This window comes from Ranitomeya imitator, chromosome 10 (genome assembly GCF_032444005.1).
Source record: "Ranitomeya imitator isolate aRanImi1 chromosome 10, aRanImi1.pri, whole genome shotgun sequence".
Lineage (NCBI taxonomy): Eukaryota > Metazoa > Chordata > Amphibia > Anura > Dendrobatidae > Ranitomeya > Ranitomeya imitator.
In genome coordinates, this window is record NC_091291.1 from 109,897,999 (window position 1) to 110,042,177 (window position 144,179).

The 144,179-nt window shown below is 42.6% G+C and overlaps 4 protein-coding genes across 6 annotated transcripts; 1 reads left to right on the forward strand and 3 right to left on the reverse strand.

Annotated features, from left to right (window-relative positions):
- Positions 1 to 9,401: 9,401 nt before the first annotated feature.
- Positions 9,402 to 27,878, reverse strand: LOC138650855 (membrane-spanning 4-domains subfamily A member 4A-like). 2 transcript variants are annotated; one of them, XM_069740702.1, is made up of 7 exons: positions 27,785 to 27,878; positions 25,921 to 26,087; positions 17,625 to 17,741; positions 17,206 to 17,262; positions 11,883 to 12,056; positions 11,313 to 11,432; positions 9,402 to 10,174 (listed from the first exon to the last, which is right to left on the reverse strand). In XM_069740702.1, the coding sequence occupies exons 2-7, from the start codon at positions 26,083 to 26,085 to the stop codon at positions 10,049 to 10,051; spliced, it is 759 nt and encodes a 252-aa protein (XP_069596803.1). In that variant the 5' UTR covers positions 26,086 to 26,087; positions 27,785 to 27,878; the 3' UTR covers positions 9,402 to 10,048. The 2 variants fall into 2 exon arrangements, with proteins under 2 accessions (XP_069596803.1, XP_069596804.1); XM_069740703.1 differs by lacking the exon at positions 17,206 to 17,262.
- Positions 27,879 to 32,285: 4,407 nt separating this feature from the next.
- LOC138650924 (membrane-spanning 4-domains subfamily A member 4A-like) lies at positions 32,286 to 72,406 on the reverse strand. Of its 2 annotated transcripts, XM_069740806.1 has the most exons (7): positions 72,335 to 72,406; positions 69,264 to 69,432; positions 51,953 to 52,084; positions 47,331 to 47,387; positions 44,832 to 44,993; positions 43,392 to 43,511; positions 32,286 to 33,224 (listed from the first exon to the last, which is right to left on the reverse strand). In XM_069740806.1, the coding sequence occupies exons 2-7, from the start codon at positions 69,426 to 69,428 to the stop codon at positions 33,117 to 33,119; spliced, it is 744 nt and encodes a 247-aa protein (XP_069596907.1). In that variant the 5' UTR covers positions 69,429 to 69,432; positions 72,335 to 72,406; the 3' UTR covers positions 32,286 to 33,116. The 2 variants fall into 2 exon arrangements, with proteins under 2 accessions (XP_069596907.1, XP_069596908.1); XM_069740807.1 differs by lacking the exon at positions 44,832 to 44,993 and having other exon boundaries at positions 32,986 to 33,224.
- Positions 72,407 to 79,289: 6,883 nt separating this feature from the next.
- On the reverse strand, positions 79,290 to 97,158 carry LOC138652229 (membrane-spanning 4-domains subfamily A member 4A-like). The gene is made up of 6 exons (XM_069742998.1): positions 96,994 to 97,158; positions 95,389 to 95,517; positions 94,633 to 94,689; positions 93,072 to 93,233; positions 86,520 to 86,639; positions 79,290 to 79,358 (listed from the first exon to the last, which is right to left on the reverse strand). The coding sequence occupies exons 1-6, from the start codon at positions 97,156 to 97,158 to the stop codon at positions 79,290 to 79,292; spliced, it is 702 nt and encodes a 233-aa protein (XP_069599099.1).
- Positions 97,159 to 100,637: 3,479 nt separating this feature from the next.
- Positions 100,638 to 137,379, forward strand: LOC138652230 (olfactory receptor 5AR1-like). Its single transcript, XM_069742999.1, has 4 exons — positions 100,638 to 100,696; positions 100,862 to 101,138; positions 125,980 to 126,147; positions 136,275 to 137,379. The coding sequence occupies exons 1-4, from the start codon at positions 100,638 to 100,640 to the stop codon at positions 137,241 to 137,243; spliced, it is 1,473 nt and encodes a 490-aa protein (XP_069599100.1). The 3' UTR covers positions 137,244 to 137,379.
- The last annotated feature ends 6,800 nt before the right edge of the window (positions 137,380 to 144,179 follow it).

A 144,179-nucleotide genomic window follows, 5' to 3' on the forward strand; every position in this document is an offset into this window, starting at 1 on the left:
TCTCATCCAGACAAGGGTTGAATGGGAACTGTCACCCCAGCAACTAATAGGGACTCCAAGGATCACTTAATAGCCAAGTACTCCTTCACCGTTATGCTATTTTCTCTGCCAGGGTAAGTTTCCTACTCAAGTAGGTGACTGGATATTCCTCTCCTTGAACCTTCTGGGACAGAACCGCTCCCAAGCTTATTTCAGAGGCATCCGTTTGAAGGATGAAACTATTCCTAAAGTTTGGGCTTGTGAGGATGGGCTGTCCGCACAACACCAATTTCATGAACTGGAATGCTTCCTCCTCCTGCGGGTTCCACAGAGCCATGACTGATTTTTCTTTCCTGTTAAGAGATTGGTCAAAGGTGCCGATCTCCCAGCAAAATAGGTACGGTAATAAATTGTCAGTAATACACAATGATGCCGAGGAATGCTCTTACTTGTCATGATCCAGATCGGGTTTTGAGTCCTGTCTTCCCTGTTCCCGGTCTGATCATGTCAGGGGTTAACTTTTCTCAGCATCAGTCTGGGTTCAGGTTGGCTATTTATCCCCGCTGTGTCCTGCAGGCGACGTCCGTTATAGTTTTTGTCTAGTGCTACTGTAGCTGACTCTGATTGCTCTGATTGATCCTGCTGCATTTGCTGTCTGAACCCGTGTCTCGGTTTTCCTCTGTTCCTGTATTGACTTAGTGTTTCCCTTTAGTGTGCTGACCCCCCTGGTTTTGACTTGGCTTGTATCCTGACCTGTTTCTGTCCTTTGTCTTTTGGCTTATCTGCTCCTGACCATTATGGACCTCCTGGCTTGTCTCTGACCGCAAGTTCGCTTATTTTTTTGGTACGGCACTACAGTCTTGAATTTGACCCAGCTTGCTTAACTATTCTGCTGCCACCTGTGGTAGCCTCACTGCTGCACTGCAGGTCAGCTCTGTTTAGATGCAGACCTGCTTCCTATCTACTGCCATCTAGTGAAGCCTGCACCAACCTGCATCGCAAAAGCATGACATTTGTTTTGTAGTAAGAGGCTGGTGCCAGTTTTAAATTACCTCTATTTTTGTTTATTTTGGGTCTAATAATCCCTTCGCCAGTCACGTACTCTAAGTAATGTGTTACCTTGAGACCTATCGCCCATATTTTGGGGTTTGCCGCTCTGAGAGTATCAACTACCGCTTGTACCTGGGACAAGTGGGTACGCTAGTCATTACTATAGATGATAATATCATCCAGGTATGCAGATGCATACTTTTGATGGCTCTCCAAAACTATGTCTATCAGCCTCTGAAATGTGGCCGGAGCCCCATGTAACCCAAAAGGAAAGAAGACTTAGTGACAGAGACCTTCTGGTGTAATGAAGGCGATCTTTCCTTTTGTCAACTCTGTTAGAGAGGCACCTGCCAGTAAACCTTGATCAAGCGTCGTCAAATAAAGGTCAAATTTTGACACTTCATTCAATTTCTGGAAATCATTAGAAAACCATAATGATCTGTCCGGCTTTGGAATCAGTACAATGGGACTAGTCCACTCACTCCTGGACTCCTCTATGACTCCTAGCAAGAGAGTTTTTTTCATCTGCTCCATGATGGCTGGCATCCAACCATCCAGCACATGGTACGGTTTCATTGGTACCCTTTTCTGAGGCTCAGTGACATTGTCATGTTGGCTTACAAATGTACAGCCGGGCAGTTCCTAGAATACGTCTGTATTCTGCTGCACTAATTTCCAAGCTTCTCGTTGCTGTTGTTTACAGAGAACATCCTTTATCTTTACCTCATTCCCGGCCTCGAATCCGTGTCAGAGGGTCCAAGGTAGATACGACCGGAGTCACGACTGTAGCAGATTTACATGATATAGATCCTCTTCCCCGGCTCATATACACTGTAACTAACCCAGCCTTTTCTTGGACTTCATATCGCCCTTGCCACTGGGCCATGAACTTAATTCTCTGCGGTGGGCACCAAAACTCTGCACGCCATCTTTTTCTCAGATCTGGTGTGCAGAGCGGTTGTGTGCTGCCTGAATGAGAGTAAAATCATTGCTGGCCAGTGCAATCCTCCTGCATCTGTGTCATATCGAAACATGCATTGGGGCTAGCACCAACAAGCTGGTGCCATTTCAGCAGGAGGAACAAATGGTAAAGATCAGTTTTGACTTTTGATTCATTTACTGATCTTTATATAAGTGCCTTTATTTTCTGACCACAGTCTTATTTATTTTGCTGCCTAAGACAATTTTTCTGCTGCCATCTTTTCCTTTTCTCATTTATTTAATAACCTTTGTTCTTCATATATCTACATTGATTGCATTCAATCCCACCTACCATCTCCTCATGTTGTATTTGTCGCCCTCTAGTGTTTTCCCTATTTTAAACATTTGTCTTTTATCTATTGTCTGTATTTATTTTAATAAACTTATATTTATACTTCTCTCCGCTTACACGCCCCCGGAATAAGCTGGCGGCTTAACGTGCGTCGGGGTGAGGGGACGCCACAAGCAGTACTTCTTATAGGTAATTACCTTCTCCATGATAATAATAATCATAATAATAGTTTTATTTATATAGCGCCAACATATTCCGCAGCACTTTACAAATTATAGAGGGGACTTGTACAGACAGTAGACATTACAGCATAACAGAAATCACAGTTCAAAATGGATACCAAGAGGAATGAGGGCCCTGCTCGCAAGCTTACAAACTATGAGGAAAAGGGGAGCCACGAGAGGTGGATGGTAACAATTGCTTTAGTTATTCGGACCAGCCATAGTGTATGTGTCCACCTTCAGGATGGCCGGCGGTTTGGCCGGAGCGGCAATCCCGCTCTGTGCTAAGCTCCGCCCTCTTCTGTGACGCGATGATGCCGGATGTGTTCACAGCACACATCCGGGATCATCGCACCCCACACATAGGGCCCTGTGTTATACCTTGTGGCGGCGCAGCGTCGTCGCAAGGTATACGGACATGCGGCGATCTTAAAAGACGTGCCGCATGTCCGGAGTCGCAGGGCCGCCGGATGCGTGTTACCACGCATAGTGGAGACGGGATTTCATAAAATCCCCTCCACTATGCTGTAACATCTGGACGCTGCGTGTTTGCGTCTCTATGCAGCGTCAAGTGGGAGGCCGATTAGTAGAGAGTTACAATAGTCCAGACGAGAATGAATAAGTGAAACAGTAAGAGTTTTTGCGAATTCTAGAAATGTTTTTGAGATGCAAATAAGTAGAAGATAATGATAATAAGTATATCTACATGTAGATAGGCTATCCTTACTGGGTAATGTATAGAGGCTTTGATTTAGCTATTTTCTGCCTATCTGTTTTGCTCCTATCTCACCTCAGTTAGGGGCATATTACTATTATTTTTTGATCTTTGTTGATTTCAATCTGAATGCATGTTTACTATCTTTGCTTATCATAGAGTTGCAACTTTATTTTGAGAGAATTATTTGATTTATTTGGTAGCAGTTGTTTTTTATACCAATATGTGTTTACTAGTAGTGTTGAGCCACCCCCCTAGTGTTCGTGTTCGGTTCGTCGAATTGGGGCGTGTTTGACGAATGTTCGTCGAATGTTCGACGAACCCCATTGAAACCAATGGCAGGCAAACACAAACACATACAAACACATAGAAAACACTTTAAAAGGTGTCCAAAAGCTGACAAACTTTTCAGAAGACACAACAAACACATGGAAAAGTCACACCTACATATAGTCATTCGAAAAGAAAAGAGGTGGAGGAGTAAAAGGAGGAGGAGACATAGATATAGGCATGTCATGCCCTTCTAAAATCAAGAAAGGCTGGAGTAAAAATCTAAAATCACCCAACCAACACCCAGACGTCGTGACAAAAAAATTTAAAAAAGAAATATCTTTAGGTAGAATGGCGGCGGGTCCATTCAGAACTCTTTCCTTAGAAGACATAGTGGTATCCCCGTTGGGAGTCGTGGCAAAAAAGGAACCCAATACACTCAGACTAATCCACCATTTGTCATATCCAAGGGGCAGGTCAGTAAACGACAACATCGACGTGGAGCCAAGTACAGTACTATGTACTCTACCTCCTTTGACGAGGCAGTCATGTGGGTCAAGAAGTTGGGAAGGGGATCCCTAATGGCCAAAACAGACATTGAGGGGGAGTTCCGGTTACTACCTGTGCCTCCGAATAGTGTCCTTCCATTGGGCTGCTTCTGTGAAGGAGCATACTACACAGATCGCTGTTTGCCCATGGGGTGCTCCATATTCGGCTCACTATTTGAGGCGTTTAGTTGCTTCCTCGAATGGGTCGTCATGGATGTTTCTAAGGGGGCACATATTATCCATTACCTTGACGACTTCTTATGCCTGAGCCCAAAAGATTTGCCACAAAAAGATTCGCCACAGTGTGAATACACGCAGTAGTCCACCTGTGAGAAGGAGAGAGCTAGAGGGAGAGCGGACACCCCAGAGCCGAGGGGTTAGATTGAGAAAGGAAGAAGGTGGTGTAGCTTGCTTCATTGGTGGGGCACTCTGCTGAGTAGCAGAAATTGCTACTAGGCCCAAAAGTATTGCCTGGGCTAGATGCAGTTAAAAATTATTACTTAGATAAACAGGCAGTGTAGCTTGCTTCATGGGTGGGGTACTCTGCTGAGTAGCACAAAATTCTACTAGGCCCAAAAGTATTGCCTGGGCTAGATGCAGTTAAAAATTAGTACTTAGATAAACAGGAGGTGTAGCTTGCTTCATGGGTGGGGTGCTCTGCTGAGTAGCACAAACTGTTACTAGGCCCAAAAGGATGTCCTGGGCTAGATGCAGTTAAAAAGTATTACTTAGATAAACAGGCGGTGTAGCTTGCTTCATGGGTGGGGTACTCTGCTGAGTAGCACAGAATTCTACTAGGCCCAAAAGTATTTCCTGGGCTAGATGCAGTTAAAAATTAGTTCTTAGGTAAACAGGCGGTGTAGCTTGCTTCATGGGTGGGGTACTCTGCTGAGTAGCACAAAATGCTACTAGGCCCAAAAGGATTTCCTGGGCTAAATGCAGTTAAAAATTAGTACTTAGGTAATCAGGCGGTGTAGCTTGCTTCATGGGTGGGATACTCTGCTGAGTAGCACAGAATTCTACTAGGCCAGTGTTTCTCAACTCCAGTCCTCAAGACCCCAAAACAGGTCATGTTTTCAGGATTTCCTTAGTACTGCACAGGTGATAATTGCATCACCTGGAAAGGCAAGCATTCAATCTCCTGTGCAATACTAAGGAAATCCTGAAAACATGACCTGTTGTGGGGTCTTGAGGACTGGAGTTGAGAAACACTCTACTAGGCCCAAAAGGATTTCCTGGGCTAGATGCAGTTAAAAATTTGTACTTAGGTAAACAGGTGGTGTAGCTTGCTTCATGGGTGGGGTACTCTGCTGAGTAGCACAAAATGCTACTAGGCCCAAAAGGATTTCCTGGGTTAGATGCAGTAAAAAATTAGTACTTAGGTAAACAGATGGTGTAGCTTGCTTCATGGGTGGTGTACTCTGCTGAGTAGCACAAAATGCTACTAGGCCCAAAAGGATTTCCTGGGCTAGATGCAGTTAAAAAAATAGTACTTACGTAAACAGGCGGTGTAGCTTGCTTCATGGGTGGGCTACTCTGCTGACTAGCAGACACTGAAGCTTTGGAGCAGACCTCTGAATCTCAGGCCATAGTATGAGTAAACAACTCTGCAGATGACCCCACCCACCTGGAATTGACGATGGCAACGTCATGTAAAACACAGCAAGGGGACTCCAAAAAGACTCTCCATTTTTCCCCAAAATTCGGCCACAGACACCACTTAAGTGGCATCAATTTCGCCAGAGTTTTTTAAAACGGTTGGAGAGGTGATTTTCAAAAATCATCAAGCTTTTAGTCTCCTCAGGATGACACAGGGGTAGAAAAGTCCTTGCAGATCCAGGATTTGTTCATCTTTATGAACGTTAGTCTGTCTACATTGTCACTGGACAGCCGCGTGTGCTTATCTGTGAGCACACCACCAGCAGCACTGAACACACATTCAGAGAGAACGATGGCTGCGGGGCACGACAAGATCTCCAAGGCGTGATTGGCGAGCTCAGGCCATTTTTCAAGATTGGAAACCCAAAATGAACAAGGGTCCAGTTCCACAGTAATGGCATCGATGTTATCTTGAAGATACTCCTGTACCATCCTCTCTAGGCGTTGGCTGTGCGTCAGACTTCTTGTCTCCTGTGGCCTTGCAAAGGATGGTCTAAAAAATTCTTGAAATGATTGGAAAAGATTGCTGTTACCACCACATGCGATGTTACTGTTACGGTTTGAGTGATGACTCGATAGTCCCACGGTTGGCAAGTTAGAACTCAGAGATTCACTACGTGCACCACTGGTGTTTTGTGGAAAAGCAGATGTGCACCACTGGTGTTTTGTGGAAAAGCAGATGTAAGATTATGTAACAGTCTCTGCTGATACTCCTGCATGCGCAAATCCCTTTCTATGGCAGGAATTATTTTGCCAAATTTACTTTTGTACCGGGGATCTAAGAGTGTGGGAACCCAGTAGTCGGCATTACTTCAGATTCTGACAATCCGAGGGTCATGTTGCAGGTAGTGCAGCAAGAAGGCACTCATGTGTCTTGCACATCCAGGAGGACCAAGTCCTTGTTGTCTTGGTGGCGGCGAGGAGAGAATCATGCTTCCTTCCTCTGCCCTCTCCCCCCAACCGCGCACAACAGAAATTTGATCAAGGTCTGCCTCATCTGATGAGTCTTCCATGCCCAGCGCCAGTTCGTCCTCCACTTTTTCCTTGCCTCCTGCACCTTCCTCAACAGTTTGGCTGCTACCATGCGCCCTCCGTAATCCCTCTCCCACAGCCTCCAATGTCAGCCACCTTGGTGCTGCTGACCGTCTGGACCTTGGAGATATTATCCCTTCCGCATACGACTCCTCCTGTTCCTCCTCCTCCTCCTTGTTCCACCATCTGACTCCGAATACTGTTTAAGGTGTGCTCCAGCATGTAATCACCGGAATAGTCATGCTGATAATGGCATCGTCAGCACTAAACATCTTTGTCACTATTTCAAAACTGTACAGAAGGGTGCATAGGTCCCTGATCTGAGACCACTCCTGCAGCGTGATTTGCCCCACCTCTGGATCTCATTGGCCCAGGCTGTACATCATAACATATTGCACCAGGGCTCGTTGGTGCTGCCACAGTCGCTGCAACACGTGCAGCGTTAAATTCCACCATGTGGGCACATCGCATTTCAGCCGGTGAACTGGCAGGCCCATCGACTTCTGTAGAGATGTAAGTCATTGAGCTGCGGGATGCAAACGGCGGAAGTGAGCACACAGCGACCGTGCCCTCTGCAGAAACCCATCTAGTCCGGGATACTTGGATAAAAATAGCTGGACAATCAGGTTCAAAACGTGAGCCATACAAGGCACGTGTGTGACATTGCCCCGGCGAAGGGCCGCACCCTGGTTTGCAACATTGTTGCACACGGCCTTCCCTGGCTGCAGGTTGAGTGGAGCAACCATTGATGGAAGTCGGTATCCAGAGCTGACCACAACTCAGCTGTGCGGCTCACATTTCCCAGATATTTCAAGGTAAACACTGCCTGATGCCATTGAGCCCTGGTGACAGCATAGTAAGGAGGTGTGCAGGATTCCTTCTGCGCAGTTAAAACGCGGGTGGCATTACCAGACAGGCTTTGGGTGCAAGTGGTACACTTGTTGGAAAAGGTAGATTTTCAGGTTCCTGTTGAAGGTTTCCATGGTAGGTGAGAGTCTGGTTTGTTGTGATAGAGAGAAATCTTGTATGTGATTGTGGGAAGAGGAGATAAGAGGGGAGTAGAGAAGGAGATCTTGTGAGGATCGGAGTTTGCGTGCAGGAAAGTACCGGGAGATGAGGTCACAGATGTATGGAGGCTTGTGGATGGCTTTGTATGTCATGGTTAGGGTTTTGAACTACAATCACTGGCCAATGGGGAGCCATTGCAAGGATTGACAGAGAGGTATGGTATTAGTGTAGGGAATATCCCTGAAATTGTTTTATACAAACTTTTTCTTTTTTTTCTTTGTTTTTACTTCTAACAATTTTTCTTTTCATTTTTATTTTTCTAAGTGTTTCTTCGAAATTTTTACCTTTTTTTCCCTCTGCATTTTATAGTGAATTTAATAATAAATAATACCCTTTACACAAGCCCCACACAATACACATGTAAAAGCACCACTTACACACACAAGACCTTACTGGTTAGAAGAATAAAATTAAAATGGCCCATTCGTCATCGAGACGCTATTCATCACAGGAGGCCTACGCTTTCCTTGCCTCTGACATGGATTCAGTCAGTGAGGAAGATCTCACATCCTCTATTCCTCTTGCTCAATGAGGAGGGATCCCCAGCCAGGCAATCTGAACTTTCGTCTATATAAAATTCGGACAGTAGTTGACCACTTCAGTAGAAAATTTGCTGAGGCGTACACACCCCAAAGGGACATCGCTAGATGAATCTCTGGTACATTTCGCAGTGAGGCTAAAATTCCAACAGTACTTGCCCAGTAAGACGACCAGGTATGGAATGAAACTGTACAGGCTGTGTGAGAGTACCTCAGGGTACACCCACAGATTTATGGTCTACGTGGGAAAGGACACCCACATTAACCCCCCTGAATTCCCCCTGTCCTGGAGGTGACTGTGACAAATTGTGTGGGAATTGCTGCACCCTCTGATAGATAAGGGTTAACACCTCTACATAGATAACTTTTACACCCGAAACCCGCTCTACAACATCCTCTCTGCCAGATGCCTCCCTAAGACACTAATGGACAACTGTCGAGAAAGGCTGAAAGCAGATCCCATTGCAGTGACAACATGCTGGTGGTCAAGAACAAGGACAAGAGGGATGTTCTTATCTTGGCCACCATACACTGTGAGAAGAGCTTCGTTGTCACTGTCTGAGGTACCACAACAAGTACCAAAGCTAGATTGTATCTTGGATCACAATCGGTGCATGGGGGTGTAGATTTCCCAAATCAGGTCCTCAAACCATACCGTGCCATGCGAAAAGTAAAGTTGTGGTACAGAAAGCTGGCTGTTCACAGTGTACAGATGGCACTGTACAATGCTTTTGTGCTGTTCCGATCTGCAGGCAATACAGGGACCTTCCTTCAGTTTCAGGAGGTAGTCCTCAAGGCCCTAATGGAAGGTGAGGGTCCCAGTACTTCGGAAACTGATAGTTTCTGTATTGTTCCAGGTCAACATTTCCCTGAACTGGTTCACCAAACACAGATGTAGGGAACAACACAAAAACAGAGCAGAGTATGCTCCTCTAAGAGGGGAATCCAAAAGGACACAGTTTACCATTGTGAAACCTGCCCTGTGAATCCTGGCCTTTGCATTAAGGATTGCTTCACAGCGTACCACTCCTCCACAAATTGATAACATTTGTTTTTACCCTGTTGACGCAACACAGTTTTATAGTCTGATGTACTCTGCACAACTTACACATAACCCCCAATTATAAATTCACACACCAGTAAAACCAAAAGCATAACAGATAGAGACATACCCCAAGCCACTTGCAGCTGTAATCGCAGCAAAAGGTGGCGCAACAAAGTATTAAATTAAAGGGGCCGAATAATATTGCACGCCCCTCTTTTCAGTTCTTGAATTTCCACAAAAATTTAAAATAACCCGTAAATTTCATTCAACTTCACAATTGTTTTCCACTTGTTGTTAATTCTTCACCAAAAATTTACATTTGGCATCTTTATGTTTGAAGCTTGATATGTGGGAAAAGGTTGAAAAGTTCCAGGGGGCCGAATACTTTCACAAGGCACTGTATGTGTATATATATATATATATATATATATATATTAATTGGTGATTTGATTACATATATACCATGTATATATATAGATTTAGTAATTGGTGATTTCATGACATCTGTACCATACAATTGTATATTAATGAAATGTTTGGGAAGTGATACATTGCACAGAAACTAAAAATGCTCCAAAGTCACAGGTTGCAGATAAGGATTCCAATCCCGTCATTGAGTTTGCTTTGCATTCTTCTTGTCACTGGTTTATCACATAGGCCAACTACTTCTTGTCTGTGTCATTGAGGCAGATGAGATGGCTGCTGTGGAGTCAGGAGGGACATCTCTGCTGGTATCAGATACGGCTGAGGACGTGGTTTGATAGATGACCACACTCTGAAATAAAAGACATTTTTGTGGAACGGAAGTAGAACAATCTTTAATTCTCTTTAACAAAGCAAGAAAGTAATTTTATTTTTAAATTATTGTTTAGTCTTTGAGAAGTTCTGACACATTGTAATGTACTCCATAACCTTATCTTGCTCCCTTTTCTCTCAAACTCCATGCTGAAAGTGCTGTTTTATCTGCCTATTTCATACCCTGAGAGCAGGTTTGGACTGAAGGCCGAGCAGATATCTGTCCACCTGTGCGAGATTCTGTTCTGTTTCCCTCTCTCCTGCTTAGACGATTTACTATCCCTCTCGCTGAGAGTCTGAGCAAGAGGGAGGTGAACAGAGAAGCTCACACAGAAGTACAGAAATTTACTAAACCTGAGGTTCAAAACAGCTTCACTCAGTGCAGGAACAAGGCAGATAAAACAGCCTTTTCAGCATGAAGATTGACAAAAAAGGAAGAAAGATAAGGTAATCGGTACATTATAAAGATTCATAACTTTGCAAGGACCGATGAATAATTAAAGAAAGTTTAGGTACTTTTTTTAGTTTACTATGTAGAAAATTAATTGTGTTAACAACTATAAACAACATTTATCAAATTTAGTTTTTATTGATGATCATATATTTTCCTTTCCTTTTAGGACTTGGAGTGCACAAGGGTGTCAAACGGTGACTGGTCTGTGGGTCAGTAGAAAATTTTACCCTTTCAGATTTTTCTGTTCCCCCTTGTCTGTTCACAGCTTGTGACCCTACCCTCATAAAGACATCCAATCCGTAGTTTCAAATAGGTGGTCACTCGTATGAGGGATATGTGAGGTGGCCTCTTGTGTAGAGTTGAGCGACTTTTACTTTTTTAGGATCGAGTCTTTGCCAAAAGTCGCCGATTTTTGAAATTGTCCGATCCGTTTTGCTCAACCCTACTCTTGTGTGCGTGAGACCTAACATTGGTGAAAGTTACGTCAATTCCTTTTGGTGAGTAAAGTAGACTTGAGTTTAGCAAAAATATTCACAAGACCCGACCAAGAAAATCCACAATGTCCTAGTCCAGCTGCCACAAAGTACCCAACATGAATGTCGCACCACAGTCGTGCAATTTTTTTTGCCCAATTCGAAAATAGACTGTAGAATTAACAACTTACTATTTCTTGGAAAGACGATCGGCAGACAGTTTTGCAGGCAAACACACTTGTGGATATAGAGATGCAAAACATCAGCATAAAAAGTGTCATATTTAATGATAAGAAGCCATAATAGACATCCTAAAAGAGCAAAAAAAATAATTAGGGGATTTTTATCCAATCATTTATACACCTACAATGCAGATGAAACTTAGTTTTTATTTGTAGTACATACAATGACATTTATTTGGGAGTACATACAATTTTTGATCGCTTTTTACAGCACTTTTTAGGGAGGTAAGGTGACCGAAAGAAAAACTGCAATTCAGGAATTTCAATTATTTTTCTGTTTATAGCATTTCTCGTAGGGGAGAATTCATTTTATAATTTTATAGTTCAGACTTTTATGGATGCACCAATAATAAAAAATGTTTACTTTTGATAGTTTTAGATGTTCCTGGGAAAACTATGTACATATTACCGATTCTGAATGTGCTGCCCAAGCCCCATTTCATGATACTATTAGTATCCTACTAAAAAAAATCACATGACTGATTCCCTTTATTAGAATAACATGAATATGATTCTTACCAAACCATAAAAGGCTCCTAAACATTCGGTATCACTTTTGTAATATGCACAATATGTCCAGTACAGGACCGATGAGTTTCTTTGTGATACCAGGATAAACTCAATTGAAGAAATTACAATTCCACCAGCTGCGGCTAGAGAAGTGATAATGTGCATCACCAAGCTTGATGTTACCTAAAACACAAAAAAACATTGATTGGGCTGCGTTTTTAAAAAGTTATTCCTTACTTGGCAAATTATAACTTAGTATTTTTTGAGGTGTGATCCATCTATTGTCTATTGGACTGCTGGAAAAAGCTGAAATCTGCTCTGGAAATCCTATAAAACATGAATATTCATTCTATAGCCCCTCATATACATGAGACTAATGTTTATACTTCGGCCAATTGTCTAATGTGTATGGAAGCCCGATACAATCGATAGTCGGGACAGTTAAGGATCTGGTGGGTCTGATTTCAGACTGCCAATCCTTTGTTCTCCCTGTGATGATGTGACACCAGATTTGTCAGAGAACAGCTCTCTTAGCGAGAACATGAGCATTCGACAAAGTGATCTCTCCTGTGTTTGGGAGAGATGGCTGCCAGCTAAACCATTGTTTGCCCATTGGTGGTGTACAGGGGTGGGGGGGATTTACGGCCATTCCAGACCTCCAGCAGTCAGTCCAGTTGGGAATAGCCTATTAAGTGAATTATGGATAGGAATAAAAGGAAGTTGTAAGTAAAAAAAAAGATTGTTTGATCAAAACAACGCATATTCCTATGTCGTTTAAAAGGGTTACCTTCCTCTTCATAAATGGGTACTGTGGGATAGTGCTTGTAAATATAAGAAATTTACCGCATTTTAACATTTTCAGCCATTCTTACAAAATTAAGTGATTCGCCATCTTTTGGTATTTTTTTTTTTACCTATTTGGTGCTTAGAATAATTTTTACAATTGGGTCTCATTAAAGATTTTGCACTGTCTGGCTTTTACAGGCTTTTTCTTTTCTTGTATATTTAACTTTGGCGTTGTCTGTGGTGATAAAAAGTCATAAAATAATTATTAGGCAAACTGCCTCTTCAGAGAGGAAGTGCACTTGACCTCTATAGCGCCACCTCTTGGAAGCAATAATCACACAAGTTACTATTGACCCTTTAACGAGCCTTGCAATAGGGCTTGCAATAGGACCTAAAGCTTGAAATGCTTTCAGCATTCATCTGACGATTTTTTTGTAGTCAGGGTCTTTGTTATTGCCTAAAAATTTCTCTACGACCTCTTTAAATGCAAACCACCCTTCATTTTGAGGATGCGTCATGGTATTGATAAACTCTTGATCAGCTATAAGCCTCCTAATGTCTGGTCCGACGAACACACCTTCCTTCAATTTTGCCTCCGAGAGGCCTGGAAACTTGGTGACCAAGTATTTGAAGCATTCTCCATGTTTTGGAAGTGATTTTACGAATTGCTTCATCAATCCCAAATTTATGTGGAGAGGTGGTAGAAGAACTTCATGGGGAGGAACCAAAGTTTCTCGGAGGACATTTTTTTCACCAACTGTGAGCACCCTCGGCTGCCAATTCTTCTTGGCCCTGTGATTTTGTCAGTCTCGACTGTCCCATAGACACAGAAAACAAGGGTATTTGGTATACCCAGCTTGTTGCCCGAACAGCATGCACAAGACTTTCAAATCCCCGCACACTTGCCAACCGTGATCTTCATATTTAAGTTTACGAAGAACCAGTTCCAAGTTCTCATAGGTTTCCTTGAGGTGTACAGAATGACCTACAGGGATGGAAGCATAAAAACCGCCGTTGTGGAGTAAAACTGCTTTGAGACTTCTTTTTGAAGAATCTATAAAAAGACGCCATTGCGCTGAATCATATTTCATTTTGAATTGACCTATCAAACCTTCGACATCGATGCAATAAACCAACTTACATAGTTACATAGTTATTAAGGTTGAAGGAAGACTAAGTCCATCTAGTTCAACCCATAGCCTAACCTAACATGCCCTAACATGTTGATCCAGAGGAAGGCAAAAAACCCATGTGGCAAATAGTAAGCTCCACTTTGGGGAAAAAAATTCCTTCCCAACTCCACATACGGCAATCAGACTAGTTCCCTGGATCAACACCCTATCAAGGAATCTAATATATATACCCTGTAACATTATACTTTTCCAGAAAGGTATCCAGTCCCCTCTTAAATTTAAGTAGCGAATCACTCATTACAACATCATACGGCAGAGAGTTCCATAGTCTCACTGCTCTTACAGTAAAGAATCCGCGTCTGTTATTATGCTTAAACCTTCTTTCCTCCAGACGTAGAGGATGCCCCCATGTCCCTGTCTCAGGTCTATGATTAAAAAGATCATCAGAAAGGTCATTGTACTGTCCCCTCATATATTTATACATTAAAATAAGATCACCCCTTAGTCTTCTTTTTCCAAACTAAATAGCCCCAAGTGTAATAACCTATCTTGGTATTGCAGACCCCCCAGTCCTCTAATAACCTTGGTCGCTCTTCTCTGCACCCGCTCCAGTTCAGCTATTTCTTTCTTACACACCGGAGACCAGAACTGTGCACAGTATTCTAAGTGTGATCGAACTAGTGACTTGTGTAGAGGTAAAATTATGTTCTCCTCATGAGCATCTATGCCTCTTTTAATGCATCCCATTATTTTATTTGCCTTAGTAGCAGCTGCCTGACACTGGCCACTGAATATGAGTTTGTCATCCATCCATACACCCAGGTCTTTTTCATTGACGGTTTTGCCCAGAGTTTTAGAATTAAGCACATAATTATACATCTTATTTCTTCTACCCAAGTGCATGACCTTACATTTATCCCCATTAAAGCTCATTTGCCATTTATCAGCCGAAGCTTCTAGTTTACATAAATCATCCTGCAATATAAAATTGTCCTTCCCTGTATTGATTACCCTGCTGAGTTTAGTGTCATCTGCAAATATTGAAATTCTACTCTGAATGCCCCCTACAAGGTCATTAAAAAGAAGAGGGCCCAATACTGACCCCTGTGGTACCCCACTGCTAACCGCGACCCAATCCGAGTGTGTTCCATTATCTTCCTGGGCAAAGTAAGGAACGAACTCGTTTTCACGATGTCTGAGCCATGAAAAAGACACTCCTGGCAACAATAAATTCTTGCTTTTGAGCCTTGATCCGAGTAACTCAACGGCATCTTTGGGAAGATTAAAGTCTCTTACCAAATCGTTCATCTCCACCTGGGAAAACAATTTTGGTCTTGTATCATCTTCAAAGTCAGAACTTGATTCATCATCTGGTTCAGGTATGACTCCACCTTCATCGGAGCTAGTTATCTCTTCCAAGGTAGCAGGGGCCTTGGGTACTGGTATACCTGTGCCATGGGGGATGGGATGAATTTCTGAGTGAATATTGGGGTATGAAATGGAATGCTTCCATTTTGAATTATACCCTTTCACATCGCATGAACAAAAGTAACAATCGTTACTATGGTTCTTTTGCTCTCGCCATACCATAACAGAAAGCTTTTTTCTTACCCTTGAACCAATTTTGGAGGTCCTCAACACACCGTTTGCATACTTTATGAGGCGCCCAAGCTTTATCTTGATCTCCAAGCTTTAGTCCGAAATAAGCTAAGTATACTTTTTTCACAAAGTATGTAATATTCAGCTGTTGCTTCAACACTGTATATTCACCACAAATGTAACAGAAACTGTCAGGCGAAATAATACACTTCCACTGAGCCATAATGCTAATTTTGGGAAACACGGTTGAATATGACGAGCTAACACGAACTGAGATGAAAAAGTGTGAACAGGCGAGAACCAAGATAAAACATTTGAATCAAGCCCGAGCATGTCATAGCCTGCTCGTTCAGCTCGCAACATGTTGATGCTGGTTTCATTAGCTCACTCTAAGGCCATGTTCACACGATCCTTTTTTTCATGCGGAATTGCCGCGATTTTCCCGCTGCTGGTCCGCAGCTGTTTTCCATGCAGGGTACATTACATTGTACCCTATGGAAAACAGGAACTGCTGTGCCCACAATGCGGAAAAAAAAAAAAAAGCCGCGCTGAATAGCTGCGGGAAAAAAGAAGTACCATGTCACTTCTTTTTTCGGAGCCGCAGCGGTTCTGCACCCATTGACCTCCATTGTGAGGTCAAACCCGCAGTAAAACCCGCAGATGAAAAAAATATCTGCGGGTTTTACTGCGGTTTGTGGTGCAGAACCGCTGCAGCAGGAAGTGCGGGGAAGCGGGCGGAAGTGCGTGGGCGGAGTGTGGCTGCCCCCCGTGCTCCAATCCCGCCCCCCCGTGCTCCAATCCCACCGCCCCGTGCTCCGATGCCCCCCCCAGTGCTCCGATGCCCCCCCGTGCCCTAATCTCCCCCCCTTATACTTACCCGGCGTCCCGATGTCCGTCCGGCCGTCTTCTCCCTTGGCGCCGCCATCTTGCAAAATGGCGGGCGCATGCGCAGTGCGCCCGCCAAATCTGCCGGCCGGCAGATTCGTTCCAAAGTGCATTTTGATCACTGAGATATAATCTATCTCAGTGATCAAAATAAAAAAAAATAGTAAATGACACCCCCCCCCCTTTGTCACCCCCATAGGTAGGGACAATAAAAAAAAATTAAGAATTTTTTTTTTTCCACTAAGGTTAGAATAGGGTTAGGGGTAGGGTTAGGGGTAGGGTTAGGGTTAGGGTTAGGTGTAGGGTTAGGGTTAGGGGTAGGGTTAGGGGTAGGGTTAGGGTTAGGGGTAGGGTTAGGGGTAGGGTTAGGGTTAGGGGTAGGGTTAGGGTTAGGGGTAGGGTTAGGGTATTTTCAGCCATTTTAACCCTAAAAAACTTCCTAGAAAACACACAGACTCTGCATAGAAAACTGCATAAAAAAAAGGATCAAAAAAAGGATCAAAAAATGCATCAAAAAACGCATCAAAAAAGGACAAAAAAAAGGACCAAAAAAAGGACCTGCGTTTTCTGCCAAGAGCTGCAGTTTTTTAAAAAACAGTCCTGAAAAAAAAAGGATGGAAATCAGGAACGTGTGAACATACCCTAAAAGTTCTTTGAAAGTTATATTTTTTTGGCATTGTATATCTTCAATGCATTGATGTGAATTAATTCATAGTAATTTTGACTTTCAAAACCCTAAGATAAAAAAAATACCAAAAATTGAGAAAAATATACTAAATTTGAAGAGAATTTTGCATTTTGTGGCAAATCCTGACGTCCAGATTTTTTTCAATATTTTTTTTTTCGTTTTCAGCACACCAAAATACATGGAAATTAGATGAAAATAATCAAACAGCTTTTTAGTCGGTGACCTGTGTAGCCTTTCTTACCTTTCCAACTGTTGGTTTTACAGAAGCAGCCACGGACAGTGATCCGGAAATAATAAACTAGAAAAACATGATATAAACGTTACTTTAATTTTACATTACAGATCAAGAAAATTAGTTTATGTGAATGGAATTTTTAAAAAAGTTTTTGCTCTTGGAAAAAAAAAGGGCGGGGGTGCAAAACACAAAAAATTGAAAATTTCTTGGTCAGGAAGGAGTTAGTTTTGTATTATCAGAGCTTCATTCATTAGAGAGGGAGAGAAAAGAATCCAGAGCCAACGCTAAGACCGGAGCTGTGTCTCGGACCACCGCGGACTCCCTGGGATTTATGCAGTAGTCATTGATCACGGCTCTTGTAACTAAGCAAACAAGCAGCAAGAAATAAATAGAATACTGCTTTCACTACTGTATAAATATCTTACCAAAATTCCAGCCCATATGGGGACGCCGGTATAGAATAAAGCTCCAAAGACACTACCGACTATCATCATCATAATGTCAAAGGAGATGAGGACGATTCCTGTAAAAATCTGCGTTGTCTGCAAAATAAGAGAAAGACACTTTATGCATTAATAATTTAACTGTTGGAGAAGATCAAGTTACATTAAAAAAAAATTATTAGATACCTAAAACATAGGTTGGAAAAAACTGACAGACAGAAAGGAATATGACTATAGGATCTGACTACGTAAGGATTGTTTGTTGTCTGTTACCATGGAGACTTATAAATCTGCATAGAAGCTGTAGTCAAAAATGGTAAAATATTTATAATGAAGGTTTTATATATATTATATTTTATATTTAGGAGATAAAAAAGTTGAAAATAAAGTGCACATGTTGGATTCCTAGATATCAGAGGCTGCTGGGTTTCTGGAAGTAAAGTCAAGGTCAAGTTACAAGGGTAACGTGTAAAAAATGATATAAGTTAATAAAGTCCCCATGACAGGCTTTCTCAGATGTGATGTGGTAGCGGTACTGTACATCCTCCTCCCTAATTTATAGTTACAGTTTTACATTAGATCAGTTTTGAGTGACAGGAGAAGCTACTGAGCACAACCAGCAGCTATGGAATAGAAAGGTGCAGACCGCTGTCGTGTAAGGCTACGTTCACATTTGCGTTGTTGTGAGTTGCGTCGGCGACGCAACGCACAACGCATGCAAAACCGCATTGTTTTGTGACGCATGCGTCCATTTTTGGCTGATTTTGGCCGCAAAAAAATGCAACTTGCTGCGTCCTCTGCGCCCTGACACTTGCGCCAAAAAAGACGCATGCGTCACAAAACGCTAGACAAGGCATGTCCATGCGCCCCCATGTTAAATATAGGGGCGCATGACGCATGTGTCGCCGCGGTTGCGCCCGACGGACCGCAAATGTGAACGTAGCCTAAGGAATGCACAGAATATTATATGTTATAAATTTTCTATACTTTCACATGTACTTCTCATTTTTGTAAAATCTAATGATAGGTGGGCTTGCTGAATTAAGTGGCTTGTGAATAAGTAGAGTTACAATATAGAAGTTAAGAGCAGGAGTTAAAAATCTGTAAGTGCTCAACTTTTTATTATTCTTTACTGAGTTTCTGTCTATTAGCAAGATTGGAGTTTTCTTGCAATGAAGTCTGCCATTTGCACACACAACTGTAGCAGCAATTTCCGCATGAATACTGTGGAGATAGAGAGGCAGGCATGTTGATCGCCTGGAAGCTTGCATTAGAGATCTGGAGGAACAAAATTAAACTCTGAGGACAACTGACAATTTAGAGACAAGCATGCTGCTCACCTAGCAAGCAATAATTGGTGGACATGTAGGCTAGAAAAATGGGTCAGGAGAAGCAGACAGCAAGCCCTCATATGTATTTTGCATCGGTCTCAGATCCTTGGTTTGCTTCCCTTACCCCAGTCCACTAAATTGTGTGGTGCTCCATGTTGGGCTTTGCAGAAGGTCCGGCATGCTCCCATGTGAGCTTCAGCCCAAGCCTAGACAAGGCTTACTGAAACACTGAGTCTCAGTATTGTATTAAGACTTCGGTGTTGCTAGACTTCCGTTTGCTACACACCTTTTTGGCACTCCACCAGCCTGCCTGAGGTTTCCTGATGTCCTCCGGCTGCCTGAGGTTTCCTGACGTCCTCCGGCTGCCTGAGGTTTCTTGACATCTTCCGGCTGCGTGAGGTTTCCTGACATCCTCCGACTGCCTGAGGTTTCCTGATGTCCTCTGACTGCCTGAGATTTCCTGATGTCCTCCGACTGCCTGAGGTTTTCTGATGTCTTCTGTCTGCCTTAGGTTTCCTTCACTCCACCTGCAGTTTCCCATATCCTGTCTACCTGCCTACGGCCTCAGGACCCCCTGATATCTGTGTCCTGCATACCCCACCGAGCTGCTGCTCTGATACCCATGTGCCCTCCCAGACCTTGAGCTTGGTGGATCCACTTAACCTAGTGAGCCTATTAATATGGCTATATCGATGGAAAAAAGAGGGAAGAAAAGTGAAAACATGAAAAATGACTGTAGTAAGAAGGAATTACAGAATTACCATGCAAGCTAAAGCGAATGATCTCCAAGGTAGTATTTTCAGGAATATTGCCTGTGCCACACACAGCACAGGAGGGACAACTGGAGCTTAAGGACCTAAATTCATGTCTTAAGTCTTGGTGCAGAACAGAAGGATTAGGGTTTCTAGAGCACTGGGCTGACTTCTTAATGTGGTACAATCTGTATTTTGCTGATAAATTGCACCAGAGTGGAAGGCAGTCTACTGAGCTGGGGAAAATTATTCTAACAGGGGCAACAAAGTATGTAAACTAGAGATGAGTGTGGGAAGACAAAACAGAAAATAAAGGAGTAGATGGTTTAGAGCGCGTGTGTTTATATTTGTGGCAGGACTAGGGATAGGGACATTTGACACTGTCCTGCTTGGATGCCTAATGAGTATGGGTTTAGCAAATATGGTTTGCAATTGGATTGAAAACTGACTTACGGTAAATATCACATCTAGAGAATGACTCTGAATGGTCTCTGGTTATAAGGGGTGACACCAAGGTTCAGTGTTGGATCCTATGTTATTCAACATGTTTATTAATGATATAGAAGACAGGATTATTGCTGTTGTTTTATTTTTGTAGCTGATTCCAAGCTATGTAATTTTGTATATTTTCTGGAAAATTTACATAAGTTACGAGCTTGGGCAAACTGAGTGTTTGGGCAATCATTTGACGGAGGAGGTGTAATGTGGATAAATGTAGAGTTATACACATTGGTGCCAATAACCTGTGGACATCATGTGTTCTACTGGGAGTAAAACTAGGAGAGTCTCTTGTAGCACTGTGTCGATAAAAGACTAAATAACAGCATGCAATGTCAATCAGCAGCTTCTAAGACCAGCAAGATATTGTCATGTATTAAACGAGGCATGGACTCACGAGACAGGAACTTAATACTAACACTTTATAAAGTAATAGTGCGACGTCATCTGGAATGTGGAGTTCAGATCTGGGTATCAGTTCATAAAAAAGTGACCAGGATTTCGAAAAGAAGAAGAGCCACAAAACTAATTTGGGACATAGAAAATCTTAGTTATGAGGAACGATTAAAAGAATGGAATTGATTTACTCTTTAGAAGAGATGAACAATCACTTAAATGGCTTCTACAAAAAGTATGCTCAGAAGCTGTTATATGTAAAACCCTGTCAAAAGATAAAGTGACATTCCCTGTGCCTGGTAAAAAAAAAATGTCAGAAGAGTTTAAACCTTTTTATCATGAGAACTATTAGTCTGTCGACAGCCTCACTGAGGAGCTGCTCACAATGGAAATGGTTGAGGGTTGCAGAAGGTCTACATAAGGTCTACATAATTTCTCAGAATAAAATCACATAAATGTTTGCATAAATGCTATGAAATTCTTGTTCTAAAGGTAGATCAAGTCTGATCAATACTCTGGATCAAGAAGGAAGCTTTGCTATTTTAGGATGTATTGGTTCATGCATTATGGTTGTTCTTATACCCTTTTCCTTTATTCAATATCCTCTTCTAATCTTTTGTTAAACTTGATGTATATACAGTTGTGTGGAAAAGTGTTTACCCCCTTCCTGATTTCCTATTCTTTTGCATGTTTGTCACACTTGAATGTTTCGATCACCAAACAAATTTAAATATTAGACAAAGATAACATAAGCAACCACAAAATGCAGTTCTTAAAAGAAGGTCTTTATTATTAAGGGAAAAAGAAATCCAACCCTACAGGATCCTGTGTGTTAGGGCTGGCGGAACGCACCAAATAAATATAAAGATAACAATAAGGTGCGTTCGCAGCCCAGGATCCACCGTGCAACCTGCTGCTATGTAATGGCGGATGAACGCTGAACACACACGGGTTAAACGTCACCCGGTGTGACTAGAAGCAAGCTCTGTTACTCCACAGAGTCTCAGTAGAAATGCTGTGCCCTGTTAGCAGTCACAGGGTGCAGCAGGTTGACGCTAGTGGGATCCCTAGAATTCACCCCCACTATTCTGGTGGTTGGACTCACTCTGACCCTTGGTGTCTTTTGAGCCTGTGCCTGAGGGCGCCCTGAGCAGATGCTGAGTCCATGCGGGAATGCCCACCCTATGCTGACAGAAGTGTGAACGCAGCTGTGAAGCCACTATTAGGCGCTGACTTGTTTGCTCCCCTCACCCCATTACCCAAACAGCAACCAGAGGGAAGGGGATCATTTACGAGCATTCACCAGAGTCAATCTCACAGCACACACAAACATTGTCAGGTCTATACTAGCGCATGGCCGAGCAGCCATGAAAACCTGTTATAGTCGCAGCCTTCCGGGACCTACCTGGTGGTCCAATCAGAGCTGCTACAAGACCTGAGCATGTGACCTCTGACCTCCAATGAGAGGTCGTCCCACGGGCATGCTAAGTAGACAAAAAGCAGGACTTAGTCTTTGGAGCATCTGCTCGCCGCTGATTAATGCTGGTTACAATAGCTGGACCTGGAATCGCAGCAGTAACCAGATGTACAGCATCAGCTTCAGCAAGACATTGTGACCAACGTCTCTGCTGAGTAGGCTCCTCTGCGGCTGGGGAAAAATGGGAGATCGCGAGGACATCATTCGAGATTCCCCCTGTGCAGCGGCGGGAACTCAGCACCTAACACTGTGTGAAAAAGTTTTTGCCCCTAAACCTAAAAGCTGGTTTGTCCACCCTTAGCAACAATAACTGTGATCAAGCATTTGCAATGAGTCTTTCCAGAGCTCTGGAGGAATTTTGTCCCACTCATGTATTCAGAATTGTTGTAATTCGGCCACACTGCAGTGTTTCTGAGCATGAACCGCCTTTTAAGGTCATGCCACAGCATCTCAATTAGATTAAGGTCAGGACTTTGACTTGGCCACTCCAAAGTCTTAATTTTGTTTTTATTAAACAATTCAGAGGTGGACTTGCTGGTGTTATGGACCATTGTCCTGCTGCATAACCCAAGTTCGCTTCAACTTGAGGTCATGAACAGATGGAAGAACATTCTCCTTCAGGATTGTTTGGCAGACAGCAGAGTTCATTGTTCCATTTACCTCGGCAAGTCTTCCAGGTCCTGAAGCAGCAAAACAGCCCCAGCCGATCACACTACCACCACCATATTTTACTGTTGGTATGATGCTCTTTTCTGAAATGCTGTGGTACTTCTATGCATTTAGAGAATTAAAGGAAGTAGGTAGTGAGGAGGCATTAAATAAATACAAAAAATTAAATAAATTCTGTAAAAAGCAAATCAAGGCAGCAAAGATTGAGACAGAGAGACTCATTGTCAGAGAGAGTAAAAATAATCCCAAAATATTCTTTAACTACATGAATAGTAAGAAACTAAAAAATGAGAGTGTTGGCCCCCTTAAAAATAGTCTGGGTGAGATGATGGATGAGGATGAGGAAAAAGCCAATATGCTAAATGACTTTTTTTCATCAGTATTTACACAAGAAAATCCCATGGCAGACAAAATGACTAGTGATAAAAATTCCCAATTAAATGTCACCTGCTTAACCCAGCAGGAAGTGCGGCGGCGTCTAAAAATCACTAAAATTGACAAATCTCCGGGCCCGGATGGGATACACCCTCGAGTACTGCAGGAATTAAGTACAGTCATTGATAGACCATTATTTTTAATCTTTAAAGACTCCATAATAACAGGGTCTGAACCACAGGACTGGCGTATAGCAAATGTGGTGCCAATATTCAAAAAGGGGACAAAAACTGAACTCGGAAATTATAGGCCAGTAAGCTTAACCTCTACTGTGGGTAAAATCCTGGAGGGCATTCTAAGGGATGCTATACTGGAGTATCTGAAGAGGAATAACCTCATGACCCAGTATCAGCTCGGGTTTACTAGGGACCGTTCATGTCAGACTAATTTGATCAGTTTCTATGAAGAGGTAAGTTCCGGACTGGACCAAGGGAACCCAGTGGATGTAGTGTATATGGACTTTTCAAAAGCTTTTGATACGGTGCCACACAAAAGGTTGATACATAAAATGAGAATAATGGGGATAGGGGAAAATATGTGTAAGTGGGTTGAGAGCTGGCTCAGGGATAGGAAACAAAGGGTGGTTATTAATGGAACACACTCGGACTCAGTAGCGGTTAGCAGTGGGGTACCACAGGGGTCAGTATTGGGCCCTCTTCTTTTTAACATATTTATTAATGACCTTGTAGGGGGTATTCAGAGTAGAATTTCAATATTTGCAGATGACACTAAACTCTGCAGGGTAATCAATACAGAGGATGACAATTTTATATTACAGGATGATTTATGTAAACTAGAAGCTTGGGCTGATAAATGGCAAATGAGCTTTAATGGGGATAAATGTAAGGTCATGCACTTGGGTAGAAGTAATAAGATGTATAATTATGTGCTTAATTCTAAAACTCTGGGCAGAACCGTCAATGAAAAAGACCTGGGTGTATGGGTGGATGACAAACTCATATTCAGTGGCCAATGTCAGGCAGCTGCTACAAAGGCAAATAAAATAATGGGATGCATTAAAAGAGGCATAGATGCTCATGAGGAGAACATAATTTTACCTCTATACAAGTCACTAGTTCGACCACACTTAGAATACTGTGCACAGTTCTGGTCTCCGGTGTATAAGAAAGACATAGCTGAACTGGAGCGGGTGCAGAGAAGAGCGACCAAGGTTATTAGAGGACTGGGGGGTCTGCAATACCAAGATAGGTTATTACACTTGGGGCTATTTAGTTTGGAAAAACGAAGACTAAGGGGTGATCTTATGTTAATGTATAAATATATGAGGGGACAGTACAAAGACCTTTCTGATGATCTTTTTAATCATAGACCTGAAACAGGGACAAGGGGGCATCCTCTACGTTTGGAGGAAAAAAGGTTTAAGCATAATAACAGACGCGGGTTCTTTACTGTAAGAGCAGTGAGACTATGGAACTCTCTGCCGTATGATGTTGTAATGAGTGATTCATTACTTAAATTTAAGAGGGGACTGGATACATTTCTGGAAAAGTATAACGTTACAGGGTATATATACTAGATTCCTTGATAGGGCGTTGATCCAGGGAACTAGTCTGATTGCCGCATGTGGAGTCGGGAAGGAATTTTTTTCCCCAAGGTGGAGCTTACTCTTTGCCACATGGTTTTTTTTTGCCTTCCTCTGGATCAACATGTTAGGGCAAGTTAGGTTATGGGTTGAACTAGATGGACTTAAAGTCTTCCTTCAACCTTAATAACTATGTAACTATGTAACTATGCCAGATGTAATGGAACTTACATCTTCCAAAAAGTTAAGCATTTGTCTCGTCAGTCCACAGAGTATTCTCCCAAAAGTCTGCGGGATGATCAATATGTTTTTTGGCAAAACTGAAAAGAGCCTTTATGTTCTTACTGCTCAGCAGTGGTTTTCATCTTGGAACTCTGCCATGCAGGTCATTTTTGCTCAGTCTCTTTCTTAAGGTGGAGTCATGAACACTGACGTTAACTGATGCAAGTGAGGCCTGCAGTTCTTTGGATGTTGTTGCGATGTCTTTTGTGACCTCTTGGAAAAGTAGTCTCTAAGCTCTTGGGGTAATTTTGGTCAGCCGGACACTCCTGGGAAGGTTTACCAGCATTCCATTTTTTCATCGTTTGTGGATAATTGCTCTCACTGTAGTTCGCCGGAGTCCCAAATCTTTAGAAATGGCTTTATAACCTTTTCGAGACTGATAGATCTCAATTACTTTGTTTCTCATTTGTTCCAGAATTTCTTTGGATCACGGAATGTCTAGCTTTTGAGGATCCTTTTGTCTACTTCACTTTGTCAGGCAGGTCCTATTTAAGTGATTTCTTGATTGAGATCAGGTATGACAATAATCAGGCTTGGGTGTGGCTAGGGAATTTGAACTCAGCTTCACAACGTTGTGATAAACCACAGTTAATGTATGCTTTAAGGGAGGGCAGCAATCACTTTTTCACACAGGACCCTGTAGGTTTGGATTTCTTTTTCATTTAATAATAAAGACCTTCATTTAAAAACTGCATTTTGTGTTTACTTGTGTCATCTTTGCCTAATATTAACCTTTGTTTGGTGATCTGAAACATTTAATTGTGACAAGCATGCAAAAGAATAGGAAATCAGGAAGGGGGTAAACTATTTTTCACACAACTGTATGTCTTTTTTTTCAACCTTACTATGCAACAATGACCTGATCATCTCCAACAGCTATATGACATGGACGTACCCCCAGAACTTCGGGTTCTCCACTGTAAAATCTAACGATTGGTTTGGGCATGCTGGCTGGAGCATCGCAGTTCTCTCCTTCTTCAAGTCCATTTCCTTGATTATGTTGTGGTCTCATTTGAGAGATAACCACAACCCCTCCTGCATCTGGTACCACTGTAGACATGACTATTAAAAAAGTGACAGACGAATTACATTGTATTTTAAAAAATATATATTTTTAATGTTTGTATAGAAAGTCTCTTAAAGTTTACAATTTAAACAGTGAGGCTACAGGTTTAAAAAATACCACAACAAAAAAAGCAAAAAAGAATATGTAACAAACAGTACCAAAGAGCTATAGAATAAAACTGTCAAAACCTCGGATAAAAACAGATGTAAATATCCTGCAGTAAGTAAATAATAATAGTACATATATTTATAACATAGGGTACTTAGTTGACACTATTTTGATCAAAAGAACGTAAAAGCCATCCCACCGCGACAAAGTGTACCCAATCGGGATGGTCCCGTATTTCACCTCATGTACCAGCAAGCCTATGACTCTACGTTTCATGGATGGAACAGAGGCTGTGACAATGTATATTAGAAAATATCTTAGATTATGGTACAAAATAAATAGGGAGCTAAGAGAAAAATGCTTTGTCTTTGGACCACCCCTTTAAATACAAATCCATCCATTATGGGGAAAAAATAAAACGTTATGGCTTCCTGAATATGGATGCTTCAACCAAAATTTTTATTTTTCTTGTGTGTTTTTTCCATTTTTTTAAGCAGTAAAAAATATATATAAATTTATTGTCAAAGTAATCATACTGACCAACAGAATAAAGTTATCAAATCATTTTTATCATACAGTTATAAATACGAAACCAGAGCAATAATGACGGAATTATTTTTGCTTTTCTATGTCATCTAAGGCCTCATTCAGACGTCAGTGTTTTTGACATACCAGAAAAACTGCCTGAGATTTGGCAGCGTTTGATCATTTTTTTTTACTAATAGGTAGAAGAAGTTGGAGAAACTTTTTTTTTTCCTATCGGTAGGTGAAAAGTGGAGAGTAAACGGATGGCGTCCGTACGCTGTCAGATTTTTTTTTACAAACCCATAGAGTTGCATTGCCAATTTTGATATGACACTTGGATCAATATTGGACATGCCTCCGCAATTTTGAACGGACGAGGAACAAAATCTGACATGTGAACAGAGCCATAGACTGTTATAGTTACAAGTGCTATCAGTGAAAAACGGACGTCTGAACGAAGCCTCAGAAACCTTTTTTCCTGTTTTTCTAGTATATTATATGGTACATTAAGTGATGGAATACAAAACTACAGCTTACCATGCGAAAAAAAAGCACAAAAAAAAAACAAAAACGGTCATACACCTATGGCAGCACATGAATAAAAAATGTGTAGCACTTGGAAAACAAGAATTAAAAAAAAAAACAAAACAAACCAACTGCCCATAGTAGGAAGAGGTTAATAATCTTTGCACTTTGTATTGTGAAATCCGGTGACTGATCCCTTGGGCAATCAATAGAGCAGGAAATAAAAGTTCTACCTTTAGCCAAAATATGAATAACTTGACTATAAAGTGTCTTGTTAATAAGGCTCTCATCTGCAGATGTCCGTTATACTTAGTTTTTAGTTTCTCACCATTTCCAGGATCCCTGCTTGCTGTCAGTGGATAACAACACCCTGAGCGTACAGGCCATATAGAGCTGAGCGGTGGTTACAATGTGTCAGTTTAGTGATCTGATCACACAAGGAGCATTAATTCTCTCCTCTCCTGACAGTAAAGTATCAGTCTGGAGATCAGGCGCTATAGATCATTAGTAACCGAGCTGTGATCTGAAGACTTACCCTGAGATTTCCTCTCCGTTAGAGCTGAGAGTATGGAGGAGATCTGCAGAAATGAACTCGGCAATCACCTGACTCCCAACAGGGAGGAGGAACTCTGTTCTTGTGTGCCGTTTCACATCTGCTTCTTTTTTTTTTCAGCGTGCATAGCATTTTTTCTCTTTTGTTTGGGTGTTTTTTTTGTTTTTGGAAAAAGACATCAGCGTAATTTAATGTTGCCTACATATGTTAATGTTATAACATAAATTATAATATATTGTATATAAATTACACAGTGGGGAAAAAAAGTATTTAGTCAGCCACCAATTGTGCAAGTTCTCCCACTTAAAAAGATGAGAGAGGCCTGTAATTGACATCATAGGTAGACCTCAACTATGAGAGTCAAAATGAGAAAACAAATCCAAAAAATCACCTAGTCTGATTTGGCAAGATTTATTTTGCAAATTTTGGTGGAAAATAAGTATTTGGTCACCTAAAAACATGCAAGATTTCTGGCTCTCACAGACCTGTAACTTCTTCTTTAAGAGGCTCCTCTGTCCTCCACTCATTACCTGTAGTAATGGCACCTGTTTGAACTTGTTATCAGTATAATAGACACCTGTCCACAACCTCAAACAGTCTGACTCCAAACTCCACTATGGTGAATACCAAAGAGCTGTCAAAGGACACCAGAAACAAAATTGTAGCCCTGCACCAGGCTGGGAAGACTGAATCTGCAAGCAGCTTGGTGTGATGAAATCAACTGTGGGAGCAATAGTAAGAAAATAGAAGACATACAAGACCACTGATAATCTCCCTCGATCTGGGGCTCCACTCAAGATCTCACCCTGTGGGGTCAAAATGATCACGAGAACGGTGAGCAAAAATCCCAGAACCACTTGGGGAGACCTAATGAATGACCTGCATAGAGCTGGGACCACCATAACAAAAGCTACCATCAGTAACACACTATGCCACCAGGGACTCAGATCCTGCAGTGCCAGACGTGTCCCCCTGCTTAAACCAGTACACATCTGGTCCTGTCTGAAGTTTGCTAGAGAACATTTGCATTATCCAGAAGAGTATTGGGAGAATATCATATGGTCTGATGAAACCAAAGTAGAACTGTTTGGTAGAAACAAAACTCATCGTGTTTGGAGGAGACAGAATGCTGAATTGCATTCAAAGAGCACCATACCTACTGTAAAGCATGAGGGTGGCAACATCATTCTTTGGGGCTGTTTCTCTGCAAAGGGACCAGGACGACTGATCCGTATACATGAAAGAATGAATGGGGCCAAGTATCGTGAGATTTTGATTTCAAACCTCCTTCCATCAGCAAGGGCATTGAAGATGAAACGTGGCTGGGTCTTTCAGCATGATAATCATCCCAAGCACACTGCCAGGACAGCGAAGGAGTGGCTTTGTAAGAAGCATATGAAGGTCCTGACAGTTTCCAGATCTCAACCCCATAGAAAACCTTTGGAGGGATTTGAAAGTCCGTGTTGCCCAGTGACAGGCCCAAAACATCACTGCTCTAGAGGAGATCTGCATGGAGGAATGGGCCAACATGCCAACAACAGTGTGTGCCAACCTTGTGAAGACTTAGGCTACTTTCAGACTTACGTTGTTTTGTATCGATCAAAATGCGTCATTTTTGAAAAAAAACGCATCCTGCAAATTTGCCCACAGGATGATTTTTTTTCCCATAGACTTGTATTGCCGACAGATCATGACGTATGGCCACATGATGCATCCATCGTGCACTGGTTGCGTCGGATTTTGGCGGCCCGTTGTCTGGAAAAAACATTCAAGGGAACGTTTTTCTGTGCGTTGCATCCTGCTTTTCCATCTGTGCATGCCCAGCAGGAAATCTCACTCTCTGTCTCTTTCCTGCCCGGGACTGCAGGCGGAAATGTGAAAGCATACACTTCCGTCGGTATGTCGCGCCAACGCTTTGTGATGGGCGACTACCGACGGAAATGTGAAAGTAGCCTACAAAGGATATATTGCCAACAAAGGATATATAACAAAATATTGAGATGAAATTATGTTAATGACCAAATACTTATTTTCCACCATAATTTGCAAAATAAATCTTGACAAATCAGACAAGGTGATTTTCTGGATTTGTTTTCTCATTTTGACTCTCATAGTTGTGGTCTACCTATGATGTCAATTACAGGCCTCTCTCATCTCTTTGAATCGGAGAACTTGCACAATTGGTGGCTGACTAAATACTTTTTTTTCCCACTGTGTATGTACTATGGAACCTGCATTATACTGTATCGAGGACAATCTGTACCAATCTTTCTTCCTCAGCCAGAGTAAGGGTAGGTGCACATGGTCAGTAAACAATGCGAGGTTGGACAGCATCTTGTGCAGCATCTAAAATGTTACAGCATAGTGCATGGGGTTTCAAGAAATCCCATGCCCACTATGCGTGCACAGAAGCCTGCAGCTCACCCGTGGAGACGGACATGCGGCACGTCTTTCCAGACAGCAGAATGTCAATTTATCTTTATTTGTCTCTGCAAGATAAATTTCACCTGTACAATGTATTGGACGCAGTGATTCTGCACGGTTCAATGAGCACATGTGGATTCACCCGCGTTCAATAACTGGGAGTGCTTTGGACGCAGCGGAAATGTGCTGTGCCCAAAGCGCTGCCAATTACTGAACGTGTGCACCTACCCTAAAGAAGCCAGGAAACAAGCGTCAAATGACTTCAATATTGTCGATGGCTCTCGTTTAGTGGCCTGAACTTAGCGCACGTAAATTCAACGTGAATGTTTCTGTGTGCTGGTGCGATATGTGAGCATTTGGAGCCCCACTTTAAACTTTTGCCCAGGGCCCAACTTTGTCTAAAACCTGCCCTGCTCGTGTCCTACCACCACCGAAGATTGCTCCTACTTCACTTCCTTCACGCTTGCTCATCTGGTCACAGTAAGACCTTCATCACCAACTTCAGCACAGCCAGGGGAAAATGACAGCTGGCTGCTCTGAAACTCATCTGTTTGAGGGACAAATCCCACAATGCGCAGGAGCTGTGAATGGGTATAAAGCAGAAGGCAGATGAATGCTTGGTGCAGGTGAACCTCAAGCTCGGCCTGGTGGTATGCGATAAAGGGTGAAATCTCTTAGCAGCTCTGGACTTAGCCAGTTTGATGAACTTTCCTTGTCTGGCACATGTGCTGAACTTGGTGGTGCAGAACCTCTACTAACTTATGGGTCTGCCCCATTTATCTTTTGGGTCTCAAAATTGAACACATGGCCTGAGCTTGCTTAGCGGCAAGTGTGCGGTTGGAACTTGTGTTTAGCACGGTACAGGGTGTGATCACAGACAGGTGCATCCGCCTGTCTGCAGCCAACATGGCGAAGCTAACATTCATTACAATGAACCAGGCATTGATCCCACAGGACTTGTCCATGCGTTTTGGCTGTCTAGACAATTTACCAGCCGCACTCAGCGAGTGTTCAACTCTATTTGCTATTAGTTTCATTTGGGCGCCTCCTCCCCAAATAAAAAACAAACAAACTGTGTTTGCTGACGCCTCCTCCGTCTCTTCAACCAACACTGCCATGTCCACCTCTTCCTCCACTTGATCTACGCCTCCTGGTTCTTGATTGCTAGGTTTAGTTTTGTTAATTCTAGGTTGTTTTAAATCAGTTCCATAAAAAACACTGAAAAAATACAATCTCCCTAAAAAAACACTTCCACATAAACAGTATTTGATTATTGGTCCCTTGCCTCTTCCACCTACACCACCACGTCTACCTCTTCCTCAGCTTGGACCTATGCTTCCTGGTTCTAGATGGCTAGTTTTAGTTTTTGTTAATTCTAGATTGTTTTAAGTCAGTTCCATAAAAAAAAAAAAAAACAATAAAAAATACCAAAAAAAAAAAAAAAAATGCAAACGTCCACCTCCCCCTCTTCCACCTTCCCACCTCCTAATCCACTTTCACCTCTTCCTCCTGGCTGAAGATTATTATTTTTTATTTCTGCTTTGCTTAGTGTAGGGCCAGGACACAGCTGTAGTGAGGGACAGTATTATGTTTTATGTGTGCGCAGTTTTCCAAAAAGACTATCTATGTGTACTCTGCACTTGTGTCTGTGATAACACTGTGCATACCCCAAAGTTTTTCTAATCTGCAGCCATGTCTGCGGGAGTCATGTAAATCAAAGCAATTTTTTCTACTCGTATGCACCCGTGTCTGCGTGAGTCATGTGCGTAAAAACAAATTTTTCTAACCTTGCAGCCGTGTTTGTGGGAGTACTTTTCCTAAAAAAAAACACTTAAAAAAGGAGGAGAGCATCAAATAAGTGACGTGGATGTGGCCATCAACTTCTTGATGTTTGCCATCTAGTGTTTCTTCTTGTTTGAGATTGGTATCATCGGCTGGCAGTGTCGGACTGGGCTGCCAAGAGTCCACCACTGTGATATGGAGAAGTCAGAGTGGCTGTTGGGATTAATAAGCATCAAAGTACAACTCTGTGGAAGATATTAGTGCAACCTAAGCAATAGAAAATATAAAATAATTTTATTTGTAGGCACTTCAGGAGAATATGCCCTGTTAAAAACTGCCTGTGAAAAAGTGATTAATTAAATTCACATATAACACGAATTAGTATGCAAAATAATAAAAAACTACAAAAAATATGTGCAGCCAGAAGTATCAATATAAATGTAATGAAAAAAATGCATACAATAAATAAGACAAAGGTTTAAAATAGGGGAAACACTAGAGGGCGACAAACAGCAGGAGGAAATGGTGAATAACATGAGTACAAACAATATGTAAATAATTTATTTACAATTTATTTTCATTATATATGCAGCTTTATTTACTGACCTCAGTCTTATTCATTTATTTTACTGCAAATAACTCTTCATTGGTGTTCTTATACACATTTTGATTGTACTTATTTTATTCACCATCTTCTCCAGATGTGTTTGTCGCCCTCTAGTGTTTCCTCTACATTTTTCTCCTCTATTTTAAACACTTGTCTTCTATTTATTGCCTGTATTTTTTTTTTTAATAAATGTATATTTATACTTCATCTGCACACATTTTTTTGTATATTTTTCTAGTTAATCAGGTGTTTTTAGCCACTTTATTCCACTATATGCTTCCCTATGGTGTTTTGATTATTCCATTACTTAATCCTTCATTTATTTATTATTCTTTTGCACCAATTGTTTGTCTTTTCCCCTTTTTGTTTATATAAAATAATAGTGTTTAAGTGACTATTCACAAAATGATCTATTACTAGACAAGTTATAAAATCACGGTTTGCGTATAAGGATCGAGTCATTGATTTGTTTTCTTCTTGTCGTTGATGGTTCTCGTGACCTCATGTCTGTGTCTTGAAGGCGGACGTCAATGCTGCTGTGGAGTCAGGGGGACCATCCTTGGTGGTATCGGGTACGTTCAAAGGCGTGGTTTGATAGATGACCACCACCTAAAATAAAAAATGAGAATATGAGTGAAGACTATGCAGTCATCTATATAAAATGTATCCAATTTGCATGCATATACAGTATATTTTAAAGAAATACACTCCTCAACAATAAAATTGCATCACCAAGAAGGAAATGTCATGAGGATATGGAAATCATAGGATGGATAGACGTGTTAATCATATTCAAATGATGAAAAAGCGCCACGTGCAGAAATCCCGACATTTACAGCCTCTGCTGCTATCACTGTGGTTATTAATGGTCGCACTGAATGCACTTGGACAAATCATCAAGATCCTCTGCTGGCAGCTCCTGTGTGATCACCGACCAATGACGTCCGAGATGTTTGCATAAGGAGTTGCCAGCAGCAGATCTTTATGATTTGCACATCTATTATACATACTATTATTTATAATGTGTTTATCATGTCTTTGATTTCACTTCTGAATTTATGGGTGTTTTCTATCCATACAATTTCCTAACAACTAATTGATTAATCAACGCACATATTTGTAAGTACTCTTGAATGCCGTAAATTACTGTTTGTTCATTGTGTAACAATTTATGCCATGAGTAAGAACCCCTCAATATTAAGGGTTCAAAACGTGTAGGTTGTATGACTATTTTCTTGAACTTGGAATGTTTTTATAGATTATTGGATTTTAAAATCCTGCGATAGAGAACCAAAAGACGAGTGCTGGAACTTCGTTTTGTTTCATTTTACTATGCAGAGCATGTAAGTGCCACCACTGCCTCACTCATGAAAGTTCTCAACTTCACCTGGGAACGCACCCAAGCCAAGTCGGATGCTCCTTTCGGATAAAGAACATAATCAATACAGCTATTGCTAATATGTTATATTACGTGTTAAATGTTAGCTAAACAATAAAATCATGTTTTAATAATTTTACCTAAAGAAACCAGGCAGACCTGAAGACATCCATGGAATACCCAGTAAGCTGATGCCCTCTAAGCTGATGCCCTCTAGATACAAATCTGCAAACAGAAACAGCCCATCTTGATGTGTTTTGAGAGTAATGGTCCTTGAAAGCCACTGATGTTTACCATATTTTCCGACTATAAGACGCACCGGACCATAAGACACACCCCAAATTTTCAAAAGGAAAATAGGGAAAAAAAATGAATCCGACAAATGGAAGTCCATCTTACAGTCCGAATTCAGCTTACTGGGAGAGTGAGGGATCGGCAGCGTTGCTGGAGTGGGGTCACAGGAGATGTTAGGTGGTCCGGTGATGATCTGACTCCAGGGGCGGCACATGCACAGATTACGGTTTCGCTACCGAGATCAGATCTCGTTGCTGAGATCTCAATTGGCACATGCATCCCCTCCGCTGGCCATTTTCCCGGAGGCCACGGCATTGCAGCAATGGAAGTGCGGAGGTTCTGGACTTTCACAAAATGTTGACAAAGCCCCAGCACTACTGAGCACCGCCGAACCTGGCGCACCAGCCTGTGATGGGAGTCAGATCATTGCCCTGCAGACAGGGCCGGTTTTAGACAAAGTGGGGCCCTAGGCAAAAATTTAAAGTGGGGGCCCCAAATGATAACATTGCACTGTGGCCCCCATATTTAGGGGCCTTATATCGGCCAACGGGTCAGCCACTATTAGCTGTACGCAGAGGCGTTGCTAGGGTCAGAAAAGATTGGGGGCCCAAGACAAAGAGTTGCCCCCAACCCCCTCTTAATTTTTTTTTCAACTCTTCAGATAAAACAGTGCTAACTCTCTGAGAACAGATAATGTAGTAGATGTCACCTGCAGTCCTATGTAACACAACAGATAGACATAGCGTTTCAGGCTAAGACTATGTTCACATGCAGCATTTTTTTCAGTAGCCAAAACCTTTTCTATAAAAATATTGCATTCAAAACACCTGTTTTTCAGCTTGTTTTGTGGTGTTCTTCACACTTTTTTCAGCTTTTTTTTTGAAGTGAGGATGTTTGTTTTGTCTACAGTATGTTTAAGGCCACGTTCACACGTTGAGTGTTTGGTCAGTATTTCACATCAGCATATGTAAGCCAAAACCAGGAGGGTGAGAACTACAGAAGTAGTGATGTGTTTCTCAGGCTATGTGAACACGTTGCCGATTTTGCTGTAGATCTGCAGCAGTTTTCCATGCGTTTACAGTACCATGTAAACGTCTGGAAAACAAAATCCGCAGTGCCCATGCTGGGGAAAATACCACGCGGAAACGCTGCATTGTATTTTCTGCAGCATGTCAATTCTTTGAGCGGATTCCGCAGCGTTTTACACCTGCTCCATAATAGGAATCCGCAGGTGTAAAAACGCTGTTGAAAACTGCACAAAAACCGTGGTAATTCCACGATAAATCTGCGGTTAATCTGCAGGTAAAGCTGAGGGGATTTAAAAAGTGCTACAGTTCTGAAATCCAGTCAGAAAACAAACAAGCGCATGCAGGAGATTTCGGAAATCTGCTATGTTTTGCTGGCACTATATAAATCAGCTTTTCGCTATGTTCATATGCAGAAGTTTTGCAGCTTTTTCTTCTGCAAATAAGAAGTTTACAGCATTTTACAGCACAAGCAAAAACTGAGATTTTCAGAAATCTCCTGCGCACCCCTTTATTTCCCCGGACAGAATTTCACAACTGCAGCCTTTTTTAAATCTGCAGCGTGTCGCTTTCAGCAATTTTTTTCACCCGTAGAAAGCAATGAAAAAGTTTAAAACATGCTACAAATGTTGCAATGTTGTTTTTTGCTGCGTTTTTTTGTGAATAACACTAACTTTATTAAACATGTACTGTAGACAAAATGCATACTGTAAAAAAAACAAACAGGCAAAAGCTCTAAGGGTGTGTGCCCGCAATCAGTGAACGCTGCGGGTCGGCTGCTGTGTACTTGTGCAGCGTCCAACCCGCAGCGGCCAGATGTTACAGTATAGTTGAGGGGATTTCAAGAAATTCCATCTCTACTATGCGTGCACTGACACCCGCACCTCACCTGCGGAGACGGACATGCGGCGCGTCTGTCCGGACCCCAGCATGCCAATTTATCTGGCGTAGACACGAGTCTCCACAAGAGAAATCTCACCCGTGCAATGTATAGGACGCGGTGATTCCGCACAGATCAATGAACACACGCGGAATCACCTGTGTTCAAAAGATGGCAGCACTTTGGACGCAGCACATGTCCGCTGCGTCCAAGGTGCTGCCATTTCCGGATCCTCTGCACATACCCTAAAAAATGGGTGTTTTGAAAGCAGTGTTTTTACTGCCAAGAGAGTAGGCTTTGGCTGGAAATAAAAAATGCACCCAAAACGCTGATTCCTATGCACACCTGTACTATATGTGTATGGTTTACCCTTATTATTTCACATGGGAATTCATTTATTTCTATATAATAAATACCCTGGTTCAGCAGACAATATTCCTGTCTTGTGTCATCCAGACAGTAGTGACAGCAGGTCGCACTTTCAGATTACAAGCAGTGACTGTGGTCAGAGCCAATGGCTGCTGTATGTGACTGTGAAACCTGATCCTACAGCAAACAGCACAGAGCTCCAGGACCACATGAGTAAATCACTGCACTGAGGAGATCTCAAAGGGGGTTTGGGAGAGAAGCCACTGCTGTACACCCTCTGGGCACTTCATACAGGGGCTGCAGAGATACCGGGCCCCCTTTCTAGGTGGGGGCCCCAGGCGTCTGCCTGGTCTGCCTGTGCCAAACGCCGGCCCTGCCTGCAGAGTCGGACCACCGAACATCCCCTCTTCCCAACCCACGGCTGGCAGAATCATCCAACTTCTGCTGCCACACTCCTGGTAAGTACATTTGGACTATAATAAGCACCCCCGTTTTCCCCAAAAATTTTTGGGGAAAAAGTGCATCCTTGTAGTCTGAAAAATGCGATATATTTTGTTTATGCATTGTTTCATTATTACTCATGTGCAATATTCTTTGATTTGGGCAAATACACAAACTCCACGGTTTGCAGCATGGCAGATCTCTCTCTCACATTCGTAGAGATCTCCATATATGTAGGAGGGTGGTGCTGTTATGGACAGTAAGGAACACGCTGTTACTTTAAGAGACTGCACCCCCTTGTCTGTCAGGATGGAATGCCTTGCTTCTCCCCTGCAATAGACTGTTCGAATGAACTGGACTGTGTAGATGGCAGGGGTGGAACCTGAACAGCGTGTGTGAGCTGAGTCGGCTGCAGAGAGAACTTTGTGCTGATAGCTGCAAGAGAGGAGAACTGTGTCCTGATATAGCTGCAAGAGAGGACCCCCAGCATGTAACAGAGTGGACTTGTGAGATTTGACAGACTTTTCCGGGTACAGCGAGGGTGGCTGTCCTGTGTTACTTCGAGGAGCCACGAAGATACCGAGAAAGGGATTTACAGTTTCCAGGAGCACCTCCAGGACCCAGAAGCAAGGAGAAGACCACGTTTCATGGAGCTGACAGAAAGCCGTGCGCACCACCGTACTAGACTTTTGGGGGCCCCCTGGGACTGGATCTGAGTCCCCAACATCACCATGAGTTTGTTCCTGCTTTGTGCACATGTCAGGGCCTAGTGTAGGCTTCAATAGTCAGAACACGGCAGCCATGAGGCCTGCTTAGTAAAGGCCAGGGAGGTTATAAGTAGAGTAGCATAATTCTTTGTTTATTGTTTGCTTTTAGTTGTGTGACATATATTGAGTCTGTAACAGTTGGAGCACCGTGCTATTTTACGGACAAGCTAAAGAATATAACTCTTGTAAATTATATTTTGCCATTGCATACCCCTGTTTGCATCTTCCTCATCCACTTCATTCCTTGCCTTCCAATAAATCTACCCTTTGTTGTTTGCACCTCATCTTGTGTACCGTAGTCTTCCTGCACCGTGGTGGTCCCCCGGCCGTCGCTTCATATACATATGCACGTTTCATCTCTTACCTTTGCCTGCCCCTTTTTAATTGTAACTCTTATTCTAAGTGAATTTCTTTTTTATTCAAGTCACCAGTGAAGACTGGATGTTTACTAGTACAGTTTTCCATATCACTTATAAACTGAGTTTACCAAAAGACTACCATTTTTGGCCCTTAAACTTGCCAGGATTGCATCCAAAAAAATTACATCAGCTCTGGCAAATTTGGTACTTTGGCAACCATGCAAGGATCCTCTATAGCAATTTACACATCAGATATTGATCTGAATATAGTGCCTCCTCAATTGAAGACCATAATTATCAGCAGAGTAGGCAAATAAAGAAAATTAAAACACAACCTTTAATGCTATTTTAAAAAGGCCCTATGTCCTGATGCATATTGTACAACAAAAACGACATCAAACATATATAAAGTGCAAGTGCTCCAAGTAACTGTGCTCTAGATAAAAAATAGAACAATCTCCCCCATATAAAAAACCTTCTTCATCCTGTTTAATTGCTCCAGAGATATCTTCAGTTCAGACAAAATCAGGATGGGGGGGTTAGGGAAGTATTTTTTTTTTTAGTGCTTTACCACTCCCTGTCGTGCCCTGTTCTACTCCTGCCCTTACAAGGGCAGTACCCTAGTGTATTACTATGAAAGATTACCCATAGTGACATGTAGCCTCCCCTACGCGTTTCTCCCTCCGTTCGGAGGGTTCATCAGGGGGTACAAAAAGACTTGATTCAAAAAATTCACGATGTTGTCTGTACACAGTTTGTATCAGCACCCCTGTCTGGGGGAGAAAAAGTGTGGTTTTATCTGAACTGAAGATGTCTCTGGAGCAATTAAACAGGGTAAAGGAGGTTCTTTATATGGGTGAGATTGTTCTATTTTTTTATCTAGATAAACTTGGAGCACTTGCACTTTATGTATGTTTGATGTCGTTTTTGTTGTATAATATGCATCAGGACATAGGGCCTTTTTAGAATGTCATTAAAGGTTATGTTTTAATTACAACTATACAATGATGTAAAATACTGCATGGTTTGTAGTTCTTCTTAGCTTATCACAGTGTTCGTTCGTTTTCAAAATCTTATAACTATGGAAGAAATAGTCTAAGACAAAGAGTCGGTTAGGCTCGAAACGTGTAGATCTGGTGTCCACCATGTTATTTTATATCATCTTCATTTTTTTCTTTGTTTTTAGTGATATTTACAGTACTTATACTATTTCTTCCATGGTTTCAGCTCAGGAGCCAGGCTGATCCCTCCGTGCACCGTGCCCTGCTTCAATATATTTTCTACACCTGTGAGGTGATGAACTGTTCGTTTTTCTTATCTTATAGCTATGCTGACATATTTACCAACATGACTAGTGGTAAAATAGGGACATTGATCTCCGCCAATAGTCTCACCCCAAGGAGGCTTAAACAGGGTAGCAATGCACATTTTTATGAGTGGTTTGTAACTCCCTCATCTTCCTTTCCAGCCAAGGACATGCCCTACTTTCTGGGATGGTTTCTGAAAATTTCAGAAAGTCCCAACAAATTCAACACCATAGATGCAGAAATATGATTGCTTGACGTTATGGCCCCAAACCTTATACTGAAATTCTGAAATTGCAGTGATTTTACGCTACTAATTTCTTGATATTAAAAGCCTTGCATAAATAAAAAAAATTGCATCAATATTACTAAGATCACTCAGGTACAAATGTGGCCACATCCCTTACTTTCTGCTTACAGATTGATGAGTTGGTCACTTGTGTGCAATATCTAAGCAAAAAACAGGATTTTTGGTTGCTTACCGTAAAATCTGTTTCTCAGAGCCTTCATTGGGAGACACAGGAAACCATGGGGTGTATGCTGCTGCCACTAGGAGGCTGACACTATGCAAATAAAAAAACTTAGTTCCTCCTCCGCAGTGCACACCCCACCGACAGGAAGTAGGATATTCAGTTAGTGAGAAAGCAGCAGGAGAAGCAAGAAATGAAAGAGAAACTCAAACTGTAACAGAATAGTACAATAAACAGAGCTGTTCAACTTGGGAGGGTGCTTTGTCCCCCAATGAAGGCTCCGAGAAACAGATTTTACGGTAAGCAACCAAAAATCCTGTTTTCTCTATCGCTTCATTGGGGGACCCCGGAAATCATGGGACGTACCAAAGCAGTCCCCAAGGGGAGGGAACAGCCGATAACTCCAATCAGGTCGGAGAACTCACCTCCATCACCTCCAAGGTCTTTCTAGGTAAGCCGGCATCTGCCGAAGCAAGACATGGACTCTGAAGAATCTTGCAAATCGCTCTGTCGAGGTGCAGGGCGGAATCCCTATGCGTACCGCCAGGAAGCACCTCCTGCCCAGGTAGAGTGTGCCTTAACCCAGAAGAAGATGCTCTGATCTGACCTGCTATACCTACCACTGTCGACCGGATTCAGCAAGCATTCGCTGACCTGGAGGCTAGAGGGCCTCTATACACCGAGCCCGTGTTCTGAAAAAGGGGGAGGGGCGGCCTTAGCCGGTCAGACGCATGTTACCCTGGCCAGGTAGCCTGATGAAAGTGCTACGAAGGATGAGTCCAATCCAGGCAAAGGAAAGAATGAAAAATGATGGGCAGGGCCATGGAGAACACTGGCGGGATACGGGAAGAGCACTGAAGCTGTGATCCACAGAATGTGTAAACTGCTGCCACACACTCTGCGAGACTCAGAGTGGTTGGCAGCCCTAAAGAGAAAGCTGCAAAAAGAAACAAAGGGCGCACCCCTCGTAAAACGGAGAAATGTCCGATGCCCTGAGGAATCAAGACCTGGATAAGGGCTTTCATGGGACAAAGGAAAACTCATGCGGTTCCCAGGAAGCAATTACTGAACGATGAGATTTCATGCTGAAAAGACAATAATGGACCATTCCGTTCAGCAATCTAGGATCCCTGATGAATCACGCTGAGGAAACAAAGCCTCCAGGAGAACAACGAGGTTTAGCCAGAGGAAGGAGAGAGCTCGACCCTCCGGTGATCACCTTAATAATGTGGATCAACTTGCATGTAAGTCGCATGGACTTACGGTGGATGCCGCTTCCCTTCAGACCACACACACAGGCTCCAGATTCTCCTTAAGGGCACCCACCGGATATTTATACAAGCCCTGAGACACTCTGTGTCCACCATCCCCCATAAATCTACTGAGATCTCACAATCCTGGGGTCTGCCTGGTGTCAACCATATCTTATTACTGTGACTGAGGAAGGTCCGAATATTAGGACCGAAATGTTTCTGTTTGTTTAACGTGGACACAATTAAACCACTGACCAAAAGCTAAGTTAAAGTGCTGGGTTTTTTTACTACAATTTATGATATTGGAATCTACCCAGGCACCTCACTATCCGGCTGTGCACGCGTTCACCTTTCTAATCCAATAGGAATGATGGTGACTCTCAGTAATAACTGAGCTTGCAGATAGTGTTGCCCATCCAAACTGTATTTTGCTGTGCCTGGCTTATAATTCGTACCCCGCCTGTTACCTGGATTAAGCGCTGCCTTCTGGGTCCAGGTGCCGGGAGATGTTCTGCTGCCAGGCTGTAGGGCTATTAGCGCTGAAGATGTGGGTCCCGCACGTCCGGATCCACAAGCCGAAAAAAAGGGGCAACTGCAAGAAAACTGACAGGGACCGAGAGGGCAAAAGCGTGCACTGCAGAGATGCACGCTGAAAGAGCCCGCTCTGAAGCCGGAGGGGGGTGAAACCAAGCGCCGGGTCCTGGCAGGAGAAACATGGCTCTGGCTGCAAGCAGAGAAATGGAGCCGAGGGGGGACGCGGGTCCGAAAGGAAGAAACAAGCGATGGGCGGGAGAGAAGCCAGCCCGAAATTCAGGGAAGAAGGGGGGTGAAGCCAAGCGCTGGGTCCGGGTAGGAGAAACATGGCGCCGGCTCCAGTGAAGCTAAGAGGGGGGCAGGTCCGGAAGGAAGCAACAAGCGACGGGCGGGAGAAAAGCCCGCCCGAAGAGCAGGGAAGAAGGGGGTGGAGCCAAAGACACAACTAGGCCCGAGGGAAGCCGGGACCTAGATTATGGCTTGTAACCACTGAAGCATGGGGGAGCAGAGCAGAGGGCCATAAAAAAAGCTGGAAAAAGGTTTAGTGCCCCAAATACCCCCGGATTTAAGGAAAAGACCCTCTAATGCCCCACGCTGCTCCTAGGCCTGAGAAAAGCCGGGACCTAGAGTACAGATGGAGACTGCCGGAACATTGGAAGTGGAGTGGAAGGCCCTAAAAATGCCGCAAAGGTACACGTGAATTAAAAAGGATAGACCCCTTGCCCTCTATTAAGACAAGGTTTTTTTTTTAACGATCTTCTTATCTTCTTGGTTTCTCTTCTTTCTGTACTGGGGAGAGAGAGAGAGAAAGTACCTCCTTATCCGGGATAGACCGGACATCCGAAAATCCTGTGGGACATCTGCGTCTCCTCCAACCGACAAACTCTGGTAGGCGAGTGGGTGGGAGACGGAGGCAGGACCGACGATCGGATCACCTCAACACGCTTCTGTGTTAGGGGCTGGGGTCCTGCCGACTAGACGTATGAGGATACGGGGTGGCAGTACACACCATACTCATAGTCTCTTTGTGGGAGTACAGGTGTGACTGTTCACCCTGTATCCCTCCGTGGTACCTGAAAAGAAACAATGCACTCTGAGGTAGGTATGGGTCTAGTGAAAGACCCGTGTCCACCTCCTACTGACACTAAGCTAAACTGAATATCCTACTTCCTGTTGGCGGGGTGTACACTGCGGAGGAGGAGCTAACTTTTTATTTGCATAGTGTCAGCCTCCTAGTGGCAGCAGCATACACCCATGGTGTCCTGTGTCCCCCAATGAAGCCATAGAGAAAAATTATGTCTTGGAGGTAAGAATCCAACACAATGCCAAACCTAAGCTTATTCATGCCCCACCTGATCCTTACTTTCAGTGAAAACCTGTGGATTCACTTTCCATTCTTTTGAAATGGCCAATTCAATTGCACAGCCTAAAAGTCTCCTTACACTTGCATGTCTGGCATGTCACTCTCCACAAGGAGTGACGTTACCCTTAAGCCCTTAGAGTTGAAAAAGTTTGTAAGTGTTACTAAACACTGCTCCAAATCATAGGAGAGCATGGTGAATCATAGCAATGCGACCCTTAGGGGATCTCTGCCCTCATGCACACAGCAAAATCTTTCTCATCAGCTGTAACGTTGCATCCACCTTTTGTGATCGGTGGAATCTTTTTTGTGTATGAAATAGACAATGGAATGAATACTGACCGTTTCATTAAAAGACGATCTGCAGACAGTTTTGCACCCAAACACACTTGTGGATATGGTAATGCAAAACATCAGCAGGAAAAGCATTAAGTTAAAGAAATTAACGCCAATTAAAATGATCTGAAAAGAAAAAAAAAGTACAAATTATTTAAAAAAAAAATATAGAATTACTTGTGTTATACAGAATAAAATTACAGTTAGGATTCTAAACAAAGTACAATAAATGACAGATGTAAAAGTTCTATCTACAACCAAAATAAAAAAAGGGAAATAACTATCAATATTTAGGTTCAACTTCTCTACAGCTCAGATGCAGATCTGTGAACTGTGTCGTCTGTTATTGCCTCCATTTCCTTTGCTTTATATTTCTAAGCATGTGATAGCAAGAAGCAGGGGTCAAATGAAGGGGAGATGACTACATGGGCAGACCACATTAGGGATTTCATTTTTCTTCTGGTTGTCACATAAAAACATAAACAGCACAACATTGATTTTTCGTTGATGGAAGTCAAAGATGAAGCCTTGGGTAAAGATAGAGATTCTGTAAGATGACGAGTACATTTAGTGAATGTGGTTGTGCTACGGTTTTGGGAACGGCCAACGGACGAAGGTGGCCCTGCTCTTTGAAGATCACAAACCATCATTTTATAACATAGTAACATAGTTAGTAAGGCCGAAAAAAGACATTTGTCCATCCAGTTCAGCCTATATTCCATCATAATAAATCCCCAGATCTACGTCCTTCTACAGAACCTAATAATTGTATGATACAATATTGTTCTGCTCCAGGAAGACATCCAGGCCTCTCTTGAACCCCTCGACTGAGTTCGCCATCACCACCTCCTCAGGCAAGCAATTACAGATTCTCACCGCCCTAACAGTAAAGAATCCTCTTCTATGTTGGTGGAAAAACCTTCTCTCCTCCAGACGCAAAGAATGCCCCCTTGTGCCCGTCACCTTCCTTGGTATAAACAGATCCTCAGCGAGATATTTGTATTGTCCCCTTATATACTTATACATGGTTATTAGATCACCCCTCAGTCGTCTTTTTTCTAGACTAAATAATCCTAATTTCGCTAATCTATCTAGGTATTGTAGATCTCCCATCCCCTTTATTAATTTTGTTGCCCTCCTTTGTACTCTCTCTAGTTCCATTATATCCTTCCTGAGCACCGGTACCCAAAACTGGACACAGTACTCCATGTGCGGTCTAACTAGGGATTTGTACAGAGGCAGTATAATGCTCTCATCATGTGTATCCAGACCTCTTTTAATGCACCCCATGATCCTGTTTGCCTTGGCAGCTGCTGCCTGGCACTGGCTGCTCCAGGTAAGTTTATCATTAACTCATTAACTCACTAAGTTTATCATTGCTCATATTAACTGAACATGGACAGGTTGCTATAACCTCTATACAAAGCATATGAAAAAGGTTCTTACCTCGGGATTAAAGGCTCCTATGCATTGCAAATCGTCATTATAATGTGCACAATATGATGAGCCCAGGTAGTATGGATGGAATAACAGATCTAGTGTAGTAAGTATTATTCCACAACCTGCAGCTAGAGAGCTAAAAATGTTCATCACCAAGCCTGACTTTACCTGGAACACAAAATCATCACTTAATGGAGTTGTCTGATTTAAGAAAAAAATGTATTTGAGTGCCTTATGATGAAATTTAGACTGTGTCCATGTTTCCTATCATGGCATGTAGACATTATGATAGGGATCACCAGCTTGGGATCTCTGTCTATGACTTGTAAGAGTGGCTTGCACTTTGGTTGATTTGAGGAGTCTGAAAATCCAATCCAAAAAAGGATAGTCTATTTGATATCGGGAAATCAGTCTTCAGGACCAGTCAGAGTGGAGAGAAGTTATCAAGAGTTTCTTTGCCCATGTATTTTTAGGTTTCGGTACACTTTTGTTGGTCTTCAGAAACAAAATAAGCTATCCATTTTTTTCTTAAATGGATATTCTCAAGTTTTGGAAGTATTATCCTATCTATGGGGTTTTGGGGTCCAACTGCTAAGACTCACATTGATCTTGAGAACCAGGGCTGTGAAGAGCCTGATGTGAGTGGAGCAGTGGTCAATAATGGGCATGGCCGGTGCTTGGCTATCCCTGGTGGGTCCATTTAGGCCTCATTCAGATGTCCAAAGTTCTCGTACGAGTGCTATCTATAGTTTCCACGTATAGCACTCATGCCTGTTTTTAGTTTATGGGTCTATTCACATGCCCGTGGCCAACAGGAAATTTTGATAGCGCTGAAGCAAAATCGGCAATGCAATTCTATGGGTCTGTGAAAAAATTCAGATTACATTGGATGTGAATAACCGATGACATTCAGGTAACTCTCTAATCAAACTGATCAAAGTCTGATCAAAATAATCATTCTATTTTTCACATCCTTGAGATTACTTGAATGAATAGAGCGGCAGGGCACATGATTAACCACTGCTCTATTCACATGGGGATCTTCAGAACCTCAGTTCTTGAGATAAGTGAAGTTTCCAGTGTTTAGAACTCAAGCATTTGGGAAGTTACCCCCCATCCAATAGATAAGGGATAACTCCTGAACACCTCGCTTAGTGAAACATGTTAGCCAGTAGCCACTGACAAAATCATTAAGATGTCCATCTAAAGGGCTGCTTTTGAAGAAAGTAACTTATAAGGCACCTATCACTGCTTGATGACTGCGCTTTTAATAAAAAAATAAGACACCAGACTGCCCTGGACTAAATATTTTTTCTATACATGACCAGTTATAAAAAAAAGCCAATCCAAACTGGCTGTATGCAGCATCCAAAGGACGTCACTCTCCAGGAGGTGGCAAATCTTCACATCTTGGTTGTCGGATCCCAAAATGGTGAGCGGCATTCCACAAACCTCCAAATCAGAGTCTAAAAAAGTGTCAGAACCAGAAATTGTGCGATTTTGACTAAAGGAGTGTTGTTTGCATCATTATAGCAGCAATTACAGATCAGTAACATTAATGCAGCAGATACCTACTTTATTGATGCAGTTACTTCTCCATTAGTCAAGTGTTCTACTGGCACCCTTATGTGGGGCACTCTGCGGGTACTATTATGTGGAGCATTCTCCAGACACCCTTAAAAGGTTCATTTTGATGGCATGGTTAATGGAAGCACTGCATCTGATTTAGCCTTAACACATGGAGAGCCATAGAAAAAAAATCTATTGCATGCATCTCAATTCTTCCTGAAAATATCCTTAAAAGAAGACAAAGAAGATTTTCACTTTAAGGCCCTTGTTCTGCCTCCACCATCTAATTTGTTACCTCTGATTATCTGTTTGCATAATTTGCAGTTGTTTTTTTACTAGTATGAGTGTACAGGAACTCATATATTCATATCTTTATTTGTCTACAGTGTTTGGCTCCCTCTAGCAGTCAGAGTCATGTTCACAGTCCTATTTTCTGTTTTTTCTATTTTCCATGTCTGATTCTCCTCCCCCTTTTTGCAATGCATTATGATAGCTAAGCCTCCGTCTCCCTCCATTTCCCTCCATTTCCTTCAGTCTACTTTCAAAGAAAGACGCTTTCACTTCATCCCCCTTGCGATTGCATTTCCGGTATGTCTTTATGCTTTCTATAGGTCATTTCTGCTCTAATATTAGCCTAGCTTAGTCAGTTGTACTCCTAGTTCAGTTACTAGCCCTGTAAATGTCATACATAATGTACAACATGTGTAGTATGTATTTCTGCTATACAATGCACTGATTGTATGTATATAATTGTTTACAGTTTCACCTCGTCAATATACTATCACGTTCTATAAAAGCATAGACTCAACCACAGTCTCCTTATAGCGGTTAAGCTGCCTGTATAGCTACATGAGCCTGCCTTATTTAGTAAGGACAGAACAGCCCTTATTCTTAACTTTCATTTATTCATGCGTGAATCATTTTTCTTTTTCTTACCTTTCCCACTGTTGGTTTCACTGAAGCAGCCACTGACAGTGATCCGGAGATAATAAACTGTACAAATAAAAATAGAACAAAATTATATTTTATTTTACTCTAAAGATGAAGAGAAAAGTGTATACATTTAATGAAGCTTTTCTCTAACCAGTATCATTTTATAAAATGTACAGTTGGTAATATAAATATGCTTAAATTGTTTTTCCAGAATTACAATAAAAAATCCTTTATAAAAAAATTAAAAAGCAGCTCTCGGGACCATAGGCTGGTTTTAGCAATTTAAACTTTTCCCTTTCAAGTGGACGAGATTCAATATTAGACACACTGAATTAAGTGAAAGGCGAGGAAACTGAGTAGCTTAGGATTGAGGTCAATCTCAGGAGGAAATGAGCAAACCAAGTCTAAATTTAATGTATCCAATAGAAATTGCCTAAAAATTAGGATTCTAACCAGTCATAATTTTGAGAGATTCAATTTACTGGGATCCAGGAAAATGGCATTTACTGTAGCTGGCTGCCTCCTTACCCTTGACTGCTGGGGCAGAACAGAGATGAATGAAAAGAAGCATATGGGAAGAAAAAACTGGAGCAGTGGCGACATCAGAGGTATGCAGATGATGGCCGAAAAGACTCCATTTGTAACAAACTTATTTGATGCAAATCAAATACAGTTAGGGCCAGAAATATTTGGACAGTGACACAAGTTTTGTTATTTTAGCTGTTTACAAAAACATGTTCAGAAATACAATTATATATATAATATGGGCTGAGAGTGCACACTCCCAGCTGCAATATGATAGTTTCCACATCCAAATCGGAGAAAGGGTTTAGGAATCATAGCTCTGTAATGCATAGCGTCCTCTTTTTCAAGGGACCAAAAGTAATTGGACAATGGACTCTAAGGGCTGCAATTAACTCTGAAGGCATCTCCCTCGTTAACCTGTAATCAATGAAGTAGTTAAAAGGTCAGGGGTGGATTCCAGGTGTGTGGTTTTGCATTTGGAAGCTGTTGCTGTGAGCAGACAACATGCGGTCAAAGGAACTCTCAATTGAGGTGAAGCAGAACATCCTGAGGCTGAAAAAAAAGAAAAAATCCATCAGAGAGATAGCAGACATGCTTGGAGTAGCAAAATCAACAGTTGGGTACATTCTGAGAAAAAAGGAATTGACTGGTGAGCTTGGGAACTCAAAAAGGCCTGGGCGTCCACGGATGACAACCGTGGTGGATGATCGCCGCATACTTAATTTGGTGAAGAAGAACCCATTCACAACATCAACTGAAGTCCAGAACACTCTCAGTGAAGTAGGTGTATCTGTCTCTAAGTCAACAGTAAAGAGAAGACTCCATGACAGTAAATACAAAGGGTTCACATCTAGATGCAAACCATTCATCAATACCAAAAATAGACAGGCCAGAGTTAAATTTGCAGAAAAACACCTCAAGAAGCCAGCTCAGTTCTGGAAAAGTATTCTATGGACAGATGAGACAAAGATCAACCTGTACCAGAATGATGGGAAGAAAAAAGTTTGGAGAAGAAAGGGAACGGCACATGATCCAAGGCACACCACATCCTCTGTAAAACATGGTGGAGGCAACGTGATGGCATGGGCATGCATGGCTTTCAATGGCACTGGGTCACTTGTGTTTATTGATGACATAAGAGCAGACAAGAGTAGCCGGATGAATTCTGAAGTGTACCGGGATATACTTTCAGCCCAGATTCAGCCAAATGCTGCAAAGTTGATTGGACGGCGCTTCATAGTACAGATGGACAATGACCCCAAGCATACATCCAAAGCTACCCAGGAGTTCATGAGTGCCAAAAAGTGGAACATTCTGCAATGGCCAAGTCAATCTCCAGATCTAAACCCAATTGAGCATGCATTTCACTTGCTCAAATCCAGACTTAAGACGGAAAGACCCACAAACAAGCAAGACCTGAAGGCTGCGGCTGTAAAGGCCTGGCAAAGCATTAAGAAGGAGGAAACCCAGCGTTTGGTGATGTCCATGGGTTCCAGACTTAAGGCAGTGATTGCCTCCAAAGGATTTGCAACAAAATATTGAAAATAAAAATATTTTGTTTGGGTTATGTTTATTTGTCCAATTACTTTTGACCTCCTAAAATGTGGAGTGTTTGTAAAGAAATGTGTACAATTCCTACATTTTCTATCAGATATTTTTGTTCAACCCTTCAAATTAAACGTTACAATCTGCACTTGAATTCTGTTGTAGAGGTAACATTTCAAATCCAATGTGGTGGCATGCAGAGCCCAACTCGCGAAAATTGTGTCACTGTCCAAATATTTCTGGCCCTAACTGTATCTCCCCCGTCCTTTCCCTCCTGATTTTTTCAAATCTGACTGAATTGACTTTTGGGAGATTCGCTCATTTCCATAGGAGAGTCATATGTCCACATTTGAATCTTGAGATACATCATGACTATAGGATCACAATATCTGGTCTTGGACAAGGATAGGTAACATTCTAGGGAGAGTATCAGAGAGAAACCATTTTAACACAGTGAACAGAATGTGACCAACCCATGATATAACATTTGAATGCCATTGACGATATTTTTTTTTCTTTAAGTGAGGTCAATAAAGAGAAATTTGTTTAGTAATTGTTATTCATGTGTCCCGGCTCCAGGGTCAGCCTTTGCTCCCTACTCCTATTATCTGCTCCTTTGTACCAGTCTAACACCTCTGATGTCATCAGTCAAACTATTTTAATGAAGCACTCCTCCTCACATCAAAGTTTTTATCCCCTTAATATATTGCAATCATCACATTATACAGCACTGTGTACTTACAATTGCTCATTTTGCCTTTCTACCCAGCTAATTTTTCTCTTCTCAATGTATAAACAGGAAGTCTCTTGTCCCTGCAGAAATCATTCCCCTCTTCACCTCCTGACCCAGCTGCTCTTTCTTCTTTTTGATGCAAGTGAATTACCTATGGTTTTCTGGAAGAGCACCCGGAATCTTTGAAGTACAGCGTAACCGTTCTTATAGATGAGTACACCTATGGGACATACAGGCCGAGGGTCTTGCGTGGGGCAGTGCCGTCCACTTTTCTTTTTCTTTTCACACACATATATATATATATATATATATATACATACACCGTATATACTCGAGTATAAGCCGAGAATTTCAGCCCATTTTTTTAAGGCTGAAATTGCCTCTCTCGGCTTATACTCGAGTCATTCCCAGGGGTCGGCAGGGGAGGGGGAGCGGCAGCTGTCTAATCATACTCACCTACTCCTGGCGCGGTCCCTGCACGTCCCTGGTTCTCTGGGCGCCGGCAGCTTCTTCTAGCGTTGAACGGTCACATGGTATGGCTCATTACAGTAATGAATATGGACCCGACTCCACACCCATAGGGGTGGAGCCGCATACTCATTACTGTAATGAGCGGTACCATGTGACCACTCAACGCAAAAAGAAGCTGCCGGGGCCCGGAGAACCAGGGACGTGCAGGGACCACGCCAGGAGCAGGTGAGTATAATGGGGGCATTGCACGATACTCACCTCTAATGGTTCCACCGTCGCTCCATCTTCCGCGCCCTCTGCAGTGACGCTCAGGTCAGAGGGCGCGATGACGCGATTAGTGTGTGCACCGCCCTCTGCCTGAACTTCAGTGCAGAAGAAGCAACGGCGCCCGGTGGTGGAACGCAGAAAGGTGACTATAGCAAGTGCCGGGGGCCTGAGCGACGAGAGGTGAGTATGTAATTTTTTTTTTTTTAAATCGCTGCAACAGCACATGGGGCAAATATCTGTATGGAGCATCTTATGGGGCCATAATCAGCATTTGTGGAGCATTATAGGGGGCAAATGTGTCTATGGAGCATCTTATGGAGCCATAATCAGCATTTGTGGAGCATTGTATGGGGCAAATGTCTCTATGGAGCATCTTATGGGGCCATCATCAGCATTTGTGGAGAATTATATGGGGCAAATGTCTGTATGGAGCATCTTATGGGGCCATAATAAGCATTTGTGCAGCACTGTATGGGGCAAATATCTCTATGGAGCATCTTATGGGGCCATCATGAACTATATGGAGCATTATATGGGGCTCCTGATTCAATATGGATATTCAAACCACTTAATCTACTGATGTCTCAATTAATTTTACTTTTATTGGTATCTATTTTTATTTTTGACATTTACCGGTAGCTGCTGCATTTCCCACCCTAGGCTTATACTCGAGTCATTAAGTTTCCCCAGTTTTTGTGGCAAAATTAGGGGTCTCGGCTTATACTCGGGTCGGCTTATACTCGAGTATATACGGTATATATATATATATATATATATATATATATATCTGTGTACTTTTTCTTCCCTAAGTAATAGTTTAGTGGGCTGTACTATGTTACCTCCCTTGCTCTAAAAGAAATCAGTTCTCCGTGCACTGCCGGCCTATGGAGCATGTGGGGGGTGAGCTTGTGTCTATACACAGGAGTCAGGCAGAACTGCAGAGAGGAAGGAGAGCAGGAGGCTGAGGCCATCGGTGAACCCATAGGCACTGAAATGATGCTGTGATTACAGGAAAGCAGCGTGCACGGGGGAATATCAGGCAGTCATTACATATATACATTCACTTTTAATGTGGATATCTTACCAACATTCCAGTCCATATTGTCAAACCTGTGTGGGCCACAATTGACATGTGATAATAATATCTTCGACGGTAGGCTGTTGACATAAGAATGCCGATGGCTATAAAAAGGATCCCAGTAAATATCTGTGTTGTCTGCAAAATAAGAAATTTATTTCATCTATTTATAATATAACTGTAGGAGACCAACATATTCATATGCCAGAGAAAGAGTATAAACCTATAAGTATATGAAATGTCAAAGTATAGCGAGGCTTACTAATGGTGATGGGCAGGCCTGTATTTGCCACTAGGTACCGGAGGTCCAGTGCCTAGGGTGGCAGATTGCAGGGGGCGGCACCCGTGTCGAGATTTAAAAAAGAAAAAAATATTATTATTTTTCCATTTTTTCCCTTTTTTCGTTCCCCTTCTTCACAGAGCCATAACTTTTTTATTTTTCTGTCAATATGTGAGGTCTTTTTCTTTGTTGGATGAGTTGTAATTTTGAACAACTTCATTGATTTTACCATATAATGTACTGGAAAATGTGGATAAAAAATTCCAAGAGTCTTGAAATTGCAAAAAAAGTGCAATTCAACAATATTAAATAGTTCTGCAACTATTTGTATGTACAGTATATCGATCCATATGCAACTTCTTGTTGAATATAATCAGGTGGTACAAAAATCCAAACATAGCATATCTTCAATAAGAAGGAGTAGAAATGCAGCACTCACCCGTAGAACCTGTAGAAACATCAGTTAAGTTGCAAAAAAGCCCGTAGTCCATCGTTTTTCTTTTCCCCTGCTGCAAACCCTGTTTTTACCTGCTCGCCGCAAAGGAAGATATCCATGTGTATGAAACAAAGGACTTTTATTCAAAGGATATGGGTGAGTTCTGCTGCAGCGCCCCAGAGTCCTGGTCGTTGCAGTAATGTCGCTCTTCCACCAGGGGGGAGTGATGTTACGTCTGATGGCACCAAAGGAGTTCACCTTACCAGGTATCACAGTCACACACACACTTCACACTCCAGTCCACCAGGGGGAGCTAAGGGTTCTATCCACTAGGCCACTCCTCACATAGGGTAAAACTGGAGGGTTGGTTAGGAAGTTAGTCAGTTCAGTGGAGGAGAGGAGAGTTCCTGGCCGGGGACCGACGAGGAAAGGTCTCCAGGTCGAGCTGGCTGGGGTGATCCCTGGTCAGATCCAGACTGAAGTCTGAGGAGGAAGGAAAGAAGGACACGGAGCTGCGCCTGCAACCCATGAGGCAGCATCCTAAGAAAGGACAAGAAAGGAACTGTGCTGTAGTGAGTGAGAAAAGAAGTCATAGCAACAGGAGTGAAACATCGGTGGGAGACCAGCTAGAAGCAGGCTGCCTCCATCCGAAGCGCAGACCCAGTGGCCGGAACACCGAGGGAGTAATAGACTCTATGCTTTACTTCAGAGACCGGCAGGGCAGTGAATTCCAAGTTGGCTGTCCGACCTAAACACTTAAGCAGACACGGTGGCAATTGTGGAGGAGGGGCGTCTTTAGGGTCCCTATAAAATAGCCTCAGGCCACCACCATCATACGGGTTTGTCCTATCCATCTGGGGGACAGAGAGAGAGAGAAGTAACAACAGTGAGGACCTTATGGTAGCTTATGCAAGTAGGGACCTACTACGTTACTGTGCGCAAGGGGAAGGCTACTGATTTCCACCTGGATAAGGGGACACTGGAATTGCCATTAGACCAGCCGGACCCTGCCTACCCTGTCATCCGGCACCCTGGACTGTGGATGCTGAAGCCTTCAGTAAAGGTAAAGAGACTGCACCCATTGTGTCCTCGTTATTCGCCGCGCCTTACATCCTCCACCATCATCATCTACACTTCTGGGAAGCCCTGGGGAAATACTTCACCTGTGGGAAGGTATACCATCTAGCTGCCATTCCATCACCCCAGCGGACCCCTGAGCAGCGTCAGTCACCCTGACCGAATGCCACAGGTGGCGTCACGAACACTACCGTTATCTATGAACTCTGCCTTTTAGTTGGGCGCCCCGCATAGGGCCACGGTCCGGGTCGGGCCACCGTGACATCCTCGCTGAGTGAACTGAAGGACCCGGTACCGAGTACCCCATTGCCCTTACGTGGGGGCGATCCACTGCATTTCTGCTCCTTCTATTCAATTGTATATATTGAATCCAGAAAGGTAGGCAGTGTTTATAAGAAATATATGATACAAAATGGGAACAAAACAATCTGATATATACATTTACATGACATAAAAGAAATAATGAAAGGAAATTGCTAAACCTGATGTTAAGGATAGCTCAGAAGTTACATAGTTACATAGTTACATAGTTATTAAGGTTGAAGGAAGACTATAAGTCCATCTAGTTCAACCCATAGCCTAACCTAACATGCCCTAACATGTTGATCCAGAGGAAGGCAAAAAAAAACCATGTGGCAAAGAGTAAGCTCCACATTGGGGAAAAAAATTCCTTCCCGACTCCACATACGGCAATCAGACTAGTTCCCTGGATCAACGCCCTATCAAGGAATCTAGTGTATATACCCTGTAACATTATACTTTTCCAGAAAGGTATCCAGTCCCCTCTTAAATTTAAGTAATGAATCACTCATTACAACATCATATGGCAGAGAGTTCCATAGTCTCACTGCTCTTACAGTAAATAATCCACATCTGTTTTTATGCTTAAACCTTCTTTCCTCCAGACGTAGAGGATGCCCTCTTGTCCCTGTTTCAGGTCTATGATTAAAAAGATCATCAGAAAGGTCTTTGTACTGTCCCCTCATATATTTATACATTAAAATAAGATCACCCCTTAGTCTTCGTTTTTCCAAACTAAATAGCCCCAAGTGTAATAACCTATCTTGGTATTGCAGACCCCCCAGTCCTCTAATAACCTTGGTCGCTCTTCTCTGCACCCGCTCCAGTTCAGCTATGTCTTTCTTATACACCGGAGACCAGAACTGTGCACAGTATTCTAAGTGTGGTCGAACTAGTGACTTGTATAGAGGTAAAATTATGTTCTCCTCATGAGCATCTATGCTTCTTTTAATGCATCCCATTATTTTATTTGCCTTTGTAGCAGCTGCCTGACACTGGCCACTGAATATGAGTTTGTCATCCACCCATACTCCCAGGTCTTTTTCATTGACGGTTTTGCCCAGAGTTTTAGAATTAAGCACATAATTATACATCTTATTACTTCTACCCAATTGCATGACCTTACATTTATCCCCATTAAAGCTCATTTGCCATTTATCAGCCCAAGCTTCTAGTTTACATAAATCATCCTGTAATATAAAATTGTCCTCCTCTGTATTAATTACCCTGCAGAGTTTAGTGTCATCTGCAAATATTGAAATTCTACTCTGAATGCCCCCTAGAAGGTCATTAATAAATATGTTAAAAAGAAGAGGGCCCAATACTGACCCCTGTGGTACCCCACTGCTAACCGCTACCCAGTCCGAGTGTGCTCCATTAATAACCACCCTTTGTTTCCTATCCCTGAGCCAGCTCTTAACCCACTTACACATATTTTCCCCTATCCCCATTATTCTCATTTTATGTATCAACCTTTTGTGTGGCACCGTATCAAAAGCTTTTGAAAAGTCCATATACACTACATCCACTGGGTTCCCTTGGTCCAATCCGGAACTTACCTCTTCATAGAAACTGATCAAATTAGTCTGACATGAACGGTCCCTAGTAAACCCGTGCTGATACTGGGTCATGAGGTTATTCCTCTTCAGATACTCCAGTATAGCGTCCCTTAGAATGCCCTCCAGGATTTTACCCACAGTAGAGGTTAAGCTTACTGGCCTATAGTTTCCGAGTTCAGTTTTTGTTCCCTTTTTGAATATTGGCACCACATTTGCTATACGCCAGTCCTGTGGCACAAACCCTGTTATTATGGAGTCTCTAAAGATTAAAAATAATGGTCTATCAATGACTGTACTTAATTCCTGCAGTACTTGAGGGTGTATCCCATCCGGGCCTGGAGATTTGTCAATTTTAGTGATTTTTAGACGCCGCCGCACTTCCTGTTGGGTTAAGCCGGTGACATTTAATTGGGAATTGTTATCACTAGTCATTTTGTCTGCCATTGGATTTTCTTGTGTAAATACTGATGAAAAAAAGTCATTTAGCATATTGGTTTTTTCCTCATCCTCATCCACCATTTCACCCAGACTATTTTTAACCCCTTCCCGACCCATGACGCCACGTAGGCGTCATGAAAGTCGGTGCCAATCCGACCCATGACGCCTATGTGGCGTCATGGAAAGATCGCGTCCCTGCAGATCGGGTGAAAGGGTTAACTCCCATTTCACCCGATCTGCAGGGACAGGGGGAGTGGTAGTTTAGCCCAGGGGGGGGTGGCTTCACCCCCTCGTGGCTACGATCGCTCTGATTGGCTGTTGAAAGTGAAACTGCCAATCAGAGCGATTTGTAATATTTCACCTATTATAACGGGTGAAATATTACAATCCAGCCATGGCCGATGCTGCAATATCATCGGCCATGGCTGGAAATACTAATGTGCCCCCACCCCACCGATCGCCCCCCCAGCCCCCCGATCTGGCCGGTACACTGCTCCGGCTCCCCTCCATCCAGTGCTCTGCTGCCCCCCGTGCTCTTGTCCGCTCCCCCCATGCTCCAATCACCCCCCCGTGCTCCAATCACCCCCCCGTGCTCCGATCCACCCCCCCGGTGCTCCGTTCAACCCCCCCGTGCTCCATTCCAGCCCCCCCGTGCTCCGTTCCACGCCCCCCGTGCTCTGTTCCACCCCTCCCGCGCTCCGATTCCCCCCCCGTGCTCCGATCCGTCCGTCTTCTCCCTGGGCGCCGCCATCTTCCAAAATGGCGGGCGCATGCGCAGTGCGCCCGCCGAATCTGCCGGCCAGCAGATTCGTTCCAAAGTGCATTTTGATCACTGAGATAGATTATATCTCAGTGATCAAAATAAAAAAAATAATAAATGACCCCCCCCCTTTGTCACCCCCATAGGTAGGGACAATAAAAAAATAAAAAAATTTTTTTTTCCACTAATGTTAGAATAGGGTTAGGGTTAGGGTTAGGGGTAGGGTTAGGGGTAGGGTTAGGGGTAGGGTTAGGGGTAGGGTTAGGGTTAGGGGTAGGGTTAGGGGTAGGGGTAGGGTTAGGGCTAGGGGTAGGGTTAGGGCTAGGGTTAGGGTTTCGGTATGTGCACACGTATTCTGGTCCTCTGCGGATTTTTCCGCTGCGGATTTGATAAATCCGCAGTGCTAAACCGCTGCGGATTTATGGCGGATTTACCGCGTTTTTTTCTGCGCATTTCACTGCGGTTTTACAACTGCGATTTTCTATTGGAGCAGTTGTAAGTTGTAAAACCGCTGCGGAATCCGCACAAAGAAGTGACATGCTGCGGAATGTAAACCGCTGCGTTTCCGTGCAGTTTTTCCGCAGCATATGTACAGTGATTTTTGTTTCCCGTAGGTTTACATTGAACTGTAAACTCATGGGAAACTGCTGCGGATCCGCAGCGTTTTCCGCAGCGTGTGCACATACCTTTAGAATTAGGCTATATGCACACTGTGCGGATTTGGCTGCGGATTGGCCGCTGCGGATTCGCAGCAGTGATCCATCAGGTTTACAGTACCATGTAAACATATGAAAAACCAAATCCGCTGTGCCCATGGTGCGGAAAATACCGCGCGGGAACGCTGCGTTGTATTTTCCGCAGCATGTCAATTCTTTGTGCGGATTCCGCAGCGTTTTACACCTGTTCCTCAATAGGAATCCGCAGGTGAAATCCGCACAAAAAACACTGGAAATCCGCGGAAAATCCGCAGGTAAAACGCAGTGCCTTTTACCCGCGGATTTTTCAAAAATGGTGCGGAAATATCTCACACGAATCCGCAACGTGGGCACATAGCCTTAGGGTTAGGGTTGGAATTGGGGTTGTGGTTAGGGTTGTGATTAGGGTTATGGCTACAGTTGGGATTAGGGTTAGGGGTGTGGGGGGGTTAGTGTTGGAGTTAGAATTGAGGGGTTACCACTGTTTAGGCACATCAGGGGTCTCCAAACGCAACATGGCGCCACCATTGATTCCAGCCAATCTCGTATTCAAAAAGTCAAATGGTGCTCCCTCACTTCCGAGCCCTGACGTGTGCCCAAACAGTGGTTTACCCCCACATATGGGGTACCAGCATACTCAGGACAAACTGCGCAACAACTACTGGGGTCCAATTTCTCCTGTTACCCTTGTGAATCTAAAAAAATGCTTGCTAAAACATAATTTTTGAGGAAAGAAAAAAGATTTTTTATTTTCACGGCTCTGCGTTGTAAACGTCTGTGAAGCACTTGGGGGTTCAAAGTGCTCACCACATATCTAGATAAGTTCCTTGGGGGGTCTAGTTTCTAAAATGGGGTCACTTGTGGGGGTTTCTACTGTTTAGGCACACCAGGGGCTCTGCAAACGCAACGTGACACCCGCAGACCATTCCATCAAAGTCTGCATTTCAAAAGTCACTACTTCCCTTCTGAGCCCCGACGTGTGCCCAAACAGTGGTTTACCCCCACTCATGGGGTATCAGCGTACTCAGGAGAAACTGGACAACAACTTTTGGGGTCCAATTTCTCCTGTAACCCTTGGGAAAATAAAAAATTCTGGGCTAAATAATTATTTTTGAGGAAAGAAAACGTATTTATTATTTTCACGGCTCTGCATTATAAACTTCTATGAAGCACTTGGGGGTTCAAAGTGCTCACCACACATCTAGATAAGTTCCTTTCGGGGTCTAGTTTCCAAAATAGGGTCACTTGTGGGGGGTTTCTACTGTTTAGGCACATCAGGGGCTCTGCAAACGCAACGTGACGCCCGCAGAGCATTCCATCAAAGTCTGCATTTCAAAACGTCACTACTTCAATTCCAAGCCCCGGCATGTGCCCAAACAGTAGTTTACCCCCACATATGGGGTATCACCGTACTCAGGAGAAACTGGACAACAAATATTGGGGTCAAATTTCTCCTGTTACCCTTGGGAAAATTAAAAAATTCTGGGCTAAATAATTATTTTTGAGGAAAGAAAACGTATTTATTATTTTCACGGCTCTGCATTATAAACTTCTATGAAGCACTTGGGGGTTCAAAGTGCTCACCACACATCTAGATAAGTTCCTTTGGGGGTCTAGTTTCCAAAATGGGGTCACTTGTGGGGGGTTTCTACTGTTAAGCCACATCAGGGGCTCTGCAAACGTAACGTGACGCCCACAGAGCATTCCATCAAAGTCTGCATTTCAAAACGTCACTACTTCACTTCCGAGCCCCGGCATGTGCCCAAACAGTGATTTACCCCCACATATGGGGTATCAGCGTACTCAGGAGAAACTGGACAACAACTTTTGGGGTCAAATTTCTCCTGTTACCCTTGGGAAAATAAAAAATTGCAGGCTAAAAGATCATTTTTGAGAAAATAATTTTTTTTTTTTTATTTTCATGGCTCTGCGTTATAAACTTCTGTGAAGCACTTGGGGGTTCAAAGTCCTCACCACACATCTAGATTAGTTCCTTTGGGGGTCTAGTTTCCAAAATGGTGTCATTTCTGGGGGATCTCCAATGTTTAGGCACACAGGGGCTCTCCAAACGTGACATGGTGTCCGCTAATGATTGGAGCTAATTTTCCATTTAAAAAGCCAAATGGCATGCCATCCCTTCCGAGCCCTGCCGTGCGCCCAAACAGTGGTTTACCCCCACATATGGGGTATCAGCGTACTCAGGACAAACTGGACAACAATATTTGGGGTCCAATTTCTCCTATTATCCTTGGCAAAATAGGAAATTCCAGGCTAAAATATCATTTTTGAGGAAAGAAAAATTATTTTTTATTTTCATGGCTCTGCGTTATAAACTTCTGTGAAGCACCTGGGGGTTTAAAGTGCTCAATATGCATCTAGATAAGTTCCTTGGGGGGTCTAGTTTCCAAAATGGGGTCACTTGTGGGGGAGCTCCAATGTTTAGGCACACAGGGGCTCTCCAAACGCGACATGGTGTCCGCTAACAATTGGAGCTAATTTTCCATTCAAAAAGTCAAATGGCGCGCCTTTCATTCCGAGCCCTGCCGAGTGCCCAAACAGTGGTTTACCCCCACATATGAGGTATCGACGTACTCGGGAGAAATTGCCCAACAAATTTTATGATCCATTTTATCCTACTGCCCATGTGAAAATGAAAAAATTGAGGCGAAAAGAATTTTTTTGTGAAAAAAAAGTACTTTTTCATTTTTACAGATCAATTTGTGAAGCACCTGAGGGTTTAAAGTGCTCACTAGGCATCTAAATAAGTTCCTTGGGGGGTCTAGTTTCCAAAATGGGGTCACTTGTGGGGGAGCGCCAATGTTTAGGCACACAGGAGCTATCCAAACGCGACATGGTGTCCGCTAACGATGGAAATAATTTTTCATTCAAAAAGTCAAATGGCGCTCCTTCCCTTCCGAGCCTTACCATGTGCCCAAACAGTGGTTTACCCCCACATGTGAGGTATTGGTGTACTCAGGAGAAATTGCCCAACACATTTTAGGATCCATTTTATCCTGTTGCCCATGTGAAAATGAAAAAATTGAGGCTAAAATAATTTTTTTGTGAAAAAAAAGTACTTTTTCATTTTTACGGATCAATTTGTGAAGCACCTGGGGGTTCAAAGTGCTCACTATGCATCTAGATAAGTTCCTTGGGGCGTCTAGTTTCCAAAATGGGGTCACTTGTGGGGGAGCTCCAATTTTTAGGCACACGGGGGCTCTCCTAACGTGACATGGTGTCCGCTAAAGAGTGGAGCCAATTTTTGATTCAAAAAGTCAAATGGCGCTCCTTCCCTTCCAAGCCCTGCCGTGCGCCCAAACAGTGGTTTACCCCCACATATGAGGTATCAGCGTACTCAGGACAAATTGGACAACAACTTTCGTGGTTCAGTTTCTCCTTTTACCATTGGGAAAATAAAAAAATTGTTGCTAAAAGATAATTTTTGTGACTAAAAAGTTAAATGTTCATTTTTTCCTTCCATGTTGCTTCTGCTGCTGTGAAGCACCTGAAGGGTTAATAAACTTCTTGAATGTGGTTTTGAGCACCTTGAGGGGTGCAGTTTTTAGAATGGTGTCACTTTTGGGTATTTTCAGCCATATAGACCCCTCAAACTGACTTCAAATGTGAGGTGGTCCCTAAAAAAAATGGTTTTGTAAATTTCGTTGTAAAAATGACAAATCGCTGGTCAAATTTTAACCCTTATAACTTCCTAGCAAAAAAAAATTTTGTTTCCAAAATTGTGCTGATGTAAAGTAAACATGTGGTAAATGTTATTTATTAACTATTTTGTGTCACATCTCTCTCTGGTTTAACAGAATAAAAATTCAAAATGTGAAAATTGCGAAATTTTCAAAATTTTCGCCAAATTTCCGTTTTTATCACAAATAAACGCAGAATTTATTGACCTAAATTTACCACTAACATGAAGCCCAATATGTCACGAAAAAACAATCTCAGAACCGCTAGGATCCGTTGAAGCGTTCCTGAGTTATTACCTCATAAAGGGACACTGGTCAGAATTGCAAAAAACGGCAAGGTCTTTAAGGTCAAAATAGGCTGGGTCATGAAGGGGTTAAGGGGGCCAACACTATCATTTTTTAGTTTCTTACTATTTATGTAGTTAAAGAATATTTTAGGATTATTTTTACTCTCTCTGGCAATGAGTCTCTCTGTCTCAATCTTTGCTGCCTTGATTTGCTTTTTACAGAATTTATTTAATTTTTTGTATTTATTTAATACCTCATCACTACCTACTTCCTTTAATTCTCTATATTCTTTCTTTTTGTCACTTATTGCGCTCCTTACAGCTCTATTTAGCCATATTGGTTTCCTCCTATTTCTAGTATGTTTATTCCCATACGGTATATACTGTGCACAGGTCCTATCCAGGATGCTAATAAACGTCTCCCATTTTCTTTGTGTATTTTTATGTCTCAGGATATCGTCCCAGTTAATTGCATCAGGATTCTCTCTCATCCGTTGGAAATTTGCCCTCCTGAAATTTAGTGTCCTTGTAACCCCTCTACTACAAATCTTATTAAAGGATACATGAAAACTTATTATTTTGTGATCGCTATTTCCCAAGTAACCCCCAACCCTTACATTTGCTATGCGGTCTGGCCTGTTGGTTAATATTAGGTCTAGCAGTGCCCCCCTTCTTGTTGGGTCCTGAACCAGTTGTGAAAGGTAATTGTCTCTCATAGTTGTCAAAAACCGATTGCCTTTGCTGGAACTGCAGGTTTCTGTTCCCCAATCTATTTCAGGGTAGTTGAAGTCCCCGATAATAATGACTTCTCCTTGAGTCGCAGCTTCATCTATTTGCTTTACGAGGATATTCTCCATTGCTTCCATTATTTTTGGAGATTTATAACAAACCCCTATCAGTAATTTATTATTTTTTCCCCCTCCCCTTATCTCCACCCACAGGGATTCTACATTTTCATTAAATTCACCTATATTATCACGCAGGATGGGTTTTAAGGACGATTTTACATACAGACACACCCCACCCCCTCGCTACAGATGATCAGGTTTTTAAATACATCAGATAGGGATTGCATACATTAGTTAGGACTGCTCTGATAAGGGTATACCGTGAAGATTGGTAGAGCAGCTTAGTATACATTTTTTGCAAAAAACGTATCAACCAAATACCCTGTTTTTTACATCTTTTACTAGCACTTGCGGATTACTGCAACATTTTTTCAAACTGAGTGTTTTTGGTTTTACTATTCTATTTTGTGTCTTCAGGTTTCTTGGTGGTGTGTGAACATGATCATACAGACTTGTTCACTGTGCAAGTAGCCCATGTGTTCCTGTTTCCATAATTGTTCTCTTGTGTCTACAAGACTGGGGAGTTCCACCACTCCTCTTGGGCTATCTGCACAAAAGCTGTTCTACCCTGTATGCACAAATGGATTTTTTCCTCTCTGAACCCTGTTCACACAGGTTATATACAGATGATCAGGTTTTTAAATACATCAGATAGGGATTGCATACATTAGTTAGGACTGCTCTGATAAGGGTATACCGTGAAGATTGGTAGAGCAGCTTAGTATACATTTTTTGCAAAAAACGTATCAACCAAATACCCTGTTTTTTACATCTTTTACTAGCACTTGCGGATTACTGCAACATTTTTTCAAACTGAGTGTTTTTGGTTTTACTATTCTATTTTGTGTCTTCAGGTTTCTTGGTGGTGTGTGAACATGATCATACAGACTTGTTCACTGTGCAAGTAGCCCATGTGTTCCTGTTTCCCCTCGCTTATCTGTACGGTCATTTCTGAACAGGCTATAGCCCTGCAAGTTAACAGCCCAGTCATGGCTCTCATCCAGCCATGTCTCAGATATCCCCACCATGTCATAATTATGCTCCATCAACATTAGTTCTAATTCGTCCATTTTGTTGGTGAGGCTTCTGGCATTAGTATACATGCACTTGATGTTCCTCTCTGTACCTCTATTCTTTCTTAAATTATTAACTGTTCTAACCCCACCCCCCATGCCACCGCCACCCCCAACTTCCTTATTTGTGCCCAGGTCTCTGTCTGCACTATCTTCCCCTCCTATAAATTGAATACCCTCCCCCCAAATTCCTAGCTAGCCAATTCCTAGTTAGCGGAGGGAGATACTCCTTAGGAAAACTGACAAAACCTACAGCAAGCTGTACCTTCCAAAGACTGACAAATGACCCAAATACTGCTGTTTACTAGCTCAAGGATATGCCCACGTATCTCCCGTTGATGAGTTCATGTGGGGGCTGATTGTGGGATGTTGCTAGGTCTGTTAGAATTTTATGAGGACCCCAACTTACTGGATATCTTTGCCCCTGGAGGTACCAGGCAGTACATATTGTCGCCATGTTTGCCAGCGATTTTATGTTTTTATAGAGATGAAACATGACATGGATAGCATCATCCATTTCAGCGTTATTAAGTTCTGCTGGGCTATCTAGATTCCCTATCAGTATGTTTTTGAAGAGTGAGAGGAAAGTGGACAACACAGAGGAAACGCACGGAAGCACGGGGAGAACATACAAACTCCTTGCAGATGTTTTCCTTGGTGGGATTTCAACCCAGGACCCCAGGGCTGCAAAGCAACAGTGCTAACCACTGAGCCACTATGATTCAAGTTCTTAAACATAAACACAGCATTAGTGAAGTCAATCTGATTGTCCTCAACATATATCCCTATAGATAAACAGTAATCATGGAAGGCATGGATTTTTTTTTAATGTAGTCTTTTTTGTCCAGTTCTGTACAGGGTCCCTCTGGGGGATTTCACACCAGTCAATGCTAGAGGTGTATTGTCCACAGCAAGAGACCATGCTGCTACCCCCTCCACTGTCACAATTTTTTGCAGTACCCTCAGGGTGTGAATACAATTGAATAGTGGATCAGAGAACCAACAGATCCCTGATCCACCATTCAGCCTGTGAACTCAAACCTAGCACAATGACATCAGTTCTTCGCACCTGCAATGTGGAGCTACAGTCCTCACACTGCACAGACCTGAGCAGCACAGCGGGGGAACACAACTAGGTGAGTAGTGATATTTGTATTGAAATGTAGGAGCAATTATACAGTGAGGAGTCATCATACTGAGTCAGGGGCTGTAGGGGACATAATTCTGAGGGGCTAAGGGGACATCAAACTTAGTGAGGGGTCATTATACTATGTTGGGGGCTATGTGGACCATTATACTGTGTTGGGAGGTTATGGGGGCTTATACTCAGAGGATGCTATCATACTGACAGGCTATCATACTATACTATGTATAGGGAACCTATGGGTGTGCATCATACTGTGGAAGGAGGCACTTAGGGACATAAATGTTGAGAAAGCATCATACTGAACATGTGGGTGGACTGTGGGGTGTAATTGTAAGGGATATTCACTGTGTGGATATCATACTGTGTGCATGTGGGTGGGCGCATTTTTGGGAGAGTCATACACTATTATTGCCATAAAAGGGGAATAATGTGTGAGAACACTAAGGGCCTTAGAGGCTTCAATCGGGGCATCATTACTGTGTATATGTCACAATTAGTGATGGGCGAGTGTGCTCATTACTTGGGTTTTTCTGAGCATGCTCCGGTGTTCTCCGAGTATGTTGGGCGTGCTCGTAGATTATGTTTGTGTCTCCGCAGTTGCATAATTTGCGGCTGATAGACAGCCTGAATACATGTGGGGATTCCCTAACAAACAGGCAATCCCTGCATGTGTTCAGGCTGTCTAGCAGCCGCAAATTACGCAGCTGCAGAAACACAAACATAATCTACGAGCACGCCCGAGATACTCAGAGAACACCCGAGCATGCTCGGAAAACTCGCGTAATTAGTCATAATACATGTCCCTCTACCAATTTACAAAAGTTGGGAAATATGACCCTGCGTAGTCCGCCATATATTTTTTGGGAAAAGAGTTTGGTTACTTTAGTGCCTTGTGTGCCAAACCCTGCACAGGAGGGCAGCCGTGCGCAGGGGCCTACTGGGGGAATTCACACCAATTAGTGCCCCAAAAAGTCTAATTTAAAAAAAAAATGACTCAATCGCAAGAAAATAGTAACCATGAAAGCGATGGATTTGTTTTTTTTTAAATGTAAGCCATTTGTGTCCAATCCTACGCTGCAGAACGCCGTGAGAATACACACCAGTCGATGCAAAAAAATAAAAATAATCCTAATTTTTACTAAAAATTATATACCGTAGATGTTAAATAATTAGTCATGGAATCACTGGCTTTTTTTTTTTTTTAACCGTTGCTATTCTTCTTTGTTTGTTGCATCCTTGTCAGTTTTTTTCCCCAATATGATAAAGAGTATAATGACATAGTAGGATGAACTGAGCCATAAACTAACACATTTTGTAGGTTCTTCCAAAGGCCTCAGTAAGCAAAATATGTCCCTAATAATTGCCAATGTTGGACCTCAAGGTAATGTACTTCAAGCTTTAGTGTCTTTGCCGCATGATGTGATCAGTTACCGCCTTAGATTGCTTGTACAGACGCTCCAGCATATGTAGCATTGAATTCCATTGTGTTACAGTGCCGCAATTCAGGCAGTGCTCAGTCATTCTGCTATGTCCCTGCCAATCTCAGAGGCCGTTCTACGCCACGTAAGACAGTTTGAAGTACCCGTTCTCTCCTGGCCAAGAGCACCACCTTATTTAAGCAGGAATATTTGCTTACAAATGTTGCACTGTCAAATTGAGGACATACACTTTGGAAGGAACATGTATTACTTTGTCCAAATGCATTGAACGCACAATGCTACTGGGATGGTCGCTTAGGCTACGTTCACATTTGCGTTCTGCCGGGCTGCGTCGGGCGCAGCCGTGGCGACGCATGCGCCATGCGCCCCTATATTTAACATGGGGGAGCATGGACATGCGTTTGCATGCGTTTTGTGATGCATGCGTCTTTTTCGCCGCAAGAGGCGGGGCGCAGAGGATGCAGTAAGTTGCATTTTTTTTTGCGTTTTTCATGCGTTCTTGTTTGCGTTGTGCGTTGCGTCGCCGACGCAGCACCGCACAACGCAAATGTGATCGTAGCCTTGCTAAGTTGCCCAGTGTGACATATAATACAATGATCTGCCCTGCTGCTGTTGGGGTTAATAGGTAGTTACCCATTCAGAAGGATGTGGAGGAGTTGAAAAAGGTGCATAGGGGTCTCTGAATATGGAGGTTTCACCAGCGCACAGATAGCTGTCAGTCAAAGTGCAGAGATGCTCCTACAGACGTCGCTCACCATATAGTAAAAGGTAACTAACTTTCTCCGGGCACACATACGTGACTGAAAGCCGGGGTCTCTCTGGATAAATCAAGTGCCCCATCTCCCTAATGCTATTAAGCTGCAGATTAACCCCATGTTTTCATTTTAACAGTGTTATCCAACATGACAGGTTCCCTTTTAGAGGCTATGTTGCACTATGTCCACCTAAAGGCATTTTATGGTGCGTTTTTTATCTCTGCTTTTGTATTGTTCTTCTCTTTCATATGATTCCATAGTCTCCATAGTCACAGTATGAGCATTTATACAGGCAGAAATGGTTGAAGAATTGACATGTTCCTTCTATTTACGCATGGAAAAGAATGGAAAAAAATCCCAGCAACATGTACGCAAAATGCACGTTTTGCCCCGGAAGCTTATTCACAGAGTATTTGGAATGGATTTTCTAGTACAACCTGCTCCAAGTCAAACTCAGGATGAACATACACATAAAGCAAAGTTGGGCAAAAAGCAGTCCGCAGGCCACATACAGCCCTCTGCTGTTCCAACCTGGACTGAGACAGCTGAGGGGCTAAAAACAGTGGCTCACAGGCTGCACCATGCCCTCGCCAGAACATCTGACACTTCCCATCCACTGGATGCAGACAGCGGTGAATACATCGGGGAGGATGGTGCCGCCGGGTCCTTCTTCCACCAACCAGTGTCTGAGTATCCAGACAAAATGACTTCACTTCATCGTGTTGCTGCTGCTGAGACTCAGTGCATCGGAGACAGGAGTAAAGCACCGTGGGAACAGAACGGAAGTATGGGCTATTTTTTTGCTTTCTTTCTTTGATATGTGTATGAGATGTTTACATGTGTATAGGAGGCTATGTGGGGACACATATTGTATATAGGGGGCTATGTGGGGACACATATTGTATATAGGGGGCTATTTGGGGGGCACATATTGTATATAGGGGCTATGTGGGGGCTCAAATTGTATATAGGGGCTATGCGGGGCTCATATTGTATATAGGGGCTATGTGGGGGCTCATATTGTATATAGGGGGCTATCTGGGGCTCATGATGCATATAGGGAGGCTGTATAAGGGCTCATGCTGCATCTAGAAAGGTTAAGTGAGGACTCATGCTGTATATAGAGGGCTATGTGTGGGCTCATGCTGTATATAGGAAGGCTGTGTGGGGGCTCATGCTGTATATAAGGATGCTGTCTGGGGGCTCATGCTGTACATAGGAGACTGTGGGGGCTCATGCTATATATATGGGGCAATGTGGGGCTCCTGCTATAAATAGGGAGGTGGTGTGGGAGGTCATCTTGTATATAGGGAGGCAATGGTGGCTCATACTGTATATAGGAGGCTATGTGCAGGCTCATACTGTGTGTAGGGAGGCAGTGTGGGTCTCATGCTGTATATAATGATGCTGTGTGGGGGCTCATGCTGCATGCAGGAGATATGTGAGGCCTTATTCTCTATATAGGGGCTCATGCTGTATATTGGAAGGCAGTGTGGGGGCTCACACTATACATAGTAGACTATGTGGGGTCTCATACTGTACATGGGGGCTATGTGGTGGCTCATGCTGTACATACGTGGCTATGTGGTGGCTCACGCTGTACATAGGGAGGCCGTGTGGGGGTCATGCTGTATATATATAGGGAGGCAGTGGGGGAGCTCATACTGTATACAGGAGGCTATGTGGGGGCTCATGCTGTATGTAGGGAAGCAGTGTAGGGGCTCATGCTGTATTTAGGCAGGCTGAGTGGGGGCTAATGATGTATATAATGAGGCTGTGGTGTGAGCTCAAGCTGTATATAGGGTGCCTGTGGTGGGGGCTCATGCGGTATATGGGGACGTTGTAGTGGGACTCATGCCATATATAGGGGATGTTAGCATACTCAATTATGCTCAATATTACAACACAAGCATAACATAGAAATTATAGTTGTAACTAATATGTTAATATTAATAATGAGCATAATTAATTTCAGACTATTGGTTCGGCCCTCCACAACAGTCATGGTTTCTCATGTGGCCCCTCGGGAACATGAATTGCCCTTGACATAAAGGGTTTGTACTATGTTCTGTCTTTAGGAGCACACTATTCTCCTGCCTCCCAGCTTTTTGCTGCCAGGGAGGTCTGCGCTCTTGAAGACTGACAGTCCAGACCAGCTGTATGGTTGAGCCGCTGGACCCAACCATGTTTTCTCCAACGCTGCTACCAGAAGAAGTTTTGCCTTTGCAGCATTGGATAGATCGGTAATAACATTAAAAATCTCTCCGTTCTTGAGAATGGAGAGGATTCTTAATATGAAATAAATTGCACAGTTGGTTATTTTTCCAACCAATTTGGAATATTATCCATTTAAGAAGATGAGACAAGCCATTTATGCTGATTTGACATGGATTTTAGTGCTGGCAGCTTAAGCGTTTGGATTGACCCCTATTTGTGGAGCAGTTGGGAGGATCGGCTGGTGTTACTCAATATTGGTGTAAATCCTGGTAAAGAACAACTGTGTTACAAATATGACATGGACTTACCCCTAAAACTTCAGGTTCTCCCTTGTAAAATGCAACAATTTGCTTGGGGGTGCTGGATGGAGCAGCGCCGGTTTCTCCTTCTTCAGGTCCATTTCCTCGATCACTTTGTGGTCTCACCTGAGAGATAACCACAACTCCACCCGCATCTCCTACGGCTGTAGACATGAATCTTAAAATGCAAGGGAAAGTGACATAAATTACACATACTATATAAAAATCATACTTCTATTTCTTAAAGGGAATCAGTTCGATTATGACGATACCAATTGTACGTAATTTGTTTTGCGCTTTCCTAGATTTCTGAAATGAAATCAGTTATTAGCTTTTGTGTTGCCAAATTTTGAAAGCCATAAGTGATTTTTTTTGTGGGATGAGTCAATGTTATTATTAGTACCATTTTGGACTGATGTCTTTTTCTTTTTTCATTTTTTTTATTAATTATTTTAGGAGATGAATAACGGTGAAAAAAACAATATAGGCTTTTTTAAAGTTTTTATTTTCATATATTTAAAGGGAATCTGTTACCTTTTGAGCTTTTTGAGTTAATAATATGGGCATACGGGTGGTATACAGCTGAAATTAGTCATACGTGTATGCCTCCTGGATGATGCCTTCTTCAGTAAAGTAATCTTTTATAGTTTCGATCTTCCAGGCTATGGGGTGTAGGCTGCCTGGAAGATAAGACTGCGTCCTGTCGTCATTATACAAGATTTCTCCTCCCCTTCTCTTCAGTGTCCATTTGGCATCATGTGCACTGCCGTAAATCCCGCACCTGCGCATTCTTCTTGCCGTCTCTCCTCTGCTCTGTTCTGTAGGCGCTGTCTTCAATTTTGATGTGCAAAGGTCACTGTAACTGCTGGTCCCAGTGATCTCTGGTACACAGTAAAAGTGAATTCCCCACAGTGCAGAGGAGAGATGGAAGGCACAGTGCGCAGGTGCAGGATTTCCAGTGGCGCACATGGCGTCAAATGGATACTGAAGAGAAGGGGATTGGAAATGAAGACCGGACGCAGTCTTATCTTCCGGGCAGCCTACTCCCCATAGCCTAAAAAATTGAAGGTATAAAAGATGATTTTTACTGAACAAGATATCATCCAGTAGGCATACAGGTATGATTAATTTCAGCTGTATACAACCTGTATGCCCATATTAACAACACAAAATGCTAAAAAGGATTACATCAGTCCAAAATGGTACTAATGATAACATTGACTGATCCCACAAAAAAAGTCACTTATGACTCACAAAATTTGGCAATACAAAAGCTAATGATTTTTTTTAATTGATTTTGTTTTAAAAAAATCTAGTAAAGTGAAAAACAAATTATGTACAATTTGAATCGTCATAATCGAACGGACCTGAAAATAAAGCCAACTTGTCAGTTTTACTGCACGATGAGTACTGTAAAAACGAAAAATACCCTAACAACGAAACCTTAAAAAAATTACATAAATAACAGGCTGCTATTTTTGCTCCATTGTTATCCCCCAAAAGAAGATAAAAGTTTTTCACCACATTATTGGGCGTATTCATCACTTGCATTTTTTTAAGTCATTTTCTAATATGATTTGTTTTTGCTGGGAGAAAAGGAAGCTGGAAAACAACAATAGAGCAATAGGATCTTATTCCAATTGCAAAATAAATAAGTAGTAGGGGATTTGCTCACCAGTAGTGATGAGCGAGTATATTTGTTGCTCGGGTTTTCCTGAGCATGCTCGGGTGGTCTACGAGTATATGTGAGTAGTGATGAGCGAACATACTCGTTACTCGAGATTTCTCGAGCGTGCTTGAGGGTCCTACGAGTATTTTTAGTGCTCGGAGATTTCGTTTTTCTTGCCGCAGCTGAATGATTTACATCTGTTAGCCAGCTTGATTACATGTGGGGATTCCCTAGCAACCAGGCAACCCCCACATGTACTTATGCTGGCTAACAGGTGTAAATCATTCAGCTGCGGCAAGAAAAACTAAATCTCCGAGCACTAAAAAATACTCGGAGGACCCCCGAGCGTGCTCCAGAAATCTCGAGTAACGAGTATATTCGCTCATCACTATTTGTGAGTGCTCGGAGATTTAGTTTTTGTCAACCCAGCTGCATGACTTACGGCTGCTAGACAGCCTGAATACATGTGGGGGTTGCCTTGCTGCTGCGGAACCCCCACATATATTCAAGCTGTCTAGCAGCCGCAAATCATGCAGCTGCATCAACAAAAACTAAATCTCCGAGCACTCACAAATAGTGATGAGCGAATATACTCGTTACTCGAGATTGGAAGAGTCCAATATTGAGACCGGAGATTGTGGATGAATAAACCCAGGAAACCGGGATAAATTCAAGTGCGGTTGTATTGTCTATTGAATTCATGAATTTTGCTCTAATCCCAAAATTGTCTTTTTTTTCAACATTCAACCATTTTTGCATTATAACTTTCGGAAAATGTCTAAAAAAAATGTGACTTATAACTGACATACATAAAGTAACTTCGAGGGTCAGAGGACTGGAGAAGAGTTGTCCCAAATGTTGCGACTTTTTTGAAAAACTTGCATGATTATCTAAACCATCGGTAAAAACCTCATTGACATAAAAAGTAGCTAAACTGCAAAAGGCAATCTGGAAAAAAAGGATCAAATCGTTTGATGAACTTGTTGCAAATCACAATGTCACTACTTGCAAAGGTATTCACCCCAGCAAAAAAAATGTCAGAAATGCAATAACGAATCTGCCCCTGTACTTAATATACTTAGAGTGAAATGAATAAAATATGGCTCTTCGAACACAAAAAGAAAAAAAAAAGATATATGTTAAGATCCAAAATAGCTGGTTTCTTAAGGGTTAATATTAGATCTATTTTTTTTTTTTACTGATTTCCGTCCAGAGATTGAAACCGAATTGCAGAACTGAACGCAACTAAACCCTCTCCCATCTTCATAGTTTGCTACAATGTATCATGTTACAGTTTGCTACAAAGTATCAGCTAACAGTTTGTTACAAAGTATCACACAATGGGTCAGTGTAGAGTTCACCCCCGGCGGATCTTTAGCACCTTGTGCTGCTAAACATGAAGGAGACTTACCCAGAGGTTTCCTCCCCGATGGTCCAGAAAATATGGAGGAAATGTTTACAGAAATTGCATAATGCTCATGTGACTCCATATAGGGAGGAGGAGTTGGGGTCTCTAGTGTTCCTAGGAAATGTGCTAATTCAGATCAGTTTATTTTGACTATCTATGTGGCTCTTGACACTTTTTTTTTCTAAGCTACTTTATCATTTTTGGGTAGAAATATCAGCGAATAGTTATTCTGCTTTCAAGGATTTATTTCATTTGATAGTTTGTGGCACCACCGTCGTATGGAGAATTGAGAGGTCTTGGGTTCAAATCCAACTAAGGACAGTATCTGCTGGAGTTTCCATTTGTCTTAGGCTTCCACTCACATCTCGTACACACCTCGAAGGATTAATTGGCTTCTTAAAAAAATTGGTTCTAATGTGTGGGTGATATGGAAATTAGGTGGAGCGAGTGATGATTGTTAGTTCTTTACAGCAAAGTGGACAATGTTGGTGCAACAGGATGTGATGCTCTTGGCCTTTTGGGCTTAAATGAAAAAAAATATTTATATGAATTATATTTTAATGTACCTAATTGTGTTTTGCATTTTTTTTCTTATTTTTTTCCTTTGTATTTTCTCTTTGCGGAGGATGTAGACTTTAATTCACAATTTCACTTTTTATATATATATATATATATATATATATATATATATATATATATATATAAAATTGATTGCCTGTGTATATTGTGATTACATGTATATCATGTGATTTATTTTGAAAAACGTCCACCTGATGAAGATGGTGTTAACAGTCGAAACGCGTAGTGGGTATAACAATATCTGGTGTCTGAGTATTCCTTCTTCGCTCCTGGGACCGAATTCTACTCTCTTCGTTCTTGCGTCCTCCATTGGAGGTGTTCGGGTGGAAGCTGCGGGGGACTCTGCTATTTAGTTCTCTTTCCCTCCTTCCCTGGGTCTACTCTTGGCGCTCCACTACCAAACCGCCTAATACTGAATTTCATGTGATTTATTTTGTCTGTTATTTAATACTGGGAGGGTGTGCACTTTTCCCATGAGGCCTTTGAGGAAGCGTGTTTTCAAGAGAAACAATGTTGGCCGACTGGGTTTTCATCCGCCCGGCATAGCAATTTCATGCTTCAATGAAAGGTCAGTACTTTATTTGATATTGAGTGCCATTTTTTTTTCTTACCTGGATTACAACACAGTTCTCGCCACTACCTGTGTTTCACCTTTCTACTTGGCTTCAGGAGTGTTTTGAGATCCGTGGATGGGTTGCAGCTTCGGTGAGCATTACTCTCTTTTTCACTAAATAGATTTTCCCTATAGACGTACATTAGATGCTAAAAAAGGCACCAAAAGTGCACGTAATCCAAACATGACAATAGCAATAAAGTTTTGCCAAAGCCCCCCAAAAAACAGGAAGTATCTTAAACAAGGCCACTTTATTTAAAACATGAGAAAAGCTGGAGAGGATTGGGTTAAACTGCGCTGCTGTCAGTAATGATGAGGAGACCAAAGTCGAAGAAAGTGAGGTATATTGTCAACACGTTTCAAAGTATACAACTTCTTGATCAGGACAATCCGTGGTGAGCCCGTGGTTTTATCCTGATGAAGAAGTTGTATACTTCGAAACGCATTGACCAATAAACCTCACTTTCTTGGACTTTGGTTTCCTCATCATTACTGACAGCAGCGCAGTTTAACCCAATCCTCTCCAGCTTTTCTCTTGATCTCTCCTCGAGGGTCTGCAGCAGCCTAAGCTTCATGATTGGTTGTGTGCACGCATCCCTACCAGGTGAGCACAATTTGTGCAGCATTATTGTCACCGTTTGGTGCGACACACAGGAACCAGAAGACCCCAGCATCTGAATTCACGTGCTCTTGCACTGAAGTGTGACACCCCAGGTTCCTGGTTGTTACAATGGCATTGCTTTCCTCACGGGGAGAGTGATGTCACGCTTGAAAGCAATGGAAGATCTCGGACTCTAGGAGGCACAGCAGAAACCGGCAGCACAGCTGGACTACACGTAACCTGTCCACCCTAATACCCAGGAGACACAGTGGTGCATAGATCCCGGGTCATGATAGAGACCCTGTAAAAAGGCTTGAGTCACCTGTCATACGGGTTTGTGTCCCACCTTAAAGGAGGACAGAGAGAACTGTGAGGACCTTGGTGGAAGAAACAGGCAGCAAGGGACTACATCAAAGCACTGGTAGGAAGGCTTCTAACTCCACCTGGTAAAGGGGACTCTGAACTTGCTTCCAAGCCAGCCAGACCCTGCCTGCACCTGTGATCTGGTGCCCTGGACTGTGGTTGCCTGAAGCCTTCAGTAAACCAGGTAAAGAGACTGCAAACCTGTGTCCTCCATTTCTTACCGCACCATTCACCATCTCCCTCTTTACTCCGGGGACCTACTTCACCTGTGGGAAGTTATACCATCTTAGCTGCCATAACATCACCCCAGAGGACCCTTTAACCACCGACCGAATACCACAGGTGGCGCCATGAACACAAACTTTATTACATCTCCCTTAAAAGACCTTCCCTTTTACTTGGGCGCCCAGGGCCACGGACCGGGTCGCTGCCACCATGACCACCCCTTTAATTGCGAATGGACCCGGTACCGAGTACCCCACGGCCCTGGCAGGTGACTCAGAAGAACTTCTCCCTCATATTAAAATGTGCAGGTGTAGCAAGGTGACTCAGGGTGGTAGTCATGGGTTAGTCCACTAAGGCACAGTCAGTGAGCACCACGGCCCATTGCAAATAGAAAGACAGATAAAGTCCTACTCCTGCAGCACAGTCAGTTACCTCTAGCACACGGTTGCTCACAATACTGCAACGGCGTCTTCTGGATACACCACATGCCACACTTCAGTTCCAATGGTGTCATTTTCTGAGGGGGGCAGCACATCCAGTCATGGTAATCACTAGTGATGGGTGAATATGGGTGAATATACTCGTTACTCGAGATTTCTCGAGCACGCTCTGGGGTCCTCCAAGTATTTTTTAGTGCTCGGAGTTTTAGTTTTTAGCGTCGCAGCTGAACGATTTACATCTGTTAGCCAGCATAAGTACATGTGGGGATTCCCTAGCAACCAGGCAACCCCCACATGTACTTATACTGGCTATCAGATGTAAATCATTCAGCTGCTGTGCCAGAAACTTAAACTCCGAGCACTAAAAAATACCCGGAGGACCCCCGTGCGTGCTCGGGAAATCTCGAGTAACGAGTATATTCACTCATCACTAGTAATCTCTGATCATAAAAAACTATTATATTTAGAATCTGCTAAGTATCTGAGGCCTAGACAGGCAAGGTGGCCTTTATTCTTTACGACATTCAACTTTTTGTGATGTATAGACCAAGGCATAAGAATGTTAAGGCAGATGCTGATACTGGCACTGCTAATGATTTGATTGAACTGTGACACAAATGAGGTAAAAATTATATCACAAATGCTCTAGGGACAAAGCACCGGTTGCGGCACCTTTCCAGGAGTCACAAACGCTTTTTAACTGAACACATTGAGGACATTGAATGTTGTTTGCCACTGGACATTCTCTTTAACTTCAATGTGACTAAACTGCAATACCACATACAGCCTGCTGGCAGTTGTAACATAGTAACATAGTAACATAGTTAGTAAGGCCGAAAAAAGACATTTGTCCATCCAGTTCAGCCTATATTCCATCATAATAAATCCCCAGATCTACGTCCTTCTACAGAACCTAATAATTGTATGATACAATATTGTTCTGCTCCAGGAAGACATCCAGGCCTCTCTTGAACCCCTCGACTGAGTTCGCCATCACCACCTCCTCAGGCAAGCAATTCCAGATTCTCACTGCCCTAACAGTAAAGAATCCTCTTCTATGTTGGTGGAAAAACCTTCTCTCCTCCAGACGCAAAGAATGCCCCCTTGTGCCCGTCACCTTCCTTGGTATAAACAGATCCTCAGCGAGATATTTGTATTGTCCCCTTATATACTTATACATGGTTATTAGATCGCCCCTCAGTCGTCTTTTTTCTAGACTAAATAATCCTAATTTCGCTAATCTATCTGGGTATTGTAGTTCTCCCATCCCCTTTATTAATTTTGTTGCCCTCCTTTGTACTCTCTCTAGTTCCATTATATCCTTCCTGAGCACCGGTGCCCAAAACTGGACACAGTACTCCATGTGCGGTCTAACTAGGGATTTGTACAGAGGCAGTATAATGCTCTCATCATGTGTATCCAGACCTCTTTTAATGCACCCCATGATCCTGTTTGCCTTGGCAGCTGCTGCCTGGCACTGGCTGCTCCAGGTAAGTTTATCATTAACTAGGATCCCCAAGTCCTTCTCCCTGTCAGATTTACCCAGTGGTTTCCCGTTCAGTGTGTAATGGTGATATTGATTCCCTCTTCCCATGTGTATAACCTTACATTTATCATTGTTAAACCTCATCTGCCACCTTTCAGCCCAAGTTTCCAACTTATCCAGATCCATCTGTAGCAGAATACTATCTTCTCTTGTATTAACTGCTTTACATAGTTTTGTATCATCTGCAAATATCGATATTTTACTGTGTAAACCTTCTACCAGATCATTAATGAATATGTTGAAGAGAACAGGTCCCAATACTGACCCCTGCGGTACCCCACTGGTCACAGCGACCCAGTTAGAGACTATACCATTTATAACCACCCTCTGCTTTCTATCACTAAGCCAGTTACTAACCCATTTACACACATTTTCCCCCAGACCAAGCATTCTCATTTTGTGTACCAACCTCTTGTGCGGCACGGTATCAAACGCTTTGGAAAAATCGAGATATACCACGTCCAATGACTCACCGTGGTCCAGTCTATAGCTTACCTCTTCATAAAAACTGATTAGATTGGTTTGACAGGAGCGATTTCTCATAAACCCATGCTGATATGGAGTTAAACAGTTATTCTCATTGAGATAATCCAGAATAACATCCCTCAGAAACCCTTCAAATATTTTACCAACAATAGAGGTTAGACTTACTGGCCTATAATTTCCAGGTTCACTTTTAGAGCCCTTTTTGAATATTGGCACCACATTTGCTATGCGCCAGTCCTGCGGAACAGACCCTGTCGCTATAGAGTCACTAAAAATAAGAAATAATGGTTTATCTATTACATTACTTAGTTCTCTTAGTACTCGTGGGTGTATGCCATCCGGACCCGGAGATTTATCTATTTTAATCTTATTTAGCCGGTTTCGCACCTCTTCTTGGGTTAGATTGGTGACCCTTAATATAGGGTTTTCATTGTTTCTTGGGATTTCACCTAGCATTTCATTTTCCACCGTGAATACCGTGGAGAAGAAGGTGTTTAATATGTTAGCTTTTTCCTCGTCATCTACAACCATTCTTTCCTCACTATTTTTTAAGGGGCCTACATTTTCAGTTTTTATTCTTTTACTATTGATATAGTTGAAGAACAGTTTGGGATTAGTTTTACTCTCCTTAGCAATGTGCTTCTCTGTTTCCTTTTTGGCAGCTTTAATTAGTTTTTTAGATAAAGTATTTTTCTCCCTATAGTTTTTTAGAGCTTCAATGGTGCCATCCTGCTTTAGTAGTGCAAATGCTTTCTTTTTACTGTTAATTGCCTGTCTTACTTCTTTGTTTAGCCACATTGGGTTTTTCCTATTTCTAGTCCTTTTATTCCCACAAGGTATAAACCGCTTACACTGCCTATTTAGGATGTTCTTAAACATTTCCCATTTATTATCTGTATTCTCATTTCTGAGGATATTGTCCCAGTCTACCAGATTAAGGGCATCTCTAAGCTGTTCAAACTTTGCCTTCCTAAAGTTCAATGTTTTTGTGACTCCCTGACAAGTCCCCCTAGTGAAAGACAGGTGAAACTGCACAATATTGTGGTCGCTATTTCCTAAATGCCCAACCACCTGCAGATTTGTTATTCTGTCAGGTCTATTAGATAGTATTAGGTCTAAAAGTGCTGCTCCTCTGGTTGGATTCTGCACCAATTGTGAAAGATAATTTTTCTTGGTTATTAGCAGAAACCTGTTGCCTTTATGGGTTTCACAGGTTTCTGTTTCCCAGTTAATATCCGGGTAGTTAAAGTCCCCCATAACCAGGACCTCATTATGGGTTGCAGCTTCATCTATCTGCTTTAGAAGTAGACTTTCCATGCTTTCTGTTATATTTGGGGGTTTGTAACAGACCCCAATGAGAATTTTGTTACCATTTTTCCCTCCATGAATTTCAACCCATATGGACTCGACATCCTCATTCCCTTCGCTAATATCCTCCCTTAAAGTGGACTTTAGACAAGACTTTACATAGAGACAAACCCCTCCTCCTCTCCGATTTTTACGATCCTTTCTAAACAGACTGTAACCCTGTAAGTTAACTGCCCAGTCATAGCTTTCATCTAACCATGTCTCGGTTATTCCCACTATGTCAAAGTTACCTGTAGATATTTCTGCTTCTAGTTCTTCCATCTTGTTTGTCAGGCTTCTGGCGTTTGCGAGCATGCAGTTTAGAGGATTTTGTTTTGTTCCAATCTCCTCACTGTGGATTGTTTTAGAAATGTTCTTACCTCCCTTCTGAGTATGTTTTCCTGGGTCGTCTTTGTTCGAGTCTAATGTTTTTCTTCCCGTCCCCTCTTCTTCTAGTTTAACGCCCTCCTGATGAGTGTAGCGAGTCTTGTAGCACTGTTTTGGAAGGAAATCACGGGTTTTGTTTCTATTCCTGAGCAATTATTATTACAATTATTATTATTAGCATTATTAATTAAGAATAAATACTAAAATAATGCAATTCTTTGCTTTTTTAACATAATGATTATTTATTGTGTTTTGTCCATCTGATATGAAAATATGAGCTATCTAAATGGGTCACATAATGAGCTCTCCCATTTAATATGAATATTCTTGTATCAAATCCTTGTTCTGTGCCACAATCCTTTAAGATCTGCTCAAGAGTCCAGCGTAATTGCTGAAGATGGAGGCGCATTCAAAACAGTAGCTTGATAGATGAGCACAGTCTAAAATAAATACATTGAATATTAACATATGTCTTTGGCTTTAAGTATAGTAAATCTTTAATGCCACAACTTGGCCGATACAATGTAAGGGATGTTATCCTATCGAAACACAGTACTATTAAAGTGAATAGATTTTTACAGAGTTCCATTGGTTCCAAAAAATGAGCTGCTGCGAGCCCAGCATCAGTGACTAGCGGTGACGTCAAGGTTACCGCCAGACACTGAGGCTGCATGCCCAGCCGGACCCCTGAATTGTGGTGACCCAGGTGAAATCCCTGCTAGCACAGTTAGAAAAACCCTTACGGTGCAGCGGCGAGTTCACCGCAGTTCACCGGGAGAAATTTCTCACAGTCAACCGCAGTGAACTCTCTGAGGTCAGTGCTGCACCGTGAGACTTTCTCACTGTGCTGGTGGGGATCTTACTGTGGTCACCGCAGTTCAGGGGGCCAGCTGGGAACAAAGCCTTAGTGACCAGTGGTTAGGGTCGGACTGGGGTGTCTGGGGCCTACCAGGGCAATGGACTCTAGGGGTCCACCCTACACCTATATGCAAATATCTAAGTCGTTATCCCCATTATAGTGGAGAATCGACTGTAAAACACAGGGGGCTCCTGCACATCTACTGTGCGACCCCATAACTGGAATGTATAATTACTTTATTTTACATTAACGGTTCTATGGTTAAAACAAGTTATCACCAATCCATGGGCTCCACAGGATAGGTGATCGCTTAGGTCCAACCATTAGAAACTACACCGGTCGGAAGAATGAGTAAGTTTTATCCATGACAGGACACTTATCCCCATTTTAAAAAGCAGCAGCACTTCAGATTTCTGACTGCAGCTCCATTCATTCTCTTTGGGGCTTCCAGAAAGAAACAAGAGCATCGATCGCAGCCACAGAGTGAATGAATGGATCAGAGGTCAAATCGGATATACCGATCCAGTATAATGGGGATAAAAGTTCCACATTCTGCCGACTGGGTCCCAGCAGTCAGACCCCACCACCACCACCATTCAATACGTTATCACTAATCCCGTGGAGAGGTGATTACTTTTTTCACAGGAGAACACCTGTAAGTGCATCTCTGACACTGTGATGTAAATATCTAATCTCTAATGGAAATAAGCAATCTTTTACTAATTAATATCAGAGAGAACAGATGACCAAGACCAATAATACCCCATACAGGGAAGAAATACCACCACACCATGAACAGATCACATAGTGAATGAATAACACCACATATTACCAGGATATAGGGAAAAAATAATACCACATACAAGGAGAAATACCACCACACCATAACTAGACTACACATTCCACCACATAGTGACCGAATAATACCACATGTAGGGGATAAATACCACCATACCGTGACCAGACCACAAATTGCCACCACATAGTGACCGAATACCACGTATAGGGGATAAATACCACCACACCATGACCAGACCACATATTACCATCACATAGTGACTGAATACTACAATACTGATCATGAATACAAACCACAATACTAACAACACAGTTATTACCATCAGTGACATTATACACAGGAGCTCTGTATATAGTGTCAGAGTACAGGTAATACAGTAACCACCAGTTACATACACAGGAGCTCTGTATATAGTATTGGTGTATAGGTAACAGTGACCACCAGTGACATTAGAGGTCGGCGGCTGATGTGCACCCGTCGCATGCGGCGCATGACACTGACATCATACGCTGGTGACGACGTGCGCACACTTCACGGATAGGATTGAGACGTTCACTGCAGCAGTTCAGATAATGACCGCTGCGTGCTCGCACCCCTGCACATTTTCTTTCTGCACTTTTAAAGGGCAAGTGCCTCTTTTCTTCTCCTCCTCTCCTGCCCCCAGAGACATGGGCCCACCAGGAATTTTCCCAATACCCCGCCAGGCCAGTCTGACCCTGCCGGTGGTAACCTCGATGACGTCACCGCTAGTCTCTGATGATACTGCGCTCTCAGCAGCTCATTGATCGGTGGTTCTCAACCTGGATGGTTGCATCTTGGCATCGTCCAGGTTGAGATCTGTTTATCCCAGATATGAATTACTGTTGTGAATTCAGCTTTTACGCTCCCTCCGGTGGTTGTAGAGGGTAATGCAGTTGTGCCTGGACTGCAGGAGTGGACAGGTGTATCTACTAATTGCAAAACTGACTGGGGTATATAGCTTTGCTGGATCCTTTAGTCAGTGCCAGTTGTCCACTGTTCTTGAAGGATTCACTTCCCTGCTGGTCTCTCCAGTTTGCTGTGTTTTTCTACAAAGATAAGTCCTGGCTTTGTTTTTGCTGTCCACCTGCAGTGGACCTTATAGTTCTGTGCATTTTCATGTTTTTGTCTTGTCCAGCTTGGTCTGTGAAGGATTTTTTGCAGTCTAGCTATTTCTCTGGAGATGCAGATATACCCCCCATGTCTTTAGTCAGATGTGGTGATCCGTATTTTCTGCGGTGGATATTTTCTAGTGTTTTTATACTGACCGCATAGTACTCTGTTCTATTCTTTCTTTTTAGCTAGTATGGCCTCCTATGCTAAAATCTGATTTCATATCTGCGTATGTTATTTCCCTCTCCTCTCACAGTCAATATTTGTGGGGGGCTATCTATCCTTTGGGGATTTTCTCTGAGGCAAGATAGGTTTCCTGTTTCTGTCTTTAGGGGTAGTTAGATCTTAGGCTGTGCCGAGGGGTCTAGGGAGAGTTAGGTACCCCCCACGGCTACTTTTAGTTGCGCTGCTAGGTTCAGGGTTTGCGGTCAGTATAGGGACCACCTTCTCCAGAGTACGTCTCATGCTGCTCCAAGGCCACCAGATCATAACAGATTACGGTGATAGACAGGTTTTTTTTATTTTTGTTTTATTACAGAAGAGAAAGGTTTCAATGGAATAGGCGATCCCGTGAGTATGGGACTTTATTCTGGGTCTGTGTTTATTTAAAATATAATTATAGGATTAGTAATGGAGAGGTGTTTTATAGACGCCTCTCCATTACTAATCCATGGGCTTGATGTCACGGGACAATGCAAAGGTGACATCAACCCCACAAATATGAACCCCACTCACCACCACTACAAAGCAAGTGGAAGGAGCCGGGCAAGTGCCAGAAAAGATGCATCTAATAGATGTTCTTGTTCTCAGTGACTGCGGGCTGCTGTTTTTAGGCTGTCCCTTTACCAGCCTGAGTATACCAGCCCACAGCTGTCTGATTTAGAAAGGCTGGTTGTCTAAAATGAAGGGAGACCCCACGTGTTTTTTTTTTTATTTTTTATTTGAATAATTACAAAAAAATCTGTGTGAGGACCCCTCTATTCTTGATACCAACCCTGCTAACGCTGACAACTGAGGGTTGCAGTCCCCAGCTGTCAGTTTTGCCTGGTTGGTTATCAAAAATACAGGGGAAACCACTCCTTTTTTTTAAATTATTTAGAGCGCAGGCGCCAGCTGATGAATACTCCCATCAGCTGCCACCTGCTCTCGCTGTTATTAGCTGCAGCAAGTGTAGGCTGATGGGAGCAGTAGTCCCATCAGCCAATACCAGTGATCAGAGGTAAACTTTATACCTCCGATCACAGCTGTGGGCTGATGTTGTCATTTGACAGTATGAGAACTGCGTCTGTCTGACTGGTGGTAATAATTTTACCTCTGATCAGAAGCAGTGTTTGCCATCCTGTCATGCATATGACAGCATGATAAACACCCGGTGTTCGAGGAGGCAAACCCGTACAGTAACATGCACTTTCTGGTGAAGTCCGTGTTTGGTGTCCTTGCCCGAAGAGTAGGTATTTGGTACGGACGCCGAACTTTACTGTTCGGGTTCACCCATCTCTAGTTATGAAGCAACACCGATTGTGAATCAATTTCTCCTGCTGTTGTGCGAATGGAACAGACAATAGGTAGCAATGATAGGCAAGTAGCATGACAACCCCTGCAGGCGGTGACCACAGAACATTTCTCCGTTCTCATCCTTTTTGGCAAAATGACCTCCAGCAGACCACTAACATCCATGTGTCTGCTCAAACTGTCAGAAACAGACTTCATGACGATGATATGAGGGCCTGATGTCCACAAGTGGATTTGAGCTCACAGTCCAACACCGTGCAGGGCGATTGGCAATTGCAAGTGGACAACAAGATTGGCAGATTTGACATTGGCACACTTTGCTCTTCACGTATGAGAGCAGGTTCCCACAGAGCACATGTGACAGATGTGACAGACAGTGACAGATGTGACAGAGTTTGGAGACACTGTGGAGAATGTTCAACTGCCTGTAATGTCCTCCAGCATGACCGATTCGGCAGTGAGCCAGTAATGGTGAGGGGAGGCATTTCTTTGGAGGCCTACACAGCCCTCCATGTACTAGACAGAGGTACTACCATTAGGTATCGAGATGAGATCTTCGGACCCATTGTCAGACCATATGGAGGTGCAGCAGGCCCTGTGTTTCTTCTGATGCATGACAATGCTTGGTCTCATTTGGCTGAAGTGTGTCAGCAGTTCCTGTATTGATGATATGAACTGGCTTGCCCGATCCCCAGATCTGAATCCAATCAAGCACATGTGGGACATCATGTTTCGTTCCTTCCATCAACTCCACGTTGCACCACAGACTGTCCAGGAGTTGACTGATGCTTTAAACCAGGTCTGGGAGGAGATCCCTCAGGAGACCATCCGCAGCCTCATCAGGAGCATGCCAAGGCATTGTAGGGAGGTCATACAGGCACGTGGAGGCCACACACACTACTGATCATCATTTCCTTGTCTTGAGGCATTTTCACTGAAGTTGGATCAGCCTGTAATTTTATTTTCCAGATCTCCATGGGATACCAATTTTGATTTACATTGAGCATTATTATGTTTTATTGTTCTCAACGCATTACACTATGTGATGATGATTTGCAACTGGAATATTTCATTCAGAGATATCTAGAATGTGGGATTTTATTGTTCTCTTTATTTTTTGAGCAGTGTATTTTTGATTGGTAACTCAGAAAAAACCCACCAAAACAATATATACTCTAGAACCCTTTCAAGCTCAAAAAACCAAAAAAAACCAGGATTCATAAAAAATAACCTTTAATAATATATACTACTAAAATCTCTAATCATTAAAACACAACAGCAGAAATGTGCCTATATAGTCCTAGAGCGACACTAAGCTTTGTCCTACCTGGCAGCGGGGGTTGGCACCCTAAATTACGCTTGGCGCCCCCACTCCACGGCGGCTCGCCCTCAGAATCCCTAAAAATCCCTACAATGCAGGAAACCTGGAACGACCTAATATATGCCTAACGGACAAACCCTACCTAACAGTGGAGGTTGGCACCCTACTTTGAAACGGTTGGCGCCCCCACTCAACGTCGACTTACCCTAGGATCCCTCAAACATCCCTACAATGGAGATAAAGAACAGAAAAATGTCCCAATACACCCTGATAACCACAAAAAGAAAATAAAAAAATGTGAAAACAAAAACATAGGAAAAATAAACCAACAAAATAGTGTAATGTAGTATTTCACAGATTGGGCTTCAATCAGCAAAGTAAGGTATACCCAGCTGATGGGAGATAAATCAGCTGAAAAAATGAAAGAATGTGAAACAGAAACATAAGAAAAGAATCAATATTTCACAGATTGGGCTTAAATCGACACAGTAAGATATGCCCAGCTAGTAAAGGTATATACAAATGTTCAGACCAATTGCCCTGAAAGCCCCCTTATATGGACACAAACATAGGCTATTATATCATTCTCCAATCATATAGATACCAACGGCAATAATAAAGTGCAAAGTGCCAAACTGATCCTACACCCCTTAGTAGAGGGCACAGGTCCGACAATTAAGCAGCATTGTTGTCATCTGTGAGCTGCGGCACAAAAATCCTCGGACTACACGTGCTGCTGACCCCTGATGAACCCCCTTGTAACGATGGGGGGGGGAAACGCGTCGGGCATTGTTTTGGGGATAAGATATTGATCGAGTGCTGTTCTTCTCATCTCCTTATCATCATTTCCTACGGCTTTACCCGGATGTCGGGATTTTTGTGCCGCAGCTCACAGATGAGTATCCCTGATCTTACTGTGTTAATCGTTGGATTACTATGCTGCTGTAACCTCTACTATTGAGGACTGAGTCTAAGTCAGTACGGTGCATTTTGTGACAACAATGCTGCTTATTTGTCGGACCTGTGCCCTCTACTAAGGGGTGTAGGATCAGTTTGGCACTTTGCACTTTATTATTGCCGTTGGTATCTATATGATTGGAGAATGATATAATAGCCTATGTTTGTGTCCATATAAGGGGGCTTTCAGGGCAATTGGTCTGAACATTTGTATATTGCCTGATCTGTTAGAGACGATTGTGTCTCGGTTATACAGTATAATCATTTACTTATTTGACTTTGAGATATAAGTGTGTCCCCCTACTGGATACTTGCTATTTTTTCTTATTTTGATGATATGAGATTTATTCATTGCATCCTGATATACCTTTACTAGCTGGACATATCTTACTGTGTCGATTTAAGCCCAATCTGTGAAATATTGATTCTTTTCTTATGTTTCTGTTTCACATTCTTTCATTTTTTCAGCTGATTTATCTCCCATCAGCTGGGTATACCTTACTTTGCTGATTGAAGCCCAATCTGTGAAATACTACATTACACTATTTTGTTGGTTTATTTTTCCTATGTTTTTGATTTCACATTTTTTTATTTTCTTTTTGTGGTTATCAGGGTGTATTGGGACATTTTTCTGTTCTTTATCTCCATTGTAGGGATGTTTGAGGGATCCTAGGGTAAGTCGACGTTGAATGGGGGCGCCAACCGTTTCAAAGTAGGGTGCCAACCTCCACTGTTAGGTAGGGTTTGTCCGTTAGGCATATATTAGGTCGTTCCAGGTTTCCTGCATTATAGGGATTTTTAGGGATTCTGAGGGCGAGCCGCCGTGGAGTGGGGGCGCCAAGCGTAATTTAGGGTGCCAACCCCTGCTGCCAGGTAGGACAAAGCTTAGTGTCGCTCTAGGACTATATAGGCACATTTCTGCTGTTGTGTTTTAATGATTAGAGATTTTAGTAGTATATATTATTAAAGGTTATTTTTTATGAATCCTGTTTTTTTTTTGTTTTTTGTGATTGGTAACTCACCATTTCTTGGTAAGATGTTCGGCATATAGTTCTGCACCCAAACACTGATGTAGATATGGTGATGCAAAACAAAAGTATAGTAAGTAAAAGCAGGAATATTATGATGCCCATAAAGCATGCCTAAAATAGAAAAAAAAATTTGCAGAAAAAGGAAAATAATAATGCACATTTATATGTATTTCTGATATTCCACAAATAACAATATGACTTCAGGCTACATTGATAAAGGCGATCGGTTCCTATTTTTGTACTTTCTTGGTTCTTCTTGATATGTCTTTATCAAGGAAAAATAGACTGGGATTTGCAAAGGCAGCCATCACATTCAGGCTCTGGCTCCTGATCAATGCTCATCATTGTCACCAGGTCTTACTGAGTGCAGTGAGACCCAGCTTCTCTGCTGAGTAATGTAGTCATTACCTGGCACCTGTGAATAGCAGGAACTTTCTGCTATTCACAGTTGCAGGTGACATCGGGGAACGGTGGAACTTTGTGGGAACATAGTGGGTATTTGATGAACTATGGAGTGTCTATTGTTTTTATTTCTGTCTTTTTATGCTTTTAAGGTATTCTTTTCTGGTCTACTTCAAATTCGTTGGATAACTTCAGACCTTCAAGGGATTTTTTAAAATAAATTAGTGAACAAGATATAGCGTGTGGGGAATCTTTATTCCAATAAAGTCTTTTTTTTCTGTATGTGTGTTTTTCTTTTTGATTACTGGGTTAGTAATAGGGAGTGTCTGATAGACACCCCTCCAGTACTAACCTCAGGGGTTGATAGCAGCCATGATTTTTTTTTACAAATCAAAGCTGTCATCAACCCCAATAACTATTATCCCAACTGCCACCGCAACAGGGCAATGGGAAAGTGCCAGGCAAGGCACAAGAGTTGTTGTGTCTCATGTGATGTGCCAATTTTGGGGCGGCTACGGGCTTGTATTTTTAGGCTGGGAAGGGCCCAATAGCCACAGACCTTCCCAGCCTGATAGTATAAGTCTCCAGCTGTCTGCTTTACTTTGGCTGGTTATCACAAAGAGTGGGGACCCTACGTCATTTTTTAAAATTATTTCTTAAGTTAAATAAGGTGAAACATGCTTTAAAAGGCACTAAAGGGTGCAAGTGCATAATATGTAGGGGGCTTGTGACATTATATGTCTACAGGATATCAAGCTGTTCTATCTATCTATCTATCTATCAATCCATATATCTTTCAATCTATCTATATCTGTATATAACATTGCTTAATTAGTTTATAAAAAATCGGATTATACTTGCATGATGCCCATCCTACTTTTCTGCATCAACATCAGACCCCTGCCTAAGCCATGTTCACTCTATCAGTATTTGGTGAGTTTTTTACCTCAGAATTTGTAAGCCAAGACCAGAAGTGGGTGATAAATACAGAAGTGGTGCATATGTTTCTATTATACTTTTCCTCTGACTGTTCCACTCCTGGTTTTGCTTTACAAATACTGAGGTAAAAGGCCGGCTTCACACTTGCGAGTTTTACGGACGTAAGAGCGCAGAAACTACGTCCGTAAAACTCGCAAAAAATACGGCACAATTATTCTCTATGCCCCTGCTCCTATCTGCCGTATTTTACTGATCAGTATTATACGGCTTTCTACGGCCGTACAAAATCGCAGCATGCTGCGTTTGTCACCGTACTGCGCAAGAAATACGCCAATGAAAGTCTATGGAAGCGTGAAAAATACGGATTACACACGGACAAGCAGTGTGACTTGCGAGAAATACGCAGCGCTGTTAGAGAGAAAAGCCGGTAATTCAGTGCGGTGTACAGTAAAATCACACTGACAGCTTACAGTCCAATAGGTAGAATAAATGTGTACACATAGAATAGGTATATATATATATATATATATATATGTCAGTGAGACACATATATGTATATATATTACTATTTATTCCAGCGCTATACAGCTTGAAAGCCGGTAATTCAATTACCGGCTTTTTCTTTCTCCTTCCTAAAACCCGACATGATTTGAGACATGGTTTACATACAGTAAACCATGTCTTCTCTCCATTTTTTTTGCAGATTCCACACTACTAATGTCAGTAGTGTGTATCTGCAAAATTTGGCCGTTCTAGCTCTTAAAATAAAGGGTTAAATGGCGGAAAAAATTGGCGTGGGCTCCCGCGCAATTTTCTCCGCCAGAGTAGTAAAGCCAGTGACTGAGGGCAGATATTAATAGCCTGGAGAGGGTCCATGGTTATTGGCCCCCCCTGGCTAAAAATATCTGCCCCCAGCCACCCCAGAAAAGGCACATCTGGAAGATGCGCCTATTCTGGCACTTGGCCACTCTCTTCCCATTCCCGTGTAGCGGTGGGATATGGGGTAATGAAGGGTTAATGCCACCTTGCTATTGTAAGGTGACATTAAGCCTAATTAATAATGGAGAGGCGTCAATTATGACACCTATCCATTATTAATCCAATTGAATGAAAGGGTTAAATAAAACACAAACACATTATTTAAAATTATTTTAATGAAATAAAAACAATGGTTGTTGGAGTATTTTATTCTACGCCCAATCCAATCACTGAAGACCCTCGTTCTGTGAAAGAAAAAACATAATAAACCAACAATATACTTACCCTCCGCAGATCTGTAACGTCCAACGATGTAAATCCTTCTGAAGGGGTTAAAACATTTTGCAGCAAGGAGCTTGCCTAGAAAGCCTGGGAGCTTTCTAGGAAATTTCCCACGATCTATGAACATCCAGCAGAGGGCGCCTCACCGCAAATGAAGCTAAATATAGCTCATTGATCTATATTTAGACTCATTCCCCGGGGTTTTGCAGCGAGGAGCAGCCTGCATTAGCAAAGCTCCTTGCTGCAAAATGTTTTAACCCCTTCAGAAGGATTTACATCGTTGGACGTTACAGATCTGCGGAGGGTAAGTATATTGTTGGTTTATTATGTTTTTTCTTTCACAGAACGAGGGTCTTCAGTGATTGGATTGGGCGTAGAATAAAATACTCCAACAACCATTGTTTTTATTTCATTAAAATAATTTTAAATAATGTGTTTGTGTTTTATTTAACCCTTTCATTCAATTGGATTAATAATGGATAGGTGTCATAATTGACGCCTCTCCATTATTAATTAGGCTTAATGTCACTTTACAATAGCAAGGTGGCATTAACCCTTCATTACCCCAGAAGAGAGTGGCCAAGTGCCAGAATAGGCGCATCTTCCAGATGTGCCTGTTCTGGGGTGGCTGGGGGCAGATATTTTTAGCCAGGGGGGGCCAATAACCGTGGACCCTCTCCAGGCTATTAATATCTGCCCTCAGTCACTGGCTTTACTACTCTGGCGGAGAAAATTGCGCGGGAGCCCACACCAATTTTTTCCGCCATTTAACCCTTTATTTTAAGAGCTAGAACGGCCAAATTTTGCAGATACACACTACTGACATTAGTAATGTGGAATCTGCAAAAAAAATGGAGAGAAGACATGGTTTACTGTATGTAAACCATGTCTCAAATCATGTCGGGTTTTAGGAAGGAGAAGGAAAAAGCCGGTAATTGAATTACCTGCTTTCAAGCTGTATAGCGCTGGAATAAATATTAATATATATACATATATGTGTCTAATGACATATATATATATATATATATATATATATATATATATATATATAGACAGTATATATATATTTTTTTTTCTTTTTGGGACACATGGATCATTTCTATAGCGGTATGTTGGTTTTGCAAGCCTGCGAGAAAACCACGCAGTACGGATGCCATACGGATTACATACGGAGGATGCCATGCGCAAAAAACGCTGACACACCCTGCCTACGGAGGAGCTACGGACCACTATTTTCGGGACATTTCAGCGTATTACGGCCGTAATATACGGACCGTATTTTCATACGCTGAGTGTGAAGCCGGCCAAATACTGACCAAATACTGACCAATTTTTGTTTTGACCCTCTTACTTTATCTTCCACTTCTTACAAAAGTCAGAACTTTTTTTATTTTTCCATCGACATACACTCACTGTTCGTGTTTTGCAGGACAAGTTGTATTTGGTCTCATGCGCACAACCGTAAAAATCGTATGAAGGCTATACATCATTTTGAGTGGTAGCACTCATCTCTATGTTATTCTATGGGGCTGTGCAGATGTCCGATCCCTTTTTCCTTGGACCGCGTCGGTCTGAGGAAAAAAATTGCAGCATGCACGAGTCGCATTCGATTATCGAGAAATTATTTTTTTTTTTATTTTCAAAACATCCAAGAAAAAAAATATCCCAATCAGAATAAATTCTGATCAAAATTTGATCAGAGTATGATTAGCATAATCGGACCGATTTTCTCTGATGACAATTTTGTGATTTTATTTATTTTATTTTTATTTTTTTGCTTTACGCCAATTATCGCAGGGGTTAAATAATTTTAGATTTTGATACAGAATATGTTTATTTTTTTTATTTCTCTATTTTTGAGCTGGAAAAAGATTAGTGTATTAGATTTTTACATTTAAAAATAAAAAATGTAAAGTTTATTTTTAGTCTCCTTTGGGGACTTGAACCATTGATCATTTGATCGCTTGTTTTATATATTCTACGATACGACAGTATTGCTGTATATGGGGAAAATTATGATTTCCCATGGCGTCTTGCTGTTGGACTTCACAGGAGTACCTTCAGCAGACCTTGACTGCCATGGCAACCTATTGGCACGTCGATGCACGATCGAACACGTCTTAAATGATGCTGTCAGAGATTGACAGTGGAATGTAAGGCGTTAACAGTACTGATCTGAATTGGCTCTGTTTGCTGCTGTTAGGCCGGTTTCACACGTCAGTGGCTACGGTACGTGAGGTGACAGTTTTCTCACGTACCGGAGACACTGACTCACGTAGACACATTAAAATCAATGTGTCTCTGCACATGTCAGCGTGTTTTCACGGACCGTGTGTCCGTTTGAAAAACACGGAGACATGTCAGTGTTCGTGGGAGCGCACGTATTGCACGGACCCATTAAAGTCAATGGGTCCGTGTAAAACACGTACCGCACACGGATGTTGTCCGTGTGCAGTCCGTGTGCCGTACAGGAGACAATAAGCGCTGTCCCCCAGCGTGGTGCTGAAGCTGCCATTCATTTCTTCTCTCCAGCAGCGTTAGCTGGAGAGAAGATATGAAAAATCTTTTTTTTTTTTTGGTGTTTAAAAAAAAAGATCCCTGTCCCCAACCCCCTCCCACCCCCTGTGCGTCCCCCCCGCTGTTAATAAAATACTTACCCGGCTCCCTCGCTGCTTCTTCTCCTGGCCGCAGCTTCTCCTGTATGAGCGGTCAGGTGGTGCCGCCCATTACAGTGATGAATATGCGGCTCCACCTCCCATCCGAGCGCTGCTGGAGAGAAGAAATGAATGGCGGCTTCAGCACCAGATGCAGGGGACAGTGCTTAACTGTATCGCTGTCTCCTGCACGGTGCGTGTGGTACCCAGTCGGCACATGGGCGGCACACGGATGCCGCACGTGTGCCACACTGATGTGCCACGTGAGCACACGGACACGGATAATTCCAGTACCGATTTTTCCGGTACCGGAATTATCTGGACGTGTGAGACTGGCCTTAGAGGCAGATGCCAGCTGTGTGACACAGCTGAAATCTGCCCTGCGTGGTACGAACTCAACAAAGCTCTTAATGATTGCTGTGAGCAAAGACCGTTCTCCTTTTAGACACTTTTGAGAAATGAGGCCTACTAATTCTTCATTATTTTCAAGATATTTAGTTCCTGTCCATCAACAAAAACATTTATTTCTTCAAAATGGTTAAGAATTGAAGTAAGAAGTTTATTAGAACGTTTTATAATTTTTTCATCTACTCCAAGATTTGCATAAAATCCCTTAAATAGGGATTGAAAAAAGATATAAAACATATTCAACTACCTGCAAGTGATAGTTAAACACAACCACGAGAAATTGTCCTTTAAAGGGAACCTGTCACCAGAAATAATGCTGTTATCCTGCACATATGGGGTTAATCTACAGGTTAATATTATTATGCTGCTCTGCGCCTGATCGTAGCCGAATGCAGCGGGGAGAAAATTAACTTCATTATCCCCGACAGCATTCGGTTTCAGCCACAAGGGCGGCGCTAGTTCAGTCACCCACCGCTCTGAGAATACAGAGTGGCCGCTGTAACAGAACCCCCCGGCCCTGAGTGACAGCCCTATTGTGGCTTAGCTGTCAGTCAGGGCCAGGGGGTGCAGTTAAATTTGCCTAAAAAAGACCCCATGTGCATATATCCTGAAATGTGAAATGCCGCTAGTAGTGAATTCTCACCTATTCTCCTAGGTTTATGCAGAGAATTTGGAGCCCTGAATTGTAAAGTTCTGCGGAATATGTTGGCGCTATAGAAATAAATTGTTATTATTATCTCTGTATCAGAAAAACAGACTGACTATAAAGCTGCATTACGACATAAAGCAGTACATAACGTTGGACTCTAAAATGACATGATGATGAAGATATAGTCTAAATGTTGAGGAGATAGAGGCATGAAATAAATAGAGAATTTACCGTTAAGTTAAACGCTCCTTTGCATTCCGTATTTGATTTATAATATGCACAATATAAATCAGAAGATTCAGAATAGAAAGGTAAAATAATAATAGATATAGGTATTATTGAAAAGCCGGCAGCAGCAGTACTGATTATGTTTATCACCAAATTTGACTTCACCTAAAAAAAAATTAACAATTTTCAGATGTCAATAACCACAAACTAGAGAACAACAACACCAAACACTAAGCCACTGTGAGAAATCTAGGAGTCCCAGAAGATCAGCCATTCTCTCTACCTTTTTTTGATAAACATGGCTGAGTTTGTAAAGGAGCCTGACCCTTCTTTTAAGGTTAGAACTAGCGACGAGCGAGTGTACTAGTTGCTCGGGTTTTCCCGAGCGGTCTCCGAGTACTTGTGACTGCTCGGAGATTTAGTTTTCCTTGCCGCAGCTGCATGATTTGCAGCTATTGGACAGCTTGATTACATGTGGGAATTCCCTAGGAACCAGGCCACCCCCACATGTACTCAGTCTTGCTAGCAGCTGTAAATCATGCAGCTGTATCAACAAAAACGAAATCTCCGAGCAGTCACAACAAATACTCGGAGACCACCCGAGCGTGCTCTGGAAAACCCAAGCAATGAGTATACTCGCTCATCACTAGTTAGGTCCACTTTTAGAATATGTGCACAAAACATCTTTTTCGGTGGATCCACATTGTAGCCAGCCTAAAATGTGCCCAGAAAATCTTATAACGTATGATCACATGCATTCCTACGTAAAAATAACTCGCTGTTCATATGTTCAGTCTTTTGAGCGTCTTTTACCTGCCTCATGTTTCCGAAGACGCCAAGCGGATAAAATAAGAGCCATGACCATTCTTCGGGATGTTTCCGCTTTGAAGACGCCATAGACCTACAAGTCAATGCTCCTCTAGGAGTTTCTTTATTGTTGAAAGGAGTTAAAGAAACGTCTGGGCAGCAACAGTAAAAGAGACTCCCAAAAACACTGGAAAATGCTCATAAAATGCCCTGAAGCATTAAAAAAATGCTCAGGAAATAACACAAAAATGCTAAAAAAACGATGCTTCAGAAAATAAAAACACTGAAGCATGTTCCTCATGAAAAACTCTTCAGGTTTGCCAGTCTAAAAAAAAATCTTGTGTGCACATATCCTTAGGATGATTGCCCAGGATACCCAGTTCCTACAGGGAAGTCTTAAGGATGGGAACTTTAAGAATGACATTAAAGTGATGGAGAGATAAAATTCACCCAAACTGAAGTGTTGTTCATTTTTTACTTGTATGTACCCATGAGTCCTCTTTGGATTGACTTATGGTGATCCTTGGTTACAGGTCTTCAACAGATGGTAGAATTTACCAAAAACGTCTAAAGCTGTAACCCTCCATTGATTGCCGGTAAGAGCAGCTCTATTCATTGACTATTCATTTGAATAGCTGCTCTCTGATGCTCCCTTTCCCACCGGAAAGGTAATCACAAGTGATGTCTGGCAGGTGCAATCCATAAATTAAAGACGTACCGTAGTAATTTTTCCTTTCTATTTTTCCACTGTTCTTACCTTCCCTATTGTTGGTTTGACTGCACAAGCCAGTGAAATGGATCCAGAAATAACATACTATAATGAGAAGAGAAAAATGTCAGAAATTAACAGTAGATTTAGTTTACGTAACTGTGCAGTTGGGTGTTGAAGGGGTTGTCCACTAGTTTGATATAAATGACCTATCCTCCATGACCTGTCCTTTGATATTGATGGCCTATCCTCATAATCAGATCGGTGGGGATCCGACAGCGCCGATCAGTACAGATGAGCGGAAATTTTGAAATTCCAATTAGCCGGATTTCCTGTGGTGATTACATGATATTAGTAACTGGATATGACTTGGCCATTTTTACAAACAGGAATCAGCTCGGAAACATGGTGAAAGTCCCATGTGCCTTCCTTGTAACTTGTCCCTGGTATGTCTATTCCTTGGCCCGAGGGTCTGGTACATGACAACAAAAAAAGTAATTAAGCCATTTACAGGCCTCTCAAGCAAAACTGCCCATAGCAACCAATCAGAGTTCAGCTTTCATTTCTTAATATGCTTTGGGAAAATAAAAGCTTTGCTGTGATTGGTTGTTGTGAACAGTGAAGGCAGTTTGACAGTTTTGATAAATCTGCCCCGTTAATTTTATATTAAAATTGTTTTTCCATAGACCAAACTGCATTTTTTTAAAAAAATGTACGGTTTATTTTTTCTTTTTCTTTTTCTTCCTGTGCTGCTCATAAACTATAAACCTAAACATTAATAAGTCGTGCTGTAAATTGTCTTACCAATCCACCGGACCATATAAACACATGTTTATATATGACCATTTCGATGTAAAGGCAATTCACACTACATAGGATCTCAAATATGATACCAAATGTGATGAAAAGGATTCCCGCACATATTTGAACAGTCTGCAAAATAAGAAAAATAATAATTAGAATAAATGTATGTAGATATACACTATATGCATGTCTGGGTAAGTGCCTATATGTGTGGATCTACCTGTATATGTATGTGTGTGTGTTTATATATAGGGATGAGCGATCGTGCTCGGTCATATTCAGTTATTGCTTGAGTATCACGGTGCTCAGAAGTGCTCGTTACTCAGCCAGCAATGGGCGGTGCTTGATGTAAAACTGGAATCCCCGCCCACATCTTTGGCACCTGTTAGGCAGCCAATCAGCATGCAAGGATTGCCTGTGAGTCATTGTAATGCTGTAAGCATCTTGGTTGTGGCATTACTGTGATTGGCTGGCTGTCTGACATCATCAGGGACTATAAAAGGACAAGCGCCGCCCGGCTTGGCACACTGACGCCACTGCACAGCTCTGGGACACTTCATATTGGAGGGAAAGAGTGCTTGTCTAGGCCTGTGTGCACAGTATAACAAAATAGAGATCTGTACTGTTGTTGCTCAAACTGAACCATGACACTAACAGCCCTTCTAAGGGCTAATCGTTCGTATAACATACAATCTAGGGAGAGAGAGAGAGAGTTGCAGGAGCGGGGAGAGGGACAGAATCCAGTCTGTGGATAGGGATTAGGGATGTGCAGTCCATTGGCAAACGTATAACTGCAGTTTTTTGTGTGGGCTGAAAAAAAAGTTAACATATTTTGATTAATCAAGTATTACATGCTTTGAGGTCCTTTTTTGTGTTCTATAATATTTTTCTAGGCTACATTTCTCAGCCACACGCTATTCCGTAGTGTGGAGTACATTTCTGTGATCTCTAAAACTGAGAAAAAGCTTTCAAATATTTAGTAGTATAGTAGTATAACGCAACCCCATAGTCATCTTATAAAGTATATTGCACAGTCCTCCATATAATATAATGTACCCCATTTTAGAAAAATAAATAATACTCACAATGTGTGTTGGAGCATTGTTGGTAATCAGTAAACTGTGTATCTGACCCTTCTATGATGACTCTTTTGCTCTATTGTGGAAACAATCAGGCTCCATGAGGCATTCTGTAATAGTTTATTGGAGCTCTTGGATACTATTTGTCTAAGTTAAGGCAGCAGCAGTCGTAAAACTCTGCCAAGTCGCATGGGCAAATTGAGGCCATGGATGGCTCCTTCCTCAGCTCCGTGTACCCTTTCATTTGCATTGGCGAGATTGATCTGTGACTCTGATCAAAAATCGAACATGATTTAGTTTTTTTCCTGGACACCTAGTCCACACTGTACATCTACACACTGTCATACACTATAATGGATACATGTTCTATCCATGAAAAGCAAAGGCAGAAAGAACACTACATGAAAAATGGGCATCTGCATTAGACCTATGTCAGTTTTTGAAATGGGGGTTCAAATGTTGAAAGTCTTACAAGTATTATAGTTTTAGTAACATATCAATTATTTTTAAAATAATCCTAACTTACTCCAAGAATTTCTGGTTCTCCCTGGTAAAATGTGGCCAGCGGTTTGGGTATATTGGCTGGAGCATTATGGGACCGTCCTTCGTTTGGTGCATTCCCCTGATCATTTTGAGGGCTTGCTTGTGAGATAATAAGAGAGCCTTCTGCATCTGTGGTTAGTGTAGACATGACTCTGTAACAGCAAGAACAAGTCATGTACATAGCATACTGTGCATTCCATCTACATCCACTTCTGATAAGTTTTATAGTGCTTTTTTCATAGTAGATCATCCGAGACTTCTACACACTCTCTATTTACCTAAAAGAAGCCAAAGTAACATGTTTTATACATGGGCTTCACAGTGTTTTTCACTATTCAGAACATGATGATGCCTGGTATTACATGCAAACATTTCTAAAAATTACCTTAAATTTAGCTTAGAAATTTCGTATAAAACTGAGAATAGCATTAACATAATCACAATAAGGCTAGGTGTAATAAATAAATAAATAATAATAGGCGCAGATGACCATGTATTCTGCCATCCGAGAGAATCGTCTCTATTATACAAATCTTACTCTGATCAGAGTGTGATCACAGTGTACTCCGATTCTATCGAATGAAGGTTAGATTGAGAAAAAAATTCACCATCATTCAATGACAGAAGGAAGGTGGTGGACCAAGAGAGTGAGAAAGGCCAGAGAGCTGTTAATGCAGGGTCAAGCCCCTCGCACTACTGGCTTAGTTACATAAAAAATTGAAAAAAGATTACTAGAAAATGGAATAAAGGATTGAAAAAACAAAAGCTACAGAATTAATCAGCATTACAGGACCTAACACAGATTAGATCAGTTGGGGTACTAAAACCTGTTGACCCTTTTCCTTAAAAAACTGAAAGATGAACCTCACACAAGCAGGGATTGCCTCATCCATGAAACCCTTTAGTTGGTTGGAAAGGCAGGTTCTACTGAAACATTTTCCATAAGATTTACTATAAGACAAGTTTATCTAGACAAATTCTACAAGACACGATCTATAAGACATGTTCTACAAGACACGTTTTACAATACAAAGTTTACATGACACGACCTTCAAGACACATTCTACATGATACAGCTTACAAGACATGGCTTACAAGACACGTCCTACAAGACACAATCTACCATACACGTTCTACCATTCAATTGCTACCATACACATTCTACAAGACATGTTCAGCAAGACACGTTCTACAAGACACAATCTACTAGATAGGATCAAGAGAAAATTTTCATTAGACATGCTATAAGGCATGCAGACACAAAAAGAAGATGGCTGACCGCTTTCACTTAGTAAGGATGCTCGTTCAAGCTCCAAGGAGCCCACTTTGAAAGAATTAACATCAAATGAAGAAAAAGAAGTCCAGTTCCAGGTGAAAAAATAAGTAGAGAGTCTATTCCGCCATGCAGATATGTTTCAAACTGTAGCAGGTCTTTATGAAGTATACACAATATCACCAAGGGCTGGCTTATATGGTGTGAAGACCATGTCTGTCCCAACCACCACAAAGACCAAACACACTAATCATAAATGTTCTATACATTCAAACATTAAGACAGGATACACAGACCTTAATCATAAATAACAACATTGACATATTGTACAGTAAAAGGGGAAAAACCCTCCAAAACATAATACACTAATTATTTACATGAATTACAAACAGTGATCAACCAATCAAATGATGGCAAACCCATAGTCATGGATAACAGAGACCAACCCGATTATACCAGTACTATATGTACTGTAACAACCCTGCCGGCATCACTGCAAGGCTTCCCATCCCCCACCTGCCTGTTACTCATTTACTCACTCTGGGCCATGCTGTGAGATCTGTCTGCTGCCAGCTCCATGCCGTGTGCCTCATGGCTGCTCGCTCTGTGTACACTTCCTGGCTGTGTGCATAGGGGGGCGGCGCTGGCAAATGCAGATTCTTATTGAGTCTGTGTGCACCTCCCTATGGTGTCCCCGGCCAATTGCCTAGATGCCTCTGATACTTAAACCGTCCTCACCCATTAGAGGATGCCTGAGCAAACTATTTCCCTCAGTTAGTATTTGCTACTGAGCTGCCAGGTCATGTTCTGTCTCTGTCTCCGAGGGCTGCAATATGCGGGCCTTTATCCATGTTCTGTTTGTGTATCCGTGTCCGTTCCTGTCTGAACTCTAGTATCTGTGTCTGTTCCTGTCTGAACTCTGGTCTATGTCCGTTCCAGTGCGTTCTTTGTTTGTTTGCTATTCCCACTCTGCTGTGTGCACCTCTGCATCCCCTCTCTGCTCTGCTTGCCACTAACAATGGCTCTGCACCTCTCTGCTCTGCTCGCCACTACCAGTAGTTCTGCACCTCTTTGCTCTGCTTGCCACCATCAGTGGCTCTGCACCTCTCTGCTCTGTTTGCCACTACCCGTGGCTCTGTGCTTCTCTGCTTTGCTCTCCACAACCTGTGGCTCTCCGCCTTCTGGCTCTTGACTTTGCCTCCTGCGGTTCTGGCTCTTGGCATTGCCTCCTGCAGTTCCACTCTTGGCTCTGCCTACAGCGGCTCTGTCCTTAGCTCTGCCTTCTCTGCTTTCTCCTTCTCTGCCCTTAGCTCCGCCTTCCTTTTCTCTGCTCTTAGATCTGTCTTCTCCTTCTCTGCTCTTAGCTGTGTTTCTGTTCTTGGCTCTGCCTCCTGCTCTTAACTCCGCCCCCTGTGGTTCTGCTTTGCATCCGCACTTGTCATCTTGCTCTATCTCCGTTCTGCAAATTGCCACACAGGTCTTTACTTGTTTCTTTATATTCACCAGTCCGAACAGGTCCCTACCTGTTCCCATATACCCTCCAGTCTGAACAGGTTCTTACCTGTTTCCATACACCTGCCTGTATACCAGTTCCTACCAGAGTATCAGCCCTGTCCGTCTGCCCTGCCAGAGTGCCAGCCGTGCCCGCCTTCCTGCTTGTGTCTCCATCAAGCCCGTCTGCCCATCAGGGCCTCTGCCGTACCCATCCACCAGCCAGGGTCACAGCTGTGCCTGCCTGTGTCCTGTCCCCCGGTGGGATCGGCATCTACAGTCAGACTCCACCCTGGAGTGGTGCCTGGTATCTACCTACCGCACAAGTCTGACCTCACATCAGAGGCTCCAGCGAACACCTAGGAAGCTACTTAGTTACGCCCCTTCCAGGGTAGTCTGGTTAGTGGTCCAGTGGGGCCACACCCCCAGACGCCAGCATAAACCAGTTTGAGCACGAGAGTTACATGTACTTCCTAAAATATATAAGGATATAAAGCCCCCCTGGATGTCCGATAGTTTAGAGGAGGCGTTCTCTTTTCAATAAGACAGCCATTTTCTTTGACCGAGTCTTACGTAGGTTTGCTACTAGTGCTTATTCTTACATCAGGGACACTAATGATTTTTTACAGAAAATTAAGAACATTCAAGTAACAGAAGGTACCATTTTGGCATCTTTAATGTTGTTTTCCTGAATACGTCTATTGAACTTGATAATGGACTTCAGGCTGTGTCTGATGCGTTATCTGGCTCGGACATGGCCCCAAAGTGTACATGGCTTGCCCTCAGGCTGCTTGAGTTCATCCTTTGTGAGGAATTACTTTCCGTTTGGGGATGATTACTACTTGCAGTGACGGAGTACCGTCATGGGGTCTAACATTGCACTCACTTATGCTAACATCTACATGGCGGTATTCAAGGACAGGTATGTGTGCAAATCCATCCTCTGGCACCATACCCAAGCCTAGTGGCGTTATATTGATGACGTCTTTTTGGTATGGCAGGGTGACCTTGACAAATTACTTGCTTTTCATACTGAGTAGAACCAGATTATTCCGGAATTACAGTTAACATTGACTCATTCGTCAAGTGAATTGCAATTTCTTGACACTTTGATGTACAAGAATGATGATACTATACAGAGTACAGATAGAAATAGCTTACTTTGGTTCAACAGTAATCATCCACGGAAAATGGTCAGTTTCCTTCCTTGGATTCAGTTGATGAGGAATAGGAGGATAGTATCATGTGAAGAGATTTTGGATGGCAGACTTGAGGAAATGTGTCGGAAATTTATATCCAGAGGTTATCCAGAGAAAGATGTCTTTGCATACAAGGATAAGGCACTAAAATGGAAACATGAGCAGGTAGCAACAGGGACACGTATGAGACAAACTGGGAAGAAAATTCCCTTTGTGTTTTCATATTGCCCTTCCAGAAGACGTATAGTGGGTATTTTGAACAAACACAAGCCCTTATTACATCATGGCCTTCCTTCAAAAAAGGAATTTTCTTCCCGACCACTTTTATCTTACAGGCAAGGTCACAATCTTAGAGACTGATTGGTCAAATCTGAGGTACTATGAAAATTTCACTGCAAAGGACATTAAGCACCCTCAGATTTCGGAATTTTCCCTGTGTGCTGTAGCAATATACTTACAGGCGATTAATTTAATCACCCCCATACAGGAAGAAGATTTACACTAAAGGAGAGGTACACATGTACATCAAGTTTTGTTATATACATGATTGTATGTCTATGTGGGGTAGTCTATGTGGTTGAGACCACAATGGAAATCAGGGCTCATATAAGCAAACATAAAAGTACCATCAGGACTGGAATTGCTCCAAGACATTTTTTTGATAATAAACATTTGGAGAATCAATTGAGATTTAGAGTTATTGATTGTGTTCCTGTACAGAGAAGGGATGGGATAGGCAAAGAATATTAAAGAAAAAAGAATTAAGATGGATTTCATAATTGGGGACCTTTCAAGGGTCTCAATATTGAATATAATATACAAGTGTCCTATAGTAAATTCCATCCCTTCTTTGCTTTTGTGGCTTCATTTTTTTAATAATATACATTGTGTGTTTATTTTTCGATGGTTCCTACTTGAAATGGAGAGACATGAAAGTGTGGGGAATGAGATCGATGGAGGACATGAACATGGACATGTTCATATGAATGGAATTACATTTCTTTGTTTTCTTAACACATTATGAACAATTTTCTCTTTCTTTGACTCCCCCTTGCCTTTCTGTCCCTCCTTAAATTCCCCCCTTTTTTGTATGAAATAATTCCTCTTGTATTAAAAGTGGCTGTAATATGGTGTAGGCTGCTATTTAATTTACAGGTGCTGTACCAACAATCGCGATCACATGACCGGGATTGGTTGTTCCCCTGACATCATGGAGGCGGTCTCATTGATGTGGATACCACCGCAGCTTTGTGACACCCCCTAATGATGCCTGTTGCTGTGCCCCGACTGCTCGTGCACACTGGGTTTGCGCGTCATCGGGCAGATGGTCATGTGACTGTTGTCATGTGGCCTCTGCTGTGTTCCGCGCTCTGACAGTGGACGCGCTGACATGGAGTACAAGTTGGGCATGAGAGGGCTTGATAATTGGTTGGTGAGTCCATGTGGATAATGTGATTAATGTTTGTATGTATAGAACATTTATGATTAGTGGGTTTGGTCTTTGTGGTGATTGGTACAGACGTAGTCTCCACACCATATAAGCCAGCCAGGTACGGACAGGGGCTGAAATTCAGTCCTGGCATTTGAAATCACACAGGCCCATTTTGTCCCCCTCCCAATGAACCAGATGGGATGTATTGCTAATATTACCCTGGATGGAGGAAAGGAAGATTTACTACAAGACCAATATTTCTAATGATACCCGTGGCCTGCTGGGGAAAGTGACGGAGTCAGCAACTTTGTGCTCCATCACAACTCTTAACAGTATGGGTATCTTGAGAACATCGATTCTGTTAACAATGTAGCAGACAAGGCAGCCCATGACCAGACTGACCCTTCTGACATTTGTCAGAATTGCTAGATGGCCAGTCCGGCCCTGAAGCCAGCCCTTGGTGATATTGTATATACTTGACAAAGAACTGCTACAGGTCGAAACGTTGCATCTTCACGTGCTACAAGGCATGTTCTACTTGACAAGTTCTACAATATACAGTGCCTACAAGTAGTATTCAACCCCCTGCAGATTTAGCAGGTTTACACATTTGGAATTAACTTGGCATTGTGACATTTGGACTGTAGATCAGCCTGAAAGTGTGAAATGCACTGCAGCAATAAAGAATGTTATTTCTTTGTTTATTTTTTTTTTAAATTGTGAAAAGTCTTTTCAGAGGGTCATTTATTATTCAACCCCTCAACCCACCAGAATTCTGTTTGGTTCCCCTAAAGTATTAAGAAGTAGTTCAGGCACAAAGAACAATGAGCTTCACATGTTTGGATTAATTATCTCTTTTTCCAGCCTTTTCTGACTATTTAAGGCCCTCCCCAAACTTGTAAACAGCACTCATACATGGTCAACATGGGAAAGACAAAGGAGCATTCCAAGGCCATCAGAGACAAGATCGTGGAGGGTCACAAGGCTGGCAAGGGGTACAAAACCCTTTCCAAGGAGTTGGGCCTACCTGTCTCCACTGTTTGGAGCATCATCCGGAAGTGGAATGCTTATGGAACTACTGTTAGCCTTCCACGACCTGGACAGCCTTTGAAAGTTTCCTCCCGTGCCGAGGCCAGGCTTGTCCGAAGAGTCAAGGCTAACCCAAGGACAACAAGGAAGGAGCTCCGGGAAGATCTCATGGCAGTGGGGACATTGGTTTCAGTCAATACCATAAGTAACGTACTCCACCACAATGGTCTCCGTTCCAGACGAGCCCGTAAGGTACCTTTACTTACAAATCGTCATGTCAAGGCTTGTCTACAGTTTGCTCATGATCACTTGGAGGACTCTGAGACTGACTGGTTCAAGGTTCTCTGGTCTGATGAGACCAAGATTGAGATCTTTGGTGCCAACCACACACGTGACGTTTGGAGACTGGATGGCACTGCATACGACCCCAAGAATACCATCCCTACAGTCAAGCATGGTGGTGGCAGCATCATGCTGTGGGGCTGTTTCTCAGCCAAGGGGCCTGGCCATCTGGTCCGCATCCATGGGAAGATGGATAGCACGGCCTACCTGGAGATTTTGGCCAAGAACCTCCGCTCCTCCATCAAGGATCTTAAGATGGGTCGTCATTTCATCTTCCAACAAGACAACGACCCAAAGCACACAGCCAAGAAAACCAAGGCCTGGTTCAAGAGGCAAAAAATCAAGGTGTTGCAGTGGCCTAGTCAGTCTCCTGACCTTAACCCAATTGAAAACTTGTGGAAGGAGCTCAAGATTAAAGTCCACATGAGACACCCAAAGAACCTAGATAACTTGGAGAAGATCTGCATAAAGGAGTGGGCCAAGATAACTCCAGAGACCTGTGCCGGCCTGATCAGGTCTTATAAAAGACGATTATTAGCTGTAATTGCAAACAAAGGTTATTCCACAAAATATTAAACCTAGGGGTTGAATAATAATTGACCCACACTTTTATGTTTAAAATTTATAAAAATTTAACTGAGCAACAAAACTTTTTGGTTTGTAAGATTTATGCATCTGTTAATAAATCCTGCTCTTGTTTGAAGTTTGAAGGCTCTAACTTATTTGCATCTTATTAAACCTGCTAAATCTGCAGGGGGTTGAATACTACTTGTAGGCACTGTATATTGCAAGTTCTACAAGAAGCTGTCTACAAACACGTTCTATAAGACATGTTCTACAAGCCAAGTTCTACAATTTGCCTACTACAAGATGTATTCTGCGAGACAAGTTCTACAAGATACCTACTAAAAATCATGTTTCTCAAGACACAATCTATGAACACTTGTTCTATAAGAAACCTACCACGAAACACCTTTTGAATACACATTATACGAAACATGTTCTACAATAAACCTGGGCAGCACGGTGGCGCAGTGGTTAGCACAGCAGCCTTGCAGCGGTGGAGTCATGTGTGCAACCTGTAAAGCGCTGCGGAATATGTTAGCGCTATATAAAAATAAAGATTATTATTATAAACCTAATAGACATTCAACAAGATTTCATTCTTTAGGCTTTTTTTGTGGAAACACAGAACTTTCGAATTCCCCCTTTTCTTATGTTCACTCACTGATGCTTCCAGGCATTTCATTCTTTTAAGGATTGTCTCAGTATTCCCACTTATCACACAACAGAAACATAACTATATTTTACATGGTTAAAAATGCTTTTTTTTCTTTTGATAATGTGACGCCCAGGAGACCGGGATACCCAGCACCGGACCAATGGAGTCTGTCTCTTGAGGGGGATGTCACGGGTGGCTTGACCCGGTGCTGTGGCCTCAGGCAATGCACAGTGTAAGGGGTATCATGAGGGGACAGGCATTTACTTGATCAGCAGCAGGTTCTCCCAGCGGTGACGATCCTGATCCTGGATAGATGGCTATTGTCCAAATGAAAGACTGAGGCACTGAAACGTTTAACCAGTTTACTTTAACATAAAAGGATTTACAACCAGTCCTGTCACCGGAGTCTGTATGGGAACTCTGAGTTACTTTGACCCTGCCGGGGTCTTCGCCTCTTATTGTGCGCAATTTCTGTGTGGCCCTGCTGCTGTATGTGAACTGGCTGCCGGCCCAATCTGTCCCCTCCGGGTCCTGGTTCGACGGGCAACCCGAGTCCTTTTATCGGTTTACCCCCTCTGGGAGTACCGCTGAACTCTGTGTCTGTTGCTGCATCCGACCCTAGTGAAGCTGATATCACCTCACGTTTTTCCGGTTGCTGTATTATATATAATGAATACAGCCACGGATCCGGTATCCGTCTTTGCGCCTGTTCTGGGTAGTGATTAATGCTACCCGGTTCTCACAATGTCCTTTTTCTCTATCCCTCTTCTCCTCAGGCCGGTGATTTAGGCCTGGTAACAGTCACAGGGCTGTTAGAGATTCAACTGTATGACCTCTCACTATCAGCTCCTTAGCCCAACTGCCATTTCTTCTCTCAGACCAGAATGGATCAAGGGGAGTCTCTGGAGCTCCCCCTTCTGGCCGGAGGTGGTAGTGCAGTCTTGCTATTTTAGTATTTGTACTTACTGTCAGTAATTATTTTTGTGGCAAATACCCCTAGGGGTGCCACATTCCCCCTTAGTTAAGAACAGTACTCCGGGACTGTGGGACAATAACATTTTGAAATAACAATTAATATGTACAGAGTCTCAAAAATGAAAAGTTACAAAAACCACTCAAGGAAACAAAAATAGAGTTCTGTAAAAAGTCACTTCAAATAGCGTCCATTAATACAGTTCTATCCTTGAAGGTATTAGGAACGGCACTGTACTTAGTGTCCAAGAATTTAGTTCCATTTTTCTAACGGAGTTATCAATATAACGTCTAAAGAAAGTTCAAAAAGAGCAAAAAGCAAAGTTCAAAAAGCAGTCTTTCCGTAGCTTTGATTTAGTGCCTCCGGGCTGATAAAAAGTTCAAGAATATGCAAGAAGTTCATACAGACAAGTCTCTGTAGGTACTGGGCTTAAACGTTGCAGACTGATAGCAATGACTATACTACATTTTCTGTTTAACTATATACGGCATAACATATATACAATTCACATTATGAGCTTTATAGTTGGTAATCTGCATACCTGGCCGGTAATTGACCCTGGGTACTACGCTGTGATCTACGTAATAGCGGTGTCTCTTCATGTGGTGTACTACTGTCTACTGCGGATGTAGTATCTGCCCGCTCTGCTAAAGATAATTCCACGACTATGGAGTTGGCAAGTTCACCGTGAATGGGATTACTCTGACCAGGAATCTGTTCTTCCTGGCCTGGAACCTCCTGTAGTACGGGGTCAGCCTCTTCCTGTCTTGGGACTTCTGGTATTGGGTTCGGTGTTGGGTAAAAGGCCACCATGGGAACCACTACTGCACCATGGTATGTTAGTAGGGTTTTGGGAAAGTCTCCTATACAGGTGTGATACACTTCCTCTTCTTTTTCCTTTACTGGTTGAACCTGTATGGGTTGAATAACTTCTGGTTCTGGCTGGACAACGTCTGGCTCTTTCAATGCTTCCGGACATAATTTAAGATTGTCTCTTGACACTAGTACAGATGTTAAGCCTCCGTTTTTGCTAATGAGACACATTTTAGGATTATCCACTCTTGTTGGTAAAACTGTGTAGGGTACGGCTTCCCACTGATTGTCCAGTTTATTGGTTCGACGATTTCTCTTGAGCACTTGGTCACCCGGTCTTAATGGGGTCGCTAGAGCATTCTGGTTGAAAGTTCGCTCTTGTCTTTCTCTAGTTTGCTGAAGGCTTCTTTCCACACTCTCTTGCACTTGGCGATACTGCTTTTGCCGTATGATATCCCAATTGGAGTCTTGAACTTCTGCGTCTGGTTTCAGAATTCCCATTTCTAGATCGATTGGTAATTGGCCGGGTCTTGCACGCATAAGGTAAGCTGGGGTGCAGTTGGTGGAGCTCACCGGGACATGATTATACAGATCCACCAAGTCAGGCAATTTCTCTGGCCATTGATTCCTTTCTGTCTCAGGTAAAGTCTTTAGTAGGTCTATTACAATATGGTTCATCTTCTCGCATAAGCCGTTTGTTTGTGGATGATAGGCCGTCGTCCGGATCTTTTTGCAACCATACATATTACAGAATTCTCTGAAGATCTCTGATTCAAAGGCTGTACCTTGGTCGGTGAGAACCTGTTCCGGATATCCATGGGGTCTACAAAAGTACGTTTGGAACGCTTTGGCTGCTGTTTTTGCTGTCAGATCTTTTACGGGTACTACTACCAAGAAACGTGAATAATGGTCCACGATGGTCAAGGCATAGACATAGCCGGACCGGCTTGGTGTCAACTTCACGTGGTCCATGGCTACAAGTTCAAGTGGTTGTTTGGTGATTATGGGCTGCAGTGGTGCTCTTTGGTTCTTTTGATCGTTTCTTCTGAGGTTACACGGGCCACAATTTCTGCACCACTGTTCGATTGATTTTCTCATCCCGACCCAATAAAATCTTTCTCTTAGAAGTACTTCTAACTTTTTCCAACCGAAGTGACCAGCACCATTATGGTAAGCTTCGAGGACCATCTTCACATCTTGTTTAGGCACAATAATCTGCCAAACCAATTCATGTGTTTTCGGATTGGTGTATCTTCTACAGAGCTTCCCTTGATACAGGAACATTTTGCCTCTCTCTTTCCAGAGTTGATGCGTCTCTTCTGGGGCATCCTCATAGGGATATGCACTTTGCTCAGTCAACAGTTCCTTCACCAACTTCACAGCCGGATTGCTGTCTTGGGTGTCAGCCCATCTATGGTGTGCTAACGGATTAAAATTCACCTCTTGTTGTTTCTGATAGGTACTTGACTGATGATGTTTTGCCTTGGGACGATGGAAGGCTGGTATTTCAATTTCTTCAAGCTCCCCCGTTTCCTCTTCTACATCTCTCAAGTGTGGCATCCGGGATAGGGCATCGGCATTTCCATTCTTGCGACCTGCTCGATACTTGATTATGAAGTTGTAATTAGATAACCGGGCTATCCATCGCTGTTCTAACGCACCTAATTTGGCTGTGTCCAGGTGGGTCAACGGATTGTTGTCAGTATAGACAATAAATTCTGCAGCGGCCAGATAGTGTTTGAAACGCTCCGTCACAGCCCAAACTACTGCCAGTAGTTCCAATTTGAAGGAGCTGTAATTTTCTGAATTTCTTTCAGTAGGCCGGAGCTTTCTACTTGCAAAGGCGATGACTTTCTCCCGACCTTCTTGCTTTTGTGACAGCACCGCTCCTAGTCCCACATTACTGGCATCGGTGTAGAGGATGAAAGGTTTATGGTAATCTGGGTATGCCAGAACCTCTTCTCCGGTTAGTGCCTTCTTTAGTTGTTCAAAGGAGTCTTCCCTTTCGTCGTTCCACTGAAAAGGAGGGTTTCGGTTTGAAGGTTTCTTCGTCTGCCCTACCAAGGTGTCTTGCAAGGGTGCTGCCAACTTGGTAAATCCTTTTATAAATCTGCGATAGTAACCCACCAATCCCAGGAATTGTCTCACTTCTTTTGCGCTGGTAGGTCTTGGCCAATCCCTTATGGCGCTTATTTTCTCGGGATCTGGTGCTACTCCCTCCGAACTCACGATGTGTCCCAGGTACTGTACCTTTGGCTTGAGAAGGTGACATTTGGATGGCTTGACTTTCATGCCATACCTGGATAAGGCTTCGAACACTTCTGCCAGGTCTATTAAGTGTTGTTCGTAAGTCTTTGAGTAGACGATCACATCATCTAGGTACAGGAGGACGGTCTCGAAGTTCTTGTGTCCGAGGCAGCATTCCATCAGCCGCTGGAAGGTACCGGATGCGTTGCAGAGTCCGAACGGCATGCGATTAAATTCACATAGACCCATTGGTGTGGTGAATGCCGTCTTTTCCTTATCTCTCTCAGCCACAGGGACTTGCCAATACCCGCTTGTTAAGTCTAAGGTGGAAAAATAATTAGCAGATTTCAAAGCAGTTAAGGACTCTTCTATCCTAGGCAAGGGGTAGGCGTCTTTATGGGTGATGTTATTAATCTTCCGGTAGTCTACGCACATTCTCATGGTTCCGTCCTTTTTTTTGACAATCACTAGAGGGGCCGCCCAGGGGCTACAGCTGTCTCTTATTACCCCGGCCTGTTTCATTTCCCTCAGCATATCTTTTGCACATTGATAGTGAGCGGGCGGTATGGGTCTATATCTTTCTTTTATTGGGGGATGGTCACCTGTGGGGATTGTGTGTTCTACCCCTTCTATCCGTCCGAAGTCCAATGGGTGTTTACTGAAGACTTGTTCATATTCCGTCACTAGTCTATACACCCCTTGTTTTTGATGGGTAGGTGTTGAATTTATGCCCACGTGTAGCTGTTGGCACCAATCCTCCATTTCTCCATCTGAGCCATTGCCTTCCACCTGACAGGTTGGTTCTAAGGGCTCAATGGTTGTGATGGCATTGTTGTCAACAGTATATAGCTTTGCCATTGTAGCATACCTTGGCAAAGTGACCTCTTCCTCTCCACAGTTCAAAAGTCGTACCGGCACTCGTCCCCGGTGTACCTCGACTATCCCTCGTGCTGTGAGTATAGTGGGCCTGCTGTCGGTGTACACTGGTTCTATTAAGGCTTGATAATCTCGTCCCTTAGTACCAATGGCTGCTCTACACCATACCAGCATTTCTGTTTTTGGTGGGATTACAATAGACGTTGGATCACTTACCCTCACACTGCCGATTTCTCCACCTGCAACTTCTACCTGTTGCCTTAACATCAATACTTTTATTTCCCTCCGGAGAACTCTCTGCTGGCAGGATTGGGCAGTTTCAGCAATTTGCTGTAAGACAGAAATGACTTCGGAAAAGCAGTTCTCTAACACATTCATTCCTATCAATACAGTTGGTTCACAGTTCCGCCGGTCAACATCAACAACAATTATACCCTGTTTCTTCAGTTCTACTTTACCAATCTTTATGGTCATCTCCCTGAATCCTAGTTTCGGTACCAACTTACCATTACTGGCCCATATATCTAGTTCAACATCAGAGGGCCCTTTATCAATATCTGCATCAGCCCAGTACCTCTTATAAAGGATATACGGTATAGATGAAATCTGGGAACCTGTGTCCAGCAAAGCGTTGAGGGGAATTCCGTCCAGCACGATAGGGATAATGGGTCGTCCTCCGATGTACCTGTCGTGCCAGGGTGTTGGGCCTTGAAAGTTCATTCCTGCGAAGCGGCCCGCATTCCCAGGGGATTCCCGTTTAAATCACAATCTCGTGCAAAGTGGCCCGGCTGCTGGCAACGGCGGCAAATGGGCTGTCCATCCGGTTGGTAGCGGTCGCGGGGTCGTCCTCTCCATGTCGGGTATCTCCGGGGTCTCATCCATGGAACATCCTCTCTACAGTTTGCCAACTCCATCTTGTGTCCTCTCATCTCCTGCATGGTTTTAGCCATTGAAGCAACAACATCAGCTAAAGAGTCAAGCTTTTGTTGAAGAGCCTCACTAGTACTGGGCCCCAGGGGCTTAGCAATGGCCCCGGACATAGCTGATGTCACTGGCACTCCCTGTTGTTGAGGTGCCTCTGCCATGGGTTGCGCAGGATCCTGATCCCGAGGTGCCTCTGCCAGCTGGAGACGTATAGCGCTCTCCTTTAATTGGGCAAATGTCAATTCAGGGTTCTTAAAAACAAGCATGCTCACATGCCCCCGGTGAGAAGGGGTGTAGAGTCCCTCAATAAATTGATCTCTTAGCAGTTTATCCGCTCCGGTGTTAAAAATGGGTTCAGCCAGTGTAAGTGATTTAAGGGCTTCCTGCAGGTTTAAGGCAAAGTCTCTCACGCCCTCATTAGCTTTTTGTTTGCAACTAAAGAATCGTATTTTAGCTTTGCTGCTGGCCGTGGTTTCAAATGTAGCTTTTAATCCAGCAAATATGCGTTCAACAGTGCCTTTTAGATCAGCTGCCCATGCTGTGACTTCTCGCTTAGCATGGCCACTTAACTGCATCATCAGGAGACTAACACGCTGAACTTCACCCACAGGGAACATGTCAAAATGGGCCAGCATCTTTTCTCTGAAATCGTCAAGGGTATTAGGCTCACCTTCATACATTGGAAGCCATGGGCCACCTGGGGTATATGGCATCAGCACCGGCATGATGGGCGCCACTCCTTGCACCGCTGCGCTGCCGGACTCTCTATTGACACTCTGTCTTTCAGCTGCATTAGCGTTGCCGAGTGCTGCGGCGTCTCCGTGCTGCGACATACTGTGCCCCCTTAGTTAATCCGGACCCTTCCGGTCCTCCGCTTCCGTCGGGATAGTGTAGATTCGTCCCGCTGTGCAGCAGGATCGATTTTCCCCTTGCTCTAATGTCAGAGCGCTCAGCTTGGTGCCGCCCACAATGACACGCCCCCTGCTGCTCCCACCCACCGCGCTCTGTAATGGCGGATTCTGAAGTTTTTCAGTTAGACTGGGGCTCAGGTGATGGCGTAGCTCAATTAACAGTCTCGTGCCTAACGGTTATGAAGTGATTACCTCAGGGGATGGCGGCCATCTTTACTCCATTATAACCAATGGGGAAAAGTCACTTTCAATAGTTTTCAATGGGGAATGGATTTTTCTTTAATAAAGTCAATTTTCAAGATTTTTCATCCCAGTTTTCACAGTTTTGGGCTCCAATCACGGCACACAATACCCGGTATACGGGCTGGCTAGATCCTGTTCGTGACGCCAATTGTGACGCCCAGGAGACCGGGATACCCAGCACCGGACCAATGGAGTCTGTCTCTTGAGGGGGATGTCACGGGTGGCTTGACCCGGTGCTGTGGCCTCAGGCAATGCACAGTGTAAGGGGTATCATGAGGGGACAGGCACTTACTTGATCAGCAGCAGGTTCTCCCAGCGGTGACGATCCTGATCCTGGATAGATGGCTATTGTCCAAATGAAAGACTGAGGCACTGAAACGTTTAACCAGTTTACTTTAACATAAAAGGATTTACAACCAGTCCTGTCACCGGAGTCTGTATGGGAACTCTGAGTTACTTTGACCCTGCCGGGATCTTCGCCTCTTATTGTGCGCAATTTCTGTGTGGCCCTGCTGCTGTATGTGAACTGGCTGCCGGCCCAATCTGTCCCCTCCGGGTCCTGGTTCGACGGGCAACCCGAGTCCTTTTATCGGTTTACCCCCTCTGGGAGTACCGCTGAACTCTGTGTCTGTTGCTGCGTCCGACCCTAGTGAAGCTGATATCACCTCACGTTTTTCCGGTTGCTGTATTATATATAATGAATACAGCCACGGATCCGGTATCCGTCTTTGCGCCTGTTCTGGGTAGTGATTAATGCTACCCGGTTCTCACAATGTCCTTTTTCTCTATCCCTCTTCTCCTCAGGCCGGTGATTTAGGCCTGGAAACAGTCACAGGGCTGTTAGAGATTCAACTGTATGACCTCTCACTATCAGCTCCTTAGCCCAACTGCCATTTCTTCTCTCAGACCAGAATGGATCAAGGGGAGTCTCTGGAGCTCCCCCTTCTGGCCGGAGGTGGTAGTGCAGTCTTGCTATTTTAGTATTTGTACTTACTGTCAGTAACTATTTTTGTGGCAAATACCCCTAGGGGTGCCACAATAATACCTTTTTTTGCGATCTGACAAACTGCTTTTTGTCTTCTACGTTATTTCAATGGACATCAGGGAGCTGTTTACAGGAAAGACATGGAGTCATGTGACTTTTATGAGATTCCTGGGAAATGTGCCTGTCCAAAAAGCTAAGCATTCCCATCTGTTTGAAAACTCTGTAAAAAATTGATTTGTGCAGTTGTAAGCATGTTGCAGAATGCAGTGACGCAAGGGAGGCAGAATAAGGGTTAACAAATTTATCAATTTAATAAACTGGGTAGATATTCTCCTCGCAGGGAGATAAATGGTTAAATGGTGAAAACCTGATGCAAAATAATAACAGTCCAATTATCAAACTTATTGTGTCCTTTATGTTCCTCCACCGCAGATGATCCTTTGGGGGTTGTAGCACTGGCAAAAGCCAGGGAGATATCCACAGATGGGGTCCCTTGAATGATGATCTGTCTTCTGGCGGCAATGTGCGGTCTCTGGTTTTACCCATTGAGCCCCTAGTCCATGAGCCTGTGCAGCCAAAGCAAAAAGGGCCGCAGCAATCCCGGGGTTAAGCGTGGGCTGATGTGTCGCAGATGACAGAAAGGGCCCTCCGCACGTGCGTGGTACTCACAGTCACTGGGCGTGTAAGGAGATGGCGGAAAACCTCATTGCTTCTCCTCTCTCCTAGGTGCTGATTCTGTGCACCTTATGCGGTACTCGAATGGTGTACCTGTTTGTTGAATGTCTTGATGTGTTCCTGTACTATGCTTATAATGTCTTTACAATCTGCACAGGATCCGTCAAAATGTTGAAAAGACGGATCCTGTACAGATTGTAAAAAACGGGTGCGCTGCGCCCGTCTTTCTGACGGCCCCATCGAGGCTATGTGCACCTGTTGTGTATGCGTCTTCGCAGCGGTTTTCCGCTGCCAAAACGCATACACAACACAAACCAGGTCAAAAAAAAAATCACAGCATTCTCACCTACCGGCGTCTCACGCAGCGATGCTCCCGGCAGCTAGCGTTCCCAGTAATAGATTGCAAAATCTCGCTAGCCGGGAGCATCGGTGACGCTGCGCGGGACAACGGTAGGTGAGAATATTGTGATTTTTTATTTTTTTTATTATTTTTAACATTATATCTTGTTACTTTTGATGCTACATAGGCAGCATCAATAGTAATAAGAGAAAGAGAGTGAGCGAAAGACAATTTCCCTGACGGGAAATTCTTCCACGCATGCTCAGTTTGAAAAGACGAGACCCGTCGCTGGATTCCTGCTTTTCACAGGCAGTGATGCAGCGCAGGATGCGTCGCTGACCAATTTTCCGACGTGCAGAAAAAAGTCCCTCTGAACGTTTTCTCTGACCGACGGACTGTTTTTTTTTACGCAGGATCCAGTGCACGACGGATGAAGCGGATGGCCATCCGTCACAATCCGTCGCTAATACAAGTCTATGAGAAAATGCAGGATCCTGCAATCTCAAAAACGACGGATTGTGACGGGAGCTGAAAGATGGAAGTGTGAAAGAGACCTAACAGATGTAAATCATTCAGCTGCGGCGATGAAAACAAAATCTCCGAGCACTAAAAAATACTCGGGGGACCCCCGAGCATTCGCGAGAAATCTCGAATAACGAGTATATTCGCTCATCACTACTGCTGAAGTCTTCTGCAGTGTGTGAAATTGTACCAGACATTGATTTTTTACGATCCTCTTAAATTGAATTGCAAAATGTGTGAATTTACTGAGAAAAGGCGATTTCAGGAAATTCAACTCAAAGTCGATTCATAGCGGATCGATCTGATCATCTCTGCATCTGAGTGCGGTCTGAGTTGTTCATGGACCCATAGACTTGGATTGGTGAGCGTGATCCATAACTCTGATCAAAATTGGACAGATCCCCTTTTTTGTTCAGACCGCTCAGTCTTAGAAAATTCACAGCCATGTGAACGACCCCATAGACTTTAATGGGTATGTGTTCTATCAAAGAAAAGCACAAATAGAACTTGTACATGTAAAACTGATGTCTGAGTGAGCCTTACATCATTTGTGCTGCCGGTGTTTATACACAGACAATTGTTCAATGCACGCCACTCAGTATATGAAGGCGATACAAAGGAAACATGAGTTCTTTTTGGAATCCTGGGGAAATCTTATTCAGGTAGACTATTAATTATAATTCTTCACAGTAGAGCGAAGGTAATGGTTTATAGGCACACATCTATGACATAGTTCTGAACTGAAGTTGATCACAGGGGTTTTATTTAAGCTTTTTTCCATCGTCAGATTCCATTCTCTTCATGCAATGCTTCATCAACATATATGAAAGTTTCTTCACAGATAACTTCTCTTTACTGATAACTTCTCTACACACACTGTCTTAACCTAAGCAGAACTGTACCTTTCTCATGCAGCGAGGTGGAGGGAGGGGGATGAGTCCGGTGCTGTAGCTCTCTCACTTCTATCTTGAAGTAATAAATATACTCCTGGCTGTCCTGCTTCTATGATTACAGCAAACACTTCCCAGGAAGAACTGATGTACACAGCTTGTCTGATTTCAGTCTGACTGGAGACTCTCTAACACACATTCCTCTTGGATGTGCAGGACACAATAACAAGTTTTCCAGTATCTACTGGGGTTGAGCTAACCACTCCATGTCTGCTATTAGCATTTTAAACCCTATAGTTGCTTGATGAGTCTAAATCAACAGTGCAGCTTCTGCCTGCACAGAATGCAAACATAAGTCATGACTTTTTGACAATGAAAAAACAAACTTTTTTTTAAAACAACATTTACACATCAGGAATGTGGGGATTGTTCTTTTGTCTTTACAAAACATTACAAAAGAGGCAAAAGAAATGCAAAAAAATATAGCTCGTCTGTCTCACAAGCCTGGCAGCACCCTTTCTATGACACACAAGCCTTGGTTTTAGGATTTTTCTTCAGTAGCAAAATTAAGACAGAAGTTTATCAAAATGCCCTTCTTATTTTCACTCTGTGAAGAATAAAAAAATGCTGTTATTAAGGTGCAGTGCATCATAGATAAATCAATTCACAGTCACACTGACTCTGCAGGTCCAGCACATCCCTACCACTTAATCACTGACTCAGACTACCATTCCCATTTTCCATATATTTCAGCACTGTAGTAGTACACCACATTCATTTAAGCCTTTCACTATCCCTGTGCACTCCAACCTCTTATCTCTATAATGTAAACTCCAAAAATGGCTGCTGATTTCCCTGCCCTCATCTTTTATACTGGCTGTGATAGTCCCTCTGTTTGCCTATGCTAGACCATGTGATGTGATAGATGCAAGGCAGTATGGGTAAGCCTGGGAGGCGATGCTTGACATCACGAGCCAGCTCTTTGGCTGCTGAAGTCTTTTGCAGTGTGTGAAATTGTATCAGACAATTTTTTTATGATCCTCCCAAATTGGATTGAAAATTGTGTGAATTCCCTGAGAAAAGACGATTTCAGGAAATTTAACTCAAAGTTGATTCGTAGCGGATCGAACTGATCATCTCCGCATCTGAGTGCGATCTGAGTTTTTCATGGACCCATAAACTTGGAATGTTAAGCGTGATCCATAACTCTGATCAAAATTGGACAGATCTCCTTTTTTTTTTTTGTCCTGAGTGCAGACTGCTCAGTCCTAGAAAATTCACAGCCATGCGATCGGCCCCATAGACTTTAATGGCTATGTGTTCTATCAAACGAAAGCAAAGATAGAACTTGTACATGTAAAACTGATGTCTGAGTGACCTTGCAAGAGCTAAAAACCTTTCCACCAAAACGAGCTGACTCACTGTTTCTCGGTGAACTCATACTGCACCCAGTAATGAGCAGGGAAATAAACGGTCTTGAAATTCAACTGGTGCATTTTTAATCAAACCCAACTGAAAAAAAATATCTTCTTTACTCCAAAATACATTGATATGTGTAATTTAAAAAAAATTCCCCCAAGGGTATGCATATTCTTCAAGCATGTGTGACCCAGCGACTAACTCGCTAAAATATTAGAAGTCAACCAAATCTCCTGTGACTATTTGAAAGCATAAGGGCACAAGTCATCACACACCAGGATGTGTCTCCTTCCCTTTTTCTTTGCTTTTTCAAGAGGTCACGCAGCAGCTGGAACGTGTATTAAATTGGCCGGTTCATTGTCATTGTCTTTATATTACATTCCCCAGCTGCTGTAAAACCTCCCCGAGAAGAAAAAGATGTTACACGTGCCATTGAAAATGTAAAAGTGTAAATACCTTTTTTGAGAACTATTTTTTTTATATGTTGCAAGAACTGTATGTTGCACCGATGGTTTTGCCCCGTGAACCTAATCTGCTGGAAATTGTATTCTGTGATCATCAAGTGTGAGAACAATGCAGATTTGAAACTGCAAAATACATAGATAACAGGAATAAAGATTTATATTGTTTTCTGTGTGATGCATTACTTCCTCCAGCGCTCTCACATCATAAACTGGAAAAACATGAATTTTATTTGATACACGCAATTTCCCGCCAGTTACTGGAAGAACTTTTTCCCTCAATTATACAAAATCTGTGGTTTTCTTAGGTTTCCTTATGAATTTCTGAGCGTCACTTTGTGTTTTTTTTAACTGTCAATTGTGAAAGACAATATGAAAAACAGGAAAAGAAGAAAGATTAAAAAAAAAACTGTGACGGAATCTATAGGAAAGAGTCACTTTCCGTTCTGCTTTAGTTTGAAGTTGCCGACTCATCAAAGGTTAGTAAAAAATATGAAAAACAGGAGAACAGATACCAGAGGGCAAAAATTAGACAAGTAGGAATAAAAAATAAAATGTCACGACTGCTTTTAGTAAGTTATAAAAAGTTATTACTTTTACAGTGGTTAAGTCATAACTTGTGTATTGGTGCAGGTCAATTTTGAGAAACGTTTATATATCACTTCATTGACTATTATTAATACGTGATTACACAAAATACGAAAAGGTAAACATACTTTTCGTGCAGGAAAAATTGATGTCGCAAAAATTAATATTTTTTTATAAAAAAAAGTTAATATCATAAAAACAATATCAAAATTAAAGTGTGACAGGGGACAAGGAATACCAGACAGATCGGTAAAAAAATACAAAAATTTATAAATATTACACCGAAAAAATATTTAAAAAAAATGAGTGTGCACAATTATTGTGATAATAAATAACACCAATAACTACTCCATATGAAATGTGAAAAAAAATAAATACCAAGTGGCAATTAATATAATATAATAAGTGCATACACAAGCATGATAAGAAATGACAATATAATTAAATTAATAAGAATAATAATAAAAAAACAAATGGATGTCACGATGCAGTGAAATGATGAAAATTAATATCCATAAAAAGTAGCCATAGTGCACATTTGAACAGCCATGTGGCCAGCCAACATGGATCTAATAAAGTGCAATTAATAAAGGTGCATAGAAGCCAAGATGAGAGACACCAAACCCAACAATGCAGACGAGCTGAAGGCTGCTATCAAAGCAACCTGGGCTTCCATAACCCCTTAGCAGTGCCGCAGGCTGATCACCTCCTTGCCACAGCGAGGTAATTGATGCCAGAGGAGCTCTGACCAAGTATTGAGTGCACTTACTGAACATACATTTCAGTAGGCCAACATTTTGTATTTTTAAATCATTTTTCAAGATGGTGGTATGAAGTATTCTAATTTACTGAGATAATGAAGTTTGAGTTTTCATTGGCTGTAAGCCATAATCATCAACATTAACAGAAATACACACTTGAAATAGATCACTCTGTTTGTAATGACTCTATATAATATATGAGTTTCACTTTTTGTATTGAAGAACTGAAATAAATTAACTTTTTGATGATATTCCAATTTTGTGAGAACCACCTCTAAGTTCAGTATGGTGTATTCTTACAAGAAGTATGGAGCACTTTCCCTTGTCATCTCCAGTATCTTGAAGCTTGGAGTATCTGAGAAGGGATGGAAGAAATAAGGTGACTGAGACTCATGTACAATTGTCTCTTTTTTTTAATCTGCTCCATAAACTGTCCCTGCTCCAATTGCAAAGTATATTTTTGTTTTTTTGCATTTCTTAAACATTTTTTCTGTAAGTCGTTCTTCAAGATAACCCTACACCAAATTTTTCATGTTGCGTTGGACACAATGTAATAGTGGCTGCAGAGCAGAATAAAATATTTTTGTTTTTTTAACTTTGCCTCTCCATTGCGGAAATATTAGCAATGAAAGTACTTGGCACCTAATAAGTTCACTTTAAGTTCCGGTGGGTGTTACCAGATACTTTTCACTGGGGGTGTGTATGTATTCTGCCTGCATGATTTGCATTCTGATAACACCCACTTGACCATAACAAAAGTTAAAAGTTAACTCACTAGGTGCCAAAAACCTCTGCAATGAAGAAACAAAATAGAAAATAAAAACTTAAAAAAAATGTTTTGTTCTGCAGCAACTATTACTTTATATGTCCAACACAATGTGACACATTTGGTGAAAGGTCCTCTTTAACCCCTTTCCCCCCACGGGTGGTTTGCACGTTAATGACCGGGCCAATTTTTACAATTTTGACCACTGTCCATTTATGAGGATATAACTCTGGAAAGCTTCAACGGATCCCAGTGATTTTGACAATGTTTTCTCGTGACATATTGTACTTCATGTTAGTCATAAAATTTCTTTGATATTACCTGTGTTTATTTGTGAAAAAAATGGAAACTTGTTGAAAATTTAGAAAATTTCGCAATTTTCCAACTTTGAATTATTATGCCCTTAAATCACAGAGATATGTCACACAAAATACTTAATAAGTAACATTTTCCACATGTTTACTTTACATCAGCATAATTTTGGAACCAACATTTTTTTTTCTTACGGAGTTATAAGGGTTAAACTGCACCCCCCAAGGTGCTCAAAACCACATGCAAGTAGTTTATTAACCCTTCAGCTGTTTCACAGGAATTTTTTGAATGTTTAAAAAAAAAATGAACATTTAACTTTTTTTCACAAAAAATGTACTTTAGCTCCAATTTGTTTTATATTACCAAGAGTATTAGGAGAAATTGGACCCCAAATGTTGTTGTACAATTTGTTCTGAGTATGCTGATACCCCATATATGGGGGTAAACCACTGTTTGGGTGCATGGCAGAGCTCAGAAGGGAAGGAGCGCCATTTGACTTTTCAATGCAAAATTTACTGGAATTGAGATGGGATGCCATGTCGCATTTGGAGAGCCCCTGATGTGCCTAAACATTGAAACCTCCCACAATTGACACCATTTTGGAAAGTAGACCCCTAAGGAACTCATCTAGATGTATAGTGAACACTTTGACCCACCAAGTGCTTCACAGAAGTTTATAATGTAGAGCCGTAAAAATAAAAAATCATATTTTTTCATAAAAATGATATATTCGCCCCCAATTTTTTTATTTTTCCAAGGGTAACAGAAGAAATTGGACACCAAAGGTTTTGTGCATTTTGCCCTGAGTACGCTGATACTCCATATGTGGGGGTAAGCCACTGTTTGGGTGCATGGCAGAGCTCGGAAGGGAAGGAGCGCCGTTTGACTTTCCAATGCAAAATTGACTGGAATTGAGATGGGACGCCATGCCACATTTGGAGAGCCCCTGATGTGCCTAAACATTGAAACCCCTCACAAGTGACACCATTTTGGAAAATAGACCCCCTTAGGAACTTATCTAGATTTGAGGTGAGCACTTTGAACCCCCAAATGTTTCACTACAGTTTATAATGCAGAGCCGTGAAAATAAAAAAAAAAATTTTCCACAAAAATTATTTTTTAGCCCCCAGTTTTGTATTTTCCCAAGGGTAACAGGAGAAACTGGACCCCAAAAGTTGTTGTCCAATTTGTCCGGAGTGCGCTGATACCTCATATGTGGGGCGGAACCACTGTGGGACGGAACCACTGTGGGAAGGAGTGCCATTTGGAATGCAGACTTAGATGGATTGGTCTGCACGCGTCACATTGCATTTGCTGATGTACCTAAACAGTGGAAACCCCCCACAAGTGACACCATATTGGAAACTAGACCCCCAAGGAACTTATCTAGATGTGCTGTGAGAACTTTTAACCCCCAAGTGTTTCACTGCAGTTTATAATGCAGAGCCGTGAAAATAACAATTCTTTTTTTTTTTCACAAAAATTATTTTTTAGCCCCCAGTTTTGTATTTTACCAAGGGTAACAGGAGAAATTGGACCCCAAAAGTTGTTGTCCAATTTGTCCTGAGTACGCTGATACCCCATATGTGGGAGAAAACTACTGTTTGGGCACATGGCAGAGCTCGGAAGGGAAGGAGCACTGTTTTACTTTTTCAACGCAGAATTGGCTGGAATTGAGATCGGATGCCATGTCGCGTTTGGAGAGACCCTGATGTGCCTAAACAGAGGAAACCCCCCAATTCTAACTGAAACCCTAACCTAAACACACCCCTAACCTTAATCCCAACCCTAACCCTAACCACACCCCTAACCCTAATCCCAACCCTAATCCCAACCGTAAATGTAATCCAAACCCTAACTTTAGCCCCAACCCTAACCCTAACTTTAGCCCCAACCCTAACCCTAACTTTAGCCCCAACCCTAACTTTAACCCCAACCCTAACCCAAATTTTAGACCCAACCCTAACCCCAACCCTAACCCCAACCCTAACCACAACCCTAACTGTAGCCCTAACCCTAACTTTAGCCCCAACCCTAACCCTAACTTTAGCCCAAACCCTAACTTTAGCCCCAACCCTAACCATAATGGGAAAATGGAAATAAAAACTTTTTTTTTTTTAATTTTATTATTTTTCCCTAACTAAGGGGGTGATGATGGGGGGTTTGATTTACTTTTATAGCTAGTTTCTTAGCGGATTTTTATGATTGGCAGCCGTCATACACTAAAAGATGCTTTTTATTGCAAAAAATAGTTTTTGTGTCTCCACATTTTGAGAGCTTTAATTTTTCCATATTTTGGTCCACAGAGTCATGTGGTCTTGTTTTTTGCAGGACGAGTTGATGTTTTCATTGGTACTATTTTGGGGCACGTGACATTTTTTGATCGCTTTTTATTCCGATTTTTGTGAGGCAGAATGACCAAAAACCAGCTATTCATGAATTTATTTTGGTGGGGCGCTTATACCGTTCCACGTTTGGTAAAATTGATACAGCAGTTTTATTCTTTGGGTCAGAACAAATTACAGCGATACCTCATTTTATATCATTTTTTTATGTTTTGGTGCTTTTATACGATAAAAACTATTTTATATTAAAAGGTATTATTTTTGCATCGCTTTATTCTGAGGACTATAGCCTTTTTATTTTTTCATTGACAAGATGATGTTTTCAGCGGTACCATGGTTATTTATATCCGTCTTTTTGATCACGTGTTATTCCACTTTTTGTTTGGCGGTATGATAATAGAGTATTGTTTTTTACCTCTTTTTTTAAATTTTTTTTTACGGTGTTCACTGAAGGGGTTAACTAGTGAGACAGTTTTATAGGTCGCGTCGTTACGGACGCGACGATACTAAATATGTGTACTTTTTTTATTGTTTTTTTTTATTTAGATAAAGAAATGTATTTATTTTCTTTCATTTGGAATTTTTTTTACACATGTAAATGTTTGGGGTTTTTTAAACTGCAGGGAGGCTTCCCGGCGCCTGCTCTGAGCAGGCGCTTGAAAGTCACCTCCCTGCAGGACCCGGAAGGCCCCCCCGTGGCCATTTTGGGTCCAAGCCTGCAGGGAGGAGGAGCTAGGAGACTCTTGGAGCAACGCAATCACATCACGTTGCTCCGAGGGTCTCAGGGAAGCACGCAGAGAGCCCCCTCACAGCGCGTTGCTTCCCTGTGCCACTGAAACACTGCGATCATCTTTGATTGCAATGTTCCGGGGGTTAATGTGCCAGGAGTGGCCCGTGACTGTTACTGGCACATATTGCCGGATGTCAGCTGACACCCGGCCGCGATCGGCTGCGCTCCCCCTGTGAGCGTGGCTGATCGCACTGGACGTACTATTCCGTGACCCGTCCATGGGAAGTAGGGCCCACCCCACATGGACGGAATAATACGTCCAATGGTAGAAAGGGATTAAGAATGACTTACAAAACAAATTATTGACAAATGTAAAAAAAAATGTAAAAAAAATGAATTTGCCAAAATCAATTTGCTACATAAAGAAGCAAATCAACAAAATTTGTTGCAATCTAAACTTTATTTCAATTTCTAGCATTTCCCAGTTGACTGAATTCAGAAAGCATTGTATGCAATGAGTCTTTTAATTCTGGATGTTATGGCTTCATCCTCTACTTCTCTACAGTAGCATGAATACCCTGACTGTGCTCACCATGATGTAACTTCATCATTTTAATACATTGTATAAGAGGTGGCACTGGCTTCCCAGAGCCACCAATAGGAATCTGTTAGTCATGAGAGAACGTGTTATCCGAGCATGCCGAGTGTCTTCGGAGTGGACCACTAATATGTTCGAGTCCCCACAGCTACATGTCTCATGGCTGTTCGACAGCCACAACACATGTGGAGCACCCCACGGGCTGGGGTACTCGGTACCGGGTCCTGCTGTTCATAGGGGGAATGTCACGGTGGCGACCCGGTCCGTGGCCCTGGGCACCAACGTTAAAGGGGAAGGTCTTTAAAGGGAATAAAGTTTGTGTTCGTGACGCCACCTGTGGTATTCGGTCAGTGGGCACCGACGCTGCTTTAAGGGGTCCTCTGGGGTGATGTTATGGCAGCTAGATGTTATAACTTCCCACAGGTGAAGTGTATCCCCAGGGCTCCCGTGGTGTAGATGGAAGATGGTGAGGAGTGCAGTAAAGAACGAGGACACAAGGTTGCAGTCTCTTTACCTTGGTTTACTGAAGACTTCAGCATCCACAGTCCAGAGCACCAGATCACAGGGCAGGCAGGGTCCAGCCAGTTTGAAGGCAAGTTAGGAGTCCCCTTACCCAGGTAGAAATCAAAAGCTTTCCTCTGGTGCGTGGTGTTGTAGTCCCTTACGGCTTGAAGCTCCACATAAGGTCCTCATAGATGTTATCTCTCTCTCTGTCCCCCAGGTAGGATAGGACATAACAGGTATGACTGGTGGCTTGAGGCTGTTTATAGGGACTCTAGCACGCCCCGGCCTCGGAGGGGTGCCACCGTGCCTCCTGGGTGTTAGGTCGGACAGGTAACGTAGAGTTTAGCTGTCCTGCTGGTCTCTGATGTAAGTCATAGAGGTCCTTACAGCCTCGGTGTTCCAGCTACCGGTTTCTGCGCCTCAGAAGGAGGCAGCCTGCTCGGGGCTGGTCTCCCTCTGATCTCCACTCCTGTGCTTTGCTCTCCTGCACACTCTCTGCAATGTATTCATCTTTCTCAATGTCTCTTTCCAGGAGCTGCTGCACTGGGGCTACACAGCTCCATAAAACCTTCTGCTTTGCCTCAGACTGATCCAGTCCGTTCCGTGGCAAGTACTGACTCCCTTTCCCTACAGACTACCAGTTACGTATATATGGGGAGTCACCTAGCAAGTAGGATCAAAAGCTCCCCCTGGTGGCCTGGAGTGTGAATATGTTGCATGTTTGTGGTACCTGGCTGCAGATATCCCTTCTTGCCTTCAAGCGTAACATCACTCTCCCCGTGAGGAAAGTAATGCTACTGTGACAACAAGGACCCTGGGGTTCCACACTTGCAGGGATGTCCTGTTTGTTAAACAATCCCTGCATGTGTTGTGGCTGATGAGCAGCGGTGAGACATGCAGCCGCTCGGACTCGAACATATTTTTCGAGCACGCCGAAGACACTTGGTCAACACACGAGCATACTCCGATAACAAGTTCGCTCATCACTAATAGATTCCTATTAGTGGCTCTAGGAAGACAGTTTTATCTTTTTGATGGGCAGACACTTTGAACACTTTCAAAAAGTGATATAACAGGTAAATGTTAAAAATACCACCTCTGATAATAATATTTCCTTTATGTAATGTAACGAGTCCCTAGTGCATACGAATAAAGCAATTGAGATATTATGCTCAGGTAATGGGAGAGAAAATAACAATAAGACTATATAAAGAGGAATAAGAGAGCAGCAGGTAGACGAGCTAACATGAGGAACGGAAACCTGCATGCTCATATTTCCTAGATAACTGGTCTTAAATACATTAGGTTGGTGCTCCTACATTATATTTATATAACATTTGTTGTTATACCAGCAGCATGAACAGACGTCATATATCATTCACAAGAAATAGTTAAAATATACAAAGGTTATTGATCCACATTAAAATCATTAGAGGAACATTCTGTATCCAAGAAAATCCTATTGACCTAACATAGTTTAGGCAGATCTTAAGAGAAGTGGGTAGTGTACCTATACATCTAATTAATCCGTTTAAAGAATTCATAAATTTGAAGGGATTATTTGCCTTCTCCAAACAATGTACTAGAGAATGCAGGACAAGTCAGAGAAGGCGATAAAATATTTATTTCCTGCTCTTCAGCACAGGAATAGGAAGCAGACAACGCATTTCTTCGGTCACCTGACCTCTAAGGCTTGTGATCTGCTGCAGAGGTCAGTTGACAGGTTCAGGATGTCAGTGAATGTGACCTTTTATTCCGTGCCCTGTAGTTCCAACCCCTTTATGTGTTCCAACTTTGATTATTCGTGAGATTTTTATTGTTCTAGTTATATGAGTATATACTAGAGCTGAGCCAATCTCTCGAAATTTCATTCAGGCAGATTCACTCAATTCAGGAGGGAAATTCGATTCACATTAAATCCATTTTATGCAAATTCAATTGGCGGGGAATGAGTATAAAAGAAAAAAATTTGTATGCTCACCTCTATTTGTCCCTCCTTGTAATTGTCCTTCTGCTGCAGGTCCACCAATCAGATCTACCGTCTTCTATCTTTGTTCCATGCATCCCACCACTTTCAGTTGGGTCTTCCTTTCATTAGGTCCCAGATTACTTGGAATGCTTTGTGCTGACTGCCGTCACGTGGGTTGTGATACACATCATTGATATATATCGCGTCCCATGTGATGGCGTGGTCCATAGTGAATGGAAGAACCATCAGAAAGTGGGTGAAGATAGAAGAGCCGAATGGCAGACCGGTGGTGGACAGGTATGAGGAGGGCTGTTGTGAATTCTGTGGCAGAGCTCCCTCCTGTGGTCACAAGTGGTACTTCGGCTGATTCTCTCTGTGAGCTTCTGTTGGTGGAGGGAAGTGGTACTGCGGCTTCTGAGTTTCCTCCCTCAGGTGATCTGGTGAGGTCGTTAGGTGCTTCTCTACTTAACTCCACCTAATGCTTTGATCCTGGCTTCCTGTCAATGTTCCAGTGTTGGACTTGCTTTTCCCTGGATCATTCCTGTGGCTTGCTGCTCTGCATAGCTAAGTTCTTCTTTGCTATTTGTTTGCTATTTTTTCTGTCCAGCTTGTCTAATTTGTTGCTGGAAGCTCTGGGACGCAAAGGGTGTACCTCCGTGCCGTTAGTTCGGTACGGAGTGTCTTTTTGCCCCCTTTGCATGGTTTTCTTTAGGGTTTTGTGTAGACCGCAAAGTTACCTTTTCTATCCTCGCTCTGTTAAGAAAGTCGGGCCTCACTTTGCTGAATCTATTTCATCTCTACGTTTGTCTTTTCATCTTAACTCACAGTCATTATATGTGGGGGGCTGCCTTTTCCTTTGGGGTATTTCTCTGAGGCAAGGTAGGCTTATTTTCTATCTTCAGGCTAGTTAGTTTCTCAGGCTGTGCCGAGTTGCATAGGCAGAGTTAGGCGCAATCCACGGCTGCCTCTAGTGTTGTTTGGAGAGGATTAGGGATTGCGGTCTGCAGAGTTCCCACGTCTCAGAGCTCGTTCTATGATTTTGGGTTATTGTCAGATCACTGTATGTGCTCTGACCGCTATGTCCATTGTGGTACTGAATTGCCTTTCATAACAGAGGGCCAAGGAGAGGTGAATGTAAGTTGTGTTTTTTAACTCCTTCAGTTATAAACCAAGTGGAGGCTGAATTTTTGGTAAAATTAATGGTGACTTCGAATTGATTTACGCATCTCTTTATACTGTTTACTGCTGCACTAAACACCTCGGTCCTCCCATACCGTGCGAAACCTGTGAGATATTAGAACAAGTTTTGTCTGTAATGTTTCTGATCGTTGATCATTACCATTTTATATTTTTATCCATGTCTTACATTAATATTTAATAATTAATTTATTTACAAAGAATGTATAAAAGGTAAGTCACCTTTTTAATAGAATCTTTATTCATTCTCCGGCATTTTAGGCACCTTGAGACCTGTCTCAGTCATATCCCGTCTCATTTAATGGATGGAACATAGATTTAACAAAGCATGTGATATTTGTGATCTCAAATATTCTGACTTACTGTAGGAGATAAACAAGGGACTGCTTTTAATTTAATTTTCCAACGTGTCAACATTTGCCAACATAACATATCCCCTAAATCCTCTCTCGACCTTTCCACAATGGCAGTGTTCCTATTGCCTCCATTGCCTCGATTTCTGTAACCTTTAATCCTTCTTTTCCTGTTATGTACAGAAGATATCTTTCCTTCATTCTCAAAACGTATTACTTTTTGGAATTATTTTATTTCTCTGTTTTTAAATAAATTTTGATTTAAAGTTACATGTCATCTCCAGGATAACTCTGCCTTAAAATCACATATTTTCTCTGGATACATATTTCCCGAAATAGGGAGAGCGATACTGATGTATGTATTCCAAGCATTACTTTCTTCAAGCTTCCTATCTTGTGCATTACTTTACATGATGGAAATTTTTTAGCAGAGTTCTGCATTAATTAACTGGACTCAACTAATTGGATTGGATCTACCTATCTGCTCTTTTCTTGCATGTCCAGTAAAGTGCCGTTGCTTACAGTCTATTAGAACTGACGTTGTGCTGCGGATTCTAAAATTAGGACGTGCTACCCCTCCTCATCTCTGGGTAAGTGTCCATATGCCTGCTTCAGTCTTGGACATACTAAACAAAATAATTTATCAAAGGTTCTAATAATTTAAGTCTGACATCCTCAGACTTTAAACCCATGACTTGTTCTTGCTAGCGACATATCATATTACGTTCCTCCCTCTTACTGTGATTACTACGAAGAATTGATAATAGTTTATGATAATGTACCGAGCCCAAATGCTCCTTGACATGGTGACATGGTGTTGTCCAGTACTTGGAAAACCTCTTCTTAAATTCCCAAATACCCCACGTAAAATGAAAGCTTATACTCATCTCCCGCAATTTCGGCGATATCGGCACCAGGTCTCCTGGCGCTCATGAAACATTCTTATGTCATGTTATCACTGGGAGACTTGGAATTTAAGAAGAGGTTGTCCAAGAAGTGGACAACCTTGTAATTTTGTTTAAAATTTTCATTCATGTCTTATACAAAGCACAACAAAAGGAGCTCATGAGTGATGGCTTCAAAGATACCGCGCGGAGAGGATTCATGTCAGGGTGATCAGTGCCAGATCACATATTCTTCAGAAAACAAAAGGTACTTATTGTAAGGTACTTAGGACTGATGAGGGTTGTCTGGTTTAGATAAGTCACCGTCAAATCCCTATTTGGGTATATGAGAGGACCCCTTACTTTATTTCCAAGACCATTTCAACACATGGTCCAAAGCAACCTTCCATTTCAAGGGGGTATACTCTGTCTGTCTTTCTGTATATCTGTCTTTCTCAGTCTTTTTTACTTAAAAGGAACCTTTCACCATTTTTTTACTTATAATCCCTGCCCATCAACATTAAAATCATTTAAATGCTCCTACATATTCGGTGTTGTCCGCTTCGATGGGTGAATCCAGATCGCGCTCAGTGTCGTCCTGGTTCTTTCAAATGACGCCTCCTACGTCATCCACATAGTGCTCAAAGTATTGCACCACAGCAGTAGAATCACAGACCAGCAGCGCAAATTGATGTAATGCGCATGCGCCGGCTTTACTAGTACGTCACCAGCTCTCTGGGCAATATGGCAAAGTGAGGAGCGCGTGCAGGTCTCTGATTCCCCTGTGCAGGGGCAAGACTTTGACTACTGTGTGGATAACATACAAGACAATTTGCCTGCAGCCGAGACATGAATAAAGCATTTTTTCATGGGTTTACAAGGGTACCTATTAGGGTCTAAATGGGTTGAAGGAACTACATTTATATGATTTTACAGGTGATGGGCAGGGTTTATAAGGAAAACAAACTAGTGATAGTTTCCCTTTAAATGTCTATCTATTTGACCCTGTTATTGAGGCATAGAAAATTAGTTTGAAGTATGTTAGATTTTATGCATGCATTAGATCACAATCTGCATATTATAGTTCATGGTTGTGCTGAAATATCAGTGTTTGTATGGTAATTTGTGAATGAAAAATATTCAAGAGTATGTACCAGGCGATAACCACTGTCTCCCAACTTTTGCATGGCCCGCAGGCCCACAGCTTTTGTATCTCCCTCCAGTATAGTCTGTACTCAGAGTCCATGGTCCATACCATGACCGTAGCACATATCTCCTGCTCCAGCAACAACAGTATTTAAGATAGTTCCTCACATTCAGATGATAGATATCACGATCTCAGCATGTGTATCAAGCTCCAGCCTGCAAACCATCTCCAATCTCCATAGACCATGGATACAGGGACACTCGGACCTTACCAACAGACCCTCGAACCTCAGGGTCACAGCACCAACTACCTCACTAAAAAATGTGGCTTATTGTTCTTCTTCTTCTGGGAAAAGCCCCCTGGATGGGCAGAGGTGTTCATACCCTTCCTCTTAAACATTTGCTTTTAGCTCAAACAATGAAGAATATTCCAGAAGCCCAGTCTCCAGCCTGTCCGCAGGTTTGTGTTTTAGAGAAGCCCCCTCCAGAGTGGAACAAGGACACACGTGCCCCCACCAAATTCAGGACAAAAAATGCTTGTGTATACATGACATCCAGCCCACAGGCCTTCCTCTCCTTACTGTCACTGAATAGAAACATTGAGTTGTGAGGCTGAACACTTTCCAGGAGAGATTTGTGCACCTTAAACTGATGAGCAAGCAAATCTCTAATAAAGACAGCAATAAGATCGACGTACCGATGCTCCTTGCTGGAAAAAGTATGGGCCAACTCCTTTCAAAAATGATTTGCATTTCCTTATCTTCCTTTGCTGGACAAAATTTTAAAGAAAAAAATAAACTTAAGGTACCGTCACACTCAGCGACGCTGCAGTGATATAGACAACGAGCCGATCGCTGGAGCGTTGCTGTTTAGGTCGCTGTAGAGACGTCAAACACAGCAGCTCCAGAACGATGCAGGAGCGATCCTGTGACGTAACGGTGACTCACTTATCGTTCTCGCTGGTTGTTAGCTCCATGTAAAACATTGCTGGCGTCGTTGCTTTTGCTGTCAAACATGACGAATCACACCGACCTGACGATCAAATAAAGTTCCGGACTTCTAGCTACGACCAGCGATGTCACAGCGGGATCCTGATCGCTGCTGCGTGTCAAACACAACGAGATCGCTATCCAGGACGCTGCAACGTCACGGATCATTGTCGTCCTCGTTGCAAAGTTGCTGAGTGTGATGGTACCTTTAGTTAAGTTCACTCCATAGGCCTCAAGGACACCGTCCTCTCCTGGTTCTCCTCCTATCTCTCTGACCGATCCTTCACTGTACGTTTTGCTGGTTCCTCCTCCTCTCACCTTCCCCTTACTGTTGGGGTTCCTCAAGGATCAGTCCTAGGCCCCCTCCTCTTCTCTTTGTATACTGCCCCATTGGACAAACAATCAGTAGATTTGGTTTCCAGTACCATCTCTATGCTGATGACACCCAATTATACACTTCTTCTCCTGATACCATGCCTGCCTTTTTAGAAAACACCAGTGATTGTCTTACCGCTGTCTCCAACATCATGTCCTCCCTCTATCTGAAACTGAACCTGTCAAAAACTGAACTCCTCGTGTTTTCTCCCTCTACTAACCTACCTTGGCCTGACATTGCCATCTCCGTGTGTGGTTCCACCATTACTCCCAAGCAACATGCCCGCTGCCTTGGGGTCATACTTGATTCCGAGCTTTCATTCACCCCCCACATCCGATCACTGGCTCGCTCTTCTTATCTGCACCTGAAAAACATTTCTAGAATTCGCCCTTTTCTTACTTTCAACTCTGTAAAAACTCTTACTGTTTCTCTTATTCATTCTCGTCTGGACTATTGTAACTCTCTACTAATCGGCCTCCCTCTTACCAAACTCTCCCCTCTCCAATCAGTCCTGAATGCTGCAGCCAGGATCATATTCCTCACCAATCATTATACCGATGCCTCTACCTTGTACCAGTCATTACACTGGTTACCCATCCACTCCAGAATCCAGTACAAACTTATTACCCTCATCCACAAAGCTCTCCATGGCTCAGCACCACCCTACATCTCCTCCCTGGTCTCAGCCTACCACCCTACCCCTGCCCTCCGTTCTGCTAATGACCTGAGGTTAGCAGCCTCAATAATCAGAACCTCCCACTCCCGTCTCCAAAACTTTTCATGTGCTGCACCAATTCTTTGGAATGCACCACCCAGGTTAATGCGATTAATCCCCAATACCCGCAGTTTTAAGTGTGCCCTAAAAACGCATTTGTTCAGACTGGCCTACCGCCTCAACGCATTAACCTAACTATCCCTGTGTGGCCCATTCAAAAAACTTAAACCATAATCCGGTTCCTTGAATCATGTTCTCATACACTTTATGCAGTTAATAGTCCTCTGTGTCTGTACTGTTACATACTTAGGCTGATAACCGGTTCATGCAGCTTTACATGAACACCCGATTCTTACTCTATGGCCGGTCCGAACAACGAAAGCAATTGTTACCATCCACCTCTCGTGTCTTCCCTTTTCCTCATAGTTTGTAAGCTTGCGAGCAGGGCCCTCATTCCTCTTGGTATCTGTTTTGAACTGTATTTATTGTTCTGCTGTAATGTCTACTGTCTGAGCAGGTCCCCTCTATAATGTAAAGCGCTGCAGAATAAGTTGGCGCTATATAAATAAAATTATTATTATAATTATTATTATTATTATTAATGAACTTTTAATCTGCAGAGTTGCCTATGCTAATGAAGCCGGACTAGTCTGTAGCTGCGTCTTTTCATATCAACAAGTCCTGCCACTGATCTTCAAATCGCACCTCCTTGGGCTTTATTAACAGCCTGAATAATGGTCCTACCATAACGAATATTATATAATAACTGTTGATCATTCCCAGGTAGGCATGATTAGAAGATTTTATTTGTTTTGCTTCATTTGCATTTGTAGATTCAAGGTTCAGTACTGTCAGTACCTTCTGATGAAGCCATAGTGCGAAACCTGTGTGGGGGACTAATGTGGAGGCTGGTGCTCTTTTGGTCTGTTTTATTGATCCACACGTCAGTACTTATTTGGTCATCCCCTTTAACATTTGTCATTATGTATTGTTCTATCTTGTGACTTATAAAACTGTTCTTTATGTCACCCAGACAATTACCTGCATTTATTCTTAACTTAACCCCTTAACGACCGTCGATACGCCTTTTAACGGCGGCAGTTAAAGGTACTTAAACCACAGCGCCGTGGAAAAAGTGAATAGCGCCCCCCAGAGTCAGATTTTCTCTGGGGTCTCGGTTGCCGGGGGTAGCCGAGATCCGAACATGATTCGGGGGTTTTTTACCAACCCCCAAGTTGCGATCGCCGGTAATTAACCGTTTACCGGCGGTCGCAAAAAATACGCGATTTCCCATTTAATTTGTCTGTCCTCCAATGTGATCGCACATCAGAGGACAGAGAAATGGGGTCCCCAATAGCCCCCCGATACTCACCTGTCTCCCCCGGTGCTCCTCGTGGCTCCCGATGGGCGCCACCATCTTTTTCCGGGAAAAAAATGGCGGGCGCATGCGCAGTGCGCCTGCCGGCCGGCACCCGGTACATCTTTGGGGTCTCAGCTGCCAGGGGTAGCCGAGATCCCAAAGAACATGATCGGGGTTGGTTTTTACCGACCCCTGTTTTGCGATCGCTGGTAATTAACTGTTTGCCGGCGGTCGCAAAAAAAAAAGCGATCTGTCATTCTCTGTCCTCTGATGTGATCGCACATCAGAGGACAGAGAAATAGGGGAATTCGGGGACCCTGTTATACTTACCGGTGTCCCTGGATCCTCTTGCATCCCCTCCTGCCCGCCGGCTTCTTCATCGGGAAAGAAAATGGCGGGCGCATGTGCAGTGCGCCTGCCATAATCTGCCGGCTGGCAGCTAAAGGAGTTGAGGCTAAAATTAGGGTTAGGGTTGGGGCTAAATTTAGTGTTAGGGTTGGGGCTAAATTTAGGGTTAGGGTTAGGGCTAGGGTTAGGGTTAGGGTTAGGCTTCTTTTACACTTGCGTTGGTACGAGGCCGTCGCAATGCATCGGCCCAACGTACCAACGCACGTTGTCAAAATTTGGCAAGGTGGGCAGCGGATGCAGTTTTTCAACGCATCCGCTGCCCAGTCTATGTCCTGGGGAGGAGGGGGCAGAGTTACGGCCACGCATGTGCGGTCAGAAATGGTGGACGTGACGTACAAAAAAAGGTTACATTGAACTTTTTTTGTGACAACGGTCTGCCAAAACACAACAGATCCAGTGCACGACGGACGCGACGTGTGGCCATCCATCAGCAATACAAGTCTATGGGCAAAAAAGGCATCCTGCGGGCACATTTGCAGGATCCGTTTTTTGTCCAAAACAATGGATTGTGAAGGATGCCACACGACGCAAGTGTGAAAGTAGCCTTAGGGCTAGGGTTAGGGTTGGGGCTAAAGTTAGGGCTAGGGTTAGGGTTGGGGCTAAATTTAGGGTTAGGGCTAAAGTTAGGGCTAGCGTTAGGGTTGGGGCTAAAGTTAGGGTTAGGGCTAGGGTTAAGGTTGGGGCTAAAGTTAGGGCTAGGGTTGGGGCTAAAGTTAGGGCTAGGGTTGGGGCTAAAGTTAGGGCTAGGGTTGCGGCTAAAGTTAGGGTTAGAGTTGGGATTATGGTTAGGGTTTAGATTAGGATTGGTATTAGGGTTAGGGTTGGCATTAGGGTTACGTTTGGGATTACGGTTAGGTTTGGGATTAGGGTTAAGGTTAGGGTTGAGATTAGGGTTAGGGGTGTATTGGGATTAGGGTTAGGTTTGAGGTTAGGGTTGAGATTAGGATTAGGGGTGTGTTGGATTTAGGGTTTTGATTAGGGTTATGGTTGGGGTGAGATTAGGGTTGTTTTGGGGTTAGGTTTGTGATTATCGTTAGGGTTGTGATTAGGATTATGGATCGGGTTGGGATTAGGGTTAGGGGTGTGTTGGGGTTAGGGTTGGAGTTAGAATTGGGGGGTTTCCACTGTTTAGGTACATCAGAGGGTCTCCAAACACGACAGCCAATTTTGCGCTCAAAAAGTCAAATGGTGCTCCCTCCCTTCTGAGCTCTGCTGTGCGCCCAAATAGTGGTTTACCCCCACATGTGTGGCATCATCGTACTTGGGATAAATTGGACAACAACTTTTGGGGTCCAATTTCTCCTGTTACTTTTGTGAAAATAAAAACTTGGGGGCTAAAAAATCTTTTTTGTGGAAAAAAAATATTTTTTATTTTCACGACTCTGCATTATAAACTTCTGTGAAGCACTTGAGCATTCAAAGTTCTCACCACACATCTAGATAAGTTCCATGGGGGGTCTAGTTTCCAAAATGGTGTCAATTGTGGGGGGTTTCCACTGTTTAGGCACATCAGGGGCTCTCCAAACGCAACATGGTGTCCAATCTCAATTCCAGCCAATTCTACCTTGATAAAGCAAAACGGCACTCCTTCTCTTCCAAGCTCTGTGGTGTGCCCAAACAGTGGTTTATCCCCACATATGGGGTATCGATGTACTCAGGAGAAATTGCACAACAACGTTTGTGGTTAATTTCTCCTGTTACTCTTGTAAAAATAAAAATTTGGGGGCAAAGAGCTCATTTTTGTAGAAAAAATTCGATTTTTTTTATTTTCACGGCTCTACGTTATAAACTTCTGTGAAGCACTTGGGGGTTTAAAGTGCTCACCACACATCTAGATAAGTTCCGTAAGGGGTCTAGTTTCCAAAATGGTGTCACTTGAGGGGAGTTTCCACTGTTTAGGCACATCAGGGGCTCTCCAAACGCGACATGGCGTCCGATCTCAATTCCAGCCAATTCTACATTGAAAAAGTAAAACGGCGCTCCTTCACTTCCAAGCTCTGCGGTGCGCCCAAAAAGTGGTTTACCCCCACATATGGGGTATCAGCGTATTCAGGAGAAATTGCACCACAAAATTTATGGTTAAATTTCTGTTTTTACACTTGTGAAAATAAAAAAAATGGTTCTGAAGTAAAATGTTTGCAAAAAAAGTTAAATGTTCATTTTTTTCTTCTACATTGTTTCAGTTCCTGTGAAGCACGTAAAGGGTTAATAAACTTCTTGAATGTGGTTTTGAGCACCTTGAGGGGTGCAGTTTTTATAATGGTGTCACACTTGGTTATTTTCTATCATATAGACCCCTCAAAATGACTTCAAATGTGATGTGGTACTTAAAAAAAATGGTGTTGTAAAAATGAGAAATTGCTGGTCAACTTTTAACCCTTATAACTCCCTAATAAAAAACATTTTTGTTTCCAAAATTGTGCTGATGTAAAGTAGACATGTGGGAAATGTTATTTATTAACTATTTTGTGTGACATATCGCTCTGATTTAAGGGCATAAAAATACAAATTTTGAAAATTGCTAAATTTTAATTTTTTTTGCCATATTTCTGTTTTTTTCATAAATAATCGCAACTAATATCAAAGAAATGTTATCACTTACATGAAGTACAATATGTCACGAAAAAATACTCTCTAAATCAGCGGAATCCGTTAAAGCGTTCCAGAGTTATAACCTCATAAAGTGACAGTGGTCAGAATTGTAAAAATTGGCCTGGTCATTAAGTATCAAATTGGCTCTGTCACTAAGGGGTTAAACTATAGTTATTTGTTATCACTGATTCTATATTACGTATCTATTTTTTTGTGGGCTGATATATTTCCATTTTTTTGCAATTTGTGACCTTAGACTGTCACCAGGCAGCTATTATACTGTATTACAAACTTATGTGTGAAACAGCACAAGCACCAGTGCTTTCATTGGTTAATCACTGTACCTTTCTGCATATATGTATAAATAACATTATTTTTGTAAATGTATTTCTTTTCTTATACAGATGAATCCTGAAGCTCCTGGAAAATACATTTCCATAAAAAACTGTACTACACCAAAAGTGTTCACCCTTGTAGGACTTTCTGATGTTCCTAGTCTAGAAATTATATTTTTTGTGATGTTCCTCTCCATTTACGTCATTGCCGTGCTGGGAAATCTGTGTATTATTTTTGCTTACAGATACAGCTCAAATCTTCACACTCCTATGTATTTTTTTCTTGCCAACTTTTCTTTTCTTGACATATGTTACATTTCCATCACAGTACCCAACATGCTGTCCAATTTTCTTTCGGAACACAAGACGATCTCCTACTACGGTTGTGCCGTACAGTTGTACTTTCTTATGTTACTAGGCAGTACCGAGTGTTATATTCTGGCGGCCATGGCGTACGATCGCTATAATGCCATATGTCGTCCCCTTCAATATGCTAGAATTATGAATAAAGAGTCTTGTGTGAAGTATATTTTGGGGTCATGGTTTATTGGGGTAGTAAACTCTATCATACACACAGCCCTTACATTTACGCTACCTTTTTGTGGTCCAAATACGATCAATTATTTCTTTTGCGATATCCCTCCCTTACTTGATTTAGCAAACGCAGATACCTGGATCAACGAACTTGCAACATTTGTTATTGGCGGTTTTGTGACTATGGGGTCTCTGTTGTTAACCATGATCTCTTACGTCAATATCATCCACACCATATTAAAGATCCATTCCAGCTCCGGACGCCAGAAAGCCTTTTCAACTTGCGTATCCCATTTTACTGTGGTTACAATTTTTTATGGATCTGGAATTTTTATATATCTAAAACCAAGATCGAATTATATTATGGAACTCGACCGACTGGTTGCAATCATGTATACAGTGATCGCACCTCTGTTAAACCCTTTTATTTATAGTCTCAGAAACAATGATTTCAAGGCTGCGGCTAGGAAAATTATCCATGAGAAAGTTATGATTCAATATTAAAAAATATTTTGTATTATTACTATTACACTTTTAACCAGGTCCAATGTTACCTGTGCTGAATGCTGATATTAAACTTTGGGCGTACATTTGAGACAAATTAGACCACAACTACTAAGATTTTTAGTACTTTCTAAATATTAAAGAAGTGGTGGCACTGTAAGGGTATGTCTCAGGGGTTAACTAGTTTATCATGCTGTTTATCTTATTGCAATGGAAGCATTTGTATTCTTTATTGTATTTTCTACAATGCTCACTGAAAGTGTGGCTACTGGGAGAAAATGAACTTTATTTCCCCCCAGGAGCCGCCAGCTTTAAGTCACAGAGGTGTACCGGAGTGGTTACAGTCATCGTTCAGAGGACTGCTCGCTATTCTGTGAGTGACAGCACTTTGATTGACAGATGTCTCTAAGTGCAGGAGAATCTGCCAATCAAAATGCCGGGGCATGCTCACAGTATAGTGACTGGCGACTGTAGCCACTCCTTGTACGCCTCTATGACTGAAAGCCGGCTGTTCCTAAGAGGAAATAAGTTCATTTTCTCCTGGTAGCCACATTTTCAGTAGGGCAGGCAGCATTGTACTGTAATGCGAATTACCTGCTGCTTTATTTACATAATTAAAGGGGGCCTTTCACATTAAAAAACACTATTAACCTGCAGATATGGAGTTCATCTGCAGGTTAATAGCATTCTAAATATGTCTGGCGGCCTCAGTGTGAGAGCCCTGCTGCCAGGAGGAAATTACCTTTTTTCCACCCAGCTCCCACAGGCTTTCAGTCATAGGGGTGTGGCTGGTGTAGCTTCAGTCATCACTCTGCATAGTGGGCAGTGGCTGTAACCACATCCCAGCACTGACTGACAGCTGTCTGAAATAATGAGCCAGATGTCAAAGTTCATTTCCTCCCGGCAGCGGGCCTCTCAGTGCAGGCTATGAGCAGCTTCAGAACACTATTAACCTGTAGATTAATCCCACATCCCACAGGTTAATAGCATTTTTTACATGACAGGACTGGTTCCCTATAAATGCATGTTCAATGTAAATTCATTTATTGAACATACAACTTTTTGGAAACAAGATGCTACTATGCTACTATGAGTGAAATAGCGACATCATTGCGCTCACTGCGCTGAATCAGGGTTAGCCTATAGGCCAGAGTTTGCCATAAATGCATTAGGTGAAGGTCAGCAGAAACCACTGATTTTCTTGTAACTTATGTGCACTACATTGGGGTTTCCCAACTCTTCCTCCAACAGTTGAAGGACCGGGCAGGTGGAATTTCAAAGGCCAATATTCAGGGAATATGAGAATTGTTTCTTAGGCTTTCCAGGTGGAGATGATTTAATATTTTCAAATTGAAATTTTTCACCCAAGATACATTTTTCTCAAAAATTTGGAAATGACACGAATTGCAAATACTGAAAAAAACTCCCATTGCCCTGAAAAAATATGTGTAACACTCTAAGGTCTCCAAAGACTGGATCCAGGTTATTTCAGGCTCTTTTCTTCACAAGGAGGAATGTTACCCCTTGGATCCCAAACTCTTTACTACAAACTCAACCTTATATATGACTATGGCCCCCAAAATATCCCTTTTTGGGGCAAAAGACATTGTGCCGATGTTTGTATAGTGGAAATGTACCTGTCTTGCTCATTTGTTTCAGTCTCATGTCAAGGTTCATATTCGCACTCACAACCCTTTTGACATGTAACATCTGGCTATGAGATAGTGATTCCAGCAGAGTTTTAGGATGAATGCAACTAAAGTGTAGAAAACTATTCCTATCAATGTCCTTACAGTATAACTCAGTGGACAGCTTACCATCCTTGCGATAGAGTCGTGAATCCAAAAACTACACTGAAAAAATTGGAAGAAGACATAGAACATTTATTTTCAGGCAGAAGATTCTTCAAAAAAATATGTAATTCATCACTTGAACCTGTCCAGATGAGGAACATGTCATCTACAGTATATGTAGCCAGTGCCACCAGTTCAAAACCTTCCAAAAGTGGTGGAACATATAGATGAGATGCTCTTCAATCTGATGCATAAGTAAGTTCACATAGCTGAGGCTACAGTGGACTTCATTGTGGTTCCCTTCTTTTGTAAAAATAAAGAATTGACTACAAGAAAATAAATATGTTGTAGAAGGAAATTCAATAGCCATCTTACAAAATCAAGGTTTAGTACAGTCATGTTAGTCTGGCTTAAAAATACATCAATGCTTCTACATGCTTAGCGTGGTCAATAAAAGTGTGCAGACTCAATATATTAACGAACACCAAAATGGCGCTGGTGGTTATGTGAAATCCTCCAACCTTGACCATGAAATTTACAGTGTCCCTGGTAAGAATCTGTACTCATGGCAATGTTTCTAAGTAATTTGTGAAGAAACGTATCCATTGGAACAAATAAGGACCCTCTACCAGATGTGTTAAGATATCCAGGTGGGTTGTTCAAATTTTTGCACATTTTTGGTAGTAGACAAAGAACCAGAGTACGGTAATTGGACAATCAATCAACAAATACTCCAACAGAGTTTTATCAGTGTAGTGACCTGTGCTGGAGGAAATATGTGTTTAACGGACTCAGATCATAAATTATGGGTTGTAATTTTAACGTGGGCATCAACTCTTTCTCATGCTTTCCAACTCTCCTAAAATTTTCACAATGCTCGTGTTTGGGAAAAACATTGAATAGAACATGTTGATGTGCTCTTTTCCCAGATGCAACAATAGAAAAGTTGGCAAGAATGCTTTTGCTGCTGATAAATAAGGCTAAAAAAATTTATATTTTAGCAAAAAACAAATGCAGATATGTTACCACAATTGGAGAGGTGCTGAAAGGAATCTCAGCTACTGGACCAAATCCTGACAGTTGTCTGCCTATTTATGCCTAATTAGTGGTTGGAGTTTATAACTAGTGATGGGTGGACCCGTGGATGTTCAGATCTGTCGAGTTCGGCAGTACATTTAAAAAAAAGCTTGGTTCGGGTGCTAGAATGGTCAGAATCCACTCAAATGAATAGAGGGATCTAACATCTGGCGTTTCTCATGCTTTCTTCTGTATGACAGTGCTAGAAATACCGGCTCTGATCGGCGGTAACATGTAATTTTACCGCCAGTCACAATGCCACTCTGTCACACAGGTTACCGCTGGTCATAGACGTCGGCTGATGAGAGTACTACTGATAGCAGTGAGCACAGGCGTACAAAGATGAGTGTGTTCATCAGCCGATTCCTGCCCATTAAGGTAATAAATAAATAATTTTAAAAAAATGGAATGGGGTTCCTTTTAATTTTCATAACCAGCTAAGGAAAATCAGACAGCTTGGGCTGATGTTAATATTCTGGGAAGGGGCCAATAGCCATAAAGGTTCCCAGGCTGTTAATATCAGTTTACAGCTGTTTGCTAAGCCTTTGCTTGTTATTATAGGGGAAACCACCCCAAAAACATTATGTGGATTCCTGTTATGGCTGGCAATCAGGCAACACAGCGTGCAGTAATCAGCGCACATACAGAGATCTGGCAAAAACCCAAAACAATAGGACGAGCTCTGAGACGTGGAATCTCTGTAGACTGCAGTACCTGAACTATCCTCACACAACTGGAAGCAGCAGTGGATTGCGCCTATCAACTACCTATGCAACTCGGCACTGCCTGAGGAGCTGACTAGCCTGAAGATAGAAATACAAGCCTGACTTACCTCAGAGAAATACCCCAAAGGAATAGGCAGCCCCCACATATAATGACTGTTAGCAAGATGAAAAGACAAACGTAGGAATGAAATAGATTCAGCAAAGTGAGGCCCGATATTCTAGACAGAGCGAGGATAGCAAAGAGAACTATGCAGTCTACAAAAAACCCTAAAACGAAAACCACGCAAAGGGGCAAAAAGACCCACCGTGCCGAACTAACAGCACGGCGGTGCACCCCTTTGCTTCTCAGAGCTTCCAGCAAAAGATAATAACAAGCTGGACAGAAAAAACAGAAAACAAACTAGAAGCACTTATCTAGCAGAGCAGCAGGCCCAAGGAAAGATGCAGTAGCTCAGATCCAACACTGGAACATTGACAAGGAGCAAGGAAGACAGACTCAGGTGGAGCTAAATAGCAAGGCAGCCAACGAGCTCACCAAAACACCTGAGGGAGGAAGCCCAGAGACTGCAATACCACTTGTGACCACAGAAGTGAACTCAGCCACAGAATTCACAACAGTACCCCCCCCCTTGAGGAGGGGTCACCGAACCCTCACCAGAACCCCCAGGCCGACCAGGATGAGCCACATGAAAGGCACGAACAAGATCTGGGGCATGGACATCAGAGGCAAAAACCCAGGAATTATCTTCCTGAGCATAACCCTTCCATTTGACCAGATACTGGAGTTTCCGTCTAGAGACACGAGAATCCAAAATCTTCTCCACAATATACTCCAATTCCCCCTCCACCAAAACAGGGGCAGGAGGCTCCACAGATGGAACCATAGGTGCCACGTATCTCCTCAACAACGACCTATGGAATACATTATGTATGGAAAAGGAGTCCGGGAGGGTCAGACGAAAAGACACCGGATTGAGAATCTCAGAAATCCTATACGGACCAATAAAACGAGGTTTAAATTTAGGAGAGGAAACCTTCATAGGTATATGACGAGAAGATAACCAAACCAGATCCCCAACACGAAGTCGGGGTCCCACACGGCGTCTGCGATTAGCGAAAAGCTGAGCCTTCTCCTGGGACAAGGTCAAATTGTCCACTACCTGAGTCCAGATCTGCTGCAACCTGTCCACCACATAATCCACACCAGGACAGTCCGAAGACTCAACCTGTCCTGAAGAGAAACGAGGATGGAACCCAGAATTGCAGAAAAATGGAGAGACCAAGGTAGCCGAGCTGGCCCGATTATTAAGGGCGAACTCAGCCAACGGCAAAAATGACACCCAATCATCCTGGTCAGCGGAAACAAAACATCTCAGATATGTTTCCAAGGTCTGATTGGTTCGTTCGGTCTGGCCATTAGTCTGAGGATGGAAGGCCGAGGAAAAAGATAGGTCAATGCCCATCCTACCACAAAAGGCTCGCCAGAACCTCGAGACAAACTGGGAACCTCTGTCAGAAACAATATTCTCAGGAATGCCATGTAAACGACCCACATGCTGGAAGAACAAAGGCACCAAATCAGAGGAGGACGGCAATTTAACCAAGGGCACCAGATGGACCATTTTAGAAAAACGATCACAGACCACCCAAATGACAGACATCTTTTGAGAAACGGGAAGGTCAGAAATGAAATCCATCGAAATATGTGTCCAAGGCCTCTTCGGGACCGGCAAGGGCAAAAGCAACCCACTGGCACGTGAACAGCAGGGCTTAGCCCTAGCACAAATTCCACAGGACTGCACAAAAGCACGCACATCCCGTGACAGAGATGGCCACCAGAAGGATCTAGCAACCAACTCCCTGGTACCAAAGATTCCTGGATGACCGGCCAGCACCGAACAATGAAGTTCAGAGATAACTTTACTAGTCCACCTATCAGGGACGAACAGTTTCTCGGCCGGACAACGATCAGGTTTATTAGCCTGAAATTTCTGCAACACTCTCCGCAAATCAGGGGAGATGGCAGACACAATGACTCCTTCCTTGAGGATACTCGCCGGCTCAGATAACCCCGGAGAGTCGGGCACAAAACTCCTAGACAGAGCATCCGCCTTCACATTTTTAGAGCTCGGAAGGTATGAAATCACAAAATCAAAACGAGCAAAAAATAACGACCAACGGGCCTGTCTAGGATTCAAGCGCTTGGCAGACTCAAGATAAGTAAGGTTCCTATGATCAGTCAAAACCACCACGCGATGCTTAGCACCCTCAAGCCAATGACGCCACTCCTCGAATGCCCACTTCATGGCCAGCAACTCTCGGTTGCCCACATCATAATTACGCTCAGCAGCAGAAAATTTCCTGGAAAAGAAGGCACATGGTTTGAACACTGAGCAACCAGAACCTCTCTGTGACAAAACCGCCCCTGCACCAATCTCAGAAGCATCAACCTCGACCTGGAACGGAAGAGAAACATCAGGTTGACACAACACAGGGGCACAGCAAAAACGACGCTTCAACTCCTGAAAAGCTTCCACGGCAGCAGAAGACCAATTAACCAAATCAGCACCCTTCTTGGTCAAATCGGTCAATGGTCTGGCAATGCTAGAAAAATTACAGATGAAGCGACGATAAAAATTAGCAAAGCCCAGGAATTTCTGCAAACTTTTTAGAGATGTCGGCTGAGTCCAATCCTGGATGGCCTGAACCTTAACCGGATCCATCTCGATAGTAGAAGGGGAAAAGATGAACCCCAAAAATGAAACTTTCTGCACACCGAAGAGACACTTTGATCCCTTCACGAACAAGGAATTAACACGCAGTACCTGGAAAACCATTCTGACTTGCTTCACATGAGACTCCCAATCATCTGAGAAGATCAAAATGTCATCCAAGTAAACAATCAAGAATTTATCCAGATACTCACGGAAAATGTCATGCATAAAAGACTGAAAAACAGATGGAGCATTGGCAAGTCCGAACGGCATCACCAGATACTCAAAATGACCCTCGGGCGTATTAAATGCCGTTTTCCATTCATCTCCCTGCCTGATTCTCACCAGATTATACGCACCACGAAGATCAATCTTAGTAAACCAACTAGCCCCCTTAATCCGAGCAAACAAGTCAGAAATCAATGGCAAGGGATACTGAAACTTAACAGTGATCTTATTAAGAAGGCGGTAATCAATACACGGTCTTAGCGAACCATCCTTCTTGGCTACAAAAAAGAACCCTGCTCCCAATGGTGACGACGATGGGCGAATATGTCCCTTCTCCAGGGACTCCTTCACATAACTGCGCATAGCGGTGTGTTCAGGTACGGACAAATTAAATAAACG

Bases quoted from the DNA above. Each gene is read 5' to 3' on its own strand.
- LOC138650855 (XM_069740702.1), bottom strand. From the start codon at position 26,085: ATGTCTACAGTGGTACCAGATGCAGGAGGGGTTGTGGTTATCTCTCAA. The intron at 17,742-25,920 runs GTACGTCCATGT...CTTATTTTGCAG, and splicing joins GAGAACCCGAAGTTCTGGGG to ACAACGCAGATTTTTACAGG. The intron at 12,057-17,205 runs GTAAGAAAGGCT...TTTGTGTTTTAG, and splicing joins TAAAACCAACAGTTGGAAAG to GTAACATCAAGCTTGGTGAT.
- LOC138650924 (XM_069740806.1), bottom strand. From the start codon at position 69,428: ATGTCTACAGCCGTAGGAGATGCGGGTGGAGTTGTGGTTATCTCTCAG. The intron at 47,388-51,952 runs GTAAGATATCCA...TTATTTGTACAG, and splicing joins CAATATGGACTGGAATGTTG to TTTATTATCTCCGGATCACT. The intron at 44,994-47,330 runs GTAAGAAAAAGA...TTTGTGTTCCAG, and splicing joins TGAAACCAACAGTGGGAAAG to GTAAAGTCAGGCTTGGTGAT.
- LOC138652229 (XM_069742998.1), bottom strand. From the start codon at position 97,158: ATGTCTACACTAACCACAGATGCAGAAGGCTCTCTTATTATCTCACAA. The intron at 94,690-95,388 runs GTAAGACAATTT...TTCTCATTATAG, and splicing joins TTATATGGTCCGGTGGATTG to TATGTTATTTCTGGATCCAT. The intron at 93,234-94,632 runs GTAAGAACAGTG...ATTTTTTTTTAG, and splicing joins TCAAACCAACAATAGGGAAG to GTGAAGTCAAATTTGGTGAT.
- LOC138652230 (XM_069742999.1), top strand. From the start codon at position 100,638: ATGGGGTCTAACATTGCACTCACTTATGCTAACATCTACATGGCGGTA. The intron at 100,697-100,861 runs GTATGTGTGCAA...TCATTCGTCAAG, and splicing joins ATGGCGGTATTCAAGGACAG to TGAATTGCAATTTCTTGACA. The intron at 126,148-136,274 runs GTATGAGGAGGG...TTTCTTATACAG, and splicing joins GGCAGACCGGTGGTGGACAG to ATGAATCCTGAAGCTCCTGG.